At 44.5% G+C, this 144,179-nt stretch overlaps 2 protein-coding genes and 1 non-coding gene across 13 annotated transcripts; 2 read left to right on the forward strand and 1 right to left on the reverse strand.

Annotated features, from left to right (window-relative positions):
• Positions 1–27,878: 27,878 nt before the first annotated feature.
• Positions 27,879–71,100, reverse strand: Cep63 (centrosomal protein 63). 10 transcript variants are annotated; one of them, XM_055629618.1, is made up of 16 exons: positions 70,910–70,979; positions 68,286–68,323; positions 62,814–62,882; positions 61,922–62,099; positions 55,730–55,825; positions 53,801–53,923; positions 48,794–48,907; positions 44,259–44,492; positions 43,835–43,968; positions 42,805–42,942; positions 39,639–39,753; positions 37,162–37,359; positions 35,633–35,719; positions 31,109–31,314; positions 30,104–30,383; positions 27,879–28,295 (listed from the first exon to the last, which is right to left on the reverse strand). In XM_055629618.1, exons 2-16 carry the CDS (start codon positions 68,312–68,314, stop codon positions 28,137–28,139), a joined length of 2,160 nt encoding a protein of 719 aa, XP_055485593.1. In that variant the 5' UTR covers positions 68,315–68,323; positions 70,910–70,979; the 3' UTR covers positions 27,879–28,136. The 10 variants fall into 10 exon arrangements, with proteins under 10 accessions (XP_055485593.1, XP_055485597.1, XP_055485592.1 ...); XM_055629622.1 differs by lacking the exon at positions 70,910–70,979 and adding an exon at positions 70,542–70,755; XM_055629617.1 differs by lacking the exons at positions 68,286–68,323; positions 70,910–70,979 and adding exons at positions 64,435–64,668; positions 68,172–68,273.
• On the forward strand, positions 70,884–78,268 carry Anapc13 (anaphase promoting complex subunit 13). Of its 2 annotated transcripts, none has more exons than XM_055629627.1 (3): positions 70,884–70,998; positions 73,431–73,555; positions 78,013–78,268. In XM_055629627.1, exons 2-3 carry the CDS (start codon positions 73,457–73,459, stop codon positions 78,136–78,138), a joined length of 225 nt encoding a protein of 74 aa, XP_055485602.1. In that variant the 5' UTR covers positions 70,884–70,998; positions 73,431–73,456; the 3' UTR covers positions 78,139–78,268. The 2 variants fall into 2 exon arrangements, with proteins under 2 accessions (XP_055485602.1, XP_055485603.1); XM_055629628.1 differs by lacking the exon at positions 70,884–70,998 and adding an exon at positions 71,180–71,357.
• On the forward strand, positions 72,706–72,848 carry LOC129693221 (small nucleolar RNA SNORA48). Its single transcript, XR_008722844.1, has one exon. It is a non-coding gene; the product is annotated as a small nucleolar RNA SNORA48 (small nucleolar RNA).
• Positions 78,269–144,179: the final 65,911 nt, after the last annotated feature.

Genomic DNA, 144,179 nt, shown 5'->3' on the forward strand with positions numbered 1-144,179 from the left:
GATCCTGATAGTTATTTTTTAACCTCTCCATACAAGCCATGGCATGCACACCTGAACTCCCACGCCACAGTAATAGCAATGGATAAATGAAACTTTGAAATGGAGCGAAGCCCTTCCCCTGGAGGCACCTGGAGACCACTCCTCTGGCCTCGCAGCCCCCTCCTGGTGAGGGGGTAACATGGGGTCCCTCACACCCTTTATATACGGTGTCTTGAGAATCAGAGAGCACTCCACACCTCCCCCAATGGGGCACCAGGAGCAAAGCGGTGTTAACTTGCTACGGGAGGGAATCCCCCTGGGCGGTAAAAGCTCCTCTTGACTTTTTTTTTTTTTTTAAAGCTCTGCAGGAATGTAAAAGTCCATTTTGAAAAGACGCCAATGATCGTCTTTCCAGGAAGACGAGCTCTTAGCTACGGGTCTCGCCTGACTGAAAGCCTCCTTGTGCCATCAGGAGCCATTAACAGATGATTGAAGCCTCAGGTTTCCCTCTATAAACATTGATTTAACTCAGTGAAGAGTTTTCCATCCCTCCTTACCCAGCACTGGCTGGCCTGGGCTGCGGCTCCGATTCTATTTGCCAACAGGCGGGAATGCATGAAGGTGAGGGATGTACAATCAAAGTCGGTTATTCTGCCCCTGATACCGGCTCAGCCGACTCCCACCTGGCCTGGCAAGAGCCAGACCCTCCCTGGCTGCCTCCTCATCGGTGAAGTGGGGAAACCATTGTACCTACTGTGTAACTTCTCAGGTGAATTGAATGAGTCAACAACCCACAGAACGGCCAGCAAATCCCTGGTACAGTGAATAATGCAGGTCTCTGACATCGAGCCTTAGTCAGAATTTCTATTGCTGTGATGAAACACCATGACCAAAAGCAAGTTGAAGAGGACAGCTTATGCTTCTGCATCATAGTTCATCACCAAAGGAAATCAAGACAGGAACTCAAGCAGGGCAGGAGCTGGAGGCTGGAACTGATGCAAAGGCCATGGAGGGGTGCTGCTTCCTGGCTTTCTCCTCATGGCTTTTAAGAAAGCCTGCTTTCTTATAGAACCCAGGACCACCAGCCCAGGGATGGCTCCACCCACAATGGGCTGGGCCCTCCCCCCTCAATCACTGCCTAAGAAAATGTCCTCTCGGGTTCCTCCTATAGGCAGCCCAATCTTACAGAGGAATTTTCTTAATTGAGGTTCCCTCCTCTCAGATGACTTTAGCCTGTGTCAGGTTGACATAAAACTTTCCAGCACACACAGTAAGTACTCACCACATGCCAGGCAGCTCCGTGATAACATCATAGTTGTCCTGTGAGAGCTAACAAGATAGCTTAGCCAATTCCATCCCAGGACCTGCACGGTTAGGAAAGAACCAATTCCGTTGTCCTTCACATGTCCTCTATGTTATAGCTGTGCTCTCACACACATATGTACATGTATACACACACTAAATGATGCAATAAATTTAAATGATTTATTTAAAAAAAACAACACAACTCATAGCCCTCAGAGGCCAGGGAAATGGCTCATCTGGTAGAGAGCTTTCAGTGCAAACCCGAACAGTTGCTCTTGGATCCTGACCCATGTAAATATCTGGATGTGGCAGCCATCTACATTCCCAGTGCTGGAGAGACAGAAGCAGAATGTTCCCCAGGGCCTCACTGGCTAGCCAGTCTAGCCAATCAGTGAGCCCAGGCCCAGTGAGAGACCCTATCTTAAAAAATAAGATGAGGAGCATTGAGGAAAATGTCTGTCATCAATGTGGCTTCCACTTTTCATCCCCATCATAGACCCTCCCCCCCCTCCTCCTGGTCCCACCCTTCTTCCCTGATTCCCCTACCCCCCTCTCTTACTCCTCAGAGAAGGGGAGCCCACCCCCTACCCACCCATCCCAGCACATCAAGTTGCATCAGAACTGAGCACATCCTCTTCCCCTGTGGCCTGGAGAGGTAGCCCTGCCAGGGGAAAGTGATTGAAAAGCAGGCAGCAAGGTCCATGTCAGAGTCAGCCCCCATTACCCTTATTAATGAACCTATATGAGGACTGAGCTGCCCATTGACTACATCTGTGCAGGGGCCTACGTCAAGTCCATACATGGTTGGTGCTTCAGTCTCCATAGGTCCCCCTGGGCCCTGGTTATTTGGCTCTGCTGGTCTTCTTGTGGAAGTTCTGTCCCCTTTGGGTCCTTCTATTCTTCCCCCAACTCTTCTACAAGGATCCTGCACTCCACCCAATGATTGGCTGTGGGTCTCTGCATCTGTTTCCATCAGCTTCTGGGGAAAATAACTCAGAGGACAGCTATGCTAGGCTCCCGTCAGCAAGCGCAGCAGAGTATCAGCAAAGTATTGTTAATCGTGTCATGGGTTGACAGCCCACCGTCAGGTTGGGCCAGTCATTGGTTGGACATTCCCTCAATCTCTGCTCTATCTTTATCCCTGCACATCTTGTAGGCAGGGTAAATTTTGGGTCAAAGTTTTTGTGGGTGGGTTGGTGTTCTTCTCCCTCCACTAGGAGTTGTGTCTAGGTAGATGGTGTCCTCTTCAGTCTCCATGACCCCTGCTACTAGGAGACTCAGCTAGAGTCACCCTCATATTCTCCCAGGGTCCTATCCTGTAGTAGATCTCCAACGTGTCACAAAGAATTCCCCAACTAAGATTTCTCTTCTCTCTGCAAGCCTTCTGTCTTCCCACCCCCCGCCCTTCCCAGGTCTGAGATCGACACTCATTTTTCTCCATGCTCCCTCCATTATTCTGTTCCCTCTCTTCAACCACTTCCGCTGTCTATTCTATTTCTACTTCTGGGTGGGAGTTAAGCATCCTCCCTTGGGTTCTTCTTGTTACTTATCTTCTTTGGGACTGTGAGTTGAAGTATGATTGTCCTGTACTATATGGCTAAAATCCATTTATAAGTGAGCACATACCATGTGTGTCTTTCTGGGTCTGTGTTACCTCATTCATGATGATCTTTTCTAGTTCATGATTTCCTTGTTTTTCATTGCTGAGTAGTGTTTCATTTCTGTATCCATTCTTCGGCTGAGGGACATCTAGGTTGTTTCCAGTTTCTGGCTATTACAAATAAAGCTGCTATGAACAGAGTTAAGCAAACATCCTTATTGTATGGTAGAGCATATTTCAGGTGTATGGCCAGGAGTGGTGTAGCTAGATCATGAGGTACAGCTATTTCCAGTTGTCTGAGAGAGCGCCAGATTGATTTCCAGAGCAGTTGTACAAGTTTGCACTCCCACCAGCAATGAAGGAGGGCTCCCCTTTCTCCACATCCTTGACAGCATGTGCTATCACTTGAGCTTTTTGATCTTAGCTGTTCTGATGGGTGTAAGGGGAAATCTCAGAGTAATTTTGATTTGCATTTCCCTGATGACTAAGGACAATGAGCATTTCTTTAGCATTTTTTTAAAATTTCTTTATGTTGGGGTCTTTGATACATTTATATTTGAGTTTTACTCAGGGTGATAAATATGGATCTATTTGCATTTTTCTACATGTAGACATCCAGTTATATCAGGACTATTTACTGATGATGCTTCTTTTTTCCATTGTATAGTTTTGGCTTCTTTTACAAAAATAAAGTATGTGTAGGTGTGTGGTTTTCTTTCTGGATCTTTGATTGCATTCCATTGATCAGCTAGTCTATTTCTATGCCAGTAGCATGCATTAAAAAAAATCACAAGGTGGAGGCTGGAAAGACAAGTTTGTGATTAAAAGCACCAGATGCTCTTCCAGAGGACCTGAGCTCAGCACCCACCTGTGAGCTCACAACCATCTGTAACTACCAGTTCCAGAGGATCTGATGCCCTCTTCTGGCCTCCGTGGGCACTGCACACACAAAGTGCACATGGATATAGACAAAACACTTGTGCACATAAAATATAAAAACAAATCTTTAAAACCTTGTATGGTGACAAAAGTTTATTGTTTGGGAAGGGTTAGCAATACAACCGAAGATAACTAATACACTACTGTCACAAATGAAATACCTTCCCAAGATCCCCAGACCTGAAAACAATGTCTGACTTAGAATGAGTTTAAGTTACCTATGATTGCTGAGCATGGTGGTGCCTTCCTATAATCCTAGGAGACAGAGACAGGAAAGCAAGTTCGAAGCCAGCCTGGGATACATAGTGAGACAGCGACACTATGTCTCACTCTCAAAAAAGCAGTGACAAATATCCCTGAAGCACAGAGAAAGGAGGAGAGAACACAGACCCACCCAAAACCCCTAAGGATGGACACACACACCAAAGACAAAACAGGCCCTCAGAAAAGCAACAGGACCAACCAGCTGTCTGGGAAGAATCGGGAATCAGAATGGCTTCGTGCTTCGCAGCTCGCCAGAAGTAAAAAGAACAGTGGGCCACTGCCTTCCACGCTGCTGGAAAAATGATGTCCAACCTGGAGGTCCACCTAAAACCCAATCAAAGATGAGAATAGAGTAAAAAACATTTAGAAGCATTCAAAGCCTCTAAGAAAATTGACCTCACTTGAGCCATTTCTCTGATGGAGTGTTACATCCAGCAAAGAACGGATACCAAGAAGATACTACCCCTGAACAGAGGGATGCCAGGAATTCCTGGGACACTGAGAAATCTAAAGAATGGAGGAGGAGGAGCAGGTGTTCACAGGCCCGGGACAGGAAGATAGTCGGAGAGCTGCATCACCCCAACACTGAGAGGGGGCCCTAGTGAGGCTTCCTGATACAGTGGACAATACTGAGAAGGTATGGGGTGCTGCTGAGGACTGCCCCGTGGAAGGTCTGAGGAAAAGGAAACTAATGCTAACTTAGCAAGAAAAAATGTGTGCCAGAAGCTGAAGGTCAGCATCTACATGATAGCAATGTAAATGCTATGTGCTGATGTCTTAGACGGTGTTTGGACATCTAGCAATCCCCCCAGCCGGTTCTCCCTCCCCCATCTCATCTGTGGAGGCCACACATCTCCTCTTCCCTTGGAAACGCTTCATAGGTCCTAGAAGAGTCTGCGTGTGGCTTATTAGCTGTTTCTGGATGTACATTGCTGTAGTTTAGACGCTCTGGTAAATGGTCTCAACTTTGTATTCATTTCCTCATTGTTTGTTTCTAGTCTGTAAAATGCATGTATTGTTATGCATGGATTTTGTATCCAGTGAGCTTCCTAAATTGCCTTATCAACTGTTCACAGTTCAATAAGGAGGCCCTGATGGGCTTTTTGCACACAGCATCACGCTGCCTGTGAATAACCTTTCCCCTTCCTCTCTTGTTCTATCTTTTGTTTCTTCTTCCCCTTCCCTGACTGTTCTGGGTAGAGGTGATGAAGACAGTAGGTGTCTGCTCCATGATTTCTATCTCAGCTTTGTTCAATACTTCACTTGGATAGGATAAGGCACTGCAAAATTTGTATGTCTAGAATAAACTCAGCCTGGTCACAACGTATTGTCTTTCTTATATATCTTTCTTATATATATTATCTGTCTTATATATGGTTTGATTTGGTTTTGAGACATGGTCTCAACTCTGTAGCTTTGGCTGGTCTGGAAATCACTATGTAGACCAGGCTGGCCTTGAGCTTGTAGCAATCCTCCTGCCTCTGCCTCTCAAGTACTAAGAGTACAATCATGGGACACCATGCCTGTTTTATATCATAAGATCTGGTTTGTTGATGACTCACTTAGAAACTTTGATCTACACTGACAAGAGAGACTAGCTTGCAGTCCTTGTTAGACTCTGTGGAGGTTATGGTAACCTTGAAAGTAACTAAAGAATTGCAAATGTTTGAAAGCACTTGTTGGTGAAGCCACTGGAACCTGTGGTTTTCTTTGCGGGAAGATTTTCAATTAAAAAAAAAAATCAGTGTCTTTAAATTTCATGTTCTGATTCTCTATTTGAGCATGCTGTGGTTTTGAAGGCTCATCCATTGGACTTAGATTGTTATATTAATCAGCACTGAGTTCTTTACACTGTGTTGCTACTGTCTACAAAACCAATCCAAATCTGTCTTGTGGTTGCTGTTGTTGCTGCTGCTTAATCCAGCTATTGCTGATTTGTGCCCCCCCCCCCCCCCCGACCCGCCGCCATTTGTTCTTCACTGGTCAGACCAAAGTTTAGTCAATAACCCCACAACTCAACACTGGGTGCAGATGCCACTACCAAATGCTGGCTTCTAATCCTTCTGCAACACACCCAGGAGAGCCCTAGCTGGATCACATGGCAGTTTCATTTTAGTGTTTTAGGTTTCTGTTTGCTTTGATTTTGGCTTTCAGCTGGGGCTTTTCTTCTGGTCTTGTATGTGTTTGTTTTGCCTGTGTGAGTCAGAATGGGTGGGTACCCCATCATATGTGCTAAGATCAGAGGGCCACCTCAAAAGCCAGTCCTCATCTTCTGCCTTCTTTGAGGCAAAGTATCTTTGATGTTTGTTGCTCATGTGCCAGGCTGGCTGGTCTATGAGTTTCCGAGGGTTCTCTGTCTCTGCCCCCACCCTCCCCTGCAGGAATGCTGGGATAACAGGCCCTATCACTTCTGGGTTACATGGGTTTTGGGGGATTCAAACTTAAGCCTTCACGTTATCACGTCAAGCACTTTAAACACTGAGCCGTCTCCCCAGCCCCTTCTTATGGTTTTGGTTTTGGTTTTGAGACAGGGTCTAGCTAATTACCTAGTTTAGTCTCAAGCTCATAGCCCTCCAGCTTCCCAGTGAGGATGGGATTTTTACCACTTATCTGCAGTGTGCCACAAACCAGCTATAATTTAGCTTTCTGAGGAAACACCATACTATTTCCACAGCGGCTATGCTATTTTATTTTCACACCAGCAGTGTGTAGGGGTTCCTCTTCCTGAATCCTCACTGAGATTTATTGTTGTGTTCTTGATGACAGCCTCTAAATGAGGTCAGTTCGACTATCAGTAGAGTTTAGCACTTCCCTAATGACTGGAGAGAGTAAACATTTCTCCCTATCTGTAAGCACATTCAAATGCATAAATAATAAATACATATACATACATTATATACTGGGCTTTTGTGCATCTTTTAGGAAGTTATCTGTTTGGTTCTTTTCTTGTGCATGATGGATCATTCTTCTCGTCACAATTTTTGAGTTCTTGGTAAGTCCTGGATGTTAATCTCCTGTCAGATGAATATGCAACAGAGAGTTTAATCCACCCTCCAAGACCTCTGCTCCGTACTGCCTCCTTTGCTGAGCCAAACTTTTCATGGTGGTGAGCTCTCACTTATCAGTTCTTTTTATTGCTTCCTAAGCTCTCAGGGTCCTATTCAGTTAAGTTGCTGCCTGTAATTATACCTAGAAGAGTTTCCCCTGAGTTTTCTTCTAGCACTTTCAATGTTTTTCCATCTTACGATAAGGTCTCGTGTTAAACCTGAGAATCACGAGGAGAAAAGACCAAATCCACAATCGTTCAATTAAAAAGGCAAGATGTATTTTGGGGTGCACCCGGGACTGACTGGCCAGCCAGTTGTCTCACCCTGAGCCAATTTGAAAAAGCAGCCCCAGCTGGCCTGTGTGAGAGACAAATGTTCACAGAGGCGAGAGAGTTGTTGGAAAGATACAATGAAAGGGAAGGAACAAGAGTAAGAATATACATCGTGTGAATGGAGTCGCAAGTTTAGTGTAGGTTGAAAGACATGTTTTGCAGTTAACATCATATCTAAGAAACAGGAACTTATTATTAATTACAAATAGAAACCTTAACTTACAAAGACTTAGCGCAGGACAAACAGGAACTTATTCTTTAACTACAAACAGAAACCTTAACCTGCACAGGACAAACAAAGTTATTCTTAACTGTCTTAACTGCAAACAGAACCCTAAACCCGCAAGGTATAGAGCACCTGTTTTTGTCTCTCATTAACCTGCAAGGTATATTGTTTCTGTTTTGGCCTCACACTTGGATCTGTTTTCAGTTGGATTTGGGCAGCGTGAGAGACAGGGATCTGATTTCAATCAGCTGAGTGTGAATACCCAGTTTTCATCGTACTGTTTGTTGAGCAGGCTATCTTCCCTCCAACATGAATTTTTAGTACCTCTGTCACAGATCGGATGGCTGTAGCTTGGGTTTATTTCTGGATCCTCTGTTCTATTTTAGCAGTCTGCGTGCTGGGTTTCACTTTTATTTATTTATTTTTTTTGTGCTGGAGCCGTGCTGGTGTGTTGCCGCGGCTCTACGCCATGGAGCTTACAGTATTGTGAGAGCCAAGCCTTGCTCTTTTTGCTTACAACTGCCATGGCTGTTTGTGGTCTTCTGTGCTTCCCTGAGACTCGGAGGAATACTTTATATCCTGTGAAGAATGACATCGGTTCTTTGAATAGGGATTACACTGAATCTGGAGACTGCGATTAGGAACACGCCATCCCAACACTGTAAATTCTTCATGGTGATGGTCCCTCCGTCTTCTAGCGACCTCCTCGGCGCCTTGCTCAGTATTTCTTAGTGTCATGAGAGAGCTTGTCCACTTCCACATGCTCATTTGTTCCTGGCTCTTTTCTTGTTTACTTCTTTGTTTGTTTTAGGCTATTTCTAATGGGATTGTCTGCCACGGACCAGCCCAGCCGGGCTCCCTGCATCGGAGGGAGAATCAGGGTTTGGATATCAGGAAGACACAGTTTCAGGCGAACTGACAGACAGAGATGACACCGAGATCACTTTGACTCTGCTGTAATTTTACTGAAGTCAGGCTAACAATTTTATAGTGATTTCATAAGGAAGCACCTTAAAGTTGGCATGCTTTCCAAAACATTTAAACCTTTACCAAGGATACAAAGTTTATGTTTTAACTCGAAAGTGTAGCCAAGCGTAAAGCAGTGCCCACAAGAAATCTCAGCCTAGAAACTTTCTGATCAACGCAAACAAGAAACAAAAACCTCAAACTATGGTTTTAATATCACTGACTAGTGAAGGGGAAAGTCAGAAGCTGCAATAGTCCTCCAAGCCAAGTCAAATACCTGCCAAAGTCTTTTTCTACATCAAAGTCTAAATACACCTTGGTCAACCATCCTCCCATATGTCTTGCTAAAAATTTATAACCTTCCTTAGAAACAAGACGCTAAAGGAAGGCATGCTCAAGCCTGCTGTACTTGCTTATGCTATATTTTCCTAAGAAGGAGCCCATTATTTTTTTCTAATTTTATAATGCTTTTTAATACTAAATCCAATTCATTACTTATTTTTCTTTTACTCTATTCTTGCTAAAGCTTTTAATAATCTATCAAAAATATATTTCCTTGAATAGTTAGTTGTGCTGTACCAGGAATCATAGAGAAAAATCAAAAGGCTCATTCAATCCTTCATCTGAAAAAGCAGGATTTTCAGAGTACATCTTTTTGGCGTAGATGGCCAGCGGGAACATCCAGGGACTTCCAGGGAGCGGATTCCCGTAGAAAACGTGTCTCCTCGTCTTAGCAGCATAATTTTATGCTTATCTAGCACATTTTTATGCTCATATAGACTCTGGAGTTAGTGTGGCAATTGTCTTCTTGACTTTTTTCTTCAACAGTTCATTATTGATGTCTAGAAAAGCTTTTGATCGGTACTTTGTTTTCACATCCATATGAAGGGTGTGCATGTATGTGGAAGCAAGAGAGCAACCACAAATTTTTTTTTCTTTCTTTCTTGTCTTGTTTTTCTTTTTGACAGCATTTTTTAACAATGTGCTGAATTTTCTTTTTTATTATTATTATCATTTATTACAATTTATTCACTTTGTATCCCAGCTGTAGCTCCCTCCCTTGTCTCCTCCCAACCCCATGCTCCTTCCCTCTTCTGCCCCTATGCCCCTCCCCTAGTCCATTAATGGGGAGGTCCTCCTCCCCTTCTATTTGACCCTAGCTTATCAGGTCTCATCAGGACTGATTGCGTTGTCTTCCTTTGTGGCCTGGCAAGGCTGCACCCCCAGGGGGAGGTGATCAGAGAGCCTGCCACAGAGTTCATGCTAGAGATAGCCCTTACTCCCTTTACTAGGGAACCCACTTGGAGACTGAGTCTATGGGCTACATCTGAGCAAGATTTTTAGGTCCTTTCTATGCACGGTTTTTGGTTGGTGTATCAATATTGGCAGAGGCCCCAGGGCCCAGTTTTTGTTGTTGTTTTAACTCTGTTGGTCTCATTTTGGAGCTCCTGCCCCCTCTAGGTTTTTCTGTCTCCCCCTTCTTACATAAAATTTCATGCATTCTGCCTAAAGTTTGGCTGTGAGTCTCAGCCTCTACTTTGATACCTCAATCAGTAGAGTCTTTCAGAGACCCTTTGTGGTAGGCTCCTGTTCTGTTCCCTGTCTTCTCCTGCTTCCGATGTCTATAGCATTTGCCCTTCCAAATGAAGATTGAGCATCTTCCCCAGAGACTTCCTTATTGTTTAGCTTTTTTAGGAGTATAGATTTTAGTATGTTTATCCTATATTCTATGTCTATACCCCTTATGAGTAAGTATATACCATGTATGTCTTTCTGTTTCTGGGTTACCTCACTCAGGATGATCTTTTCTAGTTCCCACCATTTGCCTGCAAATTTCATGATTTCCTTGTTTTTAATAGCTGAGTAGTATTCCATTGTGTAAATGTACCACAATTTCTGTATCCATTCCTCCACTGAGGGACATCTAGGTTGTTTCCAGCTTCTGGCTATTATGAATAGAGCTGCTACAAAACATGGTTGATAAAATGTCCTTGTTGTATAGTTGAGCATATTTTGGATATATGCCTAGGAGTGGCATAGCTTGATCTTGAGGTAGCACTATTCCCAATTTTCTGAGAAAGCACCAGATTGATTTCCAAAGTGGTTGTACAAGTTACATTCCCACCAGCAATGGAGGAGGGTTCACCTTTCTCCACAACCTCTCCAGCATGTGTTGTCACTTGAGTTTTTGATCTTAGCCATTCTGATGGGTGTAAGGTGAAACCTTAGGGTTGTTTTGATTTGCACTTCCCTGATAACTAAGGATATTGAACATTTCTTTGTTTCTCTGCCATTCAATATTCCTCTATTGAGAATTCTCTGTTGAGCTCTCTACCCCATTTTTTAATTGGATTGTTTGGTTTGTTGCTGTTTAATTTCTTGAGTTCTTTATATATTCTAGATATTAGCCCTCTGTCAGATATAGGGTTGATAAAGATCCTTTCCAAGTCTGTTGCCTGGCATTTTGTTCTGATGAAGTGTCCTTCGCTTTACAGAAGATTTTTAGTTTCATAAGATCCCATTTATTGATTGTTGGTCTTAGAGCCTGAGCTGTTGGTGTTCTGTTCAGGAAGTTGTCTCCTGTGAGTTCCAGGCTCTTCCCCACCTTTTCTTCTAACAGGTTTAGTGTGTCTGTTTTTATGTTGAGGTCTTTGATCCACTTAAACTTTACTTTTGTGCAGGATGACAAATATGGATCTATTTGCATTTTTCTACATGTAGACATCCAGTTAGACAAGCAGCATTTGTTGAAGATGCTATCTTTTTTCCCATTGTATTGTTTTGGCTTCTTTTTGACAGCATCTTTTTATGTAATCCTGGCTGAATTGGACTGGCTTTGTAGACCAGACTGGCCAGTCTCTCTCTCTCTCTCTCTCTCTCTCTCTCTCTCTCTCTCTCTTTCTCTCTCTCTCTCTCTCTCTCTCTTTCTCTCCCCACACCCTCACTCCCTCTCTGTCTCTGTCTCATTTTTCATTCTCTCTGTCTGTCTGCTGTTCTTTCTATCTCACCCTCATGTTCCCACTCTGATAGACAGTCTACCACTCTCTCCCCTCCCCTAATAAACTTCTTACACTAGATCTGTTTTGTGGTATAATTTTTTTTAGCAGCAAACCTTGACACAGGTACCAAAGGCATTCCCACCCTTCCACGCATTATCCTATCACTATAGCCAGTATTAGCTACTTTAGGGTTCTTCTTTCTTCTACCCTTCTCTATCCCTTTTCTTTTTCCCTTTCAACACCCTAATATTAATAAGATGAGAGCGAGAGAAAAAAAAAGGATAGAGAGGAGATCTATCCTCTCAAGAAAGAGATCCTTGAATAAGGTCAGGGGTCAGAAAGGGGCCCTTGTTATCTTTAGACTACATTATTGGGGGTGTTGAGCTCCTAGGGGTAAGCCTGATTTTCACCATCAGGATATCTAATTTCTTGTTGCTGTTGTTTCTTCTTTGCACATGACAAACTGCAACCAAAACCAAACAACCCACCCCGCCCCTCAGGGCCCTAGCATTTATACACTCTCTGAAAAGTTCCTAGAGTTCCAAACGTCACACAATCATGGAAACCATCTGCAGTTGGCAAAATCGCACTCCCACCAAAGCACGAGGCAAATAATAGTCAGCTGCTTCGAAGCAGCCCCACATCCCCACACCTGGGATTCAAATGAAAATTCTTAACATGAAAACTATTTTAGTGCTGCTGTGTTTTTAAAAGAAACCAAAATTCCAAAATTGTCCGTACATAGCTACTGCCTGCAAAGCCCAGGGAACATGACAGAAGAAAGCTCGGGAAGAACGTAAGCGCCTGGGAATGAGAAGGAACACTATGAAAAGCTGTTTGTGGACATGACACAGCTGTTTCACTCATGAACTCACAACAGCAGTGTTTATCTACACAAGGCCTGCATGGCCCAGGGCCCAGCAACATCATCCATGGGGAAGAGACAATAGGCAGCTAGTGGTTCCTGGAGGAGGAGTCATAGTATTCACCTTAGTCACAGCATTCACTGGTGGATCCACAAGTAAACTGTCCTACCTCAGGTAACAGCCACCACCTATGCTGCTGTAGGCAATCCTAATGGAATGCCTAAAAAGGCATGAAAATAGAAGACAACGCTTGCTGAGAAGACAGGCTTTAGTGGGCAGGGGGAGCTTAAAGAGGCTTATGTGGGGATTTAATCAAAGTACAAAATATATGTGTGAAATTGTGAAGATATAAAAAAAAATTCAAATGTTTGGGGTTGTTTTTACATGTGCAACATTTTACTTTATAGTGAAAGATCCCCGGAGGGTATCTTCCGTCAGAGAGACCCCCTCCCAAGGAACAACGAGGCCATTCGGATGCAAACAGCAAGAGGCTTTTATTTTGATACTCGGGTACCCGGGGCGAAAAGTCATTCGGAAGACTTCCGCGCCCCCTAGATGGGAAGCTGGGGTTTTTATAGGGTTTTAGAGGCAGTAGCACTGGTACAGAAGCGAGAGGGCATGGTTACAGGGGGCTGATTGGTACGTTTACACGAGACCACAATTTGCGTCAAAGTTTGGCAGGGGCACCAAGATTCCAGGAGCTGGGTGGTCAAGGGGGGTAGGATGACCCCTTGACGTGGCCCGCCACCTGTTATTTTGTTTTTCCCTATCTTAGCTGAAACAGTCTCACAAATATCTATGAGAGTGATTAACACAAACTGTTTTTAGTATGACTGGGGCAGCCTGACCACAGATATCCCAAGTGGGTGACAGAGCTAGGATTTCTCAGTAATTTTCCAGTTTCTCATCTGGCCTTCAGAGTTTTACAAAACAGTGGTGTCTCACAAAATGGCATTAGCTATGTTTAACTTAGTGTGAAGCTGGGGTCTTTCAATAGCATAAAGTATCTGCCTGGGAGTGAGTTATGTGAGTAGCTGAGAAGAATGTATCCCTATCTGCTCTTGTACGGAAGGACTTATTAGTCCACTTGACCTACAGTGTACTTTAACCCTGACTTGCTGATTTGGGGCTACTGGAGTTACTCACTGTTATTATACATCATGCCTAGTAGTGCTTATGACATGAGTGCATCAATATTCAAAGCATATGTATGTGTGTGTGTATATATATATTATGCTCTTCTTTCACCCTATTGACATTAGACTCTTGATAGTTGCCTATATCAATATGTTTAATTCCTCCCTGATTCTTCTTTGTTTATCCGTTCTAGTGAGATTTCTCCTTGTTGAGCTCTTCTAAGTCTGTCTTCTTCTATCTGTGTGAGGGATTAAGTGTCTTATACTTAATTAACTAATTTAAGTATCTTACATTTAAATCATATGCCAGCCAAACGGTCATGAATTCTTTGAGTGTACGCTAATCTTTGATGCTCTTCATTTCTCAAATCGATCCTGAAGAATAACTTTTCTGGACACAATGGTCTAAGTTAGCAGCTGTTTTTACTAAGGCCTAAAAGAGATTATTCCATGCATTCCCAGTAGACCTTTAGACTCTAAAATTTAGAGCAGTTGCTGGGAACCTTTAGTTACTAATGGGATTCCCTTTGTAATCCCATTTGCTGCATCTCGCTCTTACATCTTTCAGGTTTTGTTCCTTTGTTCTGTGCTCTTGACAGTTTAACTATACTATGATGTGAAGAGGCTCTTTTTTAAAAAAAAGGGGGGGGCTATTAAATCAATACTAACAATTGCTTAGCTACATGTAAAGGGCCAAAAGTAAGAAACCTACCCAAGATACTAAGTCAGGAAACTGAAAATCCCTACTCATTTCCAGACAGAACCTTGAAGTTCATTCCCAATGGCCAGCACTCCCCAAGTTGTATCCAGTGTAGCTGGGGAAATAATGCAAACTCAAGCTCACCTTTTGCCTTCTACTTCCAGTAAATAACATGGTAACAAAAGGAATAAGCGACTCCTGTCAGTGTCCGTCCCACACAGAGCTGCGATCACAGATCCTGGCTGAGTGGCGCTGCTGCCTCACATGCCCTCTGCTCACAGCTGGATCGAAGCCTTCAGTTCCGCTCTGCTGTGATGTTCTGCACGGCCCTCACCATTGAGGTCCACTCTTTGTTCAAGGGAAGGTACAAGAAGGTTCTTCTGCAACCTTCAGATCTTGCTGATCAGCTACCCTGTCATTTTGATCGCAATACCAGGAGGATGTGAGCTCCAAGGAACAGAAAAGGAGCCAGGATCAGTCAACCCCATATGTTAGGAAGTTAGACACTGTGAGAGTCATTAGGATGGCCACATCCTGCTTCTCCTGAGTGGCCTTCTACCAGCTGAGGATCTCAGCCACGTGCACACGGGCCATCACACGACGGCTAACACTTGAGCCTCTCCACACATCTCCAGCCACGGGTATGTCTGCCAACAGCTGCTCCGCATTTTACTCATCCCACAGCAGAACACACTCACCATAGCTCTAGTAGCCGGAATATGCTCCTCACGGGGCTGCCCTGGGTGCTGCCGCTGAAACAACCACACCAGGCCTCCCGGTGTCCACCTTCTCAGAGGCCGCCATTGACCCTTGCCCATCTCCCAGCAGAGCAGCCTTACAGACCCATTGACCTCTGACAAGCCTATAAAATCATGGCCAGTCACTGGGATATGGCATTCCATGGCCAGGATGACAGAAGTATCTTCTTTTTTTTTTTTTTTTTTGGGGGGGGGGGGCTCAGTTAAAGGGTTGGTAGCATTGTCATCATTGAAACTGCACAGATAGACTTATATTTATTGACAGATTTAAATTGCTAACATTTCATAAGTGGCTTTTGTGTTTACATTCATGAAGGATACTTGCCTTTAAATTTTAAATTTCTTGTAATGTCTTTGTCAGTCTAGACTATTTTTTAAGAATCAGAAGGATTCTTTCTTGCTGAATGAAAGCACCTCACTATGGCAGCTTTTTGTGTGTGCTTTTAAAAGGGTTTTTGAGATATAAGTCACAGACCATGACATTTTACTTTATACATACATACCCTTTACCATTTTTTATAAGTTCTTGGAGTTGTTTAGTCATTCCGCAATCCGGTTTTAGCACATGCCACTCACCCTGTGAAACTTCCCCAGACCCATCTCTTACTCCAGGCAGCTACTAATTTACAGATTTACTCTCTCTGCATTTTGTAAATAGATTCACGTTATCCATTACTTCAGCTTCTGTCGCTTAGTATGGATTTTTTTTTTTTTTAGATTTATCCATGCTATAAAATGAACCAATAGTTTGCTACTCTTCATTGCCCTATAATATTGTCCTGGTTGAAAATAATATGTATTAAATTCACCAGTTGATGATACTTGGATTGTCTCTGGGTTTGGGCTATTATGAATGCAGTTATAGACATTCAAAGTCTTTATACATACATACATACATACATACATACATACATACACACACACACACACACACACACACACACATATATATATATGTAAAGAGAGAGATACATGTTTCCATTTTAATTCACAGGTCCCTAAAAGTGGAATTGCTGTGTTGAATACACAAAGAGCCCTTACAACTTCTTAATAATAAATAGATAGATAGATAGATAGATAGATAGATAGATAGATAGATACAAGAAACCCAATTAAAAACTGTACAGAAGTTTTAAATATACATTGCATTAAATAGAGCATGAAAATAGCTAATAAGCCTGTAAAAATGTGCTCAACATCTTTAGTCACACAAATTAATACCATAATGTGTGTTAGTTTTTCATTGCTGTAACAAAGTACCTAAGATGAACGGCCATAAGGGGGAGGAATTTGTTTGTGCTCATGGTGTCAGAAGTTTCAATGCGTGGGAGATGGGCGCTGTCACTTTGAGACTATAGTGAGACAGATTTGGTGAGGAGCATGAGGTAGTTCGAGGCCTCTTCTTACTTCATGGTAGCTGAGAAGCAAAGAAAGAAGGGGCTAAGATTTCAAAATACCCCTCAGGAAGGAGCTCACAGTCATGACCCAATCCGAGCACCTCATGAAGGTTCCACCGCAGGCTGGGACCCAAGCTTTTAACACATGGGCCCCTGTAAGCATTTCTGATCCAAAGGCTGGCAATGAGCTACCATGCTACATACACATTAGGATGACTGTAATCGAAAAGACCAATGACTGTCAGGGTTTGGTGAGGATGGGGTTAACCTGGACCCCTCGAATGTTAGTGGGCAGGCAAGTAAGCCGGCTCAGCCATTTTTGAAAACAGCTTGGTCTTTGAAAAAGCTAAACACAAGCCTGGCAACTCAACATGTCCTTCTAAAGGAAAGTTCAGAAACGAAAAGCTGTTTGAATCAACCCCAACTCCAGCCCCAGGGCCCAGGAGTGGCCTTGGCAGGTGCTCATTGGCTGACTGCAGGCTTTACATGTGCTGTAGCTGTTGTTACGTCTGAAGACGTACAGAGTTGCACATGGCTGAGACGTGTGAGCGACTTCATTACCATAGCAGCTGCTTCTGAAGACAGACGAGAACTTAAAAAGGCCACAAACAAGTTTATGTCAATCTTTCATTCTTTGTTTTTTTTAAGCATATATAACGAAGTAGTAGAATTTCTTAAGTCCAAGGGAAGGACAGGTCTGTGCCTCTCTCTATTTTAAAGAAAGAATCTTTGCCTAACTCAAAGAAACAAAGTTCTCTCTTTCTTTTTCTAGAAGTTTTTTAACTGCAGCTGGTGATGATAATGTGCACATATGTGGGTTTGTGGGGATGTGTGCATGCATATGGATGCTGGAACTCAATGTTGAGTGTCTTCCTCAGTTTCCCTCTACCGAACTCAATGTTGAGTGTCTTCCTCAGTTTCCCTCTACCTTACTTCCCAGACAATCTCAGTGAGTTTGGAGCCCACTGATTTGACTACATTTGATGGACGGCCAACAAGCTCCAGGAATCCTCCTGCATCCAGCTCCTGGTGCTAGAATTACAGGCACGCACCGTAACACTTGGCTTTTTACAAACTCAGGTCCTCATGCTTTCGCAGCGCTTTGCCCACTGAGCCAGCTACTTAACCCATAGCTTTTTGGGTTTGTTTTGATTTTGAGACGGGGCCTTACTATAGAGTTCAGGTTGCCGGTCAACTCCTGCCTCATCCTCCTAAGCAGTAGATTTCAAGCACGTGGTTGCCTTCGCTCTTCTTGTATTGTGAAACAAGCCCCATTGTCCCTAGAGATTGAGTGAGCATGTGGCAAATGCTAGATCTTGTGGCTTCACTATCTCCCAAAGCACTGTGAGCAAAAGAAATGGCTTCCCTGCTGTCTCTGCTCTCCCTTTCCTGGGGTCCTTGCCTACGGTGCAGCTTACGTCCCAAGCCACCTTTATCGTTGTGTTCAAACTGCACACAGAGCAGAGAAGGAAGACCTTGCTACTTAGTGTCCAAGTTGACTGGTACCAACATTTAAAAGTAAGGAAATCTGGCTTAAAATCGGACTGACCATCTCCTGCTGAGAAGCTTGTGAACATCTCCGTGGAAACCCAACTGTGCTGTCACCATTTGGCTGATCTGGCTCAGTGGGGTACCCCATCCCTGTCCCTCTGAAGATCTCCCAAACCACGCAGCTGGTCAGCTGTCTGAACTGATGGTTCCTACAGCTGCTGTCCCTGCAAGTGATGTTACCTGCGGAGTCTCATCCTCAGCTCTCCAGTTCCTGTCCCTATTCAGCATCTCACGCAGCCCGCGACAGGCTTGATGAGTCAGGATCACAGTATGCGTTCTGAATATGAAGATTCTGCCCAAGGGCGTACAGCTGCTAAGCGGTGAGCAGGCTTTGAGCCCCCGCCCCACCTCCTCTCTGTGCGCAGAGTCATTTCACTGGGCCTGAGCCTTGCGCCTGAGGGCTGTCCTCTAGTGCTGGTGGCACAAACTGCTAAGGGCGCAGGTGCATCGTTTGTCCTGCCATGCATACTTGTCAGAGGTTCTAGGAGCAGGAGAGGGCCTGGCATCCACATAACCTGTGCTGGCATCTTTAGAGGCGCTTATCTTCCAAGACGAGGGCTCTGTTTCATTAGTGTTGGGAGGAACAATTAATGAACGGATGGGCTGTCATCTGGGCAGCTTTCATATGGGTAGTCATTAATCAAAATAGATTCAACCACAGAAATGTTTTAGCTAGGGCATAAAGGAAGAGGAAGGCGAGCAAACCAAACCAGAACCCAGGCCATGGTCCTGTCATTGTGTCCTGTCTTCTAGTGGCTGCACATTGAAGGGAGAGCTTTCTAGAAAAAGCCTAAATAATAATATTTGAACAGCCCCCAGGGTTGAATCTTCCAGAGACTAAGTGAAGGATATCTGTGGTACTTTGAATGAGAAATATTCCCAAAGGCTTGACTATTTGAATACTTGGTCCCCAGCTGTTTGCTATGCTGTTTTTTGTTTTGTTTTGTTTTTGTTTTTGTTTTTATTGCTTGACACAGACTCGAGTTAATTGAGAAGAAAGCCCCTCAACTAAGAAATCACCTCTATCAGGATGTTTTTTGTTTTGTTTTGTTTTTGTTTTTGTTTTTGTTTTTATTGCTTGACACAGACTCGAGTTAATTGAGAAGAAAGCCCCTCAACTAAGAAATCACCTCTATCAGGATGGCCTGTGGGCGTTCCTGAGGGGGCCTTTTCTTCATTAATACTTAATGGAGGAGGGCCCAGCCCACTGTGAGCACTGCCACCCTTGGGCAGGTGGTCCAGGGACTTTTCATGCTGAGCAAGGCATGAAAAGTGAGCCAGTGAGCAGCACTCTTCCCTGGTCCCTTCCAGGTTCCTGATCTGAGTTCCTGCCTCAGTTTCTCTCAGCGATGGGCTGGAACCCATAACCAGAAACAAACCCTTTTCTCCTACAGGTTGACCTTGTTGGACTAGGTATACCACTGGGGATGGGCTTTGAAGTTTCAAAAACCCACGTCATCACCAGTCTCTCGGTATCTCTCCTCTGTGTCTCTCTCTGTCTCTGTCTCTCTCCCCCCCACCTCCCATGTGTTTGTGGACTGAGATGTGAGGGGTCTCAGCTACTGTCCCAGTGCCATGGCTGCCTACCTGCGGCCATGCTCGTCACCACCATGGTCATAGACTCTTAACCCTTTGAACCATAAGCCCCAAATTAAACTTTCTTTTATAAGTTGCTTTTGGTCATGGTGTTTTGTCACAGCAAAAGAAACACTAAGAAGGGAGGGATGAACTGTAGAAGACTTATATCACCGGGAGGCTTTGAGGCTGTAGAGCCTCACTCACTCTGTTGGCTCTGTGCTTCCTATGTATGGAGCTTGCCGCCGCCGCCGCCGCCGCCGCCAGCTTGCTGCTCCTGCCACAGCCATACTGCTATGTCTTTCCTGCTGTGGGGGACTCTTAAATGTCTTTTGGCCATGTATTTTACCACAGCAACAAAGAAGTAACCAACGCACCTTGCTCCAGGACTCCTGATAATGCTGTCAGAAAATGGATACTAAGATTATATGAGACAAATTCCATTACATTTTCTCTTAAATATGTGTTTAAATGAAAAGAAAAATGAGGTGTCATGATAAAATCCATCACCTCATAAGCTAAAATATTTATTATGTATGCAATGTCCTATCTGCATATACATGTGCATGCCAGAAGGGGGCACCAGATTTCCTTATAGATGGTTGTGAGCCACCAGTTGATAGCTGGGAATTGAACTCAAGACCTCTGGAAAAACAGCCAGTGCTTTTAACCTCTGAGCCATCTCTCCAGCCCCCTTTGATGCACTTTTAAATAATACTCTTAACCTTATTTGTAGAGGTTGCGTACAGATTCAGAAACCTGTTTGTAAAGGCAGGTTTGTGACCACCGCCCCCACCAAGCTTGTCCTTGCCTCTCTATGCCAACCATTCCCTTGCCTCCCCTGCCTCAGTGCCCAGAAGAATGCATGTGGGCACTGCACAGTTTTCTTGGGGCCCGCAGAGCAAGCATCCGCCTCTTCAATCATGCTATGTGCCCCTTGTCCATGGTAGACAGGACTCTCTGCTATTCTGCCAAAAGAGATATCCAAGGGGTCTAGATTCTCTGCAGCCCGCACGAGATGCCACAGGCTGGGTTTGTGGCCCACAGGAACTTGATCTTTTTGACCACACTTTCTTTCTTCCAAAAAGAGACCCTGAAGAGGAATTCCAGCTCCCTGAGGCTTGACCTGTCTGCTGAAACCCTTAGGCCTGTGAGGCCCTGGAATCCACCTACAACCCAGGCAGGATGCTCCAACCTGTCAGATGCCCAGCAGTAGTTCTGTCAGAAGCTCAAATGTGCTGCAGAGAATTTTTCTTAAAAAGTACCATTGCTTTGATAAGTTGGTCTGTTATCTCAGCTCATTTGAGAACTTGTTCTGAAAAGATGGGCTCAGAGGTTGAGAGCACTGACTGCTCTTCCAGAGGACCCAGGTTCAATTCCTAGCACCCACAACCATCTGTAACTCCAGCTGCAGGGGATCCGACACTTTATTCTGATTTTCAAGGACACAGGCACATTCAAGGTGCACACACATATATCCAGGCCAAACATCCATACACATAAAATGCATTTTTTAAAAAAAAGACAACATTAAGTACAAATACCAGCCCCCTTTAATAAGTGAAATGTTTCCAGGGAACCAGAGTGAAGTGAGGTATGTGTAAGTTTCTGAAATCTTAACCTGGAGGCCATCGACTGCATCCCCAGGAGCCTAGAGCTAGGACACAAGTCCAGAGCCTCATGAACTTGGGCCTTCTAGCTGAAATGTGGCATTTCTTCCGTTGTGACTAGAGTCTGTAATCCACAGTGGTGCTGCAGTACCTGTGGCTTGAATTCCAACAGAAGCCACAGGTGTCCCTACAGCTCATTAGAATGGCTGCAAACCTCCCTGGCCATCCCCTGCACGCACGGCTGCTTCAGAGCACGGTGGGTGATAGACCTGCCACCAGGCCTTGTTATTTAATGAGTTAATAGAGAAGCACACATAAAACTGTATCACAGATCTGCTTTTCTTGCGTCTTGATAGCTCGGCAGCAACATAACTGCTGTTCTCTTTAATGCTGTGCATTCTGTTTCGTGCGCTCAGGCATTTTCAGAGGAGTCCCAAGGCTCCACCACAATGCAGGAAGAATCCTCAACAGCCAGGCTTCCAGCCCTCAGTCCATCTGGGAAGCAGTGAGGAAGGTGGGAGAGGAGGATCCTGGCCACTGGAAGGGGCTGACCTGAGCAAGGGCTGTCTTGTGATGTTTCCCATTACAAGGTGATGGGGGGGGGGTGCAAAGACTGTGTATGTGTGTGTGTGTGTGTGTGAGTGTATGTGTCCTAGAGAGCTGTATTGTGCAAGCACGTTACCCTGCATTGTCTTTCTCAACCCTGCCCAGTCGAGCTCAGAGAAATATCAGGGGGCTAGCCAAGCAGTCTGACGGCATGCATCCCCATTTTCAGGAAGTGCTCTGCAGCGTTGACTAGTGGAAGCAGCCGTGTAGCCATGAGTAACACCAAGTACTCTGTAACCAAGAAGACACCTGGCAGATCCTGCAGCCTCACCCTCTGTAACCCTGGAAACCGCTCCTCCAGGGAGGCAGCGTCAAGACCATGCCCACTGCAGAGGGCTGGAAACTGCCCAGTGCATAGGGGCCTGGCCACATTATCTCATCAGCTGAACCCTTCCACACAAGCAACCACTCCTGAAGTTCTACTATCTACATTCTGACAGGAGCGTCGCTCTCCAGAGCAGAGCAGAAAATGCCAAATTTCATCATGGCATGTACCACAGTGTTTCCAGGATACAAACTGACTGTATCTTTTTCAGTGTTGTCTTGAATCAGGAGTTTGGGGAAGAGGGGGGACAAGGGTAAGTTATAGATTAAGATGAAATTCAGGATCTTAGTGGCCCATGCCTACTATGCCAGCACTTGAGAGGCTGAAGCAGGATTAATGCATGAGTTCTAGGCCAGCCTGGACTATGCAGTGAGTTCCAGGTCAGCCTGGGCTACAAAATGAGAACATAAATAAATAAATGTAAATAAATAAAAAACAATAAAATTCACGTATCATAAAATTTACACATTTGGGAAGGGTCACGAGTTCACCCCTTCATGAAGATATATGGATAGTTATTGGCTGGTGGGGGAGGGAAAGAGTCCTGTTCCTCAGTGATGTAGCCACTGGTTAAGCTGTTCTTGGTCAGGTAGCCAGCTCTCTACTCACGCTCATTCAGGCAACTCTGTGCAGTAGGAATACATGCACACACACACAGAGACACACCATGAAAGTAGAAAGAGGACTTGTGAAGCAGTTCAGTGGTAGGGGAAGAGGTAAAATAGTGTGTAGGGGGACTATTATCAAAGTACCTCATACTTATGAAATTGTGAATTAAAAAAAAAAAAAACTCACCCATCTGAAGCATGTAAATTCAGTTGTGCTCGGAGTATGGTAAACAGTCAGAGCCCAAGTTTTAGAATGAATTCTATGCTCGTCAGTCAGTCTTCCTTCCCCAACTTCCACCAAACCCTCAGCGACTGCCGGCCTACTTCCTGCCCGCATGGATTTGTCTGATCTGGGCACACGTCCTATAAAAGAATCATACTTTCTGTAATACTCTGTAGCTGGCTCCCTTTACTCAGTATGGTGGTTTCTAGCTGCTTCCTTTCTTTCCATTCCCATATAACACTCTGTTCCACTCTTCAACTGTAGACATCTGGTTGGTTGCTTCCACAGTAGGACTATTGTGAACTAGGCCACTGTGAACGTTGTGGGGCAGCTTTCTGCATGTTTTCATTGAATGTGTTTCATGAATGTGTTTTTATTCCCTTGAACACGCCTAGGACTGATGTTGCCACGTGATGGACAACTTGGCGCTTACTTTCTGGAGCAGCAGCTTCCTCTGTTTTCCAGTGTCTGATATTCTTCATTCCCATCAGCAATGCAAGTGTCCCTCACATCCTGGGCACCAATCAGTGCCCCCCTCTTACAGTGGCTGCACAGAGCTGTCTCACTGTGGGTTTTAATCTCATTTCCTGGTACTCAGTGATGCTGAGTGTGTTCGTGCATGTGTTTTATTACACATGTGTATATCTTTTAAAAAGATCCTTTGTTGATGTAATTTTTTTGTATGTGAATGGTTGTTCTGAGCGCTCCAGTCATGACCCTCTTGTCTTAGCTGAGTGCTGGCATCGTGTTCATGCATCGCTATGCCTTGACCCTTTGTGCCCATTTTTAATAATGTGTGTCTTTTTATTATTGAATAGTTTTCACTCTCTACTATACTTTAAAACTTAACCCTGGTAAGGAAGATTTGACTCCAACTTTATGTCTCTCACCAGGAAACAAAATACTATCCCAGGGCACTTCAGTCCTGAAGGCTGTGGCAATTAAATCTTTTAGTTCACAGATTATCTTCACGAACCTTAACAAAACCACATTCACTGCCAGCATACACACCTTCCTTTTCATCTGATACTAAGGGAGTTTCTGGGCCTTTTGCTGTTCAATTATCACCTTGACTAGGTGTTCTCCAAGAGGGTTGTAAACTCACTTTTGATTGTTAAAGGGGGCAGCACAAAATGCCCAGATTCTAGGTTCCCACAGAGGCAAGTGTGAACAGTATATTGGGACTATCAAAATTTCTCTTAGAACAGCATTTTCAGAGGGTCGCTCTAAGGCCTGCAGGCCATCTCTCCAACTGACACCCACATGTACCCCTTGGCCAGCTTCCTCATGGCCGGGGTCCTCCCAGAACCAGTTCCTCTGATCACACTTCAGCCCTATGCCTTCAACCTGCAACTGTAAGGAGACAAAGCAGATCCTTTATCAGTTAGGAGAATACTGTAATCAACCCCAACACCTCTCACCTAAACAAATGTTCACTGGGCCCAAACAAGCTACACATCTCTTAAGGTAGGCATCTGCTCCAACCTCGGAGGAACCGGAAACCTGGAAAGTAAAAGTGTTTTCTCCTTTTCAAGCAACTAGCCTGCCTGTCTTCGGCCCCCCACTTTCTCTTTTAGGCAGTTTTACTGGATTGCTCTTCATGTTCCACTGTTTTTGCTGCTATCCTCCTGCCTCAGCCTTCTGAGTGCTGGGGCTCCCGCCATGTGCTACCATGCCTGGATATGACACATCATCTTGTGTGTCAGTTCTACCTCTCAGGCACAAGCTGACAACTCTTATCTCTGTCCTGTGCTTCCGTGTTCTTTGTGACAACCGTGTCACCCATGTCCTCAGAGATGTATGGCTTATCTTAAACAGTATTATCACTGTAACTTTTAGGTTCTGGGCTCAGAAAATGCCAGGCACCGCTCTACCGGTCTTTCTTATCAGTAGGAGAGGGGAGGTAGGGCTTAAGAGTCAGGGAGACATCACAGAAAAAGCGACAGGTTCTTTCCCGGTCAAGATATTGCCATAGTATGCTGTGCCAAGCAGGATTCTAAGTGCTTTAAAAATATCACTAAGTTCATTTTCCCACAAACTCTGAGGTTTCTTCTACTGCACCGTTTCTACTGCTCCATCTTACAGATGATAAAACTGAGGTGTGGGAGTTAGTAAGGTGGTTCAGGTTTACTCAGCCAAAGGACTGCACTAGGATTAGATCCTTAGGTCATTCACTGCCCCGACTCCTCACTACCTATTGGCTCTGCTAGAGGGAGGCCTCTAGGACCCTCCAAAGACCATTTTAACTTCCTTATAAAATGGGGGAACTTACAGCTACTGTGTCCTAGAACCGAAACACAAATTTGTCTGGAACCCTGGGCAAGAAGAATGAAATAACTCACCTGGCCAAGCAGCCTCTGTAAACTCCGAAGGAAGACTTCTCCCCACATATAGTGGTGCTGTGCTCCCAACACTGCATATGGAAACTCATCCCCAGACATGGCGGTGCTGCCTCCCTGCACTGAAGAGGTGAAAGCAGAGGCTGCTCTTGGCTACACAGGATGTTCCAGGATAGATTCGAAAATAATAAATAAAAATAAAACAAACAAACAAACAAACACCTTCCAGTCCCTCACCATCTCATTTGGGATCTCTGCTAAGAAACAAACTCATTTACTTTGGACAAATTTGAGTAGTAGGAAATCCTTTGAAAAGCCAAAGTTGAGGGATGAAACCACAATCAAATATTCTGACAAATTTAGACACCAGACTACTTCAGCTTTTGTGAGAACACAGTATAATTTTAAGGAAACTCATAGCACCTAACGATGCCTTGAGTGCTCCTAAGGGACTGGTCTGTCCTTGCTCCTCCCAGTGCTGGGAGACTCTAATTCAAAAACTCCTTCAGACCAATGGGCACAGGTACAGTATCTCAGAGCCTGAACAGCCCTTTAGGAAAATATCTCCAGTAAATCCTCTTAACGCAGTGACATTCTTCTCATCCTACAGAGAAGTACAAGCAAAGGCCAGTGGTCATGATTTTAAGGCTCACGCTGTGATTACGGAGTACCACCCGGCAGCAGCGCGCTGCTCAGCCCTCGGGAGCAGGGCTCAAGGAAGGGAGCCGAGTGAGGCCAGGGCTGTGAGAGGGGCGCGCTTGGGTTGCTGTGAGCGGGAGGGCAGCCCTCTGGCCCTGGGTCAGTGCATGCCACAGAGGATAGGGAAGCCAAGCACCCGGGTGCTGTGGGGCAAAACAGCGGCGATAGACTGTGGAAAGAGGCCAGGAGGAAGGCACGCACAGCCGCAGTAGGCATCTGAAGGACGACTTTTATCACCGCCTCAATGCATCACCTAGAAGATGGGCTTCTGCGGTGTGAGGACCCCCACCAGGAACCTGGTAGGCAAAGCCCCTGTCCCCAAGAAGCATAATCCAAGTAACAATCTTCACAGAGGGTGAAGGGCCCCCAGAGGAAACCTAGTATGCCGCAGCTCACTTGAGGGCGGCACCATGAGTGACGGGCACAGGTCCAGACCGTGGAGGCCCTGTGGGCATGGTGTGTCATTTGGATTTTATTCTGATTGTAGTAAGAGACCTCTTTAGGTTGCAAAGCAGGAAACAGTGACATTTCATTCATGTTCTGAAAGCATAGCTCTGGACATCTGTGAAGATGAATTACTGCTGTCAGGTGCTGGCATGGTACCAGGAGGGAGGCCAAGCCCAGCTTCTAGGTGAGTGGACTGGTTTGGAACAGGCTTGCTTATGGCAGTCGAAGAGCATGGTGGGCGGATCTTAGAGACACAGAAGCTGCAAGCTCCCCCATCCTCTCCATGAACCGGATGGAGGGAATGGTAAGAGTAACACAAAAGGAACTAGCAAACGAAAGCTCTGTCCTGAGGTGGAAGCTTAGCCAGAGGGAGTCAGGAGTTCCTGCTGAACACGTTAAGTGTCAGACCCTTCTCAGACTACCAAAACTATATACAAAGACATCTCACAAAACAGAGGCAGCTGACTGGCTAACTGTAGAGTGCACTGGGTTATACATGGTCCTAAGAGCTTGGGAACAGAATGGAAAGTTCTAGAAAAGAAAGAGTACACTAAGTGAGGAAAGCATCTATAGAACCCCCTGACACTAGGTCAGAAGGGGAAGTGATTGTGAATGAGGCGGAGAGGCCAGGGAACAGAGGGAGGCAGCAGCACCAGGTCATAGGAGCTAAGGGAGGACGAGAAGAGGCAGCTGTGTAGAATGGTGTTTAGCGAGTTGGTTGGTGACCTTCAGGTAGGACAGCAGCTTCACGGTGAAGAGGGCTCAGAAGAGAGGAGACAAACCAGAAATCATCACTGCAAACTCCTATTTGTAGAAATGTTTGCTGAAGAGGAGCAAATATACGGAGGAGATGGGCAGTTTTTCTGCTTCTTTTTAAAGGAAGAAGTACCAGGATGTTGTGTGCTGACAGGAAAGACCCTCAAGCAGGGGAAATGGAAGGAGCAGGGTCCTTGGACTATGCCTTCTTACCCTGAATGCACTCTCCACTTCCTGTACTGGTCTGGCTCCAGCGACCCTCAGCTGCCCAGAATCCTGCTCCCCTCTCTCCATACCCTCTCTGGTTGTCAGCAGTGTGGCCTCAAATCATACATCTCCTATCTCCCTCTCTTCAGCAAGCACATGCTAAGCACTCACACTGGATGTCCTATGAGTTCCACACACAAAACCCAGCTCTGACCCTCGGCCATCCTGTCTTCTACTTCAGAGTTGGGCAACAGCCTCCTTGCCTCCTTGTCCTTACCGTGGCCCCTGGACACACTTCCAGCCAGACTTCGCACTTAACATGGTGGGAAAGTCTAATAAGCTGGCTGAGTGGTCACAGCCCTACGCTTCCATTACATACTTCCTTTAAGGAAGCTCTGTAGTTACTTTATTTTCAGACGAAGAGTAAAATCTTTATTTTAATTAGTACACAGCTATTTACATTTAAGTCAGAAAAAAATGTTTCTTTGTAGTAATAAATATTCTTTGAAAAAGTCTGCAAAGTGGTTTATTCTCACAAGTTACTGTTGGAAGAAGTCCTTCAAACAAACCAGTGAAAATGCCCAAGTGCCTGCTTCGCAGACTCTGTGCCGAGGCTCTCGCAGGTATCATCTTCATTATAACTTTATAACCGAGTCTTGTCTGTGGCTGTACAGGGCTACACGAGGGCTGTGAACTGCCTCACTGTCTTCTCACTCTCTCGTTTCAGCTCTTCAAGGTGGGCGTCCAGGCGCTCTAGAATATGGTGAGACCGCAGCTCCTCCTCTTCTAGAAACTTGGTAGCTATTGATCCCAGAGGAGAGACGGGCAGCAAGCACTGGCAGAGGGACAAATTGTGACACGTGTTAGGAAGCCAGGATGAATGCCTTGATAATATTTGAGATATTTTCTGCCTGGCAATGTTAAAGGGTGAATTTTTCCTCTGAAGAGATGTTTTGATCTTAATGCCAAGAAAGAAAAAAGGTAAGTTCTGAAAACATTGCACCACAGACCTCTCTTGCTGACCCAAGCAGTGTCTAGGTAAAGTGTGAAAGAGGTATAGAAAATGTCATCACTAGTCTGAGAGTACCACAGCTCAGACCTGAATGCCTGTCTGCTCGTGAGAGGAGAGTATAGCCAAAGCCTGCTATTTCAAAACCCTGAATTTCTCTCACTTTAAAGCCCTGAAAATCTACAGAAAACAAATTAACTGCCGGTTAAAAATCAGTACAGGCGATGTCATAGACCCTGGATCTCTGAAAGTAGTTCACCCTCATTTATAGTTGTATTTTGGAAGTCGCCTTAAATGCTGACTTGGCACAAATCCCTGCCTCCAGGGGAAATAAGCACACACAGTACAGACATACATAGCGCACGGGAGATTCTCTTGTCTCCACTTGACAAAACAGAAACAAGTTTCTGAAGGGAGAAATGACTTTCCCAAGGCTACCACACTAACCGGTGCTGGAATTGAGGTTCTTGCACTATAGGGGGCTACCTGCCATAGTCATGTGAACACTGAGACAGGAATGCAAAACAAGGCCACCTTTGCTATCTCCATTAGGAACGTGGAAGTCAGCTCTCCTGTTTTGTGTATGTCCACACACGGGCACAACAAGCCAACAGTCAAGTCCAGTGAGCAAAGCCAGGCAATTGTTGAACAGTCAGAATCAGCTGTATTGGCCCAGGAGAATGCTACCACCAAATACCCGAGTACTTCTGAAGAAAAACACAATACTCATACCAATTTTCAAAAGTGATTATCTGTAAAAATCGCTTCATCACAGGTCAGCTGTCAAACTTAGAAAGTTTCTTTTTAGAGTGTTGATTTTTTTCTAAGCCACATATAAGTAATAATGGACACTTATTTTGAAAACTAAAGGAAAATCTTTCCATGGAATTGCTGACACGTTTTTTAAAAACAAAAAATAGTCAGCTGAGCCTAGTGATGCATGCCTTTAAGCCAAGCACTCGAGAGGAAGAGATAGGCAGATCTCTGTGAGTTGAGGCCAGCCTGGTCTACACAGTGACTCTCCAACAGCCAGAGGTTACATAGTGAGCTGCTGTCTCAAAGGAAAGAGAAAAGAAAAAAGCAAAACAAAACAAACTTAACTTTCACAAGGATGTGATCACAACTGACAACAGGCCAACACAAGTGCTTCCCTACAGAGAGGAAAGAACAGGAGCCTGGTGGTGGGGATGAGGGGCCAGCACAGGGAAGATAGCCCCTACAAACAGGGCCATCACAGGTACCCAAATCACACTCTGTACACCTCAGATGTACCACCCTCAGCCCCCTGCCACAGGACCATTCCCATCAGCCCCACTTTTCCTTCCTCACTATCCATGCTCTGAGACACCCCCAACATCCAGAGACAGCCCCTGACTCAGTCACTGCAGTATGATCACCCCTCTCTGAGAAAGGCAGGCAGGAAGGAGAAGGCTAAAGTCAGTGAATACCTACATTCATACTGTAAAGATTTCAGAACTTGACTTTGAAAGTCATCTTGGTTGAATGTGCCTTCACAAGTAACACTGCATGGTGAAAATAATACAAGGTACTGATCGGGATCCAGTAAGAAAAAAAATATCACCCTCTTTACCTTAAAATTAAAAATAAATATTAAGATCAGAAAGTTTTCATACCGAAGATGCACACTCTTCGTGGTCATTCGTACAGTCAGACAGACTGTCAGAAAAGTTGGCATCGTGTGTATCTGGCATTGAAGGCAAAGAGTGAGCGTGACATACAAAGTTGGAAGGCAGAGAGACGGTGGAGCTGTCAGAGCTGGTCTGAGAGCTCAGGGGGATGGGGCCCTTGGCCATGAACTCTATGCTATCCAACATTTGTCCTCGAGGCGAGTGGTGGCCTGTTTTGTACTGCTCAGTCTTTATTCCATCATGTCTGTGCTGGCCATGGGTTGGCCTGGATAGCAGATTAGAAAACAAAATAAATGAAAAATTGTAGCAACTTCTCTGTCCAATAAATATGCTGAAAGAAGCATGTTCATCTGAGCATTAAGAGGCTAAGAAGAAAGACTCTATTGCTTAGAAATGAGCAGTCCACTTGGAGACAAATGTTCCTCACTCATTCAGGCTCTGCTCTCATGCTTCCACCACAGCAGAGGCCAAACTGCCACTGTGATTCAGAATCATCAGGGCCAGGGCAGGCCCGTGCCCAGAGAAAGCACATAATGTCATTGTGGGTGAGAGTTGGGGTAGGAGTGGGGGTGCCAACAAAGGCTGGTAAGGAAACACACACGCTACAGAGAAAAACCTGAAGCCACCTGACTTCTCATTGAATGAACCTTTCTTATGGTAACAACCTAAAATTAATTGACCAAAAATACAATGGACTCTTTTCATAAAAAGCCACATTTTACTTCTTTTGGAACAGGTGGGACAGAGGTGGAAGGAGGCAGCATGAAAAGCCTCTGGGGAACAAGATGGTGTTTACACCTACATCCAGGGTGCACAGAACAAAAGCCGTAAAGAAGTAAGAGTTGAACCACCTGAGCCGCGTGTGCACACTGTAGTCAGAATTAAAGCAGAGCCTGTGATGACTGCACTTCTCTAAGCCAGAAAGTCTTCTCACAGCAGGAAATCACACTGTAGCACACACACTTCAAAGAGACTTTTAAGAAACTTTACGTAAACTCGGCGCTCTTGGACTCGGCTGCTCTGATGTGTGCTAGTTTAAAGATCCTGCCATCTTTTTTGTTGCACACGTGAGTAGCATGCTCCAGCTGAGATTTGGTACTCGTCAAATCTTTCTGTAGTTGTTGATTTTCAGACACTAATTTATTTAATGTCCCAATATAATTCTCCTGCAGGTCTGCTAGTGAAATCTCTTTTGCCTAATAAAAAAAGAATACTAGAATCACTTGTGTGTTTAGGGGTGATTATGATCAATCTACAATGGTGTGACTGAAATATTTTCTGTTTTAGTTTAAAGTACTCTATGGCTTTACTTAGAGAAAGTAAAGATTTGTCTTAAGCCCTCTTAAGATGAACACAGAAAAAGCATCAGTCTGCCTAGAGTGGAGAAAGGGAGAAAGTCAGAGACAGGAGGGCTTCCTCCTCTATTTGGACATCCAAGGGATAGAATCAGAACACAGGAATGCTTTAAGAACCAGATACCAAAAGAAAAAAAAAAAAAAAAACAGAGACCAAGAATACAATAGCCATGTCTCTTCTTAAAGAAGAATGAGGGGCCTTTCCCCACCCTACTCCCTCCCCACACAGAGTACCTGTAGAAGAAAATAAAGAGAACTAATTCAAAGAAAATAATTTAAACACAAGGTTCTAAAAACAACTCTGGCTCAAAGGGGCAGCTTTTACATAAATAAATAATCTCTCATCTTAGGTGCTCTTTGCACCCACTTTTATAAAAAGTTAGCAACATAAAAACAGGACTCACATTTATGGCAGGAATTCCTACCATGGACTGTGATCATACATCTTATTTCCTGAAAAACAGGTCTACTTTTTTTTCCCTACTGATATGTTTTAATTAGCATTCTACAAAATTATGGTAGGAGAGATGGCTCAGCAGTTAAGAGCACTGGTTGCTCTTCTGGAGGACCTGGGTTCAATTCCCAGCATCCACATGGCAGCTCACAACTATTCATAACTCCAGGATCTGACACCCTCACACAGACATACATACAGACAAAACACAAATGCACATAAAATAAAAAGAAATTGTAAAAAGTTATAGTGATCTTCACAGTTTGACTTTATTTCATTCTCTGTTAAAAAAATAAAAAAGGTTGTGAATGTAAGCTGGTCAATAGAGTTCTGAAGAACATAACTTACTGTCAAGTAACAAAGGTGTAAACAGATCTGTAAACTGGGGATCACAGATCTTTCAGGAGCCGCCCACATCTCACAGTATCTCGGAGAATCATATTTTCAGGACACACGGCTACACTGTCAACTACCCATCTTGTATTTGTAGCACAGTGTACACTGTGAACTACTCCATCTTTAAAGTGGCCAATATTAATCATAGCTGCTGCCGTCAGTATAATTAGACTAGTTTGGAAAATTAATCCTTCATAGGTGGTAACATGAGAAAAGCATATTATGTTTTGATAATCTGTACATATATTCATGCTGTATGAAACTCTGAAACTAGAGAAAGCTAAAACTGGACTTTTACCAGTTTGATGTCTGAAATCATTAAACCAGTCGTTTTTAACCTATGGGTCATGACCCCTTTGGCAAACCTCTGTCACCAAACCTCTATCTCTACTTACATTTATGATTCATAACAATGGCAAAATTATAGTTACGAGGTAGCAACAAAAGCAATTTTATATTTGGGGTCACCATAACATGAGGAACTGTATTGAATGGCTGAAGCATTAGGAAGATTGAAAATTACTGCACATACCTAAAAAAAGATAATACTTGTCTTTCCATGCATCTTTCTAAAAACTCCAAGAGTTAGTACTTTATTAACAATTGCTCGAGGTACATGAATGGGAAAGGCAGCATGACAACTGTGTAGCAGGCATGAACTTAGCGAGTAAAGAAGGGTTAGTGTTCCCATCAGGGTTCAGGAGAACTCTAGGCAGGGTCTGTCTTCAACATTCTTGGAAGCTCTCAGTACTTAAGTGTCAACAGGGACCCACTGCACCACATAAGGGTCTCTAAGTCTAATTCGGCTAAATGGCACATCTTTAAAGGACTCTGTAGTGTAAATCAGATTAATTCATGAATTACTCCTCATTCAGTGTCAGCTTTATCAGGGCATGCAAAGTCATCTCTTGCCTACACTCTCACTCACCTACCTATCTTCTCATCCATTTACCCTCTCACCCACTAATCCATCCATTTATTGTCCATCCATCCCATCACTGAGCCAGGCAGCTGGTTAGCCAAGTGGCCCCAACCCCTGCCTCCATCCATCTTGTACCTCCTTTATAAAATGTTTAGCTATTATAAAATGGGATTGAGATGATGGTTCAGTCAGTAAAGTACTTGCCATGCAAGAGGACTCAAGCTCCAATCTATAACACTGATGTAAATGCTGGCTGAGTGGACATGATAGAATGCCTATAATCGGAGGACTTGGAAAGAGGAGAAAGAACCTCTGGAGCAAGCTGGCTAGCCAGACCAGCCCAACTGGCAAGCTCAGGGTTCAAGTGAGAGAGCCTGCCTCAATACATGAAGTGGAGAATGACAGAGAAAGACAGCAAGTATCAGGCTCTAGTGGACACGTGCACACACAAACATACACACATGTGCCCACACACATCCAGACAAGCTCTGACCACACACACACACACAAATAAAAATAAATAATTGTACATGTTTGGCTACTGCCGCCTCTCTTTTTTTCTTATCCATATGGGTTTGTGCTTTAAAAAAATTCTTTCACTATAGTATCAGAGATGTGGAGTGGTAGCAAAACGGAATGAGTATTTCCATCTGCTGTCTTAAATGACAGCATAGTTAAGTAATCACAAATCAACCATTTCAGTTGCCAGTTTATTTCACAATACCTGCTGTGCCCATTTCTGAACTTTTACTCCTACAAGATGGGTTCCTTGGGGATGCAAACTGCTGAGGACACTGAAGAACATGACTATTAATATCACAAATGTAAATTACCCAGGTATACTTGGGGCCATATGCATTTACAAGCTTAATGTCCATGGCTCAATTGTCCCGAAAGCAATATCGATGTGCAGGGGAGGGCCCATTCTCTAAATACTGCCAACAGAGGCCATATACTAGCTTTTAAAATCATTATCAAGCCTATTAGCAAGAAAATCTTTATTTTTAGAAGTTTTAGTTATTAGGGAAGTTGAACAGCTTCCGTCGCTCACTTGAATTTAAATTTCTATGAAACATCTACTTAGTTCTTTGCTCTTTTCCTACTGGATCTTTTCTATTATCTTTGTAGGACATTCTTATTTGTTGATACTTTATGTTAGCCTTGTGTCTGCTTATAGATTACTTCTCCTTGTCTATTCACTTGGTTTTTACTTCTTTTGCAGCGCTAGAGATATCAATCCAGGCCTCATGCTAGGCAAGCACTCTCCCTCTAAGCTATACTATATTCCCAAGCCTTTTGTACTTTTATTCTGAGCCAGGGTCTTCGCCCAGTTTGGCCTTGAACTCTTGGTCCTCCTACCTCAGCCTCCCAAATAGCTGGGATTATAAGCCTGAGCCGCCATACCTGGCTTCTACCATCAGTCTTTTTAATGGAGTCTTCTGCCATCCAGAAATTTTACATTTTTACATTGTAAAATCCTTTATGGCTTCACGATGCTTAGAAAATCTTACCCATCTGAAAGATTATAAAAATAGCCCCCATTTTTCTAGTTGAAATAAAGTGTTCTTCTAGCCTTTTGTACTTTCTTCGATCTCAGCCTCCATGACTGAAACTGCAACTACTTGAGAGCAAATACTTGTGTGACTATGCATCTTTTTGGAGGCAGAATGCTCCCTGGAAGTTCAGAAAAAGAGAATTCACTCTTCAGACATTTGACCTACACCAAAAAAAGATGGGTCAGAATGGATGTATCATTTTATAAATCATAATAATTTTGTAATAAAATGCTTAAAGAACACCATACTGTCTGTAAGCCAATCCTGTTCTGATTTCACAGTAGTTTATATTCTAAATTACTATAAATTCTAAATTCTCATATTCTAAATTACTGTAATGTCTTTAGAGTCAAGAATCTGACTAATCATCCTGTGTTCAATCTAGCACTTACTAAATATTTTAGAATATTTGAGAATATATTATGCCCCATATAATATATTATGCCCCATAAAAATATAATAATGAAAACTAAATTATTTCAAAAATGACATGCTTTATAGGAAAGACACTGAGCACAACAGCACAGTTCTACAACCATCACCCAATATCCACGTCATACTTACTGTCAGCACTATGCTGAACCCTTTGCAGATATTCTACTTGCTAAGAACACAAAATACACATGCATTTTGTCACATACATAACAGGAAAAATATCCTACTGCTAGAGCAGAAATGCCCTGTGGCAATAGGATACCTGTATTTCATTTGAGACCATATATACTAAAGGACTGTTATGCTAGTTTAATTCTAACTCTTTCTAACATCAATATCAGCAAAGCTACTTTCAACGGCTTTGAAAGTACAAAAGCTAAGTCTCTATGTGTGTACCTCATGCAGGCCCAGTTCCAGCTTCATCACTGTTTCAGAAAGACGGCGATTTTCTAACTTGAGAGATTCTAGCTGATTCAGAATCTCCTAAAAAAGGAAAATAGGGGTAGGGAGAGCCCACATAAATCAAACATATCTTTCCACAGATAATTTTCACTAGTCTAGCCTATACTCTCCATCCATATAGAAAAAAACTTTAAAAAAAAAAAAAGTATGTATGCAGAGGCCAGAGCCAGCAAGTCCTCAGATTCCACCAGTCTCTGCTCCCTCCCCCCAACCCCCAATGCTAGGGTAACAGATCAGAGCATGCAGCCATGTCTGGCTTTTCTGTAGGTTCTGGGAATCTGAACTCAGGTCCTCATGTTTGCAGAAGAAGGACTTTTATGCAATAAGCATCTCCCAGGCCCCACACATACTTTTTAAAAGAATGTGTCAAAGGTCTTATTAAATGTCCCTTTCAATGAAGAATGGGAGCTGTAGCAGCAAAATTTCAGGTCACGAGCAGACCCTTAGCCACACCCTGCTTCCACTGCTGGTCTATGTTCCACTTCCAACACTACATGGAACTAACTGCACATTCATACAACGCTCATTTATTTCCAGCCCTCACCCTGCTGAGATTTTCTGCTTGACGATCTCTATGAAAAGATTCCTGCCTTCTTCCTCAGCAGAGACTGTCCGTGCAACTTGCTCACTGGTATTTCTTTAAAGCTCCACCCCACTATCTTTTTCACCAAACTAAGAAATCTCCTGTTTGATCCAAGTCACTCTTATGTATACTCTCGCTTTTTCACTATAGTCTCTATGTCTGGGGGAGGGGAGAGGGAAATGGCAGCTTCAGATAAGGATTTCACAGCTAAATGGCTAGCCCTTGAATTTCAGGCTTTCTGTGGAGCCAACTAACCAATGTTTCCATATAAAAGTTCAGGCTTTATCTGAAATCAAATGTGCCACACCAATGTCCCCTCTATAGCTTCCCAATCATGAGCACCTTTCACAGAAATGCATCATCCTCCCCAACACTTCAACTATTTTCTGTCTCATTACAGAGCATTACTCGGCTGGCCGAGCTGAATTCCTTAGCAACTGTTTCTTCTACTGCCTACTCTGCTACCCTAGTCCAATCTAGCACAAAGCCTAGCCAACTGTGCAGCCAAGTATCTTCAGAATCCACCCATTTCCGTCTATGGCCACTGTCCACTGCTCAGGCTGCATCTTGTAGCTGTCCTGCTCTGCATGGTCTCCACCTTACTCATTCTCCACTAGCAGCAATAGAGATCTTTACTCTAGATTTCCACCTCCTGGGCTGTGCTCCCAGAACCTTGCCCACACACCACTGGAGTAGATTTTTCTTGTCTGTGTCCCATCTGGCCAACCCACCAACTCTAACCTGCTTGCTAACCAGCCCAAAGCAGGCATCTACTAAAAGTTCACCGAAGTAAATAAATATGGGAGTTATTCCTTGAATAAATTCATTCTTTGAAAACAAACAGGCACACATCAAGTGGAGAGCTCTGAACGGACTTTACCTTATGCTCTACAGCCTTTTCTTCTGCCTTTTGCATCTCTGCCTTCAGCTGCTTTTCCATGTCTGAGGAAGAACACTTGGCAGAAGCAATAGTAATATCTCGCTGGTGTAATTCCCGAGTTAGCTGGGAGATTTCCATCTTCATTCCTTCTAGTGCAGAGCTATAAGTCTGATCAGCCTGCAAAATCTGTTCTTTCAACTACAGAGAAAAAGAAAACACCAACAGTTAAGAGAAATATTTAGAATTCAGGCATGTGATAGTACACAGCAGTAATTCTAGCACTCAGGAGATAGAGCTAGAGGCAGGAAGACCCCAAGATTGAGACCAGCCTGCTCTTGCCGGTAATTTCTAGGCCAGACTGAACTGCACAGGAAGACCCCATCTCAACAAACAAGGTGTGGGCACATAGCTCAATGGTATAGCACATGCCTAGCATGCACAGGGCCCTAGAAAAAGTGTTTAGAGAGAAGGAAACATGGTTAATGGCTGCTAGGACAGGGTGTAGCAGCCTGTGGTGTAGTAAATGGTAAATTGCTCTAGTACATAACCCTACCAATGTTCATGTAAGCAACCCTAATTAAACTCAGTAGGCCTAAAAGAAAAGCAACATGAAAGTAGGAGGATGACTAGCTGGGAAAGGGGAGATCAGCAGGAATGGAGGATAGAAGAGGGTAATGCGGGTGAATATGATAGCAGTACATAGTACATATATATAAAACTGACAAATAAATGTTTAAAATGTTCATAATTTAACAAAAATATACAAAACATTAATAAGGTAATGTTTATCTTACCTCAAGACATGAAATTTTTCCTAGATTAAGTATGCAGAAAATCAGCAATTTACCAACCTGTATAGCTATTCTGTACATGTGGTGGTTAAACTCAAAATCATGTATTAGGTCTTATAAGCATAAGTTATATGCTTATAAGCATAAGTTACTCAAACACTGAGAGTCACTGTCAAAGCCTGTGGCCGGTATATGTAGAGGGAGACCCTAAGATTTTCATTGTTTTCACAGCCACATAAAATGTTTATCTGGTTTTCTGTCTCACAGGAGAGAAATAACAGAAAGATAAGATGAAGAAAGGGGCAAGAGCCTTTGAGGAAGATAGGTCAGTCTATAACATACCTGTAGCAGGAGCATGAGGACCTTACTAGATTCCTATCACCCACATAAAATTTGCCTTGTAAGTTTACAAACATCTATAATCCTAGCATGGGGAAGAGGGAGAGTGGATACAGGTCAATCCTGGAGCTCACTGGCCAGCTAGGCTCATCAATCAATGAGTACTGAGTTCAGCCACAGCCCCTGAAAAATCCTGTTTCAAAGTAAAGCAGGGAAGATGTGCAGCCTTGCCAGGCCACAGAGGAAACAAGGCAACCAGTCCTGATAAGACCTGATAGTCTAGGGTCAAACAGAAGGGGAGGAGGACCTACCCTATCAGTGGACTAGGGGAGGGGCATAGGGAGAGAAGACAGAGGGAGGGTGGGATTGGGAGTTGATGAGGGAGGGGGCCACAGCCGAGATACAAATTAAATAAATTGTAAGAAATAATAATAATTTAAAAAGCACTGTTAAAAAAAAGTGGAGGGTAAGGGTGCAGGGAGAAATGGCAATAAAAGGACACCTAATGTCTATTTCTGGGCTCTATACCCAGATATGAACACATGTACAAATGCACACGTGCCCACTCGCATGTGCAAACAAACACACACAGAAACTAGCAATAATCTCAAGAAGTTATGAAAAACACAAATTAAGCTAAGTATGCTGACAGACACCTCTAATCTCAATATTTAGAATTCAAAGGCCAGAGGATCATGAGTTTGAGGCCAACCTGGGCTACATATTAAGAGCAAGCCTTAAATAGCAAGTAAATAAATGCCAATAATGAGAGCCCTTTATTAGCTTATTTTTGGTATTTTGAGACAGTCTAGTATAGCCCCTGATTTCCTGTGTCTTTGCCTTCCAAGTGCTAGGATTACAGTGTGCCAGCACACCTGGGAACAGGACCCTTTAATAAAAAGGCTCTGAATGACTCAACAGCCAGTGAGGACACTAACTACTTCATAGCACAGAGAAATTATATATTTATCTTTAGTCAATGAATAAATATTAAATGACAGGTAACATAATCTCTTTTTATAAGGAACAATATGATTGTTTGGAAATCATCACAATGTTTAAAGTTTTAGAGTTCAAAGTGAACATATTTCAATTACATTTTAATTTACTGACTAGTAACAATTTTATCCATATACACAATGTACTTTATCACAGCCCCATCATCCTTTCTTATCCCTCCTTCTTATGCTGAGCTGCTGCTGCCCACAACTTCCACCCAGCCACTCCAGGGTGCTCTTCCCTTGAACATCAGTCTTGCAAACAGATTTCTCTCACTAACCACCTCCCACCCCAGCCCTAATCAATAAACACAGCCAGCTTTGTGAGCTCGGGCACACAGAGTTTCACCTTCTTTATCTCTGTCCTGTACTCATTGTTATGCCCTTCCATCTTCTTCAGTTCTTCATATTTTTCCATCAGTTCCTGGCTCAGCTGTTTGCATGTTGTACTCACGGATTCCAAACTGTATGGCAGAGATACAACCACATATAAATAAAATGCCCCAAATCCGTAAGATGGGTTATCTAAATGTACCTTATTGGTGCCCAAGACATACCCTACTAATATCTTAAACTTCATATCCCACATTAAAAGTCACTTTCAGTTCCACTATCACCACTGCAGCAAAGCCATCTCAACACTTTGAGGTAGTTCTGACTTCTGTGTTGACCTCTACTCCTCTTCCCTGACTTAAACTCCACTGGTTACAGAATTATAAAAACACCAGCAACTTCACTAACAGTTTGCTCTAGCTGTATGAGAGGGAAAGCCACCAGAACTGTCACAACAGACTCAAACTTCATCACCCTTAGTGATGCATACACACCATGCTATACAAAACCACAACAACCTTTAAAGAGTCCCAAATCATTATTCTTACTCAAGAGCCAATCCTTCTGAGGCATAAGAGTCATGGAAGCAACATGCCTCTCATTCCACTGTTCCTTTCTCACATGATCTTTTTGCTCCTAAACTGCTGAGCTTTGCTGTCTGCCAAATGCCAGGCTCCAAGCCTGCCTCTTGTGTCAACACAATCATCCTTTCACCACAATGCACTCCTTTCCCTACTCCTTGGTGGCCAATACCTTCTCAGGAACTAAATCGGAATTTACCTAATTATAGTCACCCCAGTCCTCATTCCCCTAATCACCTTATATAGTTCACTTTCAATTTTTATAACCTGTCAGTAATTTTTCTTAGAATTTTCTACTTTAAATTCAAGTCCTTTAACATGAATATTTTATCTCTGAAACTGAAAATTCTAAGACTAAAATATTTTATTTCTTACTTCTGCCAAATTTAGCCATTAGCCCTAACCCCTACAGCACATGCTTTTAGACTTTTCTACAAATGCTTAGTACTACACTGTTTCATAAACATAGCCAACTTGCCAGATAAGTTATCATTCAAAAATATCATCTTTGGGGAATGAAGAGATGGCTCAGCAGTTATGAGCATTCACTAGTTTCTCTTCCAGAGGGCTCAGCTTCAATTCCCAGCACTCACATATTACAATCAGCTCATAAATGTTTGTAATTCCAGTTCCAGGGAAATCTGACACCCTCACTGAGACATAAATACAGGCAAAACACCAATGCACATAAAATAACAATAAAATAAACTTTAATAAAAAAACAACAACATATCATCCTTGTAGTACAACAGCATAAAAACAATCAATTAAACTCCCCCATTTCCTGTTTTAAGTGCTATACAAACTAAACACCACAAATTGTTTAAAACGGTTCTTTTGTCCACTTGATTTTTCAAAGAAAAAAATTCAAGCCATTATTACTGAACACTGTTATTTATCCATTCTAATTTTATTTCCAGAAATTCTGGAATTTGCACTTATTTAGTACTTAGTATATGATTACAATGTGCTAAACCCTGAGGCCAACGGAGGAGTAAAACAGAGATCACAGAGTCCTAGCCTCACAAGGGGAAAAGCGGGGCCTGGAAAGGCTGAGGTGTTTGTTCAGTGTAATGCTAAGGGTCAGACTCAGAGGAATAACTTCTGAACCTGACATGACAGTGAAGATTATCAGAAAGCCACTCAGGGAGAAAACTATGATTAAAAACATAAATTTTTGTTCCAGGTGAAACATACTTTTTTTTTTTTTTTTTTTATTCAAGGCATGTTTATTTATTTATTTCACTTATTTTATGTGCATTAGTGTGAGTGTCAGATCCCTTGGAATTGAGCATTACAGACAGTTGTGAGCTGCTATGTGGGTGCTGGGAATTGAACCCAGGTCCTTTGGAAGAGCAGACAGTGCTCTTAAACACTGAACCATCTCTCCAGCCCCCTGAAACATACTTTTAATGCCAGCACCTGGGAGGCACAGGCAGTCTGACCTCTGAGTTCAAGGCCACCACAGGCTATAGAAGGGAGTTCTAGGACAGCCAGGGCTACACAGGGAAACCTTGTCTCAAAAAAAAAAAAAAAAAAATTTCATCATCATCATCATAATAGTCAGCTTACTTAGCTCAGTCTAAAGCATACACACACATCTCAATAGTGATCATCAGTGCCTCACGTACTCTAAACGGTGTAAAGCAGAAGAGTGAAAAAAGAAAGCACACAGAATAATAGTTCTTTCCAGAACAGCAAAGTGAAAACAAAAAGATGTAATGTATAAAGAAAGTGTCAAATGGCATTTCTTCTTGTTCTATTTTTGCCTAAAGGTTAATAGTTTATATAATTTTTTGCACACACAAAAAATTAGTATACAAGGAAGTATGATAAATGAATTTAAAACAAAATATCAAACTCTTCCCAGTAAAAAAGTTTACAAATATGATAAACAAAAAGAAGTTTGTAAGTATGGCAAATATAAGCATGATTTCCCACACTATGTCCTACTGTGCTGTGCTGTACTGTGCTGTACTGTGCCATGCCGTGCTGTACCATGCTATGCTACACTGTGCAATGCCATCATTCAATTCACAGCCAAGAAAATTGAAATTACACCATAAAAGAGAAAGAAGGAACAACACATGCCTACTATGTCCTTTCCAAGAACAGTTTCAGTAAGGCAGTAGAGAGGAAAGCTGAACTGAGGGGGCCTAAAAAGTTAAGGGGTGATGTGGGAACAATCAGAACACACAAATCTTCAAGAATTTGATTCTGAAGAACAGAGAAAGAGGAAACATTCTCATGGAGTAAAAGGTTTACAGGGGTTTAGTTGTTTTCAACATGGAAGAGATCACAGAACACTTTCTGTGCATATAAGCCATCCTGAAGAAGGCCCAAGAAAGGAATCATGGGTGAGACAAGTCAGTCACAGACCCCTCAGCAGATGCAGGCCCAGATCACAGGCTCAGATGCAGGCAAACTGGCAGATAGACAGGACACTCTTGTCTGCTTTTTCAGTAAACTAGAAAGTGAGGCCATTTCTGAATGCTAGAGGGGAAAAAAACAACTTTATTTTCAACTACTGTGTTATTTTACTCAGCCAACATAAGGATCAAAGTTCACCCTGAAGTTTTAAATGAGTAGCTAATTATCTACCTGCCTTCAAGATGAGTCACTTCTGCCTGCAGGAGTTCTTCACTGGTATGACTGTAGTTCAAGTGGGAGAGCACATCATCCACAACCCCCTGCCCTTGAGAGATGTACCTCCTTTCTACTTGACAGTTCTCCAGAGGCCTAAAGAGGACAGGGGAAAGAAACAGGTCTCTCTCTTATCTTGGTAAACAAAAACAATGCAAAAACAGACTGTTGTCCCAACTGTTCTTGTAATTAAGCTCCATAGAACACTTCAGTTTGTAGTCTGCTTTGTGGGAAAAGAAATAACAGGAGAACAGTCCAGGCTCAGCAGCAATTTAATCTACAAGGATTTGGCATGTTTTTCAAGGGGAAAAGCTATATGAAATAGCAAAAACACTTTGTTGACACTTGACTTCTTCCATCAAAGAAACTGGAAAGTTACAGACAGTCTGGCAAGAACAGAAGCATGTCTGACTTAAACAAAAGGAAGCTCATTTATTCTATTATTTTTAACTATAACAGTGCCCTGGCAATAATGGATATACAAAACCAGGGCTGGGGATATATAGTTTAGCTGGTATGAAGCCCTGAGACTGGGTGTGGTCACACACACTTGTAACCACAGCACTTGGGAGTTCAAGGTCATCCTCAACTGCATAGTATCTCTAAAGGTAGCCAGGATACATGAGATCCTGTCTCAAAACAACAATAATAAATCAGTCCTCAAAAGGGCTGGCTCAGTGACAGGCTGTTACCAATGACAAGCAACTAACCCTCACCATGCCCAGTCTCCTAAGGCAGGGAGGCTCTCCAGGACTCAACAAGGAGAGAATAAGGAGTTTCCAACTTCATGATCCTCGGAATCTTAGAGACTCAAATGAAAAGGAGACAAAACCATCCATGTAAATTTCATGACAATAAAAATCTAACTCATAAATTAAAACTGAATAAGATGATTACACATAAAAATGAAAATATCAAAATTAAAATCCGCATTCAATTCCAAACCTTCAAATGTATTAGCAGAATAATATTTAAGGTTCAAACAGACCTTGTGCTGTCTACTGTGAGCTGAGTGTCAACTGCCATTAATTTTGTTTGCAGTTTCTCCTGCATTCTTGCCTCAAGGATGAAGCTTTGAGATTGAAGACTTGCCTTCAACTCTTTCTGTTCTTCCTGCAGAGCCTGCAAAACACTCAAGAAAGCAGTCAGATATTATTACAAGTTTCCTTTAGCTCTCTTTTTCCTGCAGAGCCTGCAAAATACTCCAGAAACAGAGTCAGATAACATTACAATATTTCTGTTTCATGAGAAAGGCAACCAGGGAGGCTGACTGTAAGTTTTACGATAAGGACAAGAATGAATACAGCTATCAGCCCAAAGAGGAAGCTGAGCATACTGGAACCTGGCACTAGGTCAATCAGTCTCTTAAACACTCATACACGTTTCCCTAACCTACTATTTCTAACACACACCTCCAATAACTTTTCAGATTCCCTCAGTTTCTCCTCTTTTTGCCGCTGCTCCTTCAGGATAGTCATGTTGGTTCCCACCAGGTCGTTGACCCTCATATTAAGGCGCTCTATTTCCAGTTCATTGGCACAGATGGTGTCCTTGGCCCGCTCGAGCTTGCTGCTCAGGTGCTGGATTTCTGACTGGCTGGACAGTTCTACAGACTCCAATTTCTGTTTCCGGTTGGCAAGCTGGGCCTGGAAACACACGTTAATGATAGGAAATGGTAAAAAAAAATAATCAATAATTGTGTTCACTGAGGAAAGAAAAGATTCCCTCATAGGAATGATTGGTTCAATCAGCAGTTTTTGGACATTTCCTAGATTAAACATAGCACTTGGTGAATTAGTTTCTTTCAGTGGCATTACCTACTGAAGTCTGCTCAAATAAAACCAGTGCAGCAATAGTCTCATGGCCTGTGGTGTGCAATGCTTAACCAGATAGCTCTGCATGCTACCTCAAGTGGTTTTGGCTTCCCACATCCTGCTTTTCTCAAGTTTAAATTCAGTATCCAGACTGGTTTTTCATTTATACATTCAAAATGGACATAAATCATTCATAAAGGTAAATTTCCCTCATTTTAAACATCCCTTAAGGAAAGACAAACAATTTTATTGTAGAAATTCAAACAGAAATATCTCTGTGGAAACCATCTGCTACCACTTAAAGCTTCTATTGTATATCTTACAGGACCAAACTCTTATACTTTATATTATGGTGACACAAAGTAGCTGCTTAAAAAAGAGAGAGACAGAGAGAAGGAGGGAGGCAAAGACACAGACAAATAATTTTGTGTAAATTAGAGCTCAAGGCCGCAGGGTAGAGGCAACTGTTTTGTTTTTTCACCAGATCCCCAGAATGGTATGTGACCGAAGATTCAACACAAGTTTAATGCTAACTGCTATGCATGCAATTGTCTCCAGAGTTTCAAAAACAATCTAACCTTCCTCTTCAAGAGAGATCTTACATAGAACCCTCTGCAGAATAAGTAAATGCAGACTGGTTGCGGGCAGGAAGGAGGAAAGGACTGTGGTCCTTTGCTGAGCCTCAGCTTACCCCATCCCTAACCTATCCACCAGGCCCAGAGCTCAAAGCTCACCTGGAAACCTCTGCTCAAATGAGCGCTCAGGAGGACCAACAACACATAATGGGAAACCTGATCATTATGTGACACTGGGACCTGAAAGCAAATTCAGATTTGGAGCTTTAGCAGTGGTAAGCCACAGAGCAACCAGCTAGTCTAGAGCTGTTACTTCAGAACGAGTATCTCAGTTTTGAAAATCCGTATTCTTTCACTGATCTACTATTTCACCCGTGCAAAAAGACAGCGTTTTCATTACTAGAAATGATATCCCAGGCTATACGGTTCACTGTGGCAGTGTGGCTAATCTGATTTGAAAAATGCTCTCATGCAGTGGGGTACCAATGACTTAAGTTTTAAAAAAAATTGTAAAATTAGAACTGATAATAATTTGACATAGTGGGCTAAATACAATATAATATTAAAATTAACTTTACTTTTTTTACCTTTTTAATCTAACCACAAAAGATGGAAAATTGTGCAGCTCCTATGCTCTTACAGTGGCACGAATCTCGCTCTTCCTGTCCTAAGCAAGTCAGAAAATCACAGAAACAACTCCTAAAATTACCATTATTCCTCCTAACCAGCTGGCTTTAGAAGCATTTAAAGGTAAATATAATTGAAATCTTTTCTTTTTGCCCAGAAACCGGAATTTTCCCTTATTTGCTAAGCCTTCAACACTGTTTTACTCAATGAAGGGTAGAGTTACCTCAACTCCACGAACGACAGTGAAAGAAAAGCATTAAGGCAATTTACCTTAGAAAGACAGAGAGCACTTCAAGTCAGAATGCAGTGGGCGGTAGACACAGCAGGGTCAGAGGTGCACACTGAGCTCAGAGCTCTGTAGGCCCTTCAGGCTGCTGCCTATAGGGATGCTATGGCCTGCGTGGACACATCTGGAGGTGACCCTGATGGGGAGACAGGGAAGGCCTGGTGTTGCAATAACTAGGCCTTTATACTAGGATTCCCTGGAAAAGCAAAGCCCTTGCTGCTTCCAACCATGTTGTTCTTAAGCAGTCGCCCTGTCTGCTACAATGGTTTCTTTGAAGCTCCAAAACTACATTTAAAAAGAAAAAAGAAAAAGCCAGAGAAAGGTTGTTCTCATTTTTCTAAAATGAGCATGGAGTATGTAATTTTAATAGCTGAGTAGAATTCAAGCAAATCATGACTCAAAGAGCATGAAGCTATTTTTGAATCTTATTTTTAAATGTTAAAAATACGAATGAATTTTTGTCAAATTTTTTCATAAGATTTGCCCAATCTCCCAGATTTTCTTCTGTCCCACATATCAACTAACTGTAATGAGTCACGCTCAATTGGATTCTGCCTCAAACAGCCAACTGTGAAAGGGCAGTTTTTAGACAACTGGAGAAAATTGCACAGACTGAATACTAAGTTATACTGCTATTATTTATTGTATTGATATTATCCTGTCATATTATAGGAATTATAAGTCTTACCTATTCTGAAATGAGATGATGTCTATGATTTACTTTGTAACATTTTAATAACAAAAAATAAAGAATAAAAGTGTACACAGTTTCAGTTTTCAAAGATGAAAGAATTGGGCTGGAGAGATGGCTCCTTGGATAAGAGCAAGGGCTGCTCTTCTGAAGACCTGGGTTCAGTTCCCAGCACCCATACTGTAACTCACAATGATCTGTTCCAGGGCAATGCCCTGTTCCTGCTCTGAGGCACTGTGACAGATACACATACATTCAGGTAAAAACCCATACACACAAATAAAAGAAAATATATGTTTTTTAAGTTCCATGTCCTTCTTTAAAACAAAACAGAACAAAAAAGTTCCAAAGAACAGTTGTGCAGCGCGTGCTGTTAACACTAGAAAGAATAGCTGCACAGAAAGCCAGGTTAGGTGAAAGCCAGGTTAGGTGGTACGGGATTCAGCTCACTGGTACAGTGCTTGCCAAGCATGCGTGAGGCCCTGCTTTCAATACTACCCAGAAAAGAAAATAAGGTACAATTTCTGTTACAAATTTTGAATGCTCATTCATACACAAGATTGGCAAGATGATGACAACTATTAACACTAGGTAATGGGCACACAAAGATTTAATTAATGCTCAGTAAAGATAATCATACAGCACTGATTGACACAAACTGAGTCACAGGAAGCTTTAATTCTTATTTAGCTTGCCAAAGGAGAACCAGAAATGCATTTACATGTAATACTTTTAACTAATCAGATAACTTTTTTTAAATAAAATTATGAGAACAATTATTCAAATGTCCTTAGTGGGTACAAACGATGTTGGCTCTTTACAAATATCTTATTCTAGCTCTAGTTGAGTGAATAGTAAATAAAAACTCCATTTTTACTAAAAAGGAAATTTGAATTATAGAATTAGTCACAATAATAATTTGACAGCAGTGACTTAAACACTATATAATCAACAAATAACATGACTAAAATGTGGATTGAAAAAGCAAAAGCTCAGTTTGTTCTCTCACAGTCTAACAGCTACAATTAGAATACAGCAGTCACAGCCTCTAAGAACACAGAAGTTTCTCAATCAGGTTAAACCGTCATCCCTGTCTCACTCCCTCCCCAAAGAGGGCTCCATCGTCCCACTTTGCCAGTAGCTTCATGCAGATGACAAAATGTGTTCATTCTGTGGAATTTAGGGCCCTCCATGAAAGTCTCCATGGAGCTTCTCATAGCAAGAATATTTACAATAGTGTACTAGACCGCTGGTATTTTAGGGACACAAAGAAGATGCCAATGCTTAAAACAGCAAATAAAATGAAGTCTTAAAAGAAAAGAACCCAAACATCTTCCTCTAGCTCTCTGAACTTACCAGGCTGTTCTGACATTCTAGAAGCTGAGATAACTACAGTGTGGACAGATTGTTATCCTACAGATAACATACACAACTGATGAGCACCCAACAGATAATAGAGAACGCTACACATACTCACCTCTGTTCACTCCTTGTTGTGTTCTTGATTTTAGAGGAAAAAGGCCAAGGAGCTGGCTATGCCCCAAGGACATATCCTAAATTCAGTGTCTATCTAGTTTTTGCTGAAGTCATTGGTTTCTATAAGTTCCTACCACTATTCTGTAGCTACAAAGACACTACTTTTCATTATGAGGCATACCAGTGCACTGAGATTCTTTCTAGTCAGACTGTCTAAGCTCCCTCGCCAAGGCACCTTGGCCAAAGTACTCAAGCTGTCATAGAGATGAACAAGGCACAGACAGAAGCAGAGCCAGAAAAGCCAATGACAGAAGCAGAAAGAAATGGAAAAGGACACAGAGTGGGGGAAGGGAAATGGGTTTACCAAACAAAGGTTAGCAGAGAAAAGAATCCAAAAAAGACAACAGCATCCATCAGAAAATGCATGGTAGTAGGTCAGATTCAATCAAAACCCATCCGTCAGATGGCTTAAGCCTACCTGGATTATTTCTGACTGTTCAGCCAGAGCCTTCCTCTGTGCTTCCAGAGAAGATACCTGTTGCTGATAAATCAACCGCTGCTTCTCCCAGTCCAGAGACTTCTGGCGGAATTCCTGAAGAAGCAATTAAGGGACTTAATATCTAAGTGCCTCCCTGGGTTGCTTTCACAGTCCCCTGCTCCCTGAGTACAGTTGCACCCTTCTCCTCAGCAGGAGCCCCATTACTCATCAGCTGACTGAGCTGCAGAGGAATACTGAATTCTGCTCACACAGTGCCTGTGGATGTCTGTCTTTCTAAATTTAACATGCTAATGGTGAAGAGGAAGAAACAGACTCATGACAGTGGGCTCATGAGCATCTTTACAGATCTGCTGCCACCCAAGGGCTATTACTACTTTGTATTTTTCAGAAAAGTAATACTAAAATAATATTTCCTTAACATCTAAATTCCTGACACCCAGACTCAACAGATTCAAACAGATTTCCGAAGCAGTAACTCAGTAGCACAATTCTCACTTCATATTCTGCTAGTAACAGTATTTTTGATAGCCAAACTTTTATTATCTAACAGAAGAAAAGGCTTGCAAAAGCTTGAATAACATGGAAAATATGCACCACGTTTTAACAGGTATTTATAACCTAGAGCCAAATAGTTTAAAAGTAATGGCTGATCAACAGCAATTTCAAATTGTATGTCATGAAAATGAGCCTTACATTTCTGAAAATAAAGCAAATCAAAGGGAAAAGATTCTTAATCTTCCCATCTGTGTCCTCCAGGAATCTTCAACTTTAAATTGCTCCTTAGATTAATTATTGTAAGCCAGCTTTCTGATATTCCATTCATTCAGTCTGTCTACATGACTTTCTATCACATGTGCCAGCCCTATTCAACTGCAGGATAACAGGCATGGCATGCACAATAAACGAATGAATAAGTAAGAATGTTCAATGACATCAAATGACAGAAACAAACTTTTGATGGAATTCAAAAAGGATGCAAACAGCCATCTGAATGAAATAGGAAAGTCAATACTGGATATAAAAGAGAAATTCAATAGACACAGGAATACAAGAGCAAACAAATTTTGTAAATAAAAATCTTAAGTCAAATAAAAATTCAATGGAAAGCCTATCCAATAGATCAACTTGAAGACTGAGTTTCAGACCTGAAGACAAGGTAGATGAATTAGAACATTCAGACAATGACAAAGATAATAAGAAAAAATGAAGGGAATGTACAAGATCCACACGACAGAATTAAAAGACAAAATCCAAAGGCTAGTAAGAAGACTCAGTATGTAAACAATGCTTGCCATATAAGCATACAAGCCAGCATTCACTAGAAAATGCTGGGTGTGACAGCACACATTTGAAATTCCAGTGACAAGGCAGTATTAACAAGGCTTACAAGCCAGCCAGGCCACCTGAACCAGTGAGTGCTAGGTTCTGTGAGAGAGTCTGTCTCAAAAAGTAAGGCAGAAAGTAACTACCACTGACCTCTAATCTCCACACATACATCACATACCCATGCATGCTCATACACATGTGCCCACATATATACATAAAGACCAAATCTATGATTCATTGGCACAGAAGAGTGACAAGTTTAAAATAAAGGGTCAGAAAACACATTCGACACAGCCATAGCTGAAAATTCTCCAAATACAGGGACAGAGCTATCAAGACACAAAAAACATTGAGAATGCCAAGACCAGAAAAGAACCTTTCCACATCACATTATAGTTAAAACAATAAACATAGAAAACAAAGATTACCAAAGCTGAGAGAGGTGCCAACACAAAGGTAAACACATCAGAATAAAAGATTTCACAACAGAAACCTAAAAGCCAAGAAGGTAGGGCACAATGCAGTTCAAGCTCTAAAAGACAATACTGCCAACCTAGCTTATTATAACCACTAAACCGTCTGTGCTGGTTAGTTTTTATTAATTTGACACAAAGTAGGCATATCTGAGAAGAGGAAACCTCAAATGAGGAATTGCCCCCATCAGACTGGCCTGTGGACATGTCTGTGGGGCACTGACTTCATTAGTAACTCCTGTGGGAGCTGCCATCCTTGGGCAGAGGCCTAGGCTGTGTAAGACAGATACTTGAGCCTGTCAGGGAAACAAACAAGACGGCAGTGTCCCTCCATTGTCTCTATTTCAGTGCCTGCCTGCACATTCTACTTTGAGCTCCTGCCCTGGCTTCCCTTGTTGGCAGGCTGTGAGCTGAAATAAACCCTTTTCCCCCAAGTTGGTTTTGGTTATAGTGTTTTACCACAGCAACAGAATGTTATTTATAGCCTATTCTTTAGAACTGAAGGAGAAAGAAAAATTTTCCTTGATAAACACAAAATAAAGCAATTATTACTACAATGATTTCATTGTAGTAATACTGAAGTACTCTACGTACTGAAAAGACAAACAACTGTGATGCAACAGGAAAGACTAAACTTTACTACCATAGTAAATAAACAAATGAGGATTACAAAGATACCAGACACTATGAAACAACAAAATGACAGAAAGGAATGAATACCTTCATTAATATCTGAATAGTAACGGCCTCAATTCTCTAATCAAAAGATACAGCCTAAAGCTAGGAAAGTGAGTCAGTGTGCTGTTTTTAGCAAAATCTAATTGTTCAATGAAGACTCGGAAGCAAGTTGTTGGGGTGCAAGTCGGCTGGCTCAGAGAGGCTCAGAAAGCAGCCAACTGGCCTTCTTCCTTAGCAGACAACCCAGGAAGTAAAGGAAATGCTCCAAACTGAATGTCCCTCCCTTCTAATTCCTGTAGTCTATCTAACCATCCTCCTAACTCTTTGGTTTTTCTCTATGTTCACTCCCTGTCAACTGGCTGCTTGCTCCGCCTCTTGACCAAAGGTTAATTCTAGTTAATCCTGTTTACCATACTCAAGCAATAGAAAACTCTTAGATTAAAGGTGTGTGCTGGGGCTAAGCCACAACACAACTAGAAACAAGTTTTTCCAGTACACAACACAATCTCAGGGTTCACAGTGTGATCAAAAATCCTGCAACATCAGTGGGTAAGAGTGCTTGCTGAGAAAGCAAGAGTCCCTGAGTTCAAATCCCCAGCACCACATAAAAAGTTGAGCATGATCATGTGTACCATGTACTATAACTCCATGGGGAGAAGGGAGGGGAGGAGATAGTAGGGTCCCAGGAGCTTGCTGGCGGGCAAGCTTCAGGTTAATGAGACATCCTGTCTCAAATGTAAACTAAAAACTTAAGAGGGAGACACACAACTTCTTCCTCTCCACATGCACTCACATGGACACACACAGACATGTGTGCATACAACTCCATTTAAGTTAGTCAGTTAGTCAGAGTCTCTCTCTCTCTAGACTAGTTGATTGGATTAAAAAAATAGGATCTATCTATTTGTTGCCTGCAAGAAACACGCCTTGGGCTGGAGAGATGGCTCAGAGGTTAAAAGCACTGTCTGTTCTTCCAGAGTTCCTGAGTTCAATTCCCAGCAACCACATAGTGGCTCAAAACCATCTATAATGAGATCTGGTGCCCTCTTCTGGCCTGCAGGCACACATGCCAGCAAAACATTGTATACATAATAAGTTAAAAAAAAACAAAACAGAATTTAATATATATACATATACACACATATACAAATACTATGGAATAACACAACCAAGGAAGGAAAGAAATCTCTTCAATGAAAAGTTTAAAACTCCAAAGAAAGAAATGGAAGAAGACACCAAGAATGAGAAGGCTTGCCATGCTTGTGGATTGGCAGAAATAATATGAAAATGACTATATTACTGAACACAATCTCATAAAAACAAAAACTGAGGAATACCAATAGGAGTAAGTGGATGAGACAAGGTGGAGATCAAAACAGCTACAGAAGAAAAGATGCTAGGAAATTCCAAGGCCAGAGTGTAATGTGTACTATCCCTGCGGATGAAACCCTCAAAGGTCATAATGACAGCGATGTTGCAGAGGACAGCAACAATCTAAAGCTGCACCTCAGAGTCAGTGAAGTGACCTGGACCAGAGGATGGCTACTAAGGTTCTACTAAGGTTAGGTTGATGACAGTAGTATGAGGAGCTGGAAGGAAAGACAGCAGTAAAGAAGATTGGAGGGAAAGCACTATTTGTGTGGCCCTCTGATTCTAAGTTCTAAATCAATAAAATATTGAGATGTAAAAAAAATATTAAACATAAAAATTACAATTCCAGACAGTGAAGAATACTAACATTTCTGTGTCACAGATTACCCAGAGTAGAAACTTTTTTAAGTAGTCGCACAAAAGTGTTGAACAGTTTCTCAAACCACTACTGGATCAGGCGCTCTGAGGTCCCAAAGCATGCTAGGTGACTGTTATTATGCACTGAAGAGCTCATACAGAAGAGAGGGGCTCACTGTCTTCTATTAGAAGCCAGATAGGGAGATGAAACCTTTGTAACTTACTCTCTATCTAAATGGGAACTAAAACTAAACCACCTGATGTGTAGAGTACTCTACAAGAAAAAGCCCCGAATTTCCCACAGTCACTAAGCACCTCCTGGGTTAGGTGTGGAGACAGTGATAAGATAGGGTGCTGCTACTAACTGATGGTCAGTGTTTCTCAGGATGAGAGTTACTGAGTACTAAGAACTTCTGCGGAACAGTCTCAGGCGTGCTGGCTACTCCTAAAACCTGCACCATAAATGACAATTTCATGCATAATAACAAAGAACAAACGCACCAGAAGCCCCATACGTTTCCAAGTGCCCTGTGAGGCAAAAGTACCCTCTTGAGATTTACTGATGACTTGGAACTCTGTCAGCCACAGGGGAGCAGGTGATGATGAGCTCCACTCTGGACCACTCACCCCCCACTGAATACGTCAATGGCAGCTAAGACAGCTGGAACTGGCTGTAGGAAACAGCCTTTAGAGATAGCATTTTCCTACACAACACCTGACGATGGCAACAGGACTACTGCTGAGGACATACCTCTGTTTCCCAGTAAGCCTGAGGACATACCTCTATTTTTCCAGTGAGCCTCTCAATCTCTGATCGATCCTCCCGCAGACTTTTCGTATTTCCTCTAAATTCTCTTATTTGCTTTTTCTGTAGTTTCTCATAGCTTTTCTTCAGTCTGCCTAACTGTAAAAAAGCAGTTATTTACTTAAAATTTAAGAATTAGTAATTGTGGTGGTCAGACAAATTGAGCACTGTTGAATTACACTGTTGAAAATAAGACTGGCAGCATGTTAGAGTGCAAAGAAAAAAAGAAGACCTACAAATGACAGGGCTGGGACAAAGCTCAGCTGGTAGAGTGCTGACCTAGTAAGCACCAGCCCTGGCTGGACCCCAGTACCACAGAAACTGGGTATGGTAGCAGAGTCAGGGACCATACAATTAGGCGGAGGCAGGAGAATCAGAAGGCCAAGGTCATCTTCAACTACCTGAAGACTAGCCTGGGATACCTATCTCAAAGTGCATGCCTGCTTATATGTGTGTGTGAACAAAATAAATGCTAGCAATGAAATTTTCAATCCACAAAGAGAAAATAAAGTTTATCTTTATTACAATTGCCATGCAACCCACTCGACATAAGAGAGGAAGCAGCGACTGTTCCCCTCTGGGCCAGTGGTCCTCAGGACATATTCCTGAGAGTACTGCTGCACAGTAAACAGGAGAATCTGACTTAAATCAAAACAAAAGTAATGTTCCCTGAATATTAAAAATTAAATTGAGGGGCTGGAGAGATGGCTAAGCAGTTAAGAGCACTGACTGCTCTTCCAGAGGTCCCGGGTTCAACTCCCAGCACCCACATGGCAGCTGACAACTGTCTGTAATTCCAAGTGACATCCTCACACAGACACCCATGCTGGCTAAACACCAATGAACATAAAATAAAAATAAGTAATTTAAAAAAAAAAAAAATGTTAATTGACTACTAAAATAGAATTTTCTTCTTTTTAGAGATTTTATTTTTCATTTCCAATTACATGTGTTTGTCTCTATGTGAGTACGTGCATGCAAGCCCATGGTGCCCGGAAGAGGATTTCAGATCTCTCAAGCTGTAATTACAGGTGCTTGTAAGATTCCTAATGTGGGTGCTGGGAATTGTACTGGGGTCCTCGGCAAGAACAGTACACTCTCAACTACTGAGTTATCTCTTGCCTCCCATTTTCTACCTTAAGAAATGGGATATTGGGGGAAGAAGCGTATGTACACTACAGTCCACCAAGAGGAGGCCAGAGGACAGTCTGCAGAAGCTGGTTTTCTCCTTCCACCATATACGCTCCTGGGATCAAATCATACCATGAGGCCTGGTAGCAAGTAACTCTACCCAATAAGACATCTTGCAGCCCTTGCTTTTCTTAATCTTGACTTAATAGTTTTCTTTTTGTTGCTATTGTTTTGGGGTTTTTTTTGCTATTATTTTGGTTTTTTGGTTTGGTTTGGTTTGGCTTGGATTTGGGTTTGGTTTTAGAGACAAGGTTTTTCTGTGTAACAGTCCCAACTATTCTGGAACTCGTTTTGTAGACCAGGCCAGTCTCAAAGAGACCCACCTGCCTCTGCCTCCCGAGTGCTGGGATTAAGAGTGCACTACCACTGCACAGCTCCCAAAATATTTCTAAGCCCTTTGTATTTTCTAATATTTAAAAGTAAGTAACTGAATGAACTTAGAAATTAAAATATTAAGTTTTCTGGTATCAAGATTTCAGTATTATACAAATCTATCTCTTTTTCCTTTCAAATCTCAGGCAATTGCTGGTTTAGGTGATATCAAACAGTAGATTCTTTGCCTACATTCAAGGTTGGAAAAATATATTTCTACCACATACTTCCACATACATCACACAGGATATGTATTTCCTACCATCCAAAGTAGAAACAAGTTGTCAACCCAACAGTCAGTTACAGAGAAAGAGCATGTCACGTCACAGAACTAAGCCTCACTTCTTCCTGCAGCTTCTTTAGCTCCTGCTTATACTCCATGGCCATTTCTTGCTTGGTTTTTTCATGTTCTTCTATCTGTTGATGCAATATTTCCACCTAGAAACAGAAAGGGATAGTACTGTTCAGTATTAGCACTGAAAGGGTGCCCCTTCAATCTAAAAACAATAACCCTGTACTTACTTGCAAACTAACATTCTCAAGTGTATCTACATGGTTAGCCTTCTTCCCAGGCAGGCAAGTAAATGGCTGAGTCAATAAGGTACATACCAGCTAAAAATACGAATGACTCTTACAAGTTTAAAGTTAGTTTAAAGCTCACACTCCTGTCTGATTTATTCTCCCTAACCTTCTTTGTTAAAATAAATAATAAATCCTCATAAAAAATGGCAGATATAAAGCTTAAAATTTCTTATAACCAAAAATATTTCATTTTTAGAAACCGGTAAAATTTGATCCACAGGGGCCTGAACCCAGGCCTCTGCATCTATAAGCACACATGCTGCCCCTGTACCAGCCCCCCAAATATGATCCACAGCAAGTTCATCATCACTCATTCTCAAAGCATACTCTAATTTTCACTGTGAGTTCTTCATGACGTAAAGGTATTTGGGATGCTGAAGAGATACCTAAAAGCACTAGCTGCTCTTTCAGAGGACCTAGATTCGGTTCCCAGAACCCACATGGTAGCTCACAACATCTGTAACTCCAGCTCCAGGGGATCGAATGGCCTCTTCTGACCTACGTGGGCACCAAGCATGCACGTGGTGCACATAGATATATGCAGGAAGAATATTCATATTCATAAATAAAACAAACAACTCTAAAAATAAAGGTCATTTTGAGGTATATTGAGGTATATTGCTTAATTACCAAGTACTTAAGAAGTTGTCTTTTATTGTATTGAGTTTTAGCTTAAATCTACTTTATTATAAAAATATAATTTAACTTGCTGATTATGGTGAGAGCTGCCTGATGGCAGTAAAATATTTCAGTCACTTAAAAAGAACATGTTTAGGATTAATTAGGTCGAGTTGATTTTGATCAACTCTCCCCCTTAACTGGTCTTTCTATGTGCTTGCTCTACCAATAGCAAGAGAGCTGTGTTAAGTCTTCTACACTTGCCATGAATGTAATTTCTCCCTAAACCTGTCTGTGTTTGCTTTGTCCATTTGAAGGCTGTTATTAACTACTTACAGTTGGATTATTAGAGTCTCAGAGCTGAGATCTGAGACTATTCAAACTATTTTCCACTTTTATCACAACTTCTCTGAGTCATTCAGAACTTTACTTAATTTCGAAACACAAAAATTTTTTCAGTTATCTTTTTCTAACTTGTTTCTGCTATATAAAGAGAGCTTATCTATGATTTCAAAACTTTGTTTATGAGAAAGTTTACTTCATAGCACAGTGAAGAGTCAATTTTGGTAATCATTCAGTTTGTGCTGGAAAAGAAATGCATGCTCTGCAGTTCTCTTGTGTCATGTTCTATAGTTATAAACTGGGTCAAGTTTGCTGATCATGCTGTTCAAATCTGTATCTTTATGAATGTCCTCCATCAGTTACTAAGAAAAATGTGCTAAGCATGACTGTAGCTTCATTATTTCCTACTGACAGTCCTGGTACTTTTTACATACACAATAGAAAAGTTAAAATTATTTGGTCCTATTTTGAGTTTTCCTAAAAGCACAATCTGACAAGTGGACTTCTGGATAGATAACTGGAGTGACCTTGGAAGGCATGGTGAAAAGAGAGGCAGGAAGACCATGCATGGTCAGTAAGCAGCTGGAGCTGTGCTACTGGGAACCCACTAAGGAAGAAGACAGTTTCAGAACTGCCTCTGTGAGCAACAGGAAGCTGCTGCCTTTACCATCCTCACCCTGCTGAGGTTTGCCCTGGGAAGTCAACTACCCGGCATTTCCACATTTAGTGTGAGCAGCTTTCCAAGGTCCTGAGAGAAGCAGGCAGAGTGGAATGCTGATGGCACACAGAGCCATATCTAACAGCTAAGAATAAAATCAGCAGGAAGGATGTGGTACAAAATGCAAAGTGTCTGTGCCATTGCACGCCCTGAAACTTTTACTCCGTCATGATGAAGCGTCGCTGCTCCCTTTAGTAATGCTCTACTCTTCGCTTCTGCTTCAGGCACGCTTCTTCTAGTGCCAAGCTCTTCAAGTGTCTGGGTGGCAGGTACTTTTATTTTGCCTTTTACTTGCAACCTTAATACACATTTACAATCATTAAATAATGTGGTTCATTATTTTTACCTTGTTGGCCAATTTTGGTCTTTTGATTGAGTCAGTAGCTGCATTTACACTCAGTGGACTTACTTGGATTATAGGCTTTTGTCTTATGAGCTATTTATACCTAACTAGCCCTATACCTTTTTTCTTTGCTGCTTGCCTCTTTGAACTGACTCCTTTCTCATCATTCTATTTTCCCCTTCCCTTAGCCTGAAAGCTATTCTTCCTTAGTATATATGTTAAGGTTCCCTCAAACTGAGACAGACATCTCTGACATAAGTATAACGTCAGCTGGTTGATTTTCCAATTTCCTGGTAATCCTGAGACTACAAATATAATTTAATTCCATTCATCCTCAACTTGACCTAAATATGTACCACAATACTTAATTACTGAGTATGTTAAGCTGCTGTATATGATCACTGTTCGCTTAGATTTTCTTCCTGTAACTCTGTCTATCTAGATCTCCCTCCTTAATATCTGAAGAACATTTTCTTTTTAATTGTTTATTGCATTGAGTGTGTGTGTGTATGTGTGCTAACCCCTGCCTTGGTGTGTGAAGTCAGTGGACAGCTTTTGGAAGTCAGCAAGCACCTTACCCCTGAGCTATATTCCCCAACTTTTCAGTGATCACTTCAAATACTACTTATTATTTTCAAGGTCTTAATCTTCAGAACAATACTGCAATGGGGGTCACATCCCACTATATGAATGATGGAGCAGGCTGAAGCTACTTGTCCAAAAATGTTTAGCTGAAAAAACACAGAAACAAAGCTCCAAACTGTCACTTGTCTTACTAGGTCAACTTGTCCCAAAGGGAGTTAAGAGACAACAGCAGCAGAAACCCCATCAAAATCAACCCCATCCCAACTCTGTGGTTAACCAGCAAAGTGCCTCTCTTACAGTGGTGCTCCTCTAAGAACAATCTGCAAGTGCTGGCCACAAACAGCAACCTGGCATGAGCTAAGGAGCCTGCAACAAGGTGTAAACCAGCCATGAAACTCAAGCTCAGTGTAAATGGCATTCATACACAATAAAACATTCTCACAGAAGATGCAGTACACAGATTCACCTTCTGTCACATGCTTTCTCTCTCACCAGGCACCCATCCTTTGAGGAACACAACTTCTACCATGGGACAAACTGCTTCTGCCTGTACCTTTTAAACAGAGGACAAAAACTTCAAACCCTGTTTCTAGTTGTTCTATCATGTAAGATTATAAATATATTAGAAATGAAGGAGTTACATGTGTATGTGTGTGTTATGTGCATATGTATATGTACATATATTATCTGTGTCCTCATATGTGTGGGTGCACACACAAAACCTGCTTGGGCTTGTCATGTGGAATCCAGGGGGTGACAGTGAGGAGTCTTCCTCAACTGCCCTCTGCTTTATTCACTGAAGCAGGGTCTCTCAGTTGAACCCAGTCTGCCATACAGCTTAGTCCAGCTAGCCAGCATGCTCCAAAGATCTCATCTTTGCCTTCCAAGAGCTAGAGGGCTACCGTCTCCACCTGGGATTTAAGTGGGTTCAGGGGACCTGCACTCTCATCCACATGCTTGTACAGCAAGCACTTTCTCCACTGAACCATCATCGCCCTAGCCCTAGAAGTAAGTGTGTTAATGCAACAAGATTTCACAGACTCTCTGGAATAGAGTCCCATTATTGGTGTTTGAAAGAAATACATAAACGAGAAACTAACCTCCCAACAAACTAACCAAGGAAGCAGCAAGTTAACTGACATCTCTAATTCTAAATTCCCTGCATATCCTGTGCCAAACTTGTGATCTTAAAATAATTACTTGGGAACCTTCCATTCAACCCAATTTCTCTCTGAAGCAATTAAGTAATGGTAATAATGCTTTTGGTATTGAAACTAAACCAGAGGAGTGAGGTCAAACTTAGCCTTAAAGTGAGCTAATAGTCTCACAATCAAAAATGTGAGTTTCTTTTATATCTTTTAACAAAATAAACAACCTAATATCAATATATACAGTGGTGTTCTAAACCAGGAAACAGTTCTCACTTAACTTAATGAGCATAACTGCTTCTATCTTGTCCCCAGAAAGCAAAGGAGAAGCCGGAGTAGCTCCCCAAAAAAAGGAACATGGGTCTCCTCAAATTGCCATGTATTTATTTGTTTGCTTGTTTGTTTATTAGGTGTGTGTGGGTGTTTTGCCTACATGTATCTGTGTACCACGTGCCTATGGAGGCCAGAGGAAGGTGTCAGATCTCCTGGGACTGGAATTACAGACATGGGTGTTCGGAATCCGACCTGGGCCCTCTAAAAGAGCAGTCAGTGCTCGTAATCACTGACCTATTTCTCCAGCCCCACCAAATTGTTGGTGGTGTGTTTTGTGTTATGTTTTTTTAAATTCAATGTAACTATCATTTGGTGTGCTTTCTAATCACCTTCCCTATCTTTGTGTATGTTTTGTTCTTAAAAGAGCTGCCTAAACTTTTAAATAAACTCCAGATTAGCAAAGACCATTTACAAAGATCTAAATTTGATGCAGCCAATATTACTAAAGTACTGTTTGCAAACGGCCAACTACTGGGAGATTTATTTTTTTTAATTCTTTGAAAATTTCACACATGTACACAGTATCATCAACCAAATCACAATTTTGTGTTGCCAGTTCTGGCAGCATACCAGTCATAGCAGTCAACTCATTGGCCTTGATGAGGGCAAATTCCATATAGGCAAGCTGGCAGGTGAGAATGAGGTCTGGAGTTAGCCTCTGCCTGCAGCTCTCGTTCTTCCAGACTAATTTGTATGAAAATGTAGAGACAAGGCTTCCACTTGCAACACTTCCTGCTTCCCTGCCAGTATTCACTCTCCTTCTTCTACCACATCAACTAAATTATAAGAATAAATCAGCAAATATTCTTAAACCTCCCCTCAACACTGCCAATATTAGTGGATAGTAGGAATGCAAAAGAATTTATCTTCCTTCTTCGTTAATTTTAAACTAAGGTGCTTTGGAAATGGGTTTCCTTAACTTCGCTTACAGTGCTTAAGGACTGTAAGGCCAGGACGCTCCATCACTGAACTGCTTTCCCAGCCTTTATTTAACTCTTGACAAGAGGTAAACTGTTAAAAAGCAAGGGCTCAATTCTGCTTGCCAGTTTGTATATTGGGGGGTGGGAGGGAAGGGGGAAGAATGGGGAATAATTCTGGAAAACGAACCTAGGACTTCCAGTGTAGCTAAACCACACCCCCACACCCCACCTTTGTTTTCAACTAACCTTCAAGTGAAGCCAAAACCAACTCCTATAAATCTGATATTAATATGGACATGTAATATGATGAAAGTCATGCAAAGATTATGTAACAATCCTTCTTCCATTTTTTTGTGTGCCAGGATTCCAAATGTATACTGCCATGCTTGGTGTATTACATGAGCTCTGGCAATGCCAACTCGGGGCCTTGTAACATGTGCACAGCAAACACTTAACCAACAAAGCCATAACTCAGTCCCCTCTTGATATCTTCCTAAATAAAATATGCATGTGTCCAAACTAAAACAGTCCTTGAATAAATACTAATATTCGTACACTTTCATAATACATTTTCTTCTAAAAGAAACCATAAGAATTAGAATAAGGCTGGGCAATGGTAGTGGACACCTTTAATCCCAGTAATCAGGAAGCAGAGGCAGCCTGGTTTACAGAGCTAATTCCAGGACAACTAGGGCTAAACAGAGAAACCTTGTCTCTGAAAAACAAACAAAAAACAAAGCAAAAAAACCAAATAACTAACTCGGTAAACAAATGCTTTTTTTTTTTTTTTTTAAATAAACACTTAAGAACCATGTGTAATATGAAAGATTAAACTACCAAACAGAAGCGTGAATCAAGGTTATTGGAGCGTGGGGCTGTATGAACGTGGGCATATGGAACCGTACATAATTTCAAATAACAAGAAGAGTGAGGCAGCCACTCTACCTCTTTATGCTTCATGTCCAGCTGATTCCTCAGAGCCTTCAGCTCCCGATCTCGGATGTCCAAACAAGTCTCCAAAGCGTGCGTCTGCCCCTCCCACTCAGATTTCTTATGAGCCACCATTATATCGATCTGTTTCATGAGCTCTTGCAGCTCTGCTTCACAAGATGTCAAAAATCCCCTATAAACACCAACAGACCAAACACAACTTATGCCTGAGTGGTTTCTCATCTTTCACAGATAAAAATATCACAGACTAAACCTATCTGAAGAACCTAAAACATAACAGAAGCAACGCCTGGGATACCCGAGCCTTTGCTTTTTATGAGGCCATACTCTGACTGCTTACGCCACAGAATATTGTGCCTTCCTCTAGTGAGGAGCCTAAAGCCAAGGTCACCTGGTGAAACACAGATGGGTGTTTTACATCCACCTCTCGAAGTGAGACTTTCACAACTACTAACCATGTCTTCTGGAATATTTAGGGGATGTTTTTGGGAGAACCCAGGCAAGCCCATGTCATATCTCTTTCAGCCAAAATGAACAGCCTTGGTAGCAAACAGAATTGTGCAGAAAAAAAGATAATGAAAAAGAGCTGTTTCAAAAAAGAGTCATCCTTGAGCAAGATCTATTGCAATTATTTCTTCCAACTGTTTCTGGGAACACAGTGCAACCTACCTCACAGCTCTCAACCCACTGACACCCTTCTGAGCTGCAAAAGAAAACCCAAGCTCAGACAGAAGCCAAGAGCCCACCCAGGTACTGCTAAGAGGAGATAAATGATGTCAGAGGGATGCCGTCCACAAATGTGCCGTGGCTCAGCTTAGCTTCAGCTTAACAGAATCCAGGTAAGTTTTTCAGCTGCAATGAGAAACTCAGTCAAAAGCAAACTTACCCACTATGCCCCCGATTTTGTATTCCTTCCAACAAGGCCTCCATTGCCAGATCCTCTCTACCCTGGCAACTGGGGGGAAAAAAAAGAAAAGAAAGAGAGTGAGAAAAGTCACTGTTCTGAATTCCAACATTCCAACGTAATGTGAGTGAAAGCAGAGCAGCTTGAGATGGTGCTAGAAGAAAGGACTATCATTTAGAAAGGCCAGCACCAAATACATTCTAAAAGCAAACAAAATCCTAACTGCTGCTGAAATTATCCTACAAAATCAGTGAAACCTCTCATTCCTCTAGGTCTTTTTATTTATTAACTTAATTTTTGAATCAGGGTCTTACACTGTAGTCCTGGCTGACCTAGAACCAGCTATGCATGATGTAGACCAGGCTGGCCTTGAACTCAAGAGAGAGGTCCACCTGCCTCTGCCTTCTGAGTGACAGGATTAAAGGTGTCTGCCACCAGGACTGGCTTTCTTTCTTTTGTTGTAATCAAGACTTATTTTTTAACTGTGTTTAAGCATGGGTATGTGCACATGCGTTCAGGTGCCCTTGGAAGACAGATACATTGGAACTACCAGAACCAAATTCTGATCCTCTTCCACAACAGTGCATGTTCTTAACTGCTAAGCCATCCTTCCAGGCCCTTTATGACTAGTTCTCAAAAAATATGAGAGTGGAAAGTATTTTCTGTCAAGGGACATTTATACCAACCCCTTTAAAAAATGAGAGGAATAAACTAGGACCACTGATGAAAGGAAAGCATAGTTTTTCACTAACATGGCATCGGGACTTTTGTTGTTGTTGTTTTAAGAATGGGCTTCTTGTTTTTTTAAAAACAAAAGCCATTATAAAGAGGTTAAACTCCCAGGCTAGGGATAGAGAGATGGCTCAATGGTCAAGAGCATTTATTGCTCTTGTGAAAGACCTGTGTTCGGTTCTCAGCGCTCACATGGCTGTTTACAATTGTAGCTCCAGTTCCAAGGGCTCCAACACCCTCTTCTGACCTCTGCAGGCATAAGGCATAAACATGGTGAACATACTTACATCCAGGCAAAATGTCCATATTCATAAAACAAAATAAATCTTAAAAAAAAAAAAAAAATTAACTCCCCGTGAGGGGGGAACAGCCTGGCCAGGCCACAGAGGAAGCAGCTAGTCTTGATAAGACCTGATAAGCTAGGGTCAGATGGAAGGGAAGGAGGACCTCCCCTATCGGTAGACTTGGAGAGGGGATAAAAAACAAATAAACTGCAATTAATATAAAAAAATAAAAATGAAAAAAATTAATCTTGGGGCTAGAGAGCTGGCTCAGTGTTTGAGAGCACTGGCTATTCTTCCAGAAGACCTGGGTTCAATTCCTAGCACCCACATAGCAACTTACAGCTGTCTCTAACTATGTGACGATCTGACACCCTCACACAGACATACATGCAGTCAAAACACCAATGTACACAAAATAAAAATAAATTTAATTAAAAAAATAAACTTCCAGGTCAGTCACAGAGCTCACTCATTCTATAAGACCGAGAAGGTTTCCTGCATCATACACTGTCCCCTGAGGGGTAAGCACAGGGTCGACAACACTTAAAAATTCCTTCTCTTTGACATATTTCCCCAACTCTTCTTACCAAATTACATAACATTTGAAAATTAAGGGTTTGCTCATTTCTCCTTCTTTCTAGACCACCGGTTTCCCAGGGACAGAAAGCCAATGTTTCTCATCTCTGAGGTCCACAGCTGAGACCAGTATTTCAATATGGCACTGCTGCTGCATGCCTTGGGAAACCATCTCCCCTGCAACTGGTCACAGCTACAGGACTTCCAAGAAGGACCTCAAAGAGAGAGAATACAGAACAGACTGCCTGAAAAAAAAAAAAAAAAACAAAAGATTAACACCATGAAGACCCTTAAACTCAGAAGTGTTGTGACTTTTTCTTCATAAATCCTCAAAACGTTTCTTGGCAGACCATCCTTCATACTGAAGAAAGTTCCCTATTGGGCTGGAGAGAAAGCTTAATGGTTAAGAACACTTGTTCTTAGAGAGCACCCAGGTTTGATTCCCAACATCCACATGGTGGCTCATAACTATCCATAAATATAGTTCCAGGGGATCACATGGTACACAGAGAAGCAGGCAAGCAAAACTCTCATACACATAAAATAAATTTTAAAAAAAAAGGAAAAGATGGAAGGGGAGGACGTCCTCCCCTATTAGTGGACTTGGAAAGGGGCAGGGAGAAGATGAGGGAGGGAAGGTGGGGTTGAGAGGGAATGAGGGAGCGGGCTACGGCTGGGATACAAAGTAAATAACCTGTGATTAATTTAAAAAAAATAAATTAATTAAAAAAAAAAGAAACTTAAGCTTTCCAAGTTTCAACCCTGAATTATAAATAAAGCCAAAGATTAGGTTGTAGAGATTCAGTCCCTATGTACTAAAGCTTTTCCAAAAGTTGTATTTCTGAGAAGTAGATTCCTTTATTTAACAAATAATGCAGTGCTATACCAACAGCTCTCTAGACAGTTGTAAAAGACATGCTCCTTACCAAGGAATAGCCCAATGTGGGACTAAAAAAGAAACAAAAATGTTCCGCATCCCCTGACTGGGAAAGCACAATGAGTGTGCTGTGTCCGCGCCTGTTTCTACACACCCTAGCAACAACTGTGGGCTCCTCATGCATGCGTGGCTGAGGGAGCTTTCCTCCAGCTAGTGTTCCTGATACATTTCACCGTGACCAAAGTCAAACCCTAAAGGAGAGGATCCCACATTTTACACCACTTTCTTCCAAACAACAGTAAGAATCAAATCACAGTGCCCCGGACCCAGCCTTTGCTCTGCTCCAGAACTGGGAGGCAGCAGAGTGCACTAGACAGAGGCCCAGAAAACAATTCCGCCCAGCAACCAACCAGCTATGTGTCCTGGTGGGTTTTCCATCTGTAAAATGAAGGGTATAAACACTAACTGCCAAGGTCTTTATTTCATCTTTCTCTATAATCATTTCTCCAAATTATTCCTACTAACATTGCATCTCTTTAAAGTCATGTTATTCTTACACACTGATCTACTTAATATATAACTTGTGGGCATTTATGTACGCCATTATTTAATAACTAGCAATGTGCGTAATAGATACTAAACTTTAGTGAATGTTCACCTTATCTACCTGCCTCTTATATTTTCTATCTTCTGTACCCTCATAAAAGAAGGTTCTATAACTTTGGGCAGACAGGGGGAATTACTTGGAAAGCTATAGGTTATATTCCTTAAGTTCAGATCCAGGTAGTGATCCTCCAGTCCCAAGCAATGTGCCATCTTCTATATAGTTCTGCTTTCCTCTTTGATTAACAGGATCTTTTCAGTGTGTGTGTGTGGGGAAATGAAGCATATCTCCTTGTGGCTACTAGGTGGCAGCAGTACTGTGATAAAACCATTCAGGTGTAAGAAAAACCACTGGACCAAAACTGAAATCCTAGAACTGAGTGAGACAAAGGAATTCTAGTGTAAAACAGGCACAGAAGACCAACAACATGTCCCCCCCCCCCGCCAAAAAAAAAGTCTGCTAAAGAGAGGTGTGCGTCTTTAACACCACCTTCTACTAGAGTCCCCACCAAGTACACCGGTTTCCATTCGCTAATCAGATAAACTGCGAGGACTCTGATTTCCTGGAGATATTTGGTGTCTTCAGTTTCTCACAGCCACACAAAGATTCTGGCCCTAACCAAGATGGCTTCTTCATTTACTCCAGAAGTCAATTGTTTCCTCTTTGGTGGTGCCATGGGACACAGACTGTGTAGCCGAGTATTCTGTGTTCCTAATATTCAATACAGATTTAAGTAAAAACTAATAATCTACCACTCCTTAACACTAACATCAAATGCTAACAAGGGGCCGCGAAGCCAGCCAACAGGCAGAATTCAGTAACAACAATAGCCTTTGGGCTGAAGGTGGTTTTCAATCACTCAAATCTGGAGCTAGATGATTTACGGGGACACAGGTTTTTATCATCAGGTCCTGGGAGCAGAAAACAGTCACTTTTAGGTATACAACGATGAAAAAACAAAAATAAGAGATCTGATCATGGCAAATCTTTGAAATTCATTAGCATATTGGGACATAAGGGACAGAAGGCACCTTAGGCCTGTAATTTAACCTTTTCCCTTTACAAGGTAAGGAAAAATACCCAGAATTTACACCTAACCACACACTACAAAATGGAACACCAAAGAAAGGAAAAAAACAACAACTATGAGTAAATGTATAGCCATGTGAGGCTAAGAGAAGGGGCGTGCCTAACAGGGTGCAGCCCCTTAGTGACTGTGACGACACACTGCACTGATAAGCTGGGGCTCTTCCAAGAACCATCATCACTTCCCTGTGTCCCAAAAAGCTCCCCTTTAAAGGTAGAGGCCAGTAAGCTAGCGAAATTTTTAAAAATAAAGATAAAACTTTACAAAGTCTGTCCAAACTGTGACTAAAATCAGAAAGAAAAATTACAACGGCTAAGACATATGAGCTTATCTCCTCATGGAGATACTTTTAAGTGAGAAATAGTTTACAACGAAAAGGTTAATTACCAAAGATATTAAAAAAAAAAAAAGATAGCTATAGAAAAATGGGTAGGAGATAGGAACAGTCAGTGAACAGAAAGAAAATGCTCAGTCTTGCTCACTGGAAAAATACAAAATGAGATGCATAATGCTTATTCATAAAGTAGGAAACTCACTACACACTCGTTCACGAAGGGAACACTATTGCAGCTGAAGAAGGAACACTCACCACATGCTTCTATGGAGTAAAACAGCAGGGTATAAAAGAGTGAAAAGAAAGTATGTTTGCCTTTGGGTACTCATTTACTAAAGAACAAACTGAGAAATACTAACTCTAAGGAGGGGAAATAATCAGGGTGGAGGAGACAGGGATAACGATAACCTTCTACAGGTACGCCTCGATTTACGTTGTTTTATAAGGATTATGAGTGTCTTATATTTAATAAAAAGGAAAAGAAGCAGTACTGAGCTGGATATGGTGGCTCATACCTAAAATCCTAGCATTTGGGAGGTTGAGGCAGGAAGATCTTAAGTTTAAGACCATTCTTGGTTATATTGCAAGTTCCAGGCCAGCCTGGACTACATAAAACCCAGTTACAGCAAAACGAGGAGGAAATTATCATAACTATGGGTCTTGAAGGGTTCCCACTGGTTAAAAACATAACAATTTGGGGTACCAAAAAAAATCTGTAATACATTCAAAGAATTTAAACACACTAAAGCCTATTGGTGTATTTGTTTGTTTGTTTTTAAGATAAAGCCCTCAGGTTACCTCTGGAGGTTGCTAGACCATAAATTTATTAAACACATTCAAGTCTACCTGTTTGTTTTAAAGGTAAAGCCCTCAGGTTACCTCTGGAGGTTGCTAGGCCATAAATTTATTAAACACATTCAAGTCTACCTGTTTGTTTTAAAGGTAAAGCCCTCAGGTTACCTCTGGAGGTTGCTAGGCCACCAATTCATTGATGTAGTCTGAAAAGGAAGGAACAGAATTAAGCATTTCTCTTGCCATTCCTATATGAACCCTATTTCAGGATAGTCAGATAGCTGGAAAAGGCATGTTCTAAGAGCGCCAGAAACGCAGCACTAAACACGTGACACGATGAGATGCCACCACTCTGTAGCTGTCATGCAGTGATAGACCCAGGCTCTATTAGCCATGACAGCTCTCCCTATTAACCAAAAGGCTCTTGGGCACTGGTGGGTCAACTGAGCTGACAGCATAGGAAGCGCTACACAGCTCAACTGTAACATCTCAAATGGGATGACTCAGACATCGCCCTGATAATGAATACAACGGAGAATTTTCATAACATAATACCTGTGACATTTTTCTTACACCTCCCATCAAAAATCAAGGCTGAATCTAATACTGTATTTCAATACATCACTGTATTTCACCAAAACTTTCTGTTTCCATAATATGTTATGGAAACATTTTGTCTGCATTACTCAAACACTAGCTTCTAAGCAATCTGTGACTGCTGGGTGTTTCAAATGTGGCTAATGCAACTGGGGAACCAAACTTCTATCTCATTTAAAATAGCACAGCTGCTGATGACTACCACACTGAACAGTGTAATTTAAGATTGAGCTAGTGGAAGAGAGGTCATAGAGGAAGTGGAGGCAATATACAAAAATACATACAATGAGCTAAGTTTGAAATGGTAAGAAACTGCTACTGATTAGAGAATTTAAAGGCCTAGCAACCAAATGCAAATGACAGTTCACTGCAGGATTTTGGCCCAAACAAGGTATTACAAGCACACATAGGGTAGCTGAAGAAATCTGATCCCACTGGATACTGACATTGTATATTTCTAATAAATCTGTACTATAAAAATAGTACTGTGAGGGGCTGGAGAGATGGCTGAGAGGTTAAGAGCACTGTCTGCGCTTCCAAAGGTCCTGAGTTCAATTCCCAGCCACCACACGGTGGCTCATAAGCATCTATAATGAGATCTGGTGCCCTCTCCTGGCCTGCTTGCACACATGCAGGCAGGATACTGTATAAACAAATAAACAAATTTTTTAAAAAAGCTGAAAAATAGTACTGTGGTTTTGTAAAACTGAGAAAAGCAAATACAGCCTTTGGCATGGGGAGCACCTTAGCTATGCTAGCTATGACAGTGTAGACTAATATGTCACTGTCAGCCAATACAACAGTACATGCGAGCAGGAAGGCCTGAGTAAGGGCCCTCTACCTCCGCAAGAGAGGAAGCAGCATCAGCATAAATGCTGTATCGTTTTTTATCGTTTTTAAACTTTAGTGTGCACACATTTTAAACGGCTGTGTCTGAGTTTATAAATCTCAAACCCATTTTAGTTTCACAGGACAAGGAGCACGAGAAAAAAAAAATGCCTAAAGATGGCGCTGCATTCCAATTAAGAAGATTCCTCTTCTCATATCATTAAGCGACAACCTTTAAGAGTAAGTATAAAAAGCTGAAGATAATTTAGTCACTGATCCTTGACTTACATACAAACTACAAACTAAATGCAAGATTAAAACTAAATGTATTATCTAAATGTATTATAATACTAAATGTATTATCGAATACTAAGGTATTCGAGGGATTGTACAATGAACACCTATCCTGCTTTACTAAACTTTAAAAATCTAAACTGGCCTCAAGAGAGCTCAGAATGACAGGCGAAGAGGTGCAGTTCCTTAACCCAGGAGGCAGAGGCAGGCCTGTCTCTGAGTAGGAGGCCAGCCGGGTGGGTCTACCTTGTTAGTTTCCCTGCCATCCAGGTTACACAGTAAGTTTTGGGAGACTGGGCGCTAGCCGGGGTTTAGGGGTGGGCACTTGGGGCAATAAGTGTACAGTCCATAAATGAAAACTCGCATGTGACATCAGAATGCACCAACTCCACGATTTTGTAAAGGGCAGAAACCCTAATCTGCAGCCCAGACTCGCTGTCAAGTGTCTCCGCGATTAAAGCGTTGTGGAAATGCTTCAAAACTGTCACCCTATCAACCTCGTTTGCTACGCTAGACTTGAAAGCATGAAGCCATCTGCAAGTCCCCGGCATCAGGGGTTCCCTCCACGTCTCTGCACCCCTCCGACTAACATCAGCAGGGAACCCTGAGGGCTCCCCGCTGCGCTGCTAACGCTAAAGCCCTTCCCCGGGAGCCGCGGCAGCCCGCAGCCTGCCCTCCCGCACGCCACCGCCGAGGCTGCAGCACCTGGCCGGCCGGCCCCGAGCCGCTCGAGGAGGAGGCGGCAAGACCCAGATGCACGGCGCTCCGGAAGCCGCGGGAGGCAGGGCCCGGTGACGGGCGGAGAGCGGCGGGCAGCAGCCGCGGGCCATGCGGCCTGGAGGCGAGCGGCACCTCGGTGGCCAGGGCCGCGACCGCACAACAACGAGCGGCGGCTCGCCCGACTGCCGGGCGCGCAGTCAGTTACGGAGCGCGCCCCCGCCAGGCCGCGCCCCCGGGCCTGCCCGCCGGTCCTCGGGCCGGGGCGGGGGGGGGGGGGCGCGCGCGCGCGCGTCACAACAAATGGACGCTCGTCCGGGCCTCTCCCCACCCACGACTACCGAGGATGGACTCACCCACGTACGGGAGGGGGCAGGAGGGCGCCCCGAGTCACGTGACCCGCGGGAAGGGCGGGGCCGGGAAGAAGCCGTTGCACGCGGTGTGGGTAAGGGTCTCCTCGCGCCCGCGTCCCGGGTTTCGGAGGGTGGCCGAGCGCTCGCCCGCGGCTTCGGGCCTCCGGTGAATCCCGAGGTGCAGGCCGGGGCTCTCAACCGACCTTCAGAGCCACTTCCTTACTGCACGCCGCTACGAGGGGCCGGGATCCCGCTCGGCGACGCTCCACCTCCCCCTTGCACTTCCGCGTCTGGTAGCTGCGGCCCTCGAGCCGGAAGCGGAGTTAGCGGGAGGCTCTGCGTGTGGTGACTCGGGATGGTGGCCTTCGAGGGCTACTTTTAGTTTAGGCTTTGTGCGTTTAGCTTAGGAATACACTTACAACAACGGTGTGGTTTTGAAAACGCGTAAAACGTGCGTATGTCTCGTGGGACGTAGGCGTCTAATATCTGGAAAGAGATGTCTGAACAGGGTGACAAGCTCCCGTCCTTTTGTCACATTTTTGTGCCCAGAGATCTAGGGGACGAATGAGCTCTTGGAACTGTACTCAGTCTGGGGTCTAAAGGAGATATCGTGAGAACTGAGAGTTTTGTATTAACTGGTATGGAGGCCAGGAGCATAGAAGGAGAACAGTGAGTGTCTAAAAAATAAAAAAGGAACCCGGAGAGGGTATGCTGTGAAGGAAAGGTTTGGCTCAGTGTCCGTGGCCTGGGCCTTGCCTGTGCTTGCTTTTTGTTCACGTAAGAGGGAGAGCATCTGAGCTTCTGACTCAGGAAAATAGATATAGCCCCCCCCCCCCCAAGACCTCCCATTTGTGTTTGGAAGGACAGCCAAGCATTAGTGATGAAGAAGTACAGAGGATGTGTGAAAAGCACGTCAGGTTGTTACCATGTAGAAGAGGGGCACGTTACAAAATATTGAGGCCAACTTGTGGAAAAATTGGGAATCACTGCATTACCACTAAAGATAGTAGTACCCTTCCAGTCAGTCGAAAAGCTTACCTACCTTGTTCCATAGATCCGTGAAGGCAAGCATTCAAGGACAGGAAGCCCGAAAATTCTGGAGGGAAGTCAGAGCGTATTAGAAAAAGGTGCAGTCTGTTAGGCCTGGGAAAATCAGCCAAGGAAAGTGTGAGATGTAGCCCAAGGCACAGCTACGAAGACAAAGCATGACAGGAAAGGAGGAAAACCCTTGCTGAACTCCTTATGTGTGACTAGAACTGGCAGGAAGGACTCGTCATACATTTCTGCAAATGGGATCCTTCAGCTAGCTTTGCATTATCCACTGGCTAGGGTCCAGTTAAATCTAAGGAAAACCCGTAAGTGTAGGCCGTGGTGCTGGTGGAGATTTGTGCTTGCGGGTGGAGTTGGGGGTGGCCAACATCAGTGCCTTCCACTTTGAATCTTTCACTGGAGCTTTCTGATTCAACTAGACTACCTGGCCTGGCAATGTCCCAGAGATGGCAAGTGTGTGCCATTGTGCCAGGCTTTTTACGTGGGTGCTAGCAGTCTAAATTCGGGTCTTTTTGCTTGCAGAGCAAACATTTCAACCACTGAGCCACCTCCCAGGCCCCTCTTGATTAATTTTTGAAAGTGAAAGCCCTTCCCCGCCTCTAGACTAGATAGACAGTGCTAGCCTGCCTTTATATTGTTGGAGATGAGCACAGACCTGTATGATGAAGTTAGGCCCCACTGCCAGCGGTTGTTTCTTGCATGAGCCTACCTTCCCTCAGAAATGGAAGAGTCCCTGAGAGAGCCGCTGGTGCCTCCTGGCAATGGGCAGAGACACCTTGCTGGTAGTAATATTCTTCTATCAGTCAGGGGCAGAGCAGATGGCAGTCTTTTGGTCATCCTAGCTTGATGCCTGGCTTGGTGGCCAAAGCTGTTTTATGCCCAGAACACATTAAAATAAGAAGACGAGAGAGAGAGGCAGCCACTGGTGCTAGTAGCTTCAAGACCTTGCTTTGGGTTGCCACTTCGTGGCAGGGAACACAATAGGCTGTGTTTGTGATAAGAAACAAACTTGGAAGCTGGAAACCAGGAGTACTCCATAGGGACCAGTCTTTTGAATTAGGTTGTAACTGTAAACTGGTTGAGAAACATGAGGAATGATGGAGGGAGCTACGCAAGTATCCTGAGCACTTGGACCAGGCTCTGAAGAAATTCAGCAAGATGCTCAGTGACAAAGGCACTGGCACCAAGCCTGTTAACCTGAGTTCTGTCTCTGGGACCCACCTGGTGGATGTAGAGGACCAGTTACCCCAAGTTTTCCTTTGACTTCCACACATACACAATCATCTGTCAGCTGAGGAGAGAAAAGAACTGTGGTCTTTATGTTGTTACCTGACCCATGTAAGATGGGCCTTTCCTAGGGTGGTGTTGAGAACCAAAACAACAACAAAACCAGTTTCAAGCTAAAAGTATGGGGAATCCAGGTACTGGGTTATACTGTTCTCTCGTTGTTGAAAATGACCCCTTTGCCTTACAGACCAGACAAGATCAAAGCTGCAGGAAATGGACAGTGAGGTACAGCGAGACGGAAGGATCTTAGATTTGATTGATGACGCTTGGCGGGAAGACAAGCTGCCGTACGAGGATGTCGCGATTCCCCTGGTAGGTCGTGATTCAGGCTTGGGACAATGGGTCAGTACCCAGTGCTGAAGCGTAGTGGGGGTCGATGGAGGGTGAACTGCTAGGGCCCGGAATCCCAAGCTGTGGCACCCCCTAAATCCAGAAGCCTCCGGAAGGCAGCTGGCTCATCTTTTCACGGAACTGCCTGGCGTAACCAGCTTAGCTAAGAGGTCATGCCCAGGCTGGAGGCCAGATTGGTGGAGCCACATTGTGATACTGCCCCAAAGCCAGTGGTGAGCCAAGTGTGAGTTCAGTGCATGGGGCACAGAGGAGCAAGGGCATATGTGCCTCACCTCCCTGCTGGCTTGTCAGTCCTTGGGTTTTTGTTCTGTGTTTGCTTGTGTGTATGTACAGGTGTGTGAGAGTGCCTGCCACCCATGTGCAGGTGGGAGGAGAACAGAAGAGGGCATCAAATCCCCGGGAGCCTGGGTTATAGGTGGTCAGGAGTCACCAGACATAGGCGCTGGGAACCAAATTTGAATCCTCGAGAAAAGCAGTGGGTGATCTTACCACTGAGCCACCCCGCACACACACCCTTAAGATTTATTTCTATTTGGTTATGTGTGGGGTCTGTGGTAGGGTCAGGGAACATGTAAGTGCAGCTGCCCTCAGAGGCCAGAAGAGGGTGTTGCATCCCTTGGAGCTGGAGTTAAAGGCAGTTGTGAGCCACCCAAAGTGAGCGCTGAAAAACAAACTGTGTCCTCTGCAAAAGCAGTATGAGCTTTTTAACCACTGAGCCATCTCTCTGGCCCTCTGTTGGTTTTTCTGGAACAGTGGCGCACATCTAGGCCAGCTTCCAGGAAGTGCTTAGAGGCTACCTAGCTTTTCTTTTCTGACCTTAGACATACAAGCTCTTGGTATACCTTTTTCTCTGCTGATCTCTGAGAAATGCCCTTGAAAGGCGATTGTTGAGCCTTATGTAATAAGTAACCCCCCACTTTTGCTTAGGTAGATAGTTTTTTGTTTGTTTTTTTAACTTTTACTGATGTTACAGAGGCCTAACAAAGGACAAGGAAAACAGAGTCTGGGGACTTTCCTCTGCACAGTGTGCCACATGCTCTAGAAGAGCAGTTAACACAGTATGACTTCCAGGAGCATTGCCTGCCACTGCTGTTTTGCAAGGAAAGAAAATACTCAGCTCACCTACACTGTCATTCAAGAGGAAGAAGTGGTACTGCCTCAGTTGATAGCTCAGTTCAAGTCATGTCTTAGTTCAAGTTCAGAACAATATAATAAGAAAAAGGAATTATAGCTGCCATTTATTACCAGTTTTAATCCATAAACTGAAGTTAAGGCTTGCATTGTCTATAATGTACAGGTAGTGTTGTCTCCATCTGGCAGGAAAGGGGTAGGATCAGAGAGACACACTTGCCCCAAGTCTAGTACCTAGTAAGTCAGATGTCATGGTTCAGTCTACAAAACTCAAAATTCCTATATCCATACATCCACCCAACAATCACTTCTCCAAAGTCTACTGTGTGCCCTATGATTATTTGAGCATTAAGATAAAGTTCCTGTTTGGGGTCAAGGATCAAGAGAAGCAGCAAGTCACTAATTACAGTACCAAGCAGGGGGAACGAGTAGCCAAGAGGAAAGTGGTTGGAGACCTGGCATGCCGCCTCGGAGAAGATGTAATGCTTAAGAAACAGCCGGAAGTTAAACGGTGCTAGACAGGGTTGCTGCACCAGAGAAGAGAGTAACAGGCCCGGGGTTTTTGAAACATGTTGGAAGATGGGGAAGCTTTGGGCAGCAATTACATTTATAGTAATTGCTTGGGGGAGCCTCTAGCTATACAGATGATGGAAGAGTAATGTAGACTATTAGGTATCTGTGGTTCTGGTAGTGGAAGCTTGGGGAGCTCTTAGCTGTAAGAGTCATTTAGATTACCAGCCACCTCTGGTCCTGGTTGAAGGAGCCTGCTATGGCCTGACCCAACAAATAAGACAGATCACCAGTCAATTAATCACTTCTAATGCTCAGCTTTCTGGATAAAAGATCAGGTTTTCCATCCTTCCCATTGGAAAGACAATCATGTGTGCTTAACATTCCCGGTATCCCTGGAGATCTGCAGGTATAAGGAGGCAGAAAGTTCGGCAGTTGTTGAGGTGTTTGTGCCCCGCTTAGGCTTCCTTCTCTGGGGATCTAGGGATGAAAGGTCTGCAGAGCAAAGCTGCCACGCTCAGCTTTGTCTTTCAGAAGGTGGGTTTGCAGTACTGATGGAGACAGCCTGATAGGAGAAAGGGGCGGGGCACCCCAAGTAGGCTCTGCAGTGCAGCAACCTAGACAAGGAAGGAAAGCCAGAACAGCACCAAGAAAAGTGTGGTGACTTGCTAAACTCTGCACACCAAGATTTAAAGACCCTTTATGTGGCAGGGAATGAGGAAGAGGGACATTCCTCTGCTGACTTTCTGGTGGCAGCCTGGTCCTGCTGCTGGTCCAATGTTGTGATTCTAAAGGAATGTGTGTATCAGTTAGCTTTTGCTGCATAACTAATTGTCCTGGGAGTTCTGTTCCACACCAGTTCAACCAGCTGATGCTGGACTTGGTGGTGCCAAGCTGTCAGGTAGCAGACTAGCCGGAGCTGAGTGGTGCAGGGGGTTCAGGTATCTGGCAGTTAACAGGATGTTTCCAGAAGGTAGGATGACTAGGACTTGGCACACGTCACCCAGCAGCCTCTCCTGGGACCTCGGCCTCAGCTTCAACAGCAGTATCAAAAGGAAGTGCAGAGCTTTAGAGCTCAGGGCCAGAACTACCCTCCAGCTGCATTCTGCTGTCGAGAGCAAGTCAATGGCCAATCCAGATGCACAGTCAGGGATAGACTCTGCGCTTGGCAGGAGTCGCTGCAAAGAACTGCAGCTGATGGGGAAGTATGTCTCCCATGAATGTTGAGCCTATGGCAGTTTGTGTCAGGTGGGCATGTTTTGTGCAGTTTTACACAGCGGTGTTCGTCGTAAGAATTAACCATCACCAAGCAAAGGATACATCCTCTAGGAAACCTAGCATTCCCTCAGAGGGAATGAAATTAAAGCAGTGTCCTACCTCTGAATTAAGTAGTTGTTAACCAAGGGCCCGTTTATTCTCCGTGACCTGCAGATAGTTGTTAAGGTCAGATTGCTAAACTGACAAGAGAATGACAGTTCTCTGGATCTGTACATGGAATGCTGACTCTCCTTTTACATTTGTAAAGTAAATGCATGTGACGCAAATACATTTGGGTTTTCTTGGGTGTATCTGTGTGCCCTGACACACATGAAGAACTCAGGTCATCAGCCTTAGCACTGAGTGCCTTTTCCCGCTGAACCATTTTACTAGGCCCAATTCAAATATGTTATGCATATTGTAGCTAAATACCATTTACTATATGGTGAACACAATTGTAAAAATACCTCCATGTAGTATAAATAAAGTGGGAAATCCTAACTGCATTTGAAGCAGAGGTCTGTTAGCACAAAGCGTAACATGGTTCCAGTGGACTCTGGAGCAGAGCAGTTACAAATTCACATATGTCAGGGAAAGATACCAGATTGTGTCCAGTGTGGCCTCATGGCTTATCACTGTAAGAAAATGGCTATTGTAGTGTGAGCTGGTCTTTACTGTGTTTTCCCACCAGGGGGCGATCTCCCCTGTTATATTGTCCGTGTCCCTTAGCCAGCTCACATTGTCACATAGGCGTTTTGAGTGCAGCATTTTTTTTTTCCTTAATATGTCTCCTGTATTTAAAAAACATACCAACAAATCTGATTAGCCTTTAAAGCAGTTTGAAAAGAGCTCAGCATTGGCTCTTGTCAGCTACTCATAATACTAGTGAGGGCCAAGCATGGATCCAAATGTGCTCTTTCTATCTTTACCATAGTCTGAGAAATGAGAAAAGCTAAATTTTTCTCCCGTTTGTAACAGTGGAAACAAAGGCCCCAAGGGTTTGCATTACCTCACCCTAATAAGTCTAGGGCTCTAGTCTCTGCCCTTCGGCCTTCCGCCCCACTGCCTTTTTATAAGAAAATCAGAGTCACAGTGCCCAGCACCCCATGCTGAATGGGGAAGCAAGGCACACTGAACAGAACCTTTGGTATGTTCCACACATCTGTTTACTTAGACCCTTTAGAATATGCATATGAGCTATGCTAGTTGTTCTTAGGACCTCACAGGCTTTAATTCCTAATGCCCTTGTGTTTTCAGAAGTAACCTCAAGACCAGGTCCACACCTGAAATTCCAGCTCCTGGGAGGCAAAGAAAGGCAGGATAGAGTTTGGGGAGCTGGGCTAAGAATGATGTGGCTCGGTGGTAGAGTGCTGGTGTAGCATGCATGGGGCCCGGGCTCAATCCCCAGCAGGGCAGGAACAGTGCTCATGATGACATAGTGAGCTTGGGCTCAGACCCATCTCAAACACACATAGAAAGGAAATTTCCTGATGATTGTTGCGGGTGTTCTTCCCTTCCAGAGCGAGCTTCCCGAGCCTGAGCAAGACAATGGTGGCACCACGGAGTCTGTGAAAGAACAGGAGATGAAGTGGACAGACCTGGCCTTACAGTGTCTCCACGAGAACGTCCCGCCCGCTGGAAACTGATGCTGGCCTCCTTTCCCATGGACGGAGTTTACAAAAAAAAAAAAAAAAAAAAAAATATGTAGATAAAACATGTTTCCTCTCTGTCTCCGAATTCTGATCTTTAGTAATAAATCAACATTCAAAAACATAACCCACTTGGTTTTTTAGCAACAAAGCACAGCATGAAATCATTCTGAATGAGAGACTGAGACTTCTGAGGAATGCAGACTATGCGGCCTAGGACTGGCATTCACTCACTTGTGTTTGAACACAGTTGATTAAACATTTGCCTCGAGCTCCAGCTTTGCTTCTGTAAAGTTTAGTACTTCCCAACCACTTACATGTGTCCTCTGGCACAGGTAGTTGAAAATAGCAGGAAAGAGGAAACCAGACATGAAGAGAACCACAGACTTGTATCCCCACACCTGAGCATTCTGAGTGGGGCTAGCAGGTAGGTGCCCGAAGCAGACACCCCAGTCATGGCGGCATTCCTAGGATTCCCAGGCTATTTTCAGACCTTACAGAAATGTACAGATGTAAAAGTTATCTCTGAGGAATTAGGGGATGGCCTAGTCATAAGTTTGAACCCTAGAACTCACGTAGAAATTGGGCATGGTGGTGTGTGCTTGTAATCTGAGTTAGCTTTTTTTATCTCTGCCCCTGTCTGCGGCTGTTGCCTTCGTGCCACCGCTGAGGGTCTCTGTGTGAATGGAGTACTTCTTTTACTCAGAATAATAATGATATCCCATAGCTCGGAGCCCCTTCAAATATAAAACACTGGAGCCAGTAGTCAGTGCTCTAAGAATTTGTTGAGGCTGGATAGACGGCTCAAGTGGTTATGAGCACTTGCTGCTCTTGCAGAGGACTTGGGTTCGGTTCCTGGCATCCACGTACTAGCTCACACCTGTAATTCCAGTTCCAGAGGTTCCCTTGTCCTCTTCTGGCCTCTGCATACATTAGGTGCATATTCACAATGTAAGACACTCATAAAAAAAAATTTTTTTTTTAAAGAATCCATGGTTGTGCATGCCTTTAGTCCTGGCACGTGGGAGGCAGGTGCAGATGAGGCAGAGCAGGGAGAGCTGGGCAGGAAATGCTTTCAGCTCAGAGCCTCAGCCTAATCCTGCAAGGACCTTGAACTATATGGCATCACGCTCTCACTCTGGGGATAGATATACTGCTGTGAATTGTCAGTTTTTGGCCCTCGCTTCCAACCATCGCCCAGAGACAGGATAAACAGCCCCCAGAGGACAGGAGCTGGGTAGCTTTGGCAGCAAGCATACAGAGGCACGCAGTGGCTAGAGAATGGGTGAAAACAGAAGGAAAGTCCTATTGCTGAGGTACAGCACGGTAGACTTCAGTAGATTCCACTTGCTTTAAAGAAAATGTGACCTTTCTTGCACCTGTCCTGAGTTTCTATACCAACACCTGACATAGGAGGCAAGTGGTCTGCGGATATGTTGGGAGGTGAATACTGACTACAGAGCGGAGACAGCAGAAAGCCTCAAAGTGGAATTGGTATAAGCAAAGGGCCTGGGTGGACAAAAAGCTTCTCAATATTTCCTGGGTCGATGAAAAGTTTAATCAGAGCTGGGGGACTGCTTGATCATTTTGGTTTGGTTTTTTAATTGTTGTTTATTTAAATATAAGTCACCCTCGGTGGATGGATTTCAGTGAGACAGGAAGTACAAAAACAATTTAAAAGAGCTTTACTCTGGAAAAGATGATGGTGACCTGCACTAGCAAGGTGAAGGTGGTAGTATAGGAGTTTAGGATAGCTCTTTCAGGTAGACTTGTCCAGGCTTGCCTACTGCACAGATTTCCTGCGGTGAGAACCCTGGATTGTGGCTGAATGGTTCTAAAGAGACCCACATGCAGTTCTGGGTCTTTATAACCCAGGACTGAATTCTCTGAGCCAGACATAGGCCTGCAGATACAACCTCCCCAAGAGACAGCCTGACTCCAGGAGCTGCCCCTCATCCCAGGCCCAGCTTAGACACACCCCTTCATGGTATCATAACAGTGACAGCTGGGATTGCTGGAACACTTCCATGGCTCAGGATGTCCAGCCCTGCCTTCTCTCTTTAGCTGGAAGTCACTGTCCTTTGAACAGGAGATGGCAGCTTAAAATTTAATGCCACTCCAAGTGGCATTAGAGTTAGCTTGTTGCAGGTTAAAAGACTTATGTAGGTCTCTCAAATACTAAGTGCCTTCCAAACCAGACTGTTACATCTCAAAACATATCCTTTCCAAAGGCCACATCAGTGCCCTGGAAAATCCCAACACAATTCTCAGAATTTTCATGTTTTTCTTATTTCTAGAATGGAGACAGAACTGAGAGAATTGTTATTAGGAGACCTTAGATACATGAAAGATTAGATATTCCTGTCTTAATTACCAAAATAACATAATTGCACCAAGAAGGAAGGAAGGAAGGAAGGAAGGAAGGAAGGAAGGAAGGAAGGAAGGAAGGAAGGAAGGAAGGAAGAGAAAAAAGAAAACAAAAGAAAAACTATGTTCGCAACAGTTTCCAGAGTCAATGTCCCTTTCTACCCAGCAGGGGCCGCTCAACTCCTTTTAAAATTTTGTGTCTGGTTCCTAGTGCCTTCCTGTACCAAAGTCCTTCAGTGAACCGGGTAGAAAACAGCAAGGCCTAAGGGGCTGGCCTGGAAGGGCAGCTGGCTAGAACCTAGATGATGGACCCTAGCCTCTGCCCCTGAGCCAGCCAGCGCTGGCTCCATGAATGTGCATTCTCAGAACCATGTTGGGTCAATGCTTAACCCTTCTTACCTTCAATCCCTCAATAACTTGTTAAAAGGGCCCATGTTTTCATCTTGCAATGGATTCCAAAGATTATGTAGCTAGCTGATCCACAGCGGCCATCAGTCAGGATTCCACGTTGGATAGAGAGAAACGCTAAAGCACCAGTAAACCAGGCAGATCCCAGAGACACGGAGCAGAGAGCTGGGGGCAAACATCTTTGCTGCTGAATGGGGCTTCTGGCTCTTCTCGATGTCTCCCAAGGATGTTGCTTATTGATCTGTTGACCAGTTTCTTGGGAAGGCTTGTGAGGGGCAGGTACAGAGATTCTGTAAGCCCAGTAAGACCAGTGTCTGGACAACTAGGAGCACTTGAGGCAAGGTTCTCACCCCACTCCAGGGCATGTCCTTACTGCAGTTTGCCCTGGCTCGTAGCCAGTGACTATGCAACCTTCCCCGGCCCTGTCTCAGAGGAGACCCTTTGACCTAAACAAGGTATGAAAAGCATGATGATCAGTGTCCAACTCCCTTATCCATTACTGGTAGCACAAAGACTTTTTACCTGTGCTCTCCTTTGGGTTGCTTACTCAGTTGGTTAAAAATATACAGGAACCATTTTTGTAGTTCCAAATTGGCCAGATCATGGCAATCTGCTTTGTTTTCAGCTAAGATTGTTCTGAAAGTTGGTTGTACACACGCAGGAAAATATGCATGCATGCACACACACGACACGGATTTGCTGGGGGCAGGAGAAGGGGACAAAGGGTGGAGAATTCAGAAATACCAAATGACTGGAGAGGAAGTGAGGGAGGGTGATGTAAAAGCCCGTCCCTGTTACCCATGTCTTCCCTGGTGACTCAGACCCCTTTATGAAGATGCCACCACCCAAGGGCAAAAAAAAATATTTGTTCCACCCAGGCTCTGGTCTCCCTCTGTTGGCAGTTCTGTCCCCAGCTTCCGCCCCGTCTGCCTTCTCAGTAGTGCCCTTCCCTCACCATCCTTCTCACAGAATGCTGCTCACTCTGTGTGAGACCCATGCTGGTACTGGAGGACTTTCCGCCAGAGAGAGAGGCCGCTGTACCCCCGCCTCTTTGCCAGTGAGTTTGCCCTAACACTTGCCCTTGACTGAGACCCCTTATTGTCCGTCCTATTTTCTTTCAAGACTCCTCTTCATGGGTCTTGCATTCCCCAGCCTCTCTCCTCTCAGTCTCAGTTCTCACACCTGTGGCGATGTTAGGAGAGGAACCTGCCTCCCTACTCATCCTGCTCTCACCCAGGCTGCCTCACAGCTGGGGAGGTGAGGGGCTCAGGAGTCTCAGAAATACAGGCACCAAGGCATCTGAGCCCTAGTCTGGCTTCAGGGGACTCATGGCAGAAGTGGAGAGGGCTAGTCCCTCTTTTCCCATAGACTTTTTCACCCTGTATCTTTCTCTCAATCAGACAGCCCATCTCCCCAGGTTCTGTTTTTTCTGTCACTTGCTTCTTTTATTTCTTTACTCTTACCCAAGCATTTATCTTCGTATCTAGAAGCATTTATACGGCTCTCCCTCTCTGCTTTCATATCGCAAAGTCTCTGAGATAGACTTCACAGCTCATTTGTTTCACATAATAGTTGTTTATCTAATATTATGTGTGCAGAAGAATGTTTGTGCAGTAACTAAGGGCACAGACCTTGAAATTCAGCTGCACATCCCCTCGTGGGTTTTTACCTTTCTGAGTCCAGGTCTCCTTGCAAGTGAGGTTGACAGTACTGCCTGTGTCATGTGCTTCTCAGAAGGTTAGGTGAGAAAGTGCAAGTGATGTGCTCAGACAGATTGGGACCCATGGCGAACACCTGTAAACCAGAGAACTGCTTGTTTATCAATAGAGTGCAATCGGCACTTCAAGGGCATCCTGTAGAAAGCTCTAGAGTAAAAAAAAAATAAATAAAATAAAATAGTTCATGACCTTCCCAGATGGCAAGGTCAAAAGAGCAATGAAGAGGCTGGGGAGATGGCTCAGTGGTTAAGAGCACTGTCTGCTCTTCCAGAGGTTCTGAGTTCAATTCTCAGCAGCCACATGGTGGCTCACAACCATCTATAATGGAATCTGATGCTCTCTTCTGTCATTCAGGCACACATGCAAATAGAGTGCTCACATGTATAGAAAAATAAATCTTAAAAAAAAAATAAAATAAAAGAGCAATGACTCAGAAGGCAGAAAACCGGCTTGAATTTTCTTTTAAGGGGACTGTGCTAAACCAGCATCAGAACACTGAGCTCTGTCCCCAACCAGACTGTGGGTTTAAGTTCTAGTTGACCCCTTGCTGACCCTGGGACCAGGAGGAGTCTGTCTGCCAACTTCTTTGAGCCTTCCGGGGTCAAAGAGGAAAGATGCGTTCAAAACTACTCTGTAGCTTAAAGAATGATAAACATTTAAATTAAGCACCAGATTTCATTTCCTGCATAAATTCATAGATACTTCTCAAATTCATGTTTTAACAGCTCTTGGTATGTGAGCTAATTTGATAGATGTTTGTGTGGGCATAGCTGACTGAATTTACCTAAATGTGTCTTATACAGTCTGGAAGGAAAAACAACAAACTAGTGACAAGGGTCATGTCTAAGGATAAGATTTGACAGGATGAGGAAGGAAATTCCACAGCTAGCCTTCTGAAAAAGTGGTAGCTCTTCGGGTAATTTTTTTTCAAGCTGAGCTTTTACATATGGCTTGATATATTCTGATGTTTTTAAGAACTAGACATAGATTGTCTATAAAGGCATTATGAGGGCAAATACAGGTGCCTGCCACTAAGCCTGATGGTGTGAGTTCAAGGCCCAGAACCCACTGTGGAAGGGGAAGAATTGACTCCTGAAAGTTGTCCTCCGACCTTAACCCTCAAGAGCAAGTACACCTACACACGTCATCATATCATCGTCATTTTTAAAGTAAAAACTAAAAAGAAGTTATGAAATGTAGTTGCATCCTTTAGAAACTCTGAGATAGAGGTGCCTTCATAAGCTGCAAAACCTAAGACCTAGAAACTAGACAACTAGATAGATGTAATATGCCTACATGATAAGATATATAAAGTTAAATAGATAGATGGTTACTGCATATATAGTAACTAACATTATTTTCCAGGTAACACATTAAAAACATCAGTAAATCAAGTAAAAAAAAAAAAAAAAGACATAACCCCGGTAGAAAAGTAGGCAAGGGGTAGAAGTGAGCGATTCATCGGAAAAAAGACATAGAGAACGAAAGTATGATTATGTCACGGGTTTCTGACTGGCTCAGCCCACGCCCACCACCTTACAGCTTACCTTCCTACCTGCTGGAATGTGGCCAGCAAAGCCTTCCACTTCCGGCCCCCTTCATGCTGAGCTTTTGCATATGGCTTGATATATTCTGATGTGGTGTCCCTCAAGGGCTACTAGCTCCGCTGGCAAACAGGGTCTAGAAGAGTGTGTGTGTGTGTGTGTGTGTGTGTGTGTGTGTGTGTGTGTGTGTATGTATGTGTGTTTCTCTGTGTCTCTATTCAGTTTCCATATCACTGGCATCCCAGAAAGGATGTAGGCATCCATTATGTAGCTCAGAGGGCATGGTCCTGGAGATAGGTATGGATGAGGCTTCCTGGTTTCCAGGCTGCCAAGTCTGTGGTTCTGTCTCCGGTTCCCAAGTCCCCAGCTTCCAGCTCATGGCAGAAGGAGAAGCTGTACCTGTGGGTTAGTCTGTAGCTAACTGTAGATTCATAACTGTAGATTCAGTCATGGAATCTCAACCTGGAACTATCCATTCTGCCTGCTTTAACATAATTTTTTAATAATTTATTTCTTACTTATATGCATTGGTGTTGTGCTTGCTTCACACATGGATGCCTGTGTATAAGGTGTCGGATCTTGGAATTACAGACAGTTGTGAGCAGTCATGTAAATACTGGGAATTGAACCCAGGTCCTCTGGAAGAACATTCAATGCTCTCAACCACTGGCTGAGTCATCTCTCCAGCCCTGATTTGACATAATTTTAATCAACTGATTTTCAATAGTAAATCTCTTTTCCCTTGCACTAACTGGAGTGGCTTTTCTCATCGGAAGCTGAGCTAAGACACATTACTAACAATGAAAGAAATGCAGGTTATCAACAATGCTGTTATTTCTCCTTTGTCAGATGTCAACACTTTAAAAGACTAGCAAATAGCCCCCCATGGGCTGTCTGTGCTGGAGGCTGTGTCTTGGAGCCGCCATTTTCTAACAGTTTGGTAGTTGTGCACCCAGAAGTAATGAGTTCATCTCTGCGGGGACTGTACCCGGAGGATGCTATCAAACAGAAACAGGGCACCTGTCCTTAAGGAAACACTTCCCAAGGTTATCAGTTGCATCACTGTGAGGGATGGAAAAGTGATAATAAAGGGAAAGCTGGAACCTCCATCAAGAGGAGATGGGCTAAAGAACTGGTTTATAATCGTTCCTGGGGGTTCTTTGCAGCAGTCAGAGAATAAGACAGAGAGCTACCTGCTGGAGTGAGGAGAGCGCCCCTCGCAAGTGAGAATAAATCACTAAACAGCGTGCGGAGTGTGACCTCATTCATGACTGGAAACATGCATTTTTGTCTGAACACACGTGTGCTTGCGTAAACATGAAGAAAGGTGAGAGAGGGCACAATCGAAGCTGCCTGGGAGATGGTGACAGTGGCCGAAGAGCCCATTCATGGCTTTCACATATATTCTCTCTGGAGTCTAAACCCTCCTGTTTGACTGTTTTATGAGATGATACTCATACAGCACATAAGCAAGATTCAAAGTTTCCAATGTCTGAGAAAAGATTTTTGCGGATGCTTCCTAGAGGAAGCTGGGAGGAAAAAAAGGCTTCGGGACAGAACATCACACTTCCTGAATCTAGGCAGAAAGGCATGAATGTTTGCTGAGCTAGTCTTACAACTTGAATTCTTTTCATAACGTAAAATAAGAGCACATTAAATGAAAATCCTTGGGCACACACCACTTTCCTTCATAAGCAGATTTTTCCAGATGTGGAGGCAGAGCTTGCGGCTTGCTCAGCTGTAATTATGGCCAAAAGTTATTGGTATTCCTCCTTCCCTCCCCCTCCCCCTCTCCCTCAGTTGCCTAGAGTAGCCATGTCCTCACCCCTGTGGCCAGCGTCTTGCAGAGGCCACAGTGTACAATGCCTGGGTGGACAGTCTCTCTGCAGGCTAGGCCCTGCTGGAGAGCAGATGCCAGGCTGGCCTTCTCCTCTTTCTGACCCTTTAACTCACCACACATCCCCAGGTATATCTGGACTCTGGCTGGTGAGTGTGTCCAGAATGCATGAACAAGGGAAGTATGTGTCCTCCTAACAGCCCCAGGAAGAGCCAGGTGGCACTGTTAGGATGACACGGGGGGAGGGGGGCTTCATGACCAACCAGAGGGCTCTGAAAAAGACCCTATTCATTGGACTTTGCTCCTTAACCTGGTGTTTATTTTTGAGATAGCAGTTTGAGAAGAATGAGGGGGGGAAAGGAGTTGCAAACGAGGGGGATGGGAGGGACCGGAATTTTAATGAGAACCATCTGGAGTGTTTTCCAAGAGTGTCATGTTTGGGACAAGAAAGTAATTCCTCAGCTCAAATAAAGAGAGGAGGAATGGAGGAGATTGTGATATGATGTTTATCCTCAAAATGATGCCAAACAGAGCCTCTTTTAGACCAGGCAAGTCACCCTTGAGTGCGGCCGGGGTTGGGGGCTCCTGGAGGGGAGCAGCAGCATCTCTCGGTTCTGAGGTTCTGACGTTCTGCAGGGGGAAGGAATGCTCTCTCTCTGCCAGGGAGACTTTGAGGGATGGGTTGTGGTGGGCCCAGAGCCAGTCCCTGGAATCTGGGTAACTATGGAAACGGGCTGAGGATGACAACAAACACGGGATGGAATTTCAGACTTTGCAGCCAGGCCAGGGAGGAATGGGAAAGTTCAGGAAAGTTTCCCTCACTTCTTTTTCTTTTCTCTTTTCCTTTCCTTTCCTCTTTCTTAACTTGGGGGGAGAAGAGAGGCACCTAGGTCTGTGGCCCCACCCCTTTGCCCCAGCGCCCTAACAGAGGGAAAAGAAGCAAAAGCCTCTTGAAGTCTCAACTTTTCGCTTTATTCTTTCCGTTAGTTTTAGCCCCGTTGCATCTAATCAGGCATTCTATAGTCACTAAAGCCACTCCTAGAGGGGGGCTCTGTCCACTGTCTAACAGGTGGCAGGCCATCATCAGGACAGCCACCCTCCTTGGGGACTTGAGTGGAGCTTCTCAGTTCATCCTCACCATAGCCCTGCAGCCCAGATGGTAGAATCCCAGCCCTACAGATGGGGTAAAGAAAACTCAGAGCCAAGAGCACCGGGATGTCAGGGGCCAGCTGCCCAGAGGCCCAATCCCAGCATGCCGTCATCCTGACAATTTTTATTCTGAGGAAAAAGACAATAATATGGCAGCCAATTTTTATTAAAAGAGAATGAAGCGCTTTCAGTGATGAGTGCGCAAATGGCAATGTCTAAATGGCTTCAGAAGCTGCATATGCTCCCGCCTCAAGGAGATGGGGAAGAACGTATGTGATGGAAGGGGGAAAAGTGTAGAGCAGTTAAAGAAAAGAGCATAAATTCTGGGATCTTCTTCTCTCAGGTCTAACTCTCAGGAGCAGAACAGCCAACATCTGTTGAGACATGATAAAAAATCGACCCTTGTCTTCCAAACGGAGAAAAAAAGGCTCAAGTAGAACCTTGAACTCGAAGATCCAGCCACTGATTTGGGGTCGTTCTCTAGCGTGAGCTGTGGGTCTAGAAACAAGCCCAGAGCCCATGCCTTGCAGTGTGAGTGGGTCAGGTGAAGTCAGACGTATCTTCAGGTCAAAATGGGGAGTGGCGGCTACCGCATGGAGTAGGGGGTTGAGTCTGGAGTCACAAGAAGAAACAGTACCTGGTGGACAGGCATTCCTCAAGACTGATCAGTGGGGTATAAAATCCATCCTAGTTCACCATCAGGAGCTAGGAAGAAGCCCCTGTCCTGCAAGGATTGAGAGACTCAACAGGTAAGGATTTAACGAAGATCACTCCAAGTCAGCAAAGTCACAAAACCTTACCATAGTTTCAAGAAACCATCTTGCAGTTTAGAGGGGAAAAAAAAAAGCTCCTGAATGAGCCAGCAGGAAATAAGAATTTCTGGAAATGGGAGAGTGGTTTTTTGCTTCTTGTTGTTGTTTTTTTTTTTTTTTTCCTCCCCAATGGAAAAAAAAAAAAAGTCTTGAAGGAAAAAGGAAGTCCTGACCCACATAAAGATAGCATTTCAGTAAAACTAATTTGAGAGCAAGAGGGCCCATGAGGGGCTCAGCAAAGCTGTGCTGGCCAGGCCCCCGGGGCTCTGTGTGGAGCCGATGTTACACACGAAAGGCAACCCTTTACCAAAATGCAACCAGCCTGCCGGAGATTGTCCACGGCCCTGTTAAAGTTTAAGTGTGAAAAAATTTAGAGATTGCCTTAGTGCTTGGCAATCCTGGAATGCTTGTGATTTACCCTGAAATAATCGATTTTCTCTAAAGCTCTGCTTTGTAAAAACTGTATCCAGAAAACCCCCCAGGAGGGGGTATCACGCTAATCTTAACTGTTTGTGTGTTTCCATGTGTGTGTGGGGGGGGGCTTGTGTGTGGCGGGGGGGAGGGGTGTAGGACTGATGTCAACCCCAGGCATTTCTTTCAGGGGCTGTCTACCTTGTTTTTTGAGACAGGGTGTCTCACTGGACTTGAGACTCGCTTGAGTAGTCTAGAGTGGTTGACCAAAATGCCCTGGGGATCCTCCTTTGTCTACATCCCCTGTTAGGGGATTAAGATTGCCTGGCTTGGGGGGGGGGGGGCTGCTTGTATATACAGTATATGTACATGTATACCAGTACATATGGCCACGCTTGGGCATGGAGGCCAGAGAAGTCAGGCAACTCCACCTTCCGTCCTCCTATCTCTACCCCTAGCAGTGCAGTCATGCCTGGGTTTTCCTGTGAATGCCAGAGATCAAAGCCAGGTCTTCGTGCTCCCATGACAAGTTCTCTACAACCCAGCTATCTCCCATGCTCTCGGCCGACACGGCTCTAAATTTACATTGCGGTATGTATTCCTGTGTATGGATGTATGCGGACACGCCATCAGAGGGCCACGTGAGGAGAGTCGGTTTTCTCCTTCCACCACGTACATCCCAGGACTGAGCTCAGGTTATCAGGCTGAGAGGCAAGCGTCTTTACCTGCCAAGCTATCTCTCCAGCTCAGCAAATATTTTGAGCACTATGCCAAACCCTAGCCAAGGTGCTATTAAGTTATCAGATTATCGCTTCTGGAGCTGAGTTTTGAATATTAAAATACAGAATGTGCTGTGGATCCACAACTCTCCCACCGAGTGCTGGGTTTTCTACCTTCAGATAGCACAAGAACTTCACGGGCTTCAGGAGGCCACTGTTCCATCCTAATGAGATCTTCTGTCTGTGATTCATGGACTGAACTCCTATAAATGGTTTTATGTACATGCTCCAAATATGTGGATCTGCAAGAAGTCTAGGAGTACTTGGGTGAGTGTGTATCTGCTCGTGAGAAAGTATGTGTGGGAGGGAAGTATGTGTGGAGCAGAAACTGCTTTCATTCTAAAAAGCCGGGAGGGGAAGCAAAAAAACGACTGATAGACATCATCAAAGAAGTGAGAACACAAGGCGCAAAGAGGGGAGAAAGCCATGAGTTTTCACATGGCCGTTCCTTTCATCCTTTACGGCATCAGCTCTCAGCCTTCCTAACACTGAGACCCTTCAATACAATTTCTCACATTGTGGCGACCCCCAACCATAAAACTACTTTTGCTGCTACTTCATACCCATAATTTCGCTACTGTTATGGATCTGAATTTAATTATCTGTGTTTTCCAATGCTCCTGGGTGATTCTTGTGAAAGGGTTCATTTGCTCCCCAGAGGGGTCGCAACCCACAGACTGAGAACCACTGCTTTAAGGCGATGTTCCCTGATGAGAAACTCTGAGCTGATGACAACCTGTATTGAGAGAGAGGTCGCCACTGCTCATGGGCTCCACACTGTCCACCTGTCCACCACACTCACTTCACGCTCGCCTGACCAAGAGGAAAAGAACTGTGGAGATCTCCTCAGCCCAGGGTACCCACATGATGACTGTCAGGAGAAACGAACATGTTCTCCAGGCCAAGGCGACTGTTTCATTGGATGAGCAAAAGCAGACATGCTGTAAGTCAGGATCATGCTCCAGACTCCTTCATCTCACTGTCATCCCCGTGGCTCTCCTCCAGCTTTCATGAGTGAAGCTATTAAGTATCACTTCTGTTTCCACCCAGATGCCTACTCCAGGCTGGAGTTTCTACCATTGCCTCTGATGAAAGTTCTGAAGCTGAGCTCCACTTTGCACTGGGCCGTCAATGACAGATGATTAAAAAAGAGGCCAGTGTCAAGGAAATGGGGTGATGGAATGCAGTCCTACCTTTTGCTTTGGTTAGTGACTTGAACACTACGGGGAAGTGTTATGTCACATGACCTACCCAGCTTCAGGGTTGGTTAATTCAGCACCTAAGTGACATCTAAGAGGTCCTTGTTTGTCTTTAAGGTTTTCTGATTTTGCTTGTTTGTTTGTTTTTGTTTTTGTTGATTTTTTGAGACAGGGTTTTTCTTCATAGCTCTTGCTGTGTAAGACCAGGCTGGCCTTAAAATCAGAGACCCGATTGCCTGTGCCTCCCAAGAGCTGGGAATGAAGGCATGCACCACTACCCAGCAGGTTTTTGTGTCCTGTACTCTGTTTGCTCCAGTCATGATGACAGAGTGCTGTTCATAGCTCTGAGCAATATGTGCTCACCACAGAGAAGAAAGGGGCCTATCTCCTCTCTGTAGTTCACCTACAAGCAGATGGCCTAATCTGGGCCATGGAGAACTTAGCCTTGTGGACTTCAGGCAATCATCTTCTGACTGTGTTGTGACACAGTATCTAGGAAGGGCTCAAGTGTTTGAGAAAAAGCTAAGCCAAGAGATAGGACACATCTGTACACAAAAGCTTCTGGAGTTCTCCCATGACCCAAAAGCTTCCTCCTTAACTTAGATGCGTATTGCTTATAGCTCTGAGGACCTACTCATATGTTTTACTTGTCGAAATAAAAATCTGTTGACCCATGTGGAGATTGGATAAAATCTTTTTGGAGTTGGTTCTTTCCTTCCTCCACGTGGGTTCCAGGGCCCTAACTCAAGGCAGCAGCCTCGGCAGCAAACATCTTTTCCTACTGAGCCCTCTCACTAGCCCCAGTGACTCATCCTCTTTACAACTATTGAGGTTACGCTCAAATAAGAAAGATGGGAAATGGTCACAAGCTAAGAATACTGGATAGCTACATGTGAACAGATATTCTGGGCTGTTCCTGGGGCAGAAAATGAATCCTAGGGAGGGAAATAGTGGAATCCAAATAAAAAGTCCAGATTACAGTCCTGCGTCTATGTTAATTTCTTCCTTTTGACAAACACGCTGAGCTTTCTATAAGATGTAAAAGCCGGACTGGCTTCATTGGGAAAGTGCTTTCTATGATAGTGCAGAAGGTTGCACTATCATAGAAACCTATGTAGGCACCGTAGAACCTACATACAAAAGTTGGGTGTGGTAGCACATGCTTGGAATCTCAGAGCTTCGGAGGCAGAGAAATGAAGATCCTTGGTGCTCCCTGGCTGGCCGTGCTAGCCAGATCAGAGCACCCGGACAGTGAGAGACCCTGTCTCCAAAAGAACACAGCCGAAACAGCCAAACAAACTGAGGTGGATGGCTCCTGAGACATGATACCCTGGTCTCCACACACACATGCACAAGTACCCCCACATACATGCGACATGTGTGCACATGTTCAAGCTCTTTCGTGTGAGTGCGTGTGCACACACACACACACACAATGATATTAAAGATATAAAGGAAGCTGAGCAGAAGCTAACATTAGGGGAAGCTGTTTTTGTAACTTTTCTGTGAATCTAAAATTATTCCAATTTTTAAAAAAATGTAATGCTTTACTAGTCATTCATGTTTTTATCTCTAGTAAGCAATGGAACAATCAGACTTCTCCAACTCACAGTTAACAACACCAAGTCCCAAAGAGGTTAAGGAACCTGCTCATGGCACCTGACAATTAGTCTCAGAGCTGGACCTGGGACCAAGTCTTGTCACCTGGTTGGATGATTCATGTGGCCCAGGGATGCCAGGCCTTTCTCACAGGACTCTGTTCCCATGGAAACAGAGCTTTTATAAACACACTCAATTCCCTTATGGTGTTCACCACATTAGCTCTGGATTATTACATTTCAAAGTCCATTTTTCACATTGATAAATTACACAATCATAGCCGTCCAAGAATGAGCTGTAGCCTCATGCAAATGGAATTTGTACTAGAAATTTACACTGCCATATGGCCAGTGGATTACCATTTACCGTAAATAGAAGCCACCACACTCTCTGGTGCTTGCCAGTCACATCCCTCTGAATTAAATGTTTTCTGAAAAGCAATAGGTGAACATTGTTGATGCAGAATTAACCAGAGCCACCGTATTTCATAAGGACATTTTTAAGGGGTTGCGCTTCGGAGCACGTAGGTGGGAGTGACTGTGACATCCTCTGGAAAAAAGCTATATTAGATGATTCAAGAAGTGGCTTTAGCGATGACAGACGCTGATGTCAAAGACTCATTTGTAAAGTGTGGGTAACATGTGTCCCATAAAATGTGAAGGAGAGAAATGAGATCCACACCAGCACTCAAGGGCCATCTCTGTTTTCAAGAACCCTGCTGCAATTGCTTAGAGTTTCATCACCCAGTGTCAGGATGAGACCATGTTCCCAAATGAATGAAAAGAGAGAGTCCCTGATCTGCTTCCTTTCCCAAAATCCATCCACTGCTTCTTTCCCTCAGTGTCCCCCCTGCCAAGCTCTGTCATCCATCCCCGGTACCCTGTGCCAGGGGCAGTGTCGTCATCCCCAAGTGTTAGATCCCTCCTTTCCTTTCCCCACCCAATAATTACCCCTCTCCCATCCTGTGAGCGCCAGGCCCTTGGGCAGAGTCCAGGCATTCTGGAATGCTGTTTGCAGAATGTCAGAACCCAGGGGAATCCCTGAGAAACGCAGGCAGAGATGGCTAATGAGCACTCTTCCCAGTAATTGCCCTGACTATTGGAATTATCTGATCAGAGCTACAACACTTCTCTGCCTCAGCACAGGGATGACTCGGGACACACCTCTCAATCAAGGGGAAAGCCACCACAGGTTCTGATGTTTGCCACACTATCCTTCACGAGCTAATGGTTATGTGACAGAAGATCAAAAAATAAAAATAAAATAAAATAAAATGATCTTGGGAGACCAGAGTGATGCGGCCCAAATTATTAAAAGTAATTTAGAAAGAATGTAGGCAGGTCCCCACAGTTAAGTTACAAAGGTGCCCTGAAGGGGCTTAGAGGGCAGCGTGTGACAGCAGCGGGAGCTGAGACCCAGCCAGGCCTTGGGAGCCATGAGTCCTGTCCCAGCCAGTTCTCCAACCGGCTGGCCGTACTCCAGCTAGTGAGTGGATTCCCTGGACCTTAGTTTCTTCATCTGAAAATTATCATTTGTGTACTCTTCCAGATTCAAAAACTTCTCTGCCAAAAAACAGGAGAGCTGAATAAATTATGGGGATCCTCATGATAGAATATTATGCAGCTGCTCTGAGTCCCATTTCCCAAGAATGCTTGATAATGTGAGAAAGTGCTTGCTACACAGTGTGAGCTAAAATGAAAAATAGGAGAAGAGAACTAAGCGTGGCCTACGGCTCTGATGATACAAGAGGAAACACAGGCCTGGAAGCTTGAGAGAGGCCAAACACATTAGTACAAAAAGTACTAACAGTGTTTACTATGGGTAGTTGGTATTAGTTTTTATTACTTGACTTAAAATTATATTTATTATTACAAAAGAAGCCAATGCTTAGTTTTAAAGTTCCAACAATACACAAGTATAAACAGTAGAAATTAGAACTTCTGGGCTTAATCTCCCAGCATGGATGAGGAGGAGAGAGAGAGGAGGAAAGGAAAAATAGGAGGGGAGAGAAGAGAGGAAAGAAGCAGGGAGAAGAGGAGGAGGCAGATGAAAGTAATACAGTGAGACCCATTTGGAATGATTTAAGAGGTGTGGAAGAGAGAGGAGGGAAAAGGAGAGAGAATCAATACATAGAGATACCTTCTGACTTAGAGTTACTGTGTTTCTTTATTAAATATTTGTTCGCAAAGATTATGAACTTCAAACATAAATTTTAAAAACATACAAGCTGTGACTAAGTCAAGTCAGCTTGGGAGAAAAAAGAAGCTTCTGTACCAGATGCAGGACTTGGAGCCACATACAGGGAGCTGGGGGTAGAGAGCCTAAGATCTGCCAGGCTTGGCTGCTCAGTGATCACTCACAAGGAAGCCACTTGGGGACTTCAGCATAGCACAGGGACGAAATGTCCCAAAGACAATGCTCCCAACCCAGACTCAACCATCTGTTCCTTGGCAGAAGAAGAAACCTCAGGACATCCCGTTACCCACAGAGACATACCTGTAAGGATTATAACCGTGTCAAGCAACGGCTTTGCAGGCCAGGGGGTTGGGTGAGCCAATGTGCAAAGCTGAAGCGTCACATGTCTGGAAGGAGACTCCCCTGCTTCAGAAGTTGAAAAGTCTACCCCAGGGCCAGCAATCCTCGGTGGTAAAAGGCACTTTCCACACAAATCTACCTGACCTGATGAGTTTGATCCCAGGAATGGACAAAAGTCCAGACACAACGCCTCACATCTTTAATCCCAGCACTTCTGTGGGAGACAGGTGCCAGAGAAAATCCAGGAAGCTGGTGGGCTGGGTATGCTTGAGTTCAAAAGTTGGCAGAAACAATGAGACCCTGCCTCAAGCAGGTAAAAGGACCAAATCAACTCCTGAAAACTGTTCTGTCTGCCACATATATGCCCAGAAGCACACACATAACAGTAATTAGTTTCATTTTTAAAATCCATGCCAATTCCAGTAAACTAGAAAGGAAACCAAATTGACAAAGAGATTCAAATTAACCCCTCTGTGGATGAGTATAGATGCAAAACTCCTGATGTGGTTGAAGAACTCACAGCTCAGATCTATAATCTTGGCCGGTCTGTTTACCTGTCTGTCTGTCTGTCTGTCTGTCTGTCTGTCTGTCTGTCTGCCTGTCTGTCTAAGACAGGGTCTCTTCTCAGAGCCCTGGCTGGCCTCCCACTCACAGGGATCCACCTGCCTCAGCTTCTGGAGTGTTGGGCTTAAAGGTGTGCTTCCCGCTCAGTCTTGGCCATTGTGAGTGATTGAAATTCTAGGAAGAGTACTTAAAATCACACATTAAAGTGAAAGTAAAATTAAGAATAAATACAGATAAGTTCAGGCACTAATACTTTCTCAAATTTTGAAATTTTATTTTCTATGTATTAGTGCTTGCCTGCATGTGTGTCTGTGTACCATGGGCATGCAGTACCTGTGGAGACCAGAAGAGGGTGTCGGTTCCCCTGGAACCAGAGTTTAAGATACTTGTGAGCAGCCATGTGGATGTTGGGAAACACAGGTCCTCTGGAAGAGCTGCCAGTGCTCTTAACCACTGAGCCATCATTCCAGCTCTAACCACCACTTTCTTGAGCGGCTTTAATACAAGTTTAATAATCGGCCTTAACAGATACCATTCTATTTGGGGTGGTTTTGTTTTGTGAAGTGCTGAAAGAATGTAAGGCAATTCGACAGGATAGACTGTAACTATAGGATGTCATAAGTGGCAGAAAACGAAATAATTTTCAATCGAGGGGGGGGGAAGTAATTGGAATCTTAGTGAGTAAGTTTTAGTTAACAATGGTGTAACTATGAAACGAGTATGCGGGTAAATAAGGAGCGTTCTCAGCTAGCAGAACATGAGTCTTTGGTAAGATCAGAATACTAGTGAGTTAAAGCATTAAACGGAGAACAAGAATAGCAGTTACCCTTCATCCTCCAAAAGCCCTCAGATGTAAAAGGGCTTGCTTACACGCCACCTGGAACAGCAGCTGTGCTTGTGGAGTCCTCTGGTGACAGAGCCCGTGACACCAAGATGGAGAGGAAGACGGCAGAAAACTAACCATGAAAACCCTGCCTCTGTCAGAGGCACCCGCCACAGAGGCCCAGTCTCAAGTGGTATGACCCCCCCTCTGCAGGGAGAGCAACACAGTGAGTAGTAGCTGCTCCGGAAACATTCCTCTACCCCAAGCACCATGCAGTGTTTCCACCAAAGATGCCACACACGTTGACGTTTGAACACTTCTTGGTTCATCCAAACAGGGTGGAACCAGGAAGAAGGAAAAGATGAGTCAGGACCGGAAGTGTGAGGTCGCTAGTTGGGACACTAAATGGAGAGATTTGACCTTAATTGTACCCCCATACTTTTAAAGTGTGGCAAATTGGTTGTTTTCATATCTGTGGTCGAATTAGAATGCTGTTGTTTAGCCCCAAAGCTTTTATTCTTTTTTTTTTTTTTTCCTTTCCAGGTGGCTGGTACATTTCCATTCTGGGCAACTAGAACTCCATGCTCAGTGCACCTGTCCCTGATCCAGCTGTCCCCTCCCTGTTCCATCCCCAGAAATATGAACAGGTTGGCCACAGTCAGAGCAACACAGCAAAACTCTGATGGAGTCTGAGCCTTGGGGCTAGATTAAACTCTACATAAAGGGAGACTGAGCCAAATGCAGGGAAAAGTCAGCCTGTGGACCAGGCCTGCAGCATTCCCTGACTTTTCTTTTTCTATTATTGATTTATTATTTATTACAATTTATTCACTTTGTATCCCAGCTGTAGCTTTCTCCCTTATCTCCTTCTAGCACCACCTTTCCTCCCTCTTCTCCCCCTATGCCTCTCCCCTAGTCCACTGATAGGGGAGGTCCTCCTCCCCTACTATCTGACCCTAGCCAATTAGGTCTCATCAGGACTGGCTGCATCCTCTTCCTCTGTGGCCTGGCAAGGCTGCCCTGCACCACCCCCTCAGGGGCAGAGTGCAAGGAATCTTATGGAAGAAGGAGGAAACAGAAAGACCTGGAGGGGACAGGAGCCCCACAAGGAAACCAACAGATGCCCTGACTTTTCAATTGCATGAGCCAAAAATTCCCTTTTGCAGCTCAGACCAATTTGATTGGACCTTAAGCTGAGTTTTGGGGGAGGGGGAGGGAGAGCTTTTACGAATCTGGAAACTTCGCTGGGAGAATAGCTTAGGACTTGGGATGCCGTCCTAAGGAAGGGAAAACTATAAGATCACAATTCTCTTCAAGCATAATTTAGGTGAAGAGAGATGGGCAAGTGAGCTTTCTAAAAACTAAAGATGTCCTACAGAAGAACCAACTTCTTCAGGAAAGGAATATCCCACTAGGGAGATAGTGCAGTGGAGATTGGATGAGCTCCTGACAAGAATGTTGGCATGGAGGCCCTTAAGTGGGTGGGGCGTGCCGAAAGGCAGACAGTGCTTTCCACTGTAACTGGCAACAGAAAGTAGAGGAAATAATCACAAGGGGAAATGGATATGGTGTGCTTGTATGGCTCTAGAGAACCTCAGGTTGAGCAACAAGAAGATGTGACATAAGGTCCTGGTCTCTGACTTGATTATCACCATCACCACTCGGTGAAATGGTTCACCAGAAGCCAAGGGCGTTTCTCAGAAGTGTACTCAGAACTACTCGGCTGCCCTGCCGCATAACACACAAGCTCTTTGCTGGGCACTCTCTATACTTATAAAGCCACTTCTGTCCCATTCACTTAGCTAACAGAGTGGAATACAGATAAGGCCACCATAAGCTTGAAAGGGATGGGGACTCTAGCTAAGCCTGCATATCTGTGAGACCAGGACCAATGTCTTCTCAGGCCTCACAACCCACACTGGGTGTCGCTCACGCAGGGGCACCTAGACTGGGCATCCCAAGACTGAGATGACATGGAGTCTGTCGTGCTGGCATTAGCACAGTGGTTACTCTCCAAATCATCCGCCCTTCTTCTGTGACGTCATCCTCTCCCCCCAATTCACTGTACTTTGGTCACTCACCTCTTCTTTCTTTCTCGAAAACGCCTTGCTCATTCCTGGTGTCTCTTGCATGTGCTCCCACCTACCAGGAAAACACCCCCTACACTCTCTCTCTCTCTCTCTCTCTCTCTAGCACACACACACACACACACACACACACACACGCATGCATAAACACCCTACTACCACCCACAACTGGCTTCTTGAAGTTGTTCAGCTACTAGCAGGAATGACATCTCCTTGATGAGTTCTGTCCTGACTGCCCAACCACATTAGCAAGTCATGTCTCAACCCAAGAAGTCCCCTCTGGTCTGTCAGAATATCCTGATCCAGTCGCTTCCTATCACTCCTCACTATGAGACTGTCTTTTCTATTTAATGCGCCCCCACACACAACACTCCATTAAAACACTCAAAAGTAAAACAAAACAAAATAGAGAGACCAAATCTTTTCTGTGTAGTCACCTTCTCAGCTCTTCGAAGAATTCCTGGCATGTGGTGTCCATAATCATGAATGATTGTTGAATCAATGACGGAATAGATACATTCTTTCTGCCTTGATCTTAAAGACATTCCTCCACTCTAATGTTTTCTGGCATGCAGAAGAATAGGTAAGTAAATGAAATTCAGAGGTAGGGACTCTTGTTGAAAATAGCTATCCGTCCCTTAGAACTTGCCTTTTAATTGACTCAGGGTCCCAGAGTAACCAATAAAAGGGAAACAGAAAACCTTCATCCTGAGTCCTCCTAGCACATTCTGCAAATGCCAGCCAGCCTTATTTTTTATTGAGCAATAACCCAGCAATGGTAGCCTACTGCCTGCCTCATCATCTCAGTCTCTCTGGTGAAGACTGAAAAACCAACCCAGCCTTCCTCTTCCACCTCTGTGAAAAGCTAGCAAGTCCGGAGTTGAACTTGGCTCTCCTGTATGTCTCTTGTTTTTCTTCCCAGTATTGACAAACAGTGACTTGCCAGCTTGTCCAGTGCCCGAGATAATTGACAGGAGATGGTTTTTAAGTTATGAGTGCATGTCATTAAAGCTGGGTTTGAACCGCCCTCTGGAGGACTTTGCCCCCTGGGGGAGTTCTTTCTGAACGTAGCAGGAAGAGACCTGAGATTATTTCAATGAAAGAAGGCAGGGGAGGAACTCTCTGGAATGTTACCTCACAGGCTTTCCTGGAGTTAAGTGTATTCTCAAGCACCCTAACTATGTTGCTTAAGTGGCTACAGCTGGCTTTAGCCTCCTGGGGAAGTCTGCATGCAGAGGACGTGGCAAGCAGCTTCCCACGGGAGGGAAAAGAAAAGCACCTGGCTTACAGGAACAAGATCTCAAGGTCAGGGCCAGGGAGCCTGTCTATTAAAAAGAGGATCATGGGTCATTTCCTTCAGGCTGGAATACCGAATCTGGAGGATGGCTTTTATTTCTTGGTTTGTTTTTATAGTTACTGGAAAAATTAGAATGTGGTCCACCCTGCACTCATCTACTTATCAACCAGTAGGTTTGATGACTTATTGTGTTTTAGATACCATCTCTGGTACCAGGGAATGGACTCTGTTTTTGTTCTTGCTTTTGAGACAGAGCCTCACTGGATAGCTATGGCTGTCCTGGAACTCAGAGAGATCCTGCCTCCTGAGTGCTGGCATTAAAGGCTAACACACAGAGCAAAGTTGGTCCATACAAGGCATGAACCCACAGCATTTTTTGTCACTATTATCCTTTCTGACCAGCTGAGCGAAGTAGCCACAGTGCCAGGCTCCTCCTGAAGGGAAGCAGTGAGCACTTCCCCAGCTGACCTCCCTCCCAGTACTCTCATTCATGTCCTCCATTGCCATGGTTTCAGGGCTATCAGCACAGCCTGTGGCCTCCAGTGGAGACAGTGAGGGAGCTATAGGGAAGATGGACACAACAGGACCTGGATAGGCTCCTTGAGTTGGGAGATGTCAGGAATATTGTTAAAGCTCCAGCGGTCCCAGTTACCATGGCCCCATGGACCAGTTAGGATAGAAAACAGAGATTTAAGAGAAAGCAAGCCCCACCCAGACAGTGCTGGCCAACAAGGAGGGAGGGACTGAGTGTCACAGACCACCTTAGTGAATAAACCAGTTTGGGAGATTCGAGGGAGACTGCCTGGCCCTCATACCCAGGCAGCTTTGCACACAGTCTAGCATTTTGTCTCAGTTTTCTGTTGTTTCGTAACAAAGCGCCTGCAGCTGGGCAGCTCTGCAGTCTCAAGAGCACTGTGACAGCTTTTGCTTAGGTATGGTTAGGGCCTTATGGGAGACAGTGCCACAGAAGTGCGTACAGACGAGGCCACAGGGGAAGGCCAGTTGACTCACCCAGTCCTTCCTTTCAGAACAACCACAGAGATGACATGGTAAGGCTCAAAGAAAGAGCACCTGAAGGAGACATGGTAGCTCTTTCCATAACAAATACTCTCTCAGAATATCATCTGTTCTGCCAGGCCAGCTTGATCCCATGGGTTGGTGTTCTCATGACCTAAAGTTACTGTCCACTAAGCTCCATGTTTGAAAAAAAAAAAAAAAAAAAAAAAAAGACCAGGGATGGTAGCATGTGCTTGTTATCCCAATATTAAGAAAGAAGAGAAAACAGGATTCCTAGAGCTCACTGACCAGCCAGCCTAACTCATTTAATGAGTCTCAGGCCAGTGAGAGACCCTGCCGCAAAATAGATAGATAGATAGATAGATAGATAGATAGATAGATAGATAGATAGATAGATAAATGAATGAATAAATAAGGTGGATAGCTTCTGAGGAGCGTCTGCTCAAGTTGTCCTCCAGCAATACACACTTAGAGACACGTGTGCATTCCTGCCACCCACCCACAAAAGAGTCCACTGAACTAAAGTTTCTGTATCTAAGGTCCATAGATGAAACAAAAGGAAATGAAATAACAGCGACTGAGCAAGAAGGGTCCCATACTATCAACGTTAAAAACACAAAGCCTAAGCATGAGTTCTTTCAGTGTTAACATCACAGAGGACCCAGGAAAGCCTGTCACAATGCTGGCTTTGTATTCTCACAGGTGACTGAATACTGGGAAAAGGAAAGAATGGAAATGGATCAGTGTTTCTAGCTCAAGACCAAGGAAAGGCCAATTGCCTTCCTCTGCCCCCTAAAACACCCCGAAGACAATGCTACATAACACTACAGAGCAGAAGGCTGCTTTCCAGCCCCACTGAACATCTACCTTCCTATTTCCCTTTCTGTTTCCATTGCACTTTGAGACGTTCTCGTTAATTAACGCTGTATCCATAACAGCCGTCCTGAGTAGCTATGGAATAGTTTGCAGCAATAAATCATTTACATTGTTCTTCAGTTCGGTCATAAGCTTAATTTGCCATGCTTAAGAATCCATGCCTCACTGGGCATGGTGGCATGTGCCTATAAACCCAGCATCTGGGAGGGAGAGGCAGGAGGATCAGACATTCAAAGTCATTCTTGGCTACACAGTGACTTAGAGGCCAGCCTGGAACACCTGAAACCTTGTCTTACAAACAAAAACAAAAGAAAAGAAAACAAAAACTGAATGTAGGCTTCTACTATCGTTCTTGGCCTGAGCCCCACACTTGCTTAGGAAAGGCCTGGGCAGTAGTACCTTGGTTACCAAGCAGATGTCAACACAGGGATCAATGGGAAGCAGGCCACAGTTCATGAAAACATTCCTATGCTCAGAGCAACACTCCGTAAACACTCCCAGAGGCACTGGGGCTTTACACTCTTGCTCTCTCAGGCAGTCCACCTTGCTCTGGGCGGTGTCAGTGCTGTCTGCATCTCTGAGGGCTGCAGCCTCTGGAGGTGGCTCTGGGCCCTCACCTGTACAGGAGGAACCTTGATCTCTCGGTCCTCATCCTCCCGGTTCAGGGATTTGCTTTCCCTGAGTCTGATCTTTTGATGATCCGAGTGGCCCCTAGATGCCACTCACATCACACTGGTGTCTTTTCCTCCCAGTGTCCTTGGGAGGACCTCTCTGCTACTGACTTTGGCTACACTACTATTCCAGGGCTCAGGGTGAGGGCCTGGCCTCCTCCTTACATGCTGCTAAAGTCTCCCCCAGAGAGACCCCAAGCTCTGTCCTGACAGTAAAGACCTATTGCACTGTCTTCCAACCAGAGCCCAGATATCTCCCGAGGACAGGCTCCTCTCCCACACCCTTTGTCTCAATGCCCCCCCTCCACCACACCCGAACTCCTGGAGCCTCCAGTAAATACTCTAGAGTCCCCACAGGACAGACATGTGCCCTGTGTACAGGCAGGGATGTGCTGAATACTATCTTTCCACCCAAACACTATGTTCTACACGAGCCTTTGGAAAGAGTCATTCTTCCATTTGAAAAGAAAGGGGGTTTGAAGATGCCTCGTTCGGACCAGGCTAATTCCAAACTGTTCTATCAACGTACACTGTATCCAGGATACATGCTGTACATTCCATGTGCACATCAAGGAGGCCTTAACGACGAACTGTCATTTTCTCTATTGCTTTACTTTGAATGCTGTCTGCAGGATTTTCAGGAAAATAAGTGAAGACCAACACTGGGATCACGGTTATCTTAAATAAAAAAGTTTCCAAGCATACTTGGATTGAAGAGGAAAGAAAAAAGATAAATAGGACAGACAGAGCGGTAAGCTATCTCAGCAGGTAAGGTGCTTGCTGATGACCTGGATTTGATCCCCAGAACCTTCATGGTGAAAGGAAAGGATTGGCTCCAGCAAGTTGTCCAATGACTGACACATGTTAGCTGTGGCACACACACACACACACACACACACACACACACACACACACATTGTGCATGCATGTGCACACACACATTCACAGAGGGGATATAGAGAAGAAGAGAGGGAGAGAAAGAAAGAGAGCACAGATGAAGAAATATAAAAGATTTAAAGAAGAAGAAAGGAAAAGGAGAAAAAAAGCTACATAAAGGGCCACTTCCCACAGCACTCTGGGATACATCCAAGTTCCCACCACCATCCTTTCAGCTACTATCCCCACAACCACTTTGAATCTGTCAAGGACACAGTCAGCGCCTACCAGATGTCACACACATCCGGTCAGGACAGAGCCCTTGAAGCTAACTGTTCGGGCCTTACTCAAAAGGGCACAGGCTGCCTACACACCTCAGAGATGCTGTAGGAAGCATGAATTCAACCCTCTGGTTTTACAGGGAGAGGAACAAATTCATCCAAGGTAAAGTCTTCAGGTCAACAGCAGGACATAGGCTCTTACCTGTGGCACTTTCCATCACAGAGAAACTGTGTGCTCGGCTCCCAGGAGACAAACCCACGCATCCATGATAAATAGGAAGGGACTTCCAGGACTTTTTTTTTTTTTTTTTTTTTTTTTTAATCAGTCTGAAGGAGGGAGGAAGTGTGGGCAGGAGACCTGGGGCAGTCATCAACAGAGTGGCTAGCTCCAGACATGTCTGGGCCTGGAGAGGCAGAAGGAAGCATAAGAGCAGAGGAAGGGCAGAGGCAATGGGGACTCTCCCTCCCTGGCCACAGTGGCACCTGCTCACTCTCCCGTCTGGCATCCATATTCCCCCTTATCCACTTCAGCTCCTCACTGTTTCATCTCCTGGGCCTCCTCTTGAGATCAAGGGTATGGTGAGAAGATTCATAGGAAGAAAAAAAAAAAAAGGTGGACAATCAGGGAGTCAGAGACACAGAGCACCTGCTAGAGATTCCCAGGGAGAAGGTGCTATGATGCCAGCACTGGCCATGAAGGACCTCAGAGCTACGTCCTCAACTGTGGCAGCTCACTGGCATGACCCAGACAATGTAAAAATATACGTACTTGGGGGCTCAGTGGTTAAGGAGCACTGGCTGCTCTTCCAGAGGACCTGGGTTTGAACCCTGGCATCCACATGGTGGCTCACAACTGTCTGTAATTCCAGTTCCAAGTGATCCAATGCCCTCCTCTGGCCTTTATTGGCAGAGGGGCATACACATGGGGCACATGTATTCACGTGGATAGAATACCCATACACAGAAGGGGTTTTTAAATCTTTATTTAAAAAAAAAAAAAAAGATGATAATTCTTTTGTTTTGGTTTGGTTTGGTTTTTTTTTAATGCAGACACTTGGGGCCACACCACAGACATGTTTTTCAGCTGCATATTGTACACTGGGATTTTAAACACGGTTGACTGTGGTAGAACCAAGGTTGAGATCCACGCCTCAAGAAAAAAACTTGGCTTACCACATACTAGGTTATCTACTTCAGGAATTAAAAAGAATCTAATCTATGGCAGTGGTGTATGCTTGGGATCCCAGAACTTGAAAAGTGGAGACAAAGGAGGAGAAGTTCAAGGCCAGCCTCAGCTACATAGTGAGTTTGAGGACAGCCTGGGCTATACCTGTGAGCCATCTCAATAACAAAATTAGTTAATAGATATGGATAAACAAAAGAAGCCTTGTTTGGATTTCATGAGGTTATCAAATTCTTTTCTCATGCTCTTCATGCCTGCACACCACAAACCCCCTTGTCTCAAAGCAGAGCGATCGGGGTTCCCTGTTGTAATCCCTTCCCCAGTATCCTGCGTCCCTGCTGTCCCTGTCAGATCTGCACACCTTAGATTCCCCCAAGTTCTTTCTGGTTCCCATATCACTTGCTGTGAGGTGCTAAAGGAAATTTTAATGTTGCCACTGCTATAAATGGGACTGGAGAGATGGCTCAACGGTTAAGAGCATTTGCTGCTCCCAGCTGGACCCAGGTACTGTCACCAGCACCCATGTGGTGGCCCACAACCACCTGTATTTCCAGCTATAGGAGAATAGATGCCCCATTCTGTCCTCCACTGGCATTACATGCACGTTGTGAACATAAACACACATAGGCAAACATGCATGAAATAGAAATAAGTCTTTCAACAGGATCATCAAGTCCTTCTTCCTCCACTGGTTACGTGAAGTAACTGGTACTGGACTTGGCCTCCTGCTATAAATGATGAGGAAACTAGACCAAGACAAGAAAGCCGTTTCTAGACACCGCACACGTGGTACAGTCTGTGACGAAGGAAAGCTGGAAACAGATCCCCCAGGCTCACCCTGGCTGCCTGCAGAGCCACTGTCACAGTTCATAAGAAAGCACACACAGCATTGAGATAGTGCCAGGCTCTAGTAGGCAGACACGAGGCCTAGAGGAAGCCTTGAGAATGTGACTAAAACCCAGCCGTGAAAGGGAAGGGTGAAACCCCACAAGACCATGCAAAGAAGAACTAGGATTCTGCCCATGGCACGGTCCCCAGAGCTTGCACAGTCTGTGAGGGAGTAGAAGAGATGTAATCCAACACCACTGACCTCAGGGAACCCTAGAAAGGGCTTCCTTTTTGTGCAAGGCTGAGTAAAACACACTGTGGTGCTTTGAATGAGACATTTCCCTTAAGTCTTGGGCACTTGAGTACTTGGTTCCAGTTGGTAGTCCTGTCTGGGGAGGCTTAGGCAGTTTGGCCTCTCGGAAGAAAGTATTGCTTTTGAGGTTTCCAAAGCTGTGCACCGTTCCTAGTGGGTTTGTGCTTTCTGCTTGCAGTTTGTGGGTCTCAATTGTTCTTGCTACCATGCCTTTGCTTGGCCATCATGGACCCTAATCCCCCAGAACTGTAGGCCCAAGACAAATGTTTCCTTCCATAAATGCCTTGGTAGTGGTGTTTTATCACAGCAATAGAAAAGTAACTATAAATAGACCTAAAGCAAAGGTTACTTCAGGCCTCCCTCAGCAAAGCTTCATGGTAAACTTTAAGAAAGCTGAATACACCTCAAAACAAAATTGAATATTATTGAAAAGTAAAGGCAAAAATCATTATATTTGTGTTTTGTTTTGTTTTGTTTTTTTTTATTGCTGTAATAAAATGCCATGACCAAGAAGCTATGAGCAAGCTAGGCAGTGGTAGCCCACACCTTTAATCCCAGCACTTGGGAGGCAGAGGAAGGCATATCTCTGTAAATTCAAGGCCAGCCTCATCTACAAAGTGACTTCCAGGGCAGCCAGGGCTACACAAAGAAACCCTGTTTTGAAAAACCAAAGAGAGAGAGAGAAAGAAAGAACTTAAGAAGGACTTAAGAAGGGTGAGCAAAAAAAAAAAAAAAAAAAAAAAAGGGTGGACAAGAGTGCCACCCCCCAGGGCCCTCAGGGCCCACATGGTAGAAGGAGATAAGCAATTCTCTGACCTCTACATACATGTTGTACCATGAATGTGCACACACACACACAAATAATAAATAGATAAATGTAATTCTCAAATTAAGAAAACAATCAGAAAAGAAAGTAAACAAATATGAGCAAAATATTTGAGCAGACACCACCAAAGAAGATATGCAGGTAGTCCAAACCTCATGAAATGATGCCCAATGTCTTTAGCCACTAGGAAGTACAAAGTAAAGCCATAACACACACATACACACACTCACACTCTCACACACACAGTCAGAATGACTAAAGTTTAAGAACTCACAGTGCAAAGTGCTAGCAAGAATGTGGAACAACCGGAACCCTCATACACTGTTAATGGAAATGTTAAACAATAAAAGCACTTGGGAAAACAACTGATTGCTTCCGACAAGTTGAAAACTCACTTATTCTAAAAAATCAAGAGTCTCACCTTCAAGGATTTACCCAAGAGAAAATGAAAACATTGTAAAAGCTTAATTTGTAGTAGACAGATATTATAAACAATCCAAATGTCTATCAACAATACATGAATTGATTGTGACATCCAATATGATGATATACTACTTAGCGATAAAAACTACACACATACTTGTATGCTTATATGTACACATGCACGCTCACAAATGGACCAGTCTTAAAAGCATTGTTCTAAGTAAAAGAAACTGGAGAGTACATATTTCACAATTCCATTTAAAACAAAAACAAAAACAAAAACAAAAACAAACCCTAAAACTGGTCCAGGAGTATGATATAGCCCAATGGTGGAGTGCTTGCGTGGCATGCCCCAAGTCTAGGCTTAAGCCTTGACGCTTGAAATAAACAATAAAATAAAATAAAAGTAACTCTAAAATACGTGTAACCTACAACAGCAGATCAGACCAGTGGCTGTCTGTAGCCAGGAAACAATAGCAAAGGAGACATCAGTTCTCCTGTATGGAACAATGAAAATCAGGGTCTTCTCTCCGCCCGTAATCCCAGCACTCCAGAAGTTGAGGCAGGAGGTTGATGAGTTTGAGGCCAGTCTCCCAGGCCTTGTTTCAAAAAACAATCAAGGTGGTGACAGCAGAACCCTGAAGCAAGCACAGGACCCTTGTGTGCCCTGAGAAACCAAGCTTGGTATAAAAGAACGTGTTTTGTGATGATAGAAATGTTCTTCATCTTGATGTATATTTGTCAAAACTTCAAAAAAAAAAAAAAAACCAACTCCATTAATATCTCTTTATATGCCTTTGTAGAAGACCCTCTATGTAAAAGTGCTACCCAGAAGACTCCGCGTGGGAGACCCTCCATGTGAGAGTACTTGTAAACGAATGGTCATGATGGGTCCCCCAAGATCAATGATCTAGGGTTTCATTTAAGGTCTCTCACTCTTGGTGAAAAAAAGAAAAAAATAGAAAACCATCTGTGCATCTCAGCAAACCCATTATTAACAATGTAAGTCACTCAGAGTTCCCTGCATAAATTCTGCAGGATTAGCATAAATTCTGTACTGAAAAGCTCTGCTCTTTGAATGAGCTTGTTTCCTCCTTTGTGGTCTCTTTCTTGCCGCGTACTAAGCCTTTCTCTGGTTACTCTGAAGCTCAGAGCCCACTCAGCCCTTCTCATTTCCTCATTTTTCCAGCTACATCTCTCTTACCTGTTGAAGTCTCCGGACGACTGGCGCTCCCATGGCCCCGAGCTGCGTTGCTGCTTGGGAAGTTCAGCGGGCTGGTGAACAGAATGGGGAAGGTCGGGGAAACAGATCTGCCTCTTGGCTCCCTCCTACCTCAGCCTTCCCCAAAGGACTATCCCACAGGGCTGCAGAATGCGACCCTCTTCAAGGAGAGAATCAGCACCCAGAATCAGCAAAGCACACCCCAGACTTCCAAAATACAAATACAAAATACTTCCAAAATAGAAAGAAGAGCCTTGTGGTTGGTTGGGGTTACTTGAACGATGTTTCCCAAAAATGCCATTTTAAAATCTCTTCCTGAGGGCTGAGGATATAGCTCAGTTGGTAAAGTGCTTGCCTGGTACCTAGTCCTCAGAAGCATGGGGGCGGGGTGAGAGGAAAGGGGGGCTCCTGTGTGTGGTACTGAGGAGACAAAGGCAGGGAGATCAAGGTCAGGGGAGCCAGGGTTAAAAGCTAGACAGACCCTATTTCAAAATAAAACAGAACAAACAAACAGCAAACATTTTCATTATTAGCACTGCTTCAAAGCAAAAGGTCACTCTGTCTGTGAGAGTGACTGTCTACTTGAAGGCTTCCCTGCTACTTCCTATTCCGGGTCCCACGGAATCAGTTGCGCATGCACAAGGCCGCTCCTCTGCCCTGAAGCCAGCACCCAGGAACCAATGCCTTCCTTTCCCTCTGCAACATGTACCCACCCATATTAACCATCCCCTTGGCAGCCCACCCAGCACTTCTTATCATTTGTTCCTGAAGGCATCCGGGACCGTCAGCAGACCTCAAGGGCCAACTGAGGTCTTAGAAAGACCCTATTCACGGAACCCCTGTGGGGTCGGAGCAGTTCTCTGCAGTCACATGTAACCAGGGTCAAACTTTCACACACAGCGGTTGAAAGGGACACGGAGGGGAGATGGCTCAGCTGTTTTTAAAGGCTAGGCTCACAACCAAAAATATAAGAGACAGAGTTTCAGGCTACCTCCGGTAGGCATATGGAACCAAACAAGGGTTTTAGAAGTGGTTCTCAGAGCTGTTCTTCCCTATGGCATTGCAGATAAGAGATCCCCCTTCCCACTCTCCTTTTCGTTTCTCTAGTTGTTTCCCAAGCTAATCTGCCTGCAAGAGATTCCTACTGCCTGTGTAGGCAAAGCTCGAATGGCAGCTATAAACAGTGATGAAACACTGAAAAACAATCTTGGTTTCACCTGAACAAATCCCTTTCACGGCAACCCGACACCTGCCCAACTGTCAGCTTCCACAATCCCTAATTGGTCTTCACAGAACCGGGCCACCTGCCACCATCTGGCCTGGCCCACCTCACACCTGCTCCTCCAGATGTTCATCTTCTCTTCAAAAGCTTCTGGTCCCCTATGCCCTCCTCTAACTCCTTTAATCTTCCTTGACCTCCAGAGTCCTGGTGCGTAAAGCACACAGTTACAGGAGGAAAGAAAAATGATGGCAACCACAGACTCCTCTTCAAAGCAGTCAGCAAATTTCTTGGTGTGATGTAGAGAAAGCGCCCAGGGGCCCTGCCACTTTGGCTTTATCTCCTCCGCGCGTGAACCACCACTAAGCCTTCTGTGATTAAACACACAGGCTTCCTCCCATCCTTCGTAGGCCTTGGCAGGGGCAAGAATGCCTTAGTTCAGGCTGGACAGATGTGCTCAGATTAGGACTCTTTTTACACCTCGAAATAGGCCATTTGGATGTTCCTCAACCCTCCAGCCATTCTTACAGCTCCTGTGCCCATTTCGGAGCGACATTTTAAAAATAATATTAATAATATTTTATTAATTCTTTGAGAACATCATACAGTTTATTTTAATCTTTAATATTTAATCATATTCACTCCTCTCCCCCATCTCTTCCCAGATCCAACATTATCATCTTACCCACCCAACTTCATGACTTCTTTTTTTTTCTTTTTCTTTTTATGATTTATTTTTATTTTATGTTCATTGGTGTTTTGCCTGCTGGATTTACAGACAGTTGCGAGCTGCCATGTGGGTGCTGGGCACTGAACCCAGGTCCTCTGGAAGAGCATCCAATGCTCTTAACCACTGAGCCACCTCTCCAGCCCTGTGTTCTTTTTTTAAAAACCCACCAAATACTGTTTGTACTGCCCAAATGCTACCTCTGAATGTGGCTGACCTATCAAGGGGTCATAATCTTAAAAAAAAACAACAACAACAACAACAACAAAAACCTAGCTCTCCCTCTTCCAACAGCCGTCTGTTGCCAGGAGCATCTCAGTGAGGGGCGGGACTTCCTGCCCACCTCCCTTCTCCATGCTGGAATTTTGTTTGGCCTGGGCTTGTGCAGGTCTTGTGAATGGATGCTGTCGTAACCACTGAGCTCTTATGTGTAACTGTTGTGTCCAGAAAACATTGTTTTGCTGTAATCATCCACAGCCTCTGGCTCTTACAGTTTTTCTGCCTCCTTTTCTGTGATGATCCTTAAGCCTTGGGGAGAGGGGACAAAACCTTTTGTTTTTGTTTTGTTTTATTTTGGTTTTTTGTTTGTTTGTTTGTTTGTTTTTTGTTTTTCAAGACCCGGTTTCTCTGTGTAGCCTTGGCTGTCCTGGCTTGTTTGTTTTTTTAATGACTGTTAATCGCCTGTATTGATGGATACAGAGTGACATTTTGATACATGTTTACGTACAAGGTGTAATGATCAGACCAGGCTAAGCATCCTACCCAAGATACTATCTTGGAAGGCCTCAGGTGCTTCCTCCTCTGTCCAGCCAGCTTGGTCTCTTCCTGTTCCCACTGCATTCCACATCTCTGCTGCCTCTGGCCTCTGAATGGAGAATCTAGCAGAGAACCTGGCCCCATCTTTAATCACCTCCAAATACCTGGGATGCTAAGTGCTCAGGTCAGGTGCTGGAGGTAACATACTGTCAGTGGACCATCCACAGAAAAATTAAAATAGGGCTGGCTGCCTGAAAAGAGGCTTTATAAGGGCCAGGAGGTAGCTCAGTGGGTGAACCCTTCAAGCCTGATGACCAAATCAGATCAAGAGACACCCTGGTCCAAAACAAGACAGGAGGTAAGAACCAACTCCCAAAAGTCGTTCTCTGACCTCTATATATGTGCTCTGGCATGTCACACACACATACATACATATGCCCTTTAACCCAGTACCTTTGCTCTCTCCAGGACCCCCTTCCAGATACACCTGAAAACCACTTATTAGAAATTGCAGAGCGATTTATTTTCTTGGCTACTGTTCTGTTTGGCTAAAAGAGGCCATGCCTAGTGAGCCAAAGTGGCATTGTGTGACCTGGCCTGTCTTAGAGATATCCCTGTAGGTTGCTGTTGTCAGATTCAGGCAGGAATGTGCTCAAGAAGTGGTACACATGTCTGTATATCTGTGTCCGGTAGGCTCTGTAAGTGTCATCATGGTCATAAAACCTGGGGGCCCATGATGGCCATACCTTGTTCCAAGTGGCTAATGCATAGTCCTCATGTCACCATAGATGTTAGGGTCAAAGCCTGGACCCTTACAGCCCTACCTGCTACACTCAGCCACCTGTCCTCAACAGGTAAATAATTAAGCAGACAAAAAGCAGTGAAAAGCAGAGAAGATTTACTCATTGGGAAGAAGAAGTCCAGTGATTGCACACAACCATCATCCTCCCTCCCTGATAATCCATCTTCCCCTGGACCTGACAGGATACACACTAAGCAGTCCCAGACAAGGTAGGGGGCAACCCTTCACCATCTCCTTGCAATGGCATCTGAGCTGTGTGAAATGTCTTTCAGAGAGATAAGCTCCCCCTTTGGCTGGCACCCAGCCCTTTCCTTCTCTTCTCCCAACATGAGAGAGGAGAATTTCATTCTTGGGGTCTTTTGACGCAGTAGTGTCTTTTCACTCCTGTCAGGACTGTTACATTTTTGGCCAGGCCATGTTCAAAGTATCTGATGTGTGTGTGTGTGTGTTGGAGTAGAGGTGAGAGAATCCTTATACCACCCCCATGGTTTTACAGATGACAGATGTGAGAGACAGAAAAGCTAAATTGCTTCCCCCATGAAGCAAGGGGCTGAGGAAGCTGGTTTTGGAGGCCCTCACATACCCATTGCTGTATTTCTATCCTGGCCCTGTGCACCCCAGGTATGGTCTCTCCTCATCCTGTGTCTTCTGGGAACTCTTACAGGGAAGCTAGTGGAGACCCTGACAGTGTTATGGCTCTTGGCTTCTTGTTCCCAGCTGCCAGGCTCCACTTAGCTCTGAGAAAGGGCAACAGACTCCTCTCAGGTTATACCCAAGACAGAACTTCCCGGCGATGAAGGCAGACTAATCAATACTGCTGGCAGATGGGGCCTCTTAATGGGAAACAAGGAAGGCCATCTCTCGAGGATAGTTTGGATGTCTTCCACTATACTAATCATTTAACAAACACTGGTTCTGATCCCTCAGACAAGTAAGGGTGGCTTGCTACAATAGTACTGCTGTGACAGATGTGCAAATGATATTCAGAGTCATTAACCGATTTGTCACATATGGTTAGTGACAGATCCAGAATAAAAGTTCAAGTGTATCTGTCTACAAAGCCCTAAGTATCTGTGGGCTATTTGACTGTGGGTTTTGTGTTCCCTTGCAAAATATGAGAATTCACTGTAGAGATACTTCTATGTTTATGGGCTGAATGACTTAGGATCAGGGCCTCTTCTGGGCCTGGGCAATGCGTTCAAAGAGCAGCATGTCTCTCCACTGTATAACCTGCCTCTCCTGCATAGGGCATAGTGCGGGAAGTTAATACCTTAGGACCCGTTTACAGTAGGAAACAGAGGCACCTACCCATCATTATGGTGAGATGCAGGAAATCAACCCCTGGCCATCAGTTCTAATCAGAATGTCCTGATCCTCAGCCTCCCAACTCATAGTCTAGCTGATAGAACATTTTAATCCAAATGCTCCACAAAGTGAGCCTTACCATTTCCCAGGGTGTTACTAAAGTTGCTAGGGTAACATCCTGGTCCGAACATCCCTAGCGAGCTAGGCTTGGCCACCTGCCCCTAATATATCAATGAAAGAAACACGTGATAATGAAAAACGGTGAAAAGAGAGTTCTTCGCTGTGGCCACAGTGAAGGAGACTAAGGGATCCCCCAATCTATCTTTGGATGTCCTGACACAAGCTTTAGGTTTAAATAGACAACAAGAGTCACACCCATCACTGATTCATCATTGTCTTGGCCTGGACTATCCAGAAAGGTGGCCTGAGAAGTTGTCACAACTGAGTAAAGTTTCTTTCTGTGAGGCAGTTCTTCCTCTGGATGGTGCCAGGCATCAGCCTTTCCCTTCTCCCAGTATGAGATTCCTGAAGACACTTTTCTTCTTTGCAGTACCTTGCTTCTGATAGCTGAAAGTAGGAGCACCAATATCTGTCTTTAGAACCTCTTTATTTCTGCCAGAAAGGTTATATCAGGACCAGAGGCTTCATCTTCCTCGCCTAAGACCTGGTCACCCCAGTACAACTCCTGTTCTTGTTTCCCTCCACTCCCCTCTGTTGGAGCTCTACAACCCTCAACTAATTCATCGTTTACAGCGAATTTCAAGAATGGCTTGTCTCAGTGGGTGTGGTGGCCCATCCTTTGACCCCAGCTCTTAGGAGGCAAAGGCAGGTGAATCTCTGTGTGTTCATGATTAGCATGGTCTACATAGTAAGTTCCAGGCCAACTAGGGCTACCTAGTAAGACCCTGCCACAGAAAATGAAATAAAAAAAAAAAAAGAAAGAAAGAAAGAAAGAAAGAAAGAAAGAACGAACGAAAAGAAAAGAAGAGAAGAGAAGAGAAAAGAAAGTGAAGTCTGGCTTGCCTCTTTGTTTTAGAATCCTCCATCCCTAGACTACATGATGTGTAAGAGCAGGAGGGATGGTATGTCTTAGGGCTTGCTGTGGGCTGGGACACAGAGCCTGCCTGATACATAGTAGTTACTCCATAAATACTGGAAATATGACTGTAGACTGTACGAAAGGGAGAGTTAGAAGGCTCACGGCACTTTAAAATCCCACGGGAGTTTGGCTTTCAGGTTGTGCTGTGCCTGGGAACTAAAGGCACACACCAGCCGTTCTCACTGTAGAAATATGAACTGGAAAGCTGTTGTTCCACTGAGGTTACGTTGGGAAGGAACCACAGTAAGACGGAGCCATCTCCAGGAATGTGAAGGCTTCATTCTGTGGGCCCCTGACTCACCTTCCAGACATAGCATTGACGTTGGTCTTAGCCAAGGTGTTCATCACCCCCAGGCATGACTCCCCTGGCCTTGGATGCCTGTGATGACTCAGGGCACACTCCATCCAGACCTCCTGCAGTGGCCTGTGGCCATGCCAGTGGGGCCTCCAAGCCCCGATGCTGCAACTGTCAAGGGCTGAGTTTACCGTCTCCAGGAGTGTCTAAGTCCTGACTCTGCTGTCAGTCACAGGGGGACTTTTTTCTCCTTCACAAAAGACGGTGAAGGAGACTTCACCATCTGTAACCATGATGGATAATTTGTCACTTATTTTTAATTGTTTCGTCTGCTTTTTTTTGTTTTGAGACAAAGTCTGGATGTGCTGCCCAGGCTTGCCTCGACTTCCTCAATCAGTTCTCCTGCCTATTCTCCCAGGTAGTTGGAATAGGTGTGTACTACTGTGTCTAGCCCCTCCCCCTCTCTCTTGAGAGGGTCTCATGTATTCCAAGATGGCGTCCACCTTGCTATGTAACCAAAGGGAACCTTGAATTTCTGATCTTCCTGCCTCTACATCCCAAGTGCTGAGACCACTGGCCTCTATCATCACCTCTGCTTTATGGAGTGCTGGGGATCAAACCCCGGACTTCATGCGTGCTAGATAAGCACTCTACGAACCAAGCTACAACTTGACACCTTTCTTGAAGGGCTACAACCCAGAGGGACAGACCCAGGAAGGCTAATCCTGTGTGCTCTAACTGCCTCTTTTTTTCTGATTCTGAGAGCCAGGCAGGCCAACCTGTCATTACGAGACAGCCTGAACCTCTCTGAGTGTCACTGGCCAGGGAGTCTTGGGAAAACTTTGGAAGAGGTGGAAATGACCAGGATGAGGGACTATCTACTTGCTTGGCACTGAAGATGGCCAGGTGTGGCTGTGTTCAGATGGTTCTGCCTGCTCTATGGCACCCTTTGAGGTCCAGCTGAGGTAGCTGGTGCAGCCCAGGGTAGGCAGGGATGTGACCATAGGTCTCGGGTGAGAGACAGTATTCTGTCCTCCATGTTTCTGGGTGCTGTTCTTCTTGCCCCACCCTGTCCTGTTCAACTTTGCTTCTAGAAACCATAACTTTCTCTCTGAGAGATGCCTGCCAAGCAAGGCAATGTGGTGCATCAGGGCAGGCAGCCAGCTTCAGGCTAGCATGCACACTTCCCCAGATGCTCCTGTGGCCATCTTTAGCTCAGCATCTCACTTATCAAAGTAGTGTTATCCTCAGAACATCACACAGGACTAACTAGGTTCCTAGAAAATAACCAGGGGGAATGCTGATGCAGGCCAGCCTCTCATTTTCAATAGTGAAAAGTAAGACCAGGTCCATATGGGCAGTGAAGGAGCAAGTTAAACCTAAAATCAGGGCTTGTAATCCCAAGAAGAGAGGCCTCCCTGTGAGCTCTCTCCGTGGCATTGAGTACCACCATTCAACTTTGCTCAGCCACCGAATGTGGAAAAAGCGTCATATGATTTGTTCTGGGGAGAGGTGAACATTTATTTGCTCCAGATAGGGCACCATGACAGATCAAAGAAGCCATTCCACCCAAGTCTAACTTAGTGACCCAATGAGAGCATATTGGGGTTCTTCGGAAAAGTTGGGTGAGGGGTTACTTACGGGAGTACAGGTGACTCAAAGGCCTTGGTGCAAAGCTCACCCCAGCATGGGTAGTGACTCACAAAAGCTTGCAGGCAGTCCTGTCTAGTGGAGAGTCTCCCCAGGTTTTTACTGCTTATATAACTTTGGGAATGGGACTTGTGATTCTTGTTAAGTTTATGTCCTGGTTCTTGTGAGCCTTCCTCCTTCCCACAAGAGGGGATGTTTCCACTCGGAGGAAGCATCTACACGGCAGTGTACCTGCCCCGGAGGAGGCTGAGATGGGGTTTGGGAAGAAAAGGAGGAAAGAGCGAAAGAGAGGCTTTGCCGTGGTAGAACGGCTGTTTGCACAGGAGAGCTGCTGCCCTGAAACTCCACACAGGAGCTGATCAGACCATTGCCAACCTTTAACCCTTAGCAGATGAGGCAAACAACTAACTCGGGCTTGGCAAAGTTGCTGGACTTCTTCAGTTCTCTCTGTCTACCTATCATTTGTTTAATAACCATCTATGTATCACCCATCTACCTAGCCGTCCATCATCTGTCTGTCCTCTGTCAATGGCTTGTCTCAGCGTCCCTCCAGGTGGCTCTGTTCCTTTCTTACCTCTGTCACTGTCTCCTAATCATACAACTTCACTGGACGGAATTTAAAACTGAGAATACTTCTTTGCATTTTCTTTTAAGTGCCCTCCCCTCCCGCCCCTTTTTTTCCTGGAACTCACTCCTTAGACCAAGTTGGCCTTGAATTTACAGAGACCCACCTGTCTCTGCCTCCCGAATGCTGGGATTAAAGGTGTGAGCCGCTGCTGCCTGAGTCCAGTGCCCTTATTTTTCTCATGGTTTCCTTCCCTGCTAATGGCCCCTACCGATACTCTTCCATTTAGGATGTATTGGGGGAGGGCGCATGTATCTTCAGCAAGATCTGTGTCCCAGGGCCCATCTCCAGCTCACTGCATGGTATGAAAAGATGGCACCTATGAAGATGAGGCAACTCCTTCGTTCACCCCACCTCAGGATGTCCTCTCAGAAGTGGGCCCACATATCCCTAGTTCCTCTCATCCCTACTACCTGGATAACCTTTGATTTTCCCTGTGGGCCTAGGATTCAGTTGCCTGGCTTATACTCTAGAGGTCCATGCGCGCTGAGCTGATGGGCTCACTGTGGCTGCAATCTGTCACTCGCCCCCCTATTAGGGACCAGGTATTTCTCAAGGCCTTGTGTGTGCGCAGCCCTTAATTTTTAATCAGTGGACACATGACAACCTCTATGGAGGCAAACTCCTCCTGCAAGCAGGTCTCCTGTCCAACAGGACAGGCATAGATATGGTACACAAACACACAGTTGGTACATGCCAAATGTGTCCCAGAGCAAAAGGACTTTTCATTTGTTGTTGTTGTTGTTGTTGTTGCCATTTTGTGTGTAGGATGTGGGAGGGACATGCAGCAGGCATGCTGTGGCTCACATATGGAGGTCAAAGGACAACTTTGTGATGTCAGTTCTAGCCTTCTGCCTTACCATGGGTTCTAGGTACAGAACTCATGTCGGTCAGGTTTGTGCAGTAAGGCAACCTGCTGAGCCATGGGTGGGCTGGGGGTTGATGTGACCAGATGCTTAGGCTCACCAGGAGGTATCTCAAACCAAAATGGTTCCTTGGTTTGGTCCTGGGAGAAAAGGACAGCTCAGGACTGCAGAAGCTTGAAAGAGAGGGGAGAGCCATTGGCTGGTCTATATAGACAGAGCCCCAGATGGGCTAGCTTGGAGGAGGGGGGCAGGGCAAAATGGAAAGGGACTTTAAAAGGAGACAGGAAGCCAGCAGAGGGAGGCCACGAGAGGTTAATCAGGGCAGGAAAAGTAGCCAGAGCTGAAAATGAGGGCCTAGATGAAGGAAGGAAAGAATCATTAGATGGGGTCAAGGGGGTAGACTTTTTCTTGTCAGAAGTGGGGTACAGTCTCTTGGCACCATCCCATCCTCCAGCCTCTCTATTCCATCCTCTGGGGAATCCTGACACAGCTAGCACTCCTTCTGTAGCTAAGGAAATTCGGCAGTGGCCTTGAGAATGGATTCCACTGCTTTATCACATACTCCGTCACTTGAAAGCATAGGGCCAGTGAGCAGCAGAAAGGCCTGCTAGGGACTCTGTTACAGCTCCAAAAGGAGACAGCATAGACAGGCTATCCACTAGAAGATGGAGCATAGGTTTTGACTCAGCAAACGATATACGATGGCGTGTCTGTAGCCAGGGACCCTGTAGCCCTCAGAGTGGGTCTGGGAATGCAAAGCTGGAAGCAGGAATGTTTCCTCTTTGTCTCACAAGGAATAACCTACTCAGATCCTGTTTCCCACACCAACTAAGGCTTGTGTTGGTTCAGAGACCTTAGTCCCCGGGAGAGGGACTATCCCAGTTTCATCAGAATGGAGCATCAGTCTGCCATCTGGCCACGTGAGAATCCTCGTGCCACCGAGACAGCAAGCATAACAGAGATAAGGTGCATTCTGTAGGCAAGATGACCCGACCTAACGGCCAAGAGAAAGTCAGGGCCTTGCCACACAGTGGGTGCAAGGAGCACCATGGTTTGCTCACAGTGAAAGTACAAGCAGAAAGAAGTTAAGAGCTACTGAGATTAGATGACCAAGGACAAAGTCTGAGTCAGCCCACCAGGTCGGGAGCTACCGCCATCTGAGAACACTGGGTGACTAAGAGAAGGAAGAAGCCACAGATACGTTCTGGTTAGAGGACTCACTTTCAGCACCTCATGCCCAGCCATGGCAGGCAGTGAATATCATAACAGCACTGTGTGTGTGTGTGTGTGTGTGTGTGTGTGTGTGTGTGTGTGTGTGTGTTTATGCTCTTATTCCTGCTTTATGTAAGGTTGTTGATAGTTACTTATAAAATTAGGATTGGTTTTAGGTTATGAAATAATTATATGGGACTGTGACTGAATTAGAAAAAAAATTTATTATCATCCATAGGTAGATACAATGACTATGGCCAGGAAGTCATTTAATAATGAGAGGTCTATATATCTTTATTTTTATGTCAGTTACAATGGTGATAAGGAATTTCACATTTTGATATTGATGGCTCTTGAGACCAGCTTTGTTCTCACAAAATATAGCTGCATCTTGTTATGTCAGAGCAAAAACTTGCAATTAATGTGTGACCACTGAAGTATTTACAGAAGAGTGTACATTAACATTCAATATTTACTGTTGGCATTAGATATGGAAGGTATGTGGACTCCCAAAGAGACATACGTGATCAGAAAAGAACCTCCCTATGCCGTACTGTAGTTAAAATGCCAAGAGCAAAAATCAGAGAGAACGAGCAAAGCTTCACGGGAGAAGTGCCGACTTGCATATGAAGCAGACCCGTCCGGATGGCATCAGATTCCTCAGCAGAAACCCTGAAGTCTCTCAGGCTCTGAAAGAAAAGACCTGTCCATCTAGTTTACTATATCCATCAACAGTATCCTTCAAATCAATTCAGAAATAAAGATCTAAGATTAGCATACACCAAAGGGACCGTGACCCCTAATCCAGCCCGGGGAAGGGAATCCTACAACCATAAGAGCAACGGAAGAAACAAATTTCCATGGAAGAGTAGCCAGCCATGCTCAGATATGACAAAGCAGCTATGAAGCCTACACCAGTCAGAAGAGACAAAGAAGATCACCACTGACCAAAAAAACGAACAACAGTCCATCCAGAAGATGAAGTGTCTGTGAAAATGCATGTACTGAGTGCACAAAAGAAATGCTATGGAATATAAAGACATGTGTGTCCCAGTACTGGGTAACAGTGAGTGACTTCAGTACCGCGCTAACACCGATAGACAGAGCGCCGAACCCTCTCAGCAAAATCAGCCAAGACTCGCGAAGAACGTTAAGCTATACTACAGGTCAAACGGACTTAACAGGCAACTATCTACAGAATGTGGAGATATTCTGCTCAGCAACTGCACGCGCTTTTCAGCAGCTCATGGAAATTTTCTCCAAAACAGATCCTATTTTAAGCCACAGTGAAAGACTTAAACACTACAGGGGACGAAATCATATCATACTTCTTATTAGGTCATAGTAAGTAAGTAATGAAAAATCAGATCCGTGGAAACCATTTAAGCATGTGGGGCCTGAACAACGGGAGATAAGCCTTGTGAAGAATCAGAGGGTTATTAAAGAAAGCAGAGGGGATATTTAAAGATCCTTGGAGCAAATGGAAACAGAAATACAGCCTATCAGAAGCAGTGGGTTAGGCAAAAGCCGTTCTAAAGGAAACTTTAGCTCTGAGCTGCTTTTATTTAGTTAAAAAAAAAATAAAAAAATAAAAAAAAAAGCAGAGCTGAGTGTGGCAACACATGTCCACTCCCCTGGCACTCAGGAAGCTGAGGCCTGAGGACAGAGGGTTCAAAGCTACCCTAAGCCACTCCACAAGCTCAAGGGCAGTTTTGTTAGCTATTCAAACCCTGATGGGTTAATATTCAGAACATATAAGAACTAAACATGAACAGCAAAAGAACAAGTAACCCAACTGACAAGTGTGAAAATGAACTGAGTAGTTACCAAAGGAGGCACAAGTGGCCAAGAGACTCGCGGGGGAAAAAATATCAGTATGTTTAATTATCAGAGAAATGCAAATCAGAACTGCACTGAGATTCCATTTCATCCTTTTTGATGACAGTCACTGTCATCAAAAGCGTGGGGTGCCGATGAGGCTACAGGGCTAAGTATACACAAGTATGAAGCTTGTGTATACTCTTGTTTGGAAAGTGAATTAGTCTATTTAGGTTTCCTCAAAAAAAAAAAAAAAAAAAAGAAAGACTAGAATTGCTACGTAACCTAGGATTCTACCCATAAGGATTCCAGTCAGCTTACTTTAGAGATTTCTGAACTGTTGTTGCTGTTGTTATTCACGATAGCCTGGGTGCCTGTCAATAGACGAACAAAGAAATTGTGCTGTATTATTATGGGATATTATTTAATCACGAAGACCATTAAGGGTGAGGCTCAAGAGTGGGATATAGGTATCTGTACTCTTGCTCCTTTTTTTTTTTTTTTCCTAAAGGCTAAAGTTTTTAGTTGGGTTTGGGTTGAGTCAAAATGTCCCCACATCAAAACATCTGTAAGCCAAAGAGCTGCTCTCCTTGCAGTCAAAATGGCTGCAGGAAAATTCCACGGGCTTCCCCTGCAGGAGCCCCTCACACAAACCCTTATTTCTGTGCTCTGCCAACTTGCGGTCAGTGTGGCTTTTTAAAAGGGTGGCGCTTGTGTCAGCCAGCCCCGGCCTCCAGGCCAGCGCTAAGTAAACAGGAGTCCTAGGGGCGACCATTTCTCCACGGGGGCCCTGCGGTGGGATTTTCCAAGGAAATGAAAGGCTGCCTTGTGTGAAGAGTGTGGACCAGGCATCTGCTTTCCATGACCTCATCCGTGTTGACTTTCTTGCCATTTCATCTCTCTGGAGCCCCAGAGAAGGCAGAGGGGGACCCGTGAACAGCAACCTTCGCCGGAGGGAGTGGGGGAGGGAGGGATTAAGAGACTCCCTTCTACCTCTGGGCAGATGACCCGGTCCACAGCACTCTAAGACCAAGCTGTCTTAGCCTAAAAAAACGGGAAAGCCCAGGTGTGTCCAGGTGCCAAGTGCCCCTATTGTTTTTCTCAGGAGGAGTTCATATGGAACGGACGCTCTGTAATTTGCAGACTTCCTAAGGGAACCACAGATAGCCATCGCTTCATAATTACCAGCCACCACTCCTCCATTTGGCTGCAAGCTTCCTTCAGTTCTATTCTTATGGTCCTCCCCAACCCTGCGAAACAAGACAAGATGCTTTAAACGGCCTCTTGATGAACGGTTTTACCTTCCAAGGACCCTTCCCTATGCCGTCTTTTGAGCACCTACTTTAGCTCCTCCGCACGTGAGATCATTTTGCTAAGTGAGGGAAAGGAAGGGAGCAGAGTTACTTTCCTGTCAGAAATAGACCTGAATATCATCTCCTGACTTCGTTCTAAATGACTATGGGTACTTAAGCTTTCTCCGGAAGAGGCAGCCTGGAGTGTTTAAAAAAAAAAAACAAAAACAAAAACCAGTACCGTCCTGATGTCTGGGCAGGCAGGAGGGGCCACACCTTCCCTGGAGATGGAACCCGCTGGAGAAATAAGGTTTAGACTAAAGCAGCGTTTGACTTGGTGCTGCCTCTGTGCCACCAGGGATTGCAGGGTAGCGCTAGCGCTTGGAAAGAGCATCAACCAACCTTGAAGAAGGCAGTGAAACAGCTGTTCCCTCTGCAAATACCTCTTTGTCCTTAAAAATCATAAAAGGTTGGAGGAGCCTTCCATGCCAAGCGAAGGAAGATTGAAAACATTTTAAAATCATATTTATTTATTGTGGGTAGATGAGTGTGTACATATGTGTATGGAGGTCAGATGACAACTTTTAGTAGCTGGTTCTTTCCCTCTCCCATGTAGGTGCCAGACGCAAACTCAGGCTGTCAGGCTTAACAGCAAACTCCTTTATTAACTGAAACATCTCACCCGTAAAATTCAGATTTTTTTCTACTTTCTAGTTATTTCATGTGTAACTCATTTTCTGTTTATGACTTTTTGTTTGTTTGTTGTTTTTGTTAGTTTCAATGTTTTCTTTCTTAAGCTGGAGCCAAAGAAGGGGAAGAGGAGAAGAAGGAGAAGGAAGAAAGAAAGAAAGAAAGAAAGAAAGGAAGGAAGGAAGGAAGGAAGGAAGGAAGGAAGGAAGGAAGGAAAGAACCAGGTATTGAGGACAAAAGCAGGTTTTAAGAAAACCCATCTGATTAACTCTTCCAAGTATGTAGAAAAACCAGGAGCAAGGAGCCCTTGGGTACCTGCAAAGTCTGCTGGGTAGACAGAGTGTCTTATAAATGACTGCCACAAACTGCTTTGTTATCCGTCCGGAAACACGTCAGAAACAGCCACATTCATATGACCACTTCTGCTTCGATTTATTTGAAAAATTGTGGCAGACTTCTTTCTTTTTTAAAAAACAATTTCATGCATGCATAGGCTCTAGGATTGTTTACTTCAAAAAAAAAATGGTAGCGTTTTTCATACCTACTATCCTGAATTTTCCTTTACTCGTTCCAAAATGCTTCCAGGAAGCCCTTCTAAGCCCACTACTATCACTTTTTTTTTTCAGCATTCATTTGCTTTTGTGTGTGCAGCTGTACACACTGTGTGTGAACACATTTGCCAAAGCACCGGTGAGGAGGGCAGAGTACTGGATCCAGCTTTTTCTTGGTTCTGTGACTCAAACCCAGCTTGTCAGGCTTGCACTCCAAGTGTTTTCCTTTGAATTCCTTTTTTAGGTTCCTTTCCCATTCATTCATTCATTCATTCATTCATTCCATTCATTCCATTCATTGAAAACAGAGTCTCACGCTCAGGCTGGCCTCCAACTTGCTATGTAAGTGAGGGCGACCTTGAAGTCTTCTTTTTACTTTTTAACTTTTAAGTGTTTTTGATTGTATGTGTATGGGTGTTCTGCCATGCGTGTATGTCTGCACATTGCTTGCATGCCTGGTACTCACAGAGGCCAGAGAGGGTAATGAATCCCTTGGAAGTGGAGTTACAGCCACTATGTGGGTACTGAGAATCTGGGTCCTCTAGAAGAGCAGCCAGGGTGCTAAGCTGATGAGGCATCTCTCTAGGCCCAGACCATGTCCTCTTGATGCTCCTGCCTCTACCTCCCAAGTGCTGGGATTAAAGGCCCATGCCACCATGCCCAGCTTGTTTTATTTCTCTATCACTATTTATCAATTTAGCCTATTAATATATCATACCTGTTAAATACATAATAATATTTTAGGACATTTTATAGTTATAATGATATAATCTGTTATCTGATGTGTATTTAGCCATACTAAATCTTAATGTGTTTTTTTTTTTTTTTAAATAGTAAATACATTTATCTTTGGGGCTAAAGAGATGGCTCAGAGGTTAAGAGCACTGGCTGACCTTCCAGAGGAGCCAGGCTCAATTACCAGCACCCACATCTAGCTCACAACCATCTGTAACTCAAGTCCCATGGGCTTCAGCACTCTCCCAGCCTCACAGTCACTCTGCATATGTGGTACACAGATGGGTATGCAGGCCAAACAGCCATATTCTTAATAAAATAAATTTTAAATTTTGAAAAAGAAGAAAGGAAAAGAAAATGAACTAGAGACATTGGCTCAGTGGTTAAAAACACACATTCTTCTTGCAGAGGACCTGAGTTTGATTCCCAACGTCCACATCAGGCAGCTCATCACTGCCTGTAACTCCAGGTGATACTTTTCTGACCTCCTCTTGTGCAAACACACACACACACACACACATAATAATTAAGTGATTTTTAAAAAGTAAATCTGTCTTTTCTCGTTTTCTCTGTTTAAAAGAACCGTCTTTCTGAGCAGTGGTGGCTGAGGCAGAGTTGGTGCATGCCTTTGATTCCAGCACTTGATAGAGAAAGAGGCAGGCAGATCTCTGTGAGTTTGAGGTCAGCCTGGTCTGCAGAGCAAGTTCCAGGACAGTCAGAGCTACACTGAGAAACCCTGTCTAGGAAGAAAAGAAAAAAAAAAAAAGGTCACACCTTACATAAAGAATATTCCAGATTTTAATGCCAAAGTTTCTGGTTTTATTGCTTTTTAAATGTTTGTGTGGGTGTGTACAGGTTTATGGTGGGTCGGGGGAGGGTACACGTGTGTGGAGCCCCGAGGATAACCTCAGACCTTGCTCCTGAGGAGATGCTCACCTTGCCTCCTGAGACAAGGTCTCTCACTGGGCTCCTGAGACACACTGATTCAGCTTAAGCAGTGAGCCCCAGCAACCTCGTCCTGCTTCCAGCTCTCTGCTGGGATTACGAGTGTGCACCACCACGCCTGACTGATTATTTGCCTGGATGTTGCCTATTGCACTTAGGTCCTTCCTTACCCTCTCGTGATAAACGCTTTATCGCCTCAGCTTTCTTCCCTACCCACCTTGCTTTGTTCTTTATGGTTATCTTTGAGCAATCTGGTCTTTTTTAAAGATTTATTTTTCCTTTTAATTCTGTGTGTTGTGGGGGGAGGGGTCATGCACATGAGTGTAGGTGCTGGCAGAGGCCGGAGGTGTTGGGCCTCAAGGAACTGGAGTTACAGGAGTTTCAAGCTGTCTAACAAGGGTGCTGAGGATGGAACTCCAACACTAAGCCATTCCTCCAGCTCCCCTAAATTCATTTTATGTGGTATAAGAGATTGTGTCAAATTTTCACTTTTTCCTAGTATATGGCCTGTGCTATCAATAACATATTCCATATGCCACTGGATTAGTGATAAGCCTATTTAATCATAATGAGCTCTCATGGGATCTGGCATCTATTTACAGATTATCTAATCTGTTTACAGTTTTCTCTCTCTCTGCCTGTGCCTTGATTTCGATGAACTTGTATTGTTTTGGTATCTGTTAAAAACAGACTCCTTTCACTCTTCGCCTAGTCTTTTCTTTTCTTTCTTTTTCTTTCTTTCTTTCTTTCTTTCTTTCTTTCTTTCTTTCTTTCTCTCTCTCTCTTTCTCTCTTTCTTTCTCTTTCTCTTTTTCTCTCTTTTTTTCTTTCCTTCTTTTCTTTCTTTCTTTCTTTCTTTCTTTCTTTCTTTCTCTCTTTCTCTCTTTCTCTCTTTTACAAAGGCTCTTTTTCAATAACCATAGCTGTTCTGGAACTCTCTACAGAGTTCTACTCTGGTCTACTCTCTGTAGACCAGGCTGGTTTTGAACTCACAGAGATCCACTTGCCTCTCTCTCCCTAATGCTAGAATTAAAGGTGTGTGTCACCACACCTAGTTTATTCTTTTATACATTTCATTTTCTTGCCCACTTGACAGGAGTACTTATTATTCATTGACATTATTTTATTCTATTAAAATATTCCTATAGAGATATATTCCATCACATGCATATATTCATTTAGAAACAAATTGTTGTTTATGATATTGTATCCCCAAAAAAGAAAATTATTTTTTTTTAATACGATTTCATAGCTTTCTACAAAAACGATGTGCTTTCTTTGTGCTAAATTTATTTTAGGCACTATTTAATTTTTACTGGCCTTATAAAGTAAATGTCTTCCTGCTTCTATTTTTAGGTGCTTATTGCCAAAATAAGGAGAAACTATTTAGATACACAAATCATCTATCAAGTAGTTCCCAAAGTATGTTTTGTTGTTTGGGATTTCTGTCATTGTTTTGTTTTATTTGGTGATGAGGATCAAGACAGGGTTTCTCTGTGTCCTGAACTAGCTCTGAAGACCAGATGGGCTCAAACTCAGAAGTCCACCTGCCTCTGCCTCCAGTGGGACCACCACTACGCCTGGCTCTAGACTATGTGGTTAATTGCAACAATCCTAAAATTGTCTGGCTCTTGTGGGTGAACCGTAACACAACCTGTGTTACTGCATTAGTTGTACCCTCCAGCCCAGCACAGTGTCACACACCTGTAGCCTCAGCACTGGAGAGGAGGAGGATTAGGATTCAAGGTTGTCCTCAACTCACAGCAAGCTCAAAGCCAGTTTTGTCAAGGCAAAATAAATAAACAAAAAAGGAGCCCCCAATGTGAAGCTGGATAGCTGTGGTGTCAGCAGGCATCCTTGTCAATTTGCTAATTTTAATTGAAATTATTTTAATGTCCCACATGGTTGTCTGAACAAGACCGACATGAGACCACCAACTGACATGTCAACATGGGTAGGGGACTTCTTGCCAAATGCCACCCCTATAGAAAGAGCTACAGGCAAATAGTAGGCGCTAAGAGAGGCAGAATCAGTTTTCTCTGCTGACAACCCCCTCCTCCCAAATTAGGTTATCCAATCCCAAGTGGTTAGCCCTAAACATACAAGCAACAATAAATGGACTCACTGAGTTGTATGTATCACATGGAAGGAAGTAGGGGGACAGGGAAGGAGCCGGAAAGACAACAGGGAGAGATGGGTATGGTATAAGCAGTGTACCCATATATAAAATCCTCAAAGAAATTAATTTACCAAAAATGTTTTGCTAAGATGTATTTGCTTGCCTTGTTAGCAACTTAGGATTACTCCTAAAGGTGTTAGATCCTGACACTGTGTAGTCAGTTATAGGTGATGGGTCTGTGGGGTCTGACAGCCATTTCTGGCCTTCTCGGAAACTGGGCATACATATGGTGCACTACATGCTGGCAGGCAAATCATAAATACACATAAAATAAGAATAAATAAATCTTTTTTTTGTCTTTTTTTTTTCCAGAGCTGAGGACCGAACCCAGGGCCTTGCGCTTGCTAGGCAAGTGCTCTACCAGAGCTAAATCCCCAACCCCTAAATAAATCTTTTTTAATTCAGTCATTTTCAACATCAAGCTGTTTATTTCTTGTTCTGTAGCTCGCTCATGGGTAACCCACATTTACACTTTCTTCTTCTTCTTCTTCTTCTTCTTCTTCTTCTTCTTCTTCTTCTTCTTCTCCCTCTCCTCCTCCTCCTCCTCCTCCTCCTCCTCCTCCTCCTCCTCCTCCTCCTCTTTCTTCTTGATATAGGGTCTCACTACGTAGCTCTGGCTGTCCTGGAACTCACTATGTAGACCAAACTGTCATTGGACTCATAGAGATCTGCCTGCCTCTGTCTCTCAAACATTAGGATTAAAGGCATGCATCACCACCCAGCTTCTAGGCTTATTTTTAACAAGTCAGGGAAATGATTTGTTGCATTAAATTTTATGATGCAAAGCAGAAATATAGGCCTATGTGATTTTAGTTGTTTTTTTTTTTTTTCTTAGCCACCACACCTGGCTTTACATTTCATTTTCTAGTATATACTATTATAGACTTTTTATTTAAGAACAACACCTAAGGAAAAGAGCACAAATTCCCAAGTGAGCAAATACTTATATAAAGAAAATGGAGGAGGATTCTGTTTGTTGTCTGAGTCTCATTTATGTTGCTATAATAAAATAATAATAATAATAATAACATAAAAAGTGGAAGGCTTCTTGGTTATGGTCATTCAGTGGGGGAATATAAAAGCAGCAGGAACTTGGGGCAGCTGGTCATACCGCATCCATAGACAGCAGAGTTAAGCAATGAATGGATAACATGTCCAGCATTACTTGCTGGACCAGCTGGATTTTCTACCCTGATACCAGTTAGAACCATCTGCCTAGGGAATGGTGCTGCCCACAGTGGGCTAGATAACCCCACATCAATTCACTTGACTAGGACAAGCCCCTCATAGACAAGCTCACAAGCCAACTCATTATAGATAACCCCTTATTGGGATTCTTTTCCCAAGTCATTTCAAGTTGCAAAAGCTAACTAGCACATAGTTCACTTCAAGGTTGCTTTTTTGTTTTCTTGTTTTGTTTTTTTTTTGGGGGGGGTTGGTTTTTTTTTTTGTATTTTTATTCAAGTCATAGAAGTTAACAAATGGACACATCTGCACATGGTTATGATATGCTCCCACACCTCGCCCCTGCCTTTTCCATGGCTTCTCTGAGGATGGAGTATGTAGTCCCTATCTCATTGGCTTCAGACCAAATGAATTGCTTTGACCAGCAAAATGGGAGCAAAACCATTACCTTCTTGCATAAACTGATGACATGGCTGTTCCATGGTATGGTTTAAGGCGAAGGTTTTTTTAGTGTATGTATGAGAGAGAAAACAACCAGAGGCATCTAGAAGAGTCCAGAGCAGGGAGAGAAAGAAGTAGACTGACTATGGCCAGCCAGCAGACTGAACCTGGCCATGAGAGAAGTAGAGAAAAAGCAGAAAGAGAGCGAATGGTAATAGCAGGGTCATAAAGAGAAACGAGTAGCTGTGGAAAGGAAGCCTGTAAATTGGAGGGAATTTAGGGTAGGGGAGGAGGTGAGAAAGGCTAAAATGCTAGCATGGACTTTGAAATGTCTAACAGGTATTTGTGGTGCTGAAGGGTCCTGGAGGCCAGCATGGGCTTTGATATGCTAATAGAAACCACAGGTAGCCATATATCCCTCTGCCAGTGATAAGGGAAATGACTTCATTTGGTAGAGGGGAACCAGCTTCACAAGTTCCTGGAAAATGCTGGCTTTTATCTGACCACAAAAATCCTCCTATCGTCCAGTCAGAGGTCATTTCTGGATCTTTGGATGACCTTTTGGAGTTTGGGAAACTGGAGTCTCCTTTGGACCTAACACCTCTGCCAATGGTTTATTGTGACTTCTTGGTTTACTATCCTCTTCCAGGGCCCTACATATTCTTGGAGGCAACTTGTTCAGGTCAGTTTTCTGTCACTGTGACAAAAGACCTGAGACACATTATGAAAAGAAAAGGCTTATTTTGTCTCATAATTTCGGAAATTTCAGTCTGATCACTGGGTCCTGTAGTTTTGGGGTGTTTGGTGGCTCAGTTCATAGTGACAGAGCATATGGAAGAGGATATCTTTTTTACCTCATGATACCCAAGAAGCAATGAAAGACATACAAAAGTCCTAGGCTTTCAACATCCCTTTCTAGAGCTTGATTCGTTGGCTGATCTAGAAGGTTCTATCATGCCCCAATTACAAAATAGGCTGGGGAATAATCCCTTACTTAAAACTGGGGCCTTTAAAGGACATTGAACCTACTGGGCAGTTTTGACCCATGCCTTTAGTCCCAGCATTGGGAGTAAGGTTGGAGGACAGAGACAGGCAGCTCTCTTTGAATTTGAGGCCAGTCTGACCTACAGAGGAAGTTCCTGGACAGCCAGAGCTGTACAGAGAAACCCTGTCTTGAAAAACAAGTAGGATATTCATGATCCAAAGTACAGCAGGGGTAAAATAAAGCTACCCCCATCCCATATCCTTCAGCCAATCTAACCAACCCAGAGCTAACCTGTACCTTCAGCCCATGTGATTGCTGACATTGATTATCACCTTGTTTGCCTAGGAGACTGGTGAAACACACCAGTGTATTAATCAATGATGATATTTCCAGACATGATTAGATCATGAAAGCTATGACTAAATGAATGGATCAATCTCTTGATAATTTGATGATGGTTGAAAGCAATATGCATTCAGTACAGACCCTATTTCATATTTTGATAATCCCATTGCAAAGCTGGTCAACAACATGAAGTTTCAGGTCCCAGTGGGCTTCTGGGTGACTCCTCAGTGCCCATCTTCCATCTGGCCAATAGAAGTGCTGAGGTTACAACTGCAAGCCCCGCCCTCGGGCCCTCTTCTTCTGGTTCACTAGCTCTACCTTCCTACATTGAACTTCTCTTTGGTTTCTGTCATTAGTTTTTTTGTGTTGTGCTTGCAGCATAACTTGATTATTGATCCAGTCATCTTTGCTACTGAGTCATATAATGATGACTGTTTCCTCTCTTTAGCTGCATAATTGGGAAACCACTTTTTTACTTCCGGATCCCACCCCCACATAAGTCCGTTTGTCATCTGCCTCTTTTAGAAGCTTTATGTCACTGGGGATGTTTGTCCCTCCTAACCACCCTCTCTCTCTCTCTCTAAGCTCACTGAGGTGCCTGTCAGAGCACTGGAGCCCTCCAGAGAATGGCTATTCTATCAGTGATGAAAGGGGTAGTCTCTGCCCTGACTGCAGCAGCTGCAAGCTTGCAAGACATTAGACACTGGCATACTGCCCATCTCCCACAGGAGCATCTGGAAGATGTTCCCTGGCCTGGCCTCTGCAGACTCTCCCATCCTCAGTGACTGCTTAGCACTCTCTCGGTTCTGGGCTGAGACACGTTGTTGCAGATGTCTTCAAGGAATGCAATGGCAGCCTTTCCCTAGGGTCCCAGATTTCTCCACAGTTCTAAAGCAAGCCCTCCCTAGGATCCCCTTTTGTTTGTTGGTTTGCTTGCTTTTGTCACCTTGGCAGACCTAGAGTCATCTGAGAAGGAGAAACATCAGTTGAGAAAATCCCCCAGCAGACTGGCCTCCAGGCATGTCTGTGAGCCTGGTATGGAATGGTCCAGCCTACTCAGGGCAGTGCCATCCCTGGGCAGGTGGTCCTGTGTTGTATAAAAAAAAAAAAAAAAAGGACCAGGCTGGCCTCAAACTCACAGAGATCCACCTGCCTCTGCCTCCCAAGTGCTGAGATTAAAGGCGTGGCCCACCAGGCCAGGCTCAGTAAGTTGGTTTCGGGTTCAGTCCTTGCCTCCAGTTTCCTGCACCGAGTTCCTGACTTGGCTTTCCTCAGTGGGCTGTGGCCACATACAGCCCTTTTCCTCCCCAGGTTGCTTTTGGTCATGGCATTTATTCGCAGCAACAGAAATCCAAACTAAGACAATCCCACTTCTCAGTGCTTGCTTAAGACTAGACTCCTGGGTGAACAGTCAGCCCTAGCCACTGCCCCTAGGAGCGTTTTTTTTTTTTTGTTTTTTTGTTTTTTTGTTTTTTTGTTTTTTTTTTTTCTCAAAAGTGGCAAAAACTCTCCTGGAAGCTTAGGAAAAGGAAACCATGTTATTGAACTTGGCGGTTACAACCTGTGCCCCGGGTCTCACTACCGGTCATCAACAATCCACTAAGAAAGAGCCAAATTAATAGTGTACTTTGTTTGTTGTGTAGTGTTTACTTGTCACCATACCCTGGGGGGTTGGGAGAGGTGCTCAGTGGTGCTCACTGTGGTGCATCCCAAAGAGTCAACCAACACAAGTTGGCTTCAAAGTTAGAGCCCTAGGAACTGCGTCCAGGTCTTCACCAACAACACCATCCTGTCCCACCCGGACAGGATCGGACTGACGGATGGCTCAGCATCTCCAGAGGACTCTGCTCAGGGCAATTGGCTCATAAAAATGCCTTCCTAGCTCTATGAAAGCCCCAGTCTCAAGGGATGGTCAGAGGGTGCCTGCCTTATGCTATCTACCTTGTGCTATCTCTGTAGATACAGAGCAAAGGGGTTGAGCTTAATAAAATAGTGCTGGGGTCAACCAACCCAGAATACATCCTTCCCCTCCCCTCCAAATGGCAGAGCCATGGCCGAGCTGTAACTCTCCCCACTCTAATTTCAGGGTGCTCTGCCTCTGCCCCACCTCCCCAAGACTCCCAGGCTCTGATGGTTTAAGATGCTGAACTCTTCGCTCAAACCCAAATGCTTGCTAGAGCTCCTTGGAAGCAAGGTCGGGTCGGGCTGGATAGGGGCGAACGGTCCTCCGCGCCATGAAACAAAACATCGCCGCCTCCTTCTGCAGGAGTCTGCCTTGCCACTGCCCCCTTCCCCTGCCCCCGGAGTGTGCTGAGCGTGTGCACGAATGAGCCCAGAGCTGGGGGATGGGGCGGGGGGTGGGGGGCGAAGGGGGAGACCCCGAAGGGCGCTGCGGGAGACCAGCAACGCACAGTAATCTGCTCTCTCCCCGCTGGCACGTGGCCGAGTACCCCCCTCCCGGGGGGGGGGGCGCAGTGCGTTCCGTAGCGGTGGAGAATTGTCTCATTGTTCCCGGACTCGGCCGCCCCCCACGGGCTGAGGATCTTTTCACCCTGGCAGCCGGGCGTCCCTCGCTCCGCCGCCCCCCGCGCACCTGCCCCCCGCCCCGCCCGCTCGCCCGCCATCTGTCGTCTGAACGCCATTGTCAGCAGCCACGCCTGGCGTCCTGGACGACACCCAAGGGGACCCCGGGTCTTAGGCCCGGAGAGAGGCAAACAAGGAGGGTTTATTCCAGTCCCGTTTAGAGGTGACCTTGAGCAAAATAGACAAGTCTGGGGTGGGGGGGCGGGGGTCCTGCTCTCCCTTCTGCTGGAGTTTGCAAGGGGTTTCTTTGGGGCCTCTCCTGAACCTGGGGGCTGAGAGTACCCGGGCCTGCCAGGGCTGTCTGAGATGCTACTGTCTCCTGAAGGAGCTTCTCTGCAGGCTGGTCTCGCAGCAAGCTTCCCAGTGGAGACCCGGGTGGGAAGCCGTTTCAAACGCAGATGTTGGTTTGGTCTGCCTGCAAGTCTGACCCTCCGGTTTACCCCAACCATCCTAGTCTCTCGGGATGCCCAGTTGAAAGGAGAGCTTGTTTTTTTCTGCCGTCACAAGTGCAACTCTTTCTTGTCCCACTAGCCCGTCTGCAGCTTGGGTCGCCATACTTAAACCGTATATTTACCCCCCCCCCACCTCCTGCATTACAGGTGGAGGAAATATCAGACATTTCCCTATATCCCAGCTAAAGGAAAACAATTGCGAACAGACCAAACCAAAGTTGCAGACACTGAGGTCATGGTGAGCTCACCTTTCTAAACCTCTGTGCTCACTCCTGGGCACCTCCCCATCCCGGCATAGGGACTTTCCGAACACTCACGCACGCACATGCACACACACACACACACACACACACACACACACACACACACTCCTCACTCCCATCCAGTCTACCAACTTTTACCCTAGATGGGAAAAGAAAACCCTAAAGACAGGCAATAGTGTAGACGGATGTGAACTTCGTCTCTATGCCCAAAAGGCCGTGGGGACCAGGCCCGCTGCTCAATTTGGATTACTATGAGTGCAGAGAGAATGGCAGGGATCAAGGCGGCCTTCGAAGCTAGTGTTTCCCTGCAGACACCTCCATGGGAGTTATGACTCCCTTCCTGTGGGTCTCTCTACTCTGCACCAAGAAGTGCCCAGGCCCCCAGGAGACCCACTTGCACGACTCCAGCTGTCTCCACTGGAGCACACTGCCTCTCCTCTGTTATGCTGCCCCCCCCTCAAGACCTAGCCCAAAGCTTGGGGGTAAATTATTTACCAGACCAGAATGCATATAAAAGTTTTAATAAGTGCTATACACTGTGGGAAACAAAGCTTGTGGATTCTCAGAGAGAGGGGAAGTCATAGCAGGAAAGTGAAGGGGGGGGCCTTCTACAACAGACAAGAGAAGTCTCACGCAGTTTTATCCACAGAGCCATTTTCGTGGGGATAGTATTTGCATAGATAAGAAGGGCACGGGTTATTTTATAACACCCTTTGTTCTACCTGAGGCAGACTTGGAGTGGGGGGAGGTGCCCTGGGACATTCTGAGACAGGCTCTAGTTGTTTAAGGCATTATTGGATCAAGGTTCCAAGCAATGGTATCAGATTGTTTAAAAGTAGGGAACTTTTCTATGTATGTATGTATGTATGTATGTATGTATGTATGTATGTATGTATTATTTATTTATTTATTTTTGGCCTTGTTTGACCCTAAATCCTCTCCTAGAATTCCCATCTATAATTCTTCCTCCAAAGGGAGTCCCAGGGAGGGCATGAAATCAGACTGGAGGGGAATATTGGGCATGCAGATGGCCTGGTGTCATACTGTACCTCAGATTTCCCTCTCTGTCAGGACTGAATCCCATTCACAGACGAGTGTTCTCTCCACCTTCCTGGGCTTCATGCACACGTGCAGGAGTGCCTTGAATGTGTGCAGATAACAGGTACACCGGGTGTGGAGCTCAAAAGGAACACAAACCGCCCCGTGAAAAAACAAGTCTCCCTCCCACGGGCCTCCAGATGGCAGGGTTTGCTCTCCTTCCCTGCTTGTCCCCAAGAAGGACAACCCTTCCAACTCAAGACTCATTTTCTCCCTAAACCTGGCCTTCCTCCTCAGAAGAACAAAAATGGGAATGCTTACCTGCAGAAGGATTGAGGACCCAATGAGGAGGTGTCAGGCCTCGTAAGCGTGGAGTGCCCTGAGTTACCAGCGCTGAAGGCAAGTCCCAATTCCCTACCTTGTCTAGTGAGATCTGAGGGGAGAGGGTACTGCATGAAAAAAAAAAAGGATGCATTCTTCTTTCTTTCCCCCTCTTTTCTTCCTGCCATTTTCATTTTTTGTTTTCTTTTTGAGACAGACTCTCTGGTTAGCCCCAGCTGTCCTACAAATCCCCAGCCTCAGGCCGAGGCAGCTGGCCTGTAACGCAGAACAAGAAAGAAGGTTTTGGCCAGGTGCAGTGCTCAAACCTGTAATCCCTATATTTGGGTAGCTGAGGCAGGGGGAGACTTGAAGGCCAGCTGGGGCACTTCTGGTCCCTGTATCTGGTTCCTGGAAGAAGGCCCAACTCCCCCTGAGGATGTTCTTCCAGCAGAACCGTGAGATGCTGAATTCACACAAACAGACTCTCCTCAAACTAACTACTCAGAGAAGTCACATGGCCAGTGCTATGCTCTACATCTGAAATGTTCCCCAAAGAGGGGTGTGTGTGTGTGTGTGTGTGTGTGTGTGTGTGTGTGTGTGTGAAGAGCTTGACTGACTGACAGCTGATGGGCTCTGGAGAACTTACTGGAGCAGGAGGACTTGGACCTTAAGCAATGGATTGATCCTCTGAGAGGTTCAGAAGTTGACCATTCTGTTAAGGGATGGGGAGTAGTTCAAGGAAGTCAATCACAAGGGGATTATGGGCAGGTGTAGGGGCTCGGGGTAGGGGATTGTCCCAGGCCTAGGGCTCTCTATCTGCTTCCTAATCATTAGAACGTTCACTTCCCCTCTGACCCAAAGCAACAGAGCCTGCCAACTGAATGAGACCTCTGAAACCATGAGCCAAACATATTTTTCCACATTTTAGATCGCTTTTTGTTGCATGTGTCACCATGATGAAAGGTAACCTCCACATAGTCCAATCCAAAGTCAACCGGGTACTGTTTACTCCACCTGCTACAAAGCAATGACAAAAATGACCCCTACCAGAAAGCAAAAAAACAGTATTTCTGCCTCTTCTCTACATCCTCTTTTGAGATGAGTGCACCCATCTCCAGATCCTAAATACTATGATGTAGTTTGGGTCTTTGGCCATAGACTCACTGGATAGCCTTGGATGCCCTTAAACTCCTTAAACTCCTGCCTCCAACTTGGAATGCTGGCATTGCCAGGTGATTGGCCACACCAGGGTTATGCAGAGCTAGAGAGCTGGGCTTCCTGCATGCTAAGCAAACCCTCGCCCTGGGTACTTTGAGCCTTGACTCTTCCCCAAAGGCTCTAGTGTTAAAAGCTTGGTCCTCAGAGTGGTGCTGTTAAGGAGGTGGGCTCCACCTCTGCTGCTTGGCCCTGTTCCAGCAACACAGCCCTCCCTCCTGTTCTGTGTGAATGTAAGTTCCCAGAAAAAAAAAAAAAAAACCTACACCTGTGTTTTAAAATGCTACAAGGCCAATTGTCCGATTAGAACGTCCTAAATGCACAGAACTGGAGTGTTGCAGATCTGAAACCAAAACTACCCTGGGCTATCATATATGTATATATGATATACATATATATATATATGTATATATATAAATTCTTAGCCACACACACACCTAATAAACCATTGCATTTGTTACTTTGCTCTCACTGTGATTAAAAAACTATGACCAAGTCACCTTACAGAGGGAAGGTTATTTGGTTCCAGAGGAGTCAGAGTCTTTCATGGCAAGGGAGGCATGGCAGCAAGCAGCAAGCACGGAGGCCAAAGCCAGAAGAAATCATATCTTCAAATGCAAGCAAGAAGCAGAGAACGGGAGCTGGAGTAGGGCAAGACCACAAATTCCCAAAGCCCATCTCCACAGTGATCCACCTCCTCCAGGAAGGCCCCACCTCCCAAAGGCTCTACAACCTCCTCCAACAGTGCCACCCACCAGCTGGGGATCAAGTATTCAACTAGGGGAGCCTAAGAGGGACATTTCTCATTCAAGCCATCACGACCATTTATGCTCACCTTCTGTATCTAACTAACATTATTTCAACTATTAGGAAAAGCCTTTGGAATATATCAGCTTAGCGGGCCACAGTTTTCACCGAACCCTGACTCAAGTCTGCTGTCTGTTCTAAAACAATGCCTGAGACTCGGGGGCCGAGACTTCTCTCAGGGTGCTTTGTAATGCGGTGCCCCCTGTCAGCCTCTGTCTCCACTTCCATGTTGGCACATGTTTTTCAGAGCACCTGTGTCTGTGTTGCCAGGCCACAGCTACTCACATTTGACTCAGAATAAACTCCCTCTTATTCCCTTTGTGGAAAGAACTGTGCTTTACATTAACATCTGGAAACTCTGGGAATCACGAACCTTTGCATGAACTGTACCTGTTCCCTGGAGAACCCTGCCCCAAACATGTGCCATGCTAGAGCCTTGCCTCACTCTCTCAGAAGAACTTTCCACAGACACCTCATCCAAAACTTAACCTAACTCCAACCTCTATCTCCCCTTTCTTCTCACTATCAAATGTACGAAATGATTTCCAGGTTGTTCTGCTTCTTTTCTGTCTTTAGCGGGGACAGTATGTTCCTGTCCTATGCGTATCAGCCATGCTTACAGGCTAGTCTCAACAAGGCAATTACTTGGAAAATGGGGCTGGCCAGCCACCCAGGCTGGCAGATTTTCCTGTGATTTGTATACTGTATCTATTCCTAGGGCCTTAATACAGTGCCTGGTGCCCAATAAATATAATTTGAATGAATGAATGAATGAATGAATGAATGAATGAATGAGTGAACAATTGGAGTGATCCTTTCAACATTTAAATCTTATATTTAATATCACTTTTTTTAAAAAATAAAATCAGTGTTGGGGGCCTTAAGAAATGGCTCAGCAATTAAGCACATAAACTGCTCCTCCTGTGAGCCCAAGTTTGGTTCTCATCACATGCAACAGGCTGCTCAGAACTAATAAAACTCCAGCTCCAAGAAACACCCTCTTCTGAGTTCCACGGATACTTGTACACTTGTAACAGGCTCCTCCTCTTCCTCCTCTTCCTCCTTTTCCTCCTTTTCTTTTTTGTGCTTTCTCTTTCTCTTACATACACATACATTCACATAAGCCTGGCATTTAATGGACAGAGGCAGATCTATATGAGTTTGAAGCCAGCCTGGTTTACATAGTGAATCCCAGGCCAGCCAATCAGTGGCTCCATGCCTCACTTAAACCAAAATCCAGACTTCCAGACTTCCAGCCTCTACCTCTGGATCCTGCCTCTTCTGGCCTCTCCCAGATGTCTCATCCCTTCCTGCCTGGCTCACTGAACTCTGCAAGCCCTGACCCCCTCTAGCCTCTGGGACACCTGCTCACCTTAGTTTCCTCTGGTCTTTGCTATTGCTGCTGCTTGCCTGGCTTTCCTGGAAGGCACCAGTTCCTCTGGGAAACTCAGTTCCAGGAGGATCACTTCAACAAGACCTCCCCAGGCCACCCTATTAAAGAGGCTTCCATGAAGTGCTTGAGCCTATTCACTCCCTGCACAGTGCTGGTCACTGACTTTAATTGCTTCTGTTCCTGTTTATTTGCTTACAACTTGTGGCCTACTACAACAACACTGCCTAGAACACATGCTCTCCAGTATCAGCTGAGGGACATCTTGTGGTCAGGAAAGGAGAAAGGAGAGTGAGAAATAGTTAATTCCCAGGGAGAGGAAACTAATTTTATCGTGCACTGCACAGGCTTATTGAACAGTGAAGACATTTCCTTGGACCTTGTCAAAAAAAACACTGATTGGAGGAAACACAATGTATTGCATCTGTCTAGCATTTAATGGGGCCAGGAACAGTCTTGAGCACTGTCTATCCCTCACCCCATTGGATCCTCACAAACAATCTTAGCATTCTTTCTCTTTCCGGTGTCTGTCATGACACCCATTCTCCACAGCTTCCTTTCTGACAGGACCTGGTTTTATGTAGAAGGAGAATGTGTTCAGCCCTAGTGGATGAATCAGGATCCCTTGCAGCTAGGTGTGGCTTTGTCACCCTGTTATGGACAATGTGAGCTGAAAGCAGTCTGAGAAAGCTTCTGCTCCACTCACATCTGTCTTTCTGCCTTTAAAGTGGTGTATTGTCCAGAGCAGCAGCACCCAACTTCTAACTACAAAAAAGCAAGCTGAAAAGTGAAAGCCACCTGAATAAACATAGAGGACCAGAAAGACAGAAGCATTTTGGAATTACGGGCTCATTGTCAATTAGAGGAACTAAAGCCACCAGCAAATTGCAAAATAAATGAACTAGGCACCTGTCTGTCTAAGGAACAACTACCAAATTTGCTGTCACTTGAAGCAGGACACATCTGAAATTAATAAGGTATGGTTCAGGTGACATACGTATGTGTGTGCACATGTGTGTTGTGTGTGAGAGTGTGTGCACGCATATGTGTGTATATGCATGGGCATGTTGTGAATGACAGAGATCAATCTTTCATTGTTCCTCAGGAGACAACCACCTTATTTTTTGAGGCAGGATCTCTCGCTGGGATCTGGATCTTGCTTATTAGGTTAGACTGTCTAGCATACACACACAGGATCTTCTTGCTTCTGTCCCTTTAGTGTTGAGGTTACAAACTGACATCACCACACTCATCATTGTGTGTGCGTGTGCGTGTGCGTGTGTGTGTGTGTGATGAAACCTAGGTTCTCACATTTGGCCAAGAGTTCAAAGATGAGAGTCAGGACCTTACCAGGCCTCCAAAGTTCAGAAACCCAAGCTTTCTCTACCCCAGAGGCTGCCTCCCAGATGGCCAAGCCCAATGGAAGAAGCTTTGAATATGAAAATTATAGCTGGAATAGCTAGAATTCTTCATATAAATTCCAGGAAATCCAGGGGTTCTGGACACCACATGGAAATAGGAAAGGGGGATCATGGCCCTCTTTCTGAACAAAGTGAAGCATGTTTCTCTTTCCTTGGTGTTTGATAGGGCTGAGGCTGGAGATGGGAAGGGGAAACACTAGTTCTGCCCACCACTCCTGCAAGGTGGAGGTGGTCATGGTGCCCACTGAGGCTGGCAGAGTGGCACAGAGGAGATGAAAAGCCTGTGGGTATGCCAAGATGGGACAGACAATCGGGCACAGTGCTCTCATTCAGAGATGTGGGGAGTTCACCTGCTGGAGTCTGTTACCTGTCCTTTTTCCCGGCACCAAGGAAGAAAACGCTTGGCTTTGTATGTCACAACCCCCATTCCGCAACACATATATACCACACAGCTACCCTGTCTGCGGACAAAAGCCAACACCACTGCTCTCCTGATCCAGACAAGCTGTGCGAGCAGAGCCTGCCAGTCTGAAACCAGGCCTCAGCCATGTTATTGACTCCTTCTAACACAATGAATAGCAGCTGTCCGCTGCATGCCAGGGAATCTTGTAATCTCCAGGAGTCTTGGCCTTGCATTCTAGTGCAGACAAAAGCTGGACATAGGACAAATATGTGTAATATCGTGTGCATCAGGTCCAGCCACAGCAGATGGAAAGAAATGGAGCAGGGACTGGGAGCTGGAGAAAAGGAAAGAAAGAAAGAAAGAAAGAAAGAAAGAAAGAAAGGAAGGAAGGAAGGAAGGAAGGAAGGAAGGAAGGAAGGAAGGAAGGAAGGAAGGAAGGAAAGAAAGAAAGAAAGAAAGAAAGAAAGAAAGAAAGAGAAAGAAAGAAAGAAAGAAGGAAGAAGCAAGCAGAGGTGGCAGGAGTCAAGGATGGAGTGACTGTCTGTCACGCTTTGTCACCTACGGTGAGTGTCCCCCTGATTCTAAAGTCGACCAAGAGTCATGGTGAGTTGTCCTTCCCAAAGTGGCCATATTCAAGGCCCCTGCATATTCTTAACGGCATTTCTGGTTCACAGGAGGTCAGATGCAGCCTCCCCCACAAGGCCCCTCATGGCTGCTGCCACCAGCTGCTTAGCCTTGCTCCCAGGAGTAAGGTAATTTACCCCTCAGAAGGGAGAGCTTTCCTCAAGTTCCCTCCAAGAACCATTACCCACTAAACATACCCCCTAAACTCCGAGAGGTCTGGGCCAGTGTGCGCTATTTTCTGAGCGGACAACATGCACCTCCATTTCTTAGGATCTGTTTCTATACCACCAGTTGTGGCTTAGTCCCCCTTGTTCCCCCAATTACTGTACCCCCTTCTCGCCAATTCCCATCTATGACACTCCCTACAGTTCTAACATGGCTCATGCTCACGGCCTAAGCTCTGGCCCACCTTTCCTGGAATCCCTCCCTAATCAGAGAGTCCCAGGAATGCCCCCTTTCTTAATCTGAGACGGCACACCCCATGCACCCCACAATCAATCGAGGCCAAAGTGCATGTTCCACCGTCATCTCCAAAGGCCGCCGGAGTCCCTGCAGCCGGCCTAGGGAGAGTATCTCATGTTTTTATTTCTTCTGGCCAGCTCATGCTTGAGCACACAGAAGGTGTGCCACAGACCTACCTCCTTCCTCCCCGAGAAACAAGCCCCTGCTTTGTCCACACTGCCGCCTCTCTGTCCAGGGAAATGGAAAGGGGCTGGAAAATTCCAGCACAGGAGCGTTCAGCCTAATTTCAGCTGTGTGAGTGGGAAGAAATATGTTTTTCAAAAAATTCCTCAGCTTTTCCTCGGAAAGCAGTTCACAACTCCCTGAGCAGGCGTCCACAGGTGAACGGAAGAAGATGGAGTCACAGCGGAACCTGAGCCTTCTGGGAAATGAAGCCGTGTCAATGACTTATGGGAAGCTCAAGGCCTGTGGGCCCCGGCTTGCTGATTTGCAAAGAGAGCTTTCATGCCTTGCCTGTATCTGTTCTTCCTTAATATCTACCCAAATCATTCATTCACTCACTCACTCACCCACCCACTCACTCACTCACTCACTCACTCACTCACTCACTCACTCACTCACTCACACACTCATTGAGTCTCTCATGCTCCTGGTGAAAAGAAGGCAGTGAAAGTGTCAGATCCATGGCCAGTGCTCATTCAGAAGACAGTGGGGGGAGGAGGCAGGGAGAGAGGGAAGGATGGAGAGAGAAAGGAGCTTTGCATCTAGCCCATGTTGCCTCTAGCCCATGTTACATCTATTTCTCATAGTGTCTCTCCCTGGAGCCAAGAGCACTCTGCTTCTTTGCAAGTGAACAAACACGCAAAGAGCAAGCCACTGGGCTTAATCCTATCTGAACTGATAATTTCATTAAACACAATGTGGAGAGATGGCTCAGTGGTTAAGAGCACTGCCTGCTCTTCCAAAGGACCTGGGTTCAATTCCCAGCACCCACATGGCAGCTCACAACTGCCTGTAATGCTCAATTCCAAGGGATCTGACACCTTCACACTAATGCACGTAAAAAAAATTCCTATTAAAACAAAGGACTATCAGGCTGTGTGTGTGTGTGTGTGTGTGTGTGTGTGTGTGTGTGTGTGTGTATACCTATGTGTGTATGTATACGTATGTGTGTATACCTATGAAGAGGTTAGAGGTTGAGACTGGGTTTCTTCTTCAATAGCTTCTCTACTTTATTTATTTATTTATTTATTTTTGCTGTTTTGGGGACAGGGTTTCTCTGTGTAGCCCTGGCTGTCCTGGAATTTGCTCTGTAGACCAGACTGGCCTTGAACTCACAGGTCCCCCTTTAAATCCTCCCGGCATTTAAAGGCATGTGCTACTACTGCAGGGCTTAATTTTCATTTTCAAGAAGACTGATTTAGAGACATTTAGTCATTGTTCTGCCTGGTTCTTCTTAGCCCCGGCTTCTTGCAATCTGAACGGTACTGTGTAGCTGGGGCTGCTGTGTCTATCTTAGAGCAGTGAGGCAGTGGTTAAGGGATGAAGGAGAAGGAAGATTAAAGAAAACTGAGGTGCTGTATAACCTGTGGGGCTTCTAACTACCCCTAGCTTGCCCATCTGCTGACTCCATGCTCCACCTAAGAAAAAAAAATATATCTGTCCCTGGCTTGTTTAAGTGTACAGTGCTTTTGTGTGTGTGTGGTGTATGATTCCCACAGACAAATGCAATTCTTGAGCTAGAGGATTTGGGCTATCCATCAGCAAAGTCTAATAAGTGTGCCAATTTCAATTAAAGTTACAAAGCTATGTATCTCATGAAGCCAACAATGAGATTGTATGGCCTGACAAGAAAAGATGCTATGGGACCTACCCACCTCACAGGAACTTAATAGGTTCAGACCCATGTCTGAAGCAACTACTTCTCATACCTAGGACATCCCTGTATATTCTAGAAACAACTTAATGAGATTTTCCAGCTTCCCTCAGGCAGCCACCAATCACTAAAGTCCAAGCTTTCTTCTTGCTCATTCAGCGAATATTCACAGAACACCTGCTAAGTGCCAAACATTGTTCTAGCTGTTAAGGATGGAGCCAATGATAAACAACAGACAACACTGGTCATGTGCAGGTTTATGTCTAAGTCGGGAAGAAAACAACCAATGAACGGCTGAGACAAACAGTCTCAGGGTGGCAGTGAGTTGACATAGGAGAAAGTCAGTGACACAGAACAGGGACTCCCGGTCACGCTGAAAGATAATGGGTGATGAAAGATCAAAGGGGGATGGGGGATAGCAGACAAACAACTGAGCAAGAGCTTCAGTCAATTCACGCCACAGTGAGAGGAGCCATCTGAGAATGGAGCCTGTCCTCCCGAACGGCTTACTCAGAGCCACCCTCTGAATCTTAGGAGAACTTGGCACATGGCAAGTCCCACCGCACAGCTGTGGGGTGGGGTGGGATGGGGTGCAGTGGGGTGAGAAGTGGATGCTTTAGAAGGGTCCCGTAAGTGCTCACAGTGACCGCACCTTGAAGAAGGCGCCGCAGAATGAAAAGGAGGCTCACCATTTTGTCCAAGGTACAAAGGCAAGAAGCCAGGAGGCCATCCCAACGCGCAAGTCCTAGTCACCTTACCGAACACCTCTCCTATCCCACCAGGAGGGGCACCAGCTGGAGCTGAAAGGGCACCACAGGGGGCCCAGAGGACCCTCCTACCTCACCCCCTCCTGCCTTCCCCCAACTCCCACCCATGCTGACAGCCAGGAAGACTCTGCCCATGTGACATTCTGAATTCAGCAGGCCCCTCTTCTAACTGTGGTCTGGGAGGGGCTTTGTGGCGGCAGCTTTTGGGGAGAGCAGTGAGAAATGACATCTTGGCACTGAGAGCTTTGCAGTTACAGAGAATGAGAGGGCTTCCACTCTAACCCCCTGGCAGGCATTCTTCCCCAGACCCTTCTTTAGCTATTACACCTCAGGGAGACAGATGGTATCCGGAAACCACTCCCGAAGGCAGGACCCTGATATGTGCAGGGGGAATTAGGTCTCCCAGGAAACCCCACCTGAAGTCAGAACCCATCAGCCCTGATGGCCTGTTCCCTATAAACAGAATAGAGACAAGGACTAACTCTGGCAAGAAAAAATTTCTTGACACAATGCATTTCACTTTTTTTTTTTTTTTGGGGGGGGGGTATTTTATTTTGTTTGTTTTGTTGAGACAGGACTTCTCTGTGTAGCCTTGGTTGTCCTGGCCTTGCTCTGTAGACCAGGCTGGCCTTGAAATCACAGAGATCCAACTGCCTCTGCTTCCCCGAGTGCCGGGATTACAGGTGTGCACCACCAGGCAGGAACATTTCCCATTCTTAACTTACCTGTACAACCTGTTAGAGCTGACATACCAGGAGTCCAGTGGCACAGGGTCTGGCCCCCTGTACCTTCACCCTCTGCACTGGACAATGTCACTTTGATACCTGATCACAGGTGGCAGGATTGAAACAGACGGACCCTTAAAAAACTGACACCGCTAAGAAGAAACGGTAGCCAAATGTGTAACAATTACCTGGGTGATGATGGCACACACCTTTAACCCCAGCAGTCAGGAGGCAGAGGCAGGTGGATCTGAGGCCAGCAGGGTCTACAGAGCGAGTTCCAGGACAGTCAGGGCTACCCAGAGAAACCCTGTCTCAAAAAAGAGGC

The sequence above is a fragment of the Psammomys obesus genome, unplaced genomic scaffold (assembly GCF_907164565.1).
Source record: "Psammomys obesus unplaced genomic scaffold, mPsaObe1.curated_primary_1811, whole genome shotgun sequence".
NCBI classification, from domain to species: Eukaryota; Metazoa; Chordata; class Mammalia; order Rodentia; family Muridae; genus Psammomys; species Psammomys obesus.

Coding starts and splice junctions, on each gene's coding strand:
- Cep63 (XM_055629616.1), bottom strand. CDS start 70,666: ATGGCCCGCGGCTGCTGCCCGCCGCTCTCCGCCCGTCACCGGGCCCTG. Junction 43,969..44,258: donor AATCTGAAAAGTTATTGGAG/GTGTGTGTTAGA, acceptor AGTGTTTTGCAG/GCTCTGCAGGAAGAACAGAA. Junction 37,360..39,638: donor ACAGGACAGAGATAAAGAAG/GTGAAACTCTGT, acceptor TTTTCTCTGTAG/TTGAAAGAACAGATTTTGCA.
- Anapc13 (XM_055629627.1), top strand. CDS start 73,457: ATGGACAGTGAGGTACAGCGAGACGGAAGGATCTTAGATTTGATTGAT. Junction 73,556..78,012: donor AGGATGTCGCGATTCCCCTG/GTAGGTCGTGAT, acceptor CTTCCCTTCCAG/AGCGAGCTTCCCGAGCCTGA.